Raw genomic sequence first — 144,179 nt, 5'->3', positions numbered from 1 at the left:
AGGAACAAGGGGATGTGATTATGGATGGCTGCTAGAGGTTTACGATGGCTACCTGTGAGCAGACTCTCATATTAATCATATAATGATGGTGTTTTCATCAGCCTGATCATTGCGAAACTAAAGAACAAGGTGACATATCAGTGTGTCCCTGAACAGTGAAAGACAATTTGAATGGTCATGCCTTAGAATTGCCCTCCCCCTAGTGGCAGCTAGCTAGCTCTAGTCTTCTGGCAAATGTGGACGGCAGTACACAACATTTCCTCCCCAATTTTATTCAATTCAGAAACATAATCACACACACAACATATACTAGAAAACAATATTTATTCATATCTCATTTCAATACAAGGGGGCCCTGCAATTGGAACACTTGAAGGTAATTGAAGGTAATCTAACTCAGAAGAAATAGATGCTGTGTATGCAAGACCCCGATAGGGAAAGGGAAATATAGTATAGAGGATTGTCTTACATGTATTTTAGTTACATTACAGTATGTTACAGTATAGAAGGACAGGTGAGCTCACACAGTAAAAGAGCAGTGGGGAGATTCATATATATTATTAAAAACAAAAAAATACATTTTAAGTGATAAGTAGGCATTGATCTGAAGCCGAAAAAAAATAGGAAATTCACATGAGCATCACAATGCATACCTCACCCATGCTCTACCAAGGTTTTCCAGTACACAGCTTTGACCTACTACAGTATCTATGTTGGTCTATTGTACTTCCAACAATGTGTAGACAGGTTGCTTAGGATTCAAACCTTCTCAAACAGCCTAATTCATATTCTTAGAGGTGCTCCCATAATAATGTGATTTGTACCGCATACAAGGTAATGTATTGTGTTCTTCCCACCCCACACTAAGACATTACACTACCTTTTCAAGCATTTGTTTAATCATTTGAAAGCAAGCTTTGCTTTTATACTTACAACACCATCAGGCTTGATTGAGTGAGCTGTTTTGTTTTGTAGTAATGTGGTGCCTGCCTGTATTACCTTAAACCTTTAATTGAATAAGAATGCATTCATTGAAAAATACATACATTTCATAACATATTTTTTGGTCAGTAGGTACCCAACATAACAAGAGGTGTTATTTGAGACACAGTGACTCATATAGATAGAGGTCTATAGAGCCTGTCAACATTCCTGATTTCTGTACCTGTAAGCTGTGTAATACTGACTTGAGCTCAGAACCACTTGTTTTTCAAACATGGTCCTGTTTTATTAATTGCTGTGCTGAACTATTTTCTACATTGTAAATGATCAAAACTATGAAATAACACATATGGAATGATGTAGTTACCGAAAAAGTTTTAAACAAATCAAAATATATTTGAGATTCTTCAAATAGCCCTTTGCCTTTTACATTTTTATTTGAATTGAACCTTTATTTAACTTGGCAAGTCAGTTAAGAACATATTCTTTACAATGACGGCCTACCCCGGCCAAACCCGGACAAGGCTGGGCCAATTGTGCTCCAACCTATGGGACTCCCAATCACGGCCGGATGTGATTCAGCCTGGATTCGAACCAGGGATGTAGTGACGCCTCTTGCACTGAGATGCAGTGCCTTAGACCACTGCACACTGCGCCTTGATGACAGCTTTGCACACTCTTGACATTCTCTCAACCAGCTTCATGTTGTAGTCACCTGGAATGCATTTCAATTAGCAGGTGGGCCTTCTGAAAAGTTAATTTGGGGAATTTCTTTCCTTCTTAATGCTTTTGAGACAATCAGTTGTGTTGTGATAAGGTAGGGGGGGGGGTATACAGAAGATAGCCCTATTTGGTAAAAGACCATGTCCATACTATGGCCAACACAGCTCAAATAAGCAAAGAGAAATGACAGTCCATCATTACTTTAGCATGCTGCCCAAACAGTGCGCGAGCGTTGCAAAATAAATATACACATACATGTTATTCAATCATTGCATTGCCAGGCGCTAAAATAGAAGTTGGTTCTATTTGTGATGCAGTACGCGATGCAAGTCCTGCCTCTCCCATCTCCTCATAGGGTTTTAGAAGCATATACCCACATGCCATCTCCTCATTGGTTATACCCACGTGGGTGAATGAAAGATGAACTGAGGTCGGTTGTGGTAATTCACCTTATGATGAAAGTTAGTTGCCAATCGCCATATAAAATCCAAAGAAGAAAAAGCCTGAGATGACTAGAAATGATTCAGTTGACCGTTTTATTTGTGGATTAATTGTCTGAGTAGAGGACCTTGTGCATGTCAGGTAAAATAACTCAATATTGATATGCCAGTACAAATTAGCTAGCAACAGTAAATAGGACAAATTAGCTTGCTAGCTAAAATTGCCATAAATGTTTAATGCTTTTCGACCTGTCCCCAAATAAATATAATTGGTTCAGAGTTTGTTTAGATATTTCAACCTGCGTGTCATTGATTGCATTTGGTGTGGGGGGGACAAAATCAATTTGCACATGATGACGGACGCGGTTTGGGCATGGTGTAAGACATGAAGGTCAGTCAATAAGGAACATTTGAAGAACTTTAAAAGTTTCTTCAAGTGCAGTCGCAAAAACCATCAAGCACTATGATGAAACTGGCTCTCATGAGGACCACCACAGGAATGGAAGACCCAGAGTTACCTCTGCTGCAGAGGATAAGTTCATTAGAGTTACCAGCCTCAGAAATTGCAGCCCAAATCAATGCTTCACAGAGTTCAAGTAACATACACATGTCAACATACACTGTTCAGAGGAGACTGCGTGAATCAGGCCTTCATGCTCGAATTGTTGCAAAGAAACCACTACTAAAGGACACCAATAAGAAGAAGAGACTTACTTGGGCCAAGAAACACTAATGGACATTAGAACGGTGGAAATCTGTCCTTAGGTCTGATGAGTCCAAATTGGAGATTTTTGATTCCGACTGCTGTGTCTTTGTGAGACGCGGTGTGGGTGAACAGATGATCTCTGCATGTATGTTTCACTCCGTGAAGCATGGAGGAGGTGTGATGGTGTGATGGAGCTTTGCTGGTAAAACTGTCTGTGATTTATTTAGAATTCAAGGCACACTTAACCAACATGGCTACCACAGCATTCTGCAGCGATACGCCATCCCATCTGGTTTGGGCTTAGTGGGACTATCATTTGTTTTTCAACAGTACAATAACCCAACACACCTCCAGGCTGTGTAAGGGCTATTTGACCAAAAAGAAGAGTGATGGAGTGCTGCATCAGATGACCTGGCCTCCACAATCCCCCAACCCCAAACAAATTGAGATGGTTTGGGATGAGTCAGACCGCAGAGCAAAGGAAAAGCAGAAAACAAGTGCTCAGCATATGTGGGAACTCCAAGACTGTTGGAAAAGCATTCCAGGTGAAGCTGATTGAGACAATGCCAAGCGTGTGCAAAGCTGTCATCAAGTCAAAGGGTGGCTATTTGAAGAATCTCAAATATAAAATATATTTTGATTTGTTTAACACTTTTTTGGTTACTACATGATTCCATATGTGTTATTTCATAGTTTTGATGTCTTTACTATTATTCTACAATGTTGAAAATAGCAAAAATAAAGAAAAACCCTTGAATGAGTAGGTGTTCTAAAACTTTTGATCGGTAGTGTAAATATATCAATATTATTTGATATATTTACACTACCAATATTAAGTCCGTAAAGTCCATTAACCCTCTGAAGAATATGAATTAGGCTGTTTGAGGTTTGAATCCTAAGCTACCGGCCTACACATTGTTGGAAGTACAATAGAACAACACAGCTACTGTAGTAGGTCAAATCTGTCTGCTGGAAAACCTTGGTAGAGCATGGCTGAAGTAACCATTGTGGTGTCATGTGAATTTCCTTCCTTTTTCGGCTTCAGACCAATGACTACTACTCACTTAATGAAGGAAAAATCCACCCAAAACCACTCATTCCTATAATTTACTGTGTTACATAATACTAATATATGAGAACAATATTTTTTTGGAACAAATGTTTAATTTTGTCGTTATAATAAGATTGGAAGCAACATCTGAAAATCGTTGCTGAAATCTGTTGCTGCTCAAGTCGACTACAAAACCCACAATGCAATGCTTTCTCTATGGGCTGGCTGGCTAGCTAGCTAGCAAACACAGCTACACACAATAATACCAAAGTCAATATCAGCATGTGAAGTAACTAGTTAGCTGTAAAATCGCCTAAACAAACTGCATTATTGATTTAAGAGTCTACAATCTCATAATGTTCAACCTGCAGATCGATGTGCCTCACAGACTGGAGTCTGACATTCACAACTGCACCACCATGGAATGCACCCTGGACTGAAGAGGCAGGAAAATAGGAAAAATGTGTTAGACACTCTGTTAAATTAAGGAATTTCTGCCTGCTTGAACAGCAATAGCTCAGATACACATGAAAACATGAGATGACCCAGGGAATTGATAGAACATTGCTCAAAGATGCACAAAAAGAATTTAACAAAAAAATTATATTAATCACCTTCCGGAAGGTGATTATACAACATTATTATACAACACATTATGCTGATTGGCTGACAGCCGTGGTATATCAGGGTATGACAAAACATTTATTTTTACTGCTCTAATTACATAGGTAACCAGTTTATAATAGAAATTAGGCACCTCGGGGGTTTGAAAAATGGCAACAGAAATAATGTAGTTATTAGTATTTATTTAATATTAACAGGTGATTTTCCAGATGGAACAAAATCTTGCTTAGGGCCCCTAAAAGGCTAGAGCCGGCCCTGAGCATCTTAAGGCCAAGTTAATCGTTAGAACCTTTGTAGTAGCATCATTATATCTCCGAGCTGTTCCCCTAAACCATAGTTCTTAAAGTTACACTTGAAAACGCTTGGAATCAAACAGCTGCTTCAGACCACTAACAGAACAGGTAAGTGCTTTGTTAAATGCCCCCCCCCCCCCATGTCACTTTATACATAGAAGATCTCCGATAAACATAGAACCACATGGTTTATCCGTCTCTCTGTGACAGCAATAACTTCAGAATAAAGTTGACTACAAATGCAAAGTTGCTAATATCGTTGCAATTGATACAAACAAGTGACGTATAAAAAGATGCTTCAAATGAAAACCGAGATTACTGCATTCAAATATAAACAGTAGGCTATAGGGCCATGTCAATCATATTGAAATACAGTGCCTTCAGAAAGTTTTCATACCCCTTGACTTATTTCACATTTTTGTTGTGTTACAGACAGAATTCAAAATGTATTACATATATTTCTTCTCAACTATCTACACACAATACCCAATAATGACAAAGTGAAAACATGTTTTTAGACATTTCTGCACATTTATTGAAAATAAAATACAGAAATATCAAATTTACATACATTTTCACACCCCTCTGTCAATACACGTTACAATCACCTTAAGCAGCGATTAGAGCTGAGTCTTTCTGGGTAAGTCTCTAAGAGCTTTGCACACCTGGATTATTTACACATTCATCTTTTTAAAATTCTTCAAGCTCTGTCAAGTTGGTTGTTGATCATTGCTAGACAGCCATTTTCAAGTCTTGCCATAGATTTTTAAGACGATTTAATTCCTAACTGTAACTAGGCTACTCAGGAACATTCAATATCGTCTTGGTAAGCAACTCCAGTGTATATTTGGCCTTGTGTTTTAGGTTATTGTCCTACTGGAAGGTGAATTTGTCTCCCAGTGTCTGTTGGAAAGCCCACTGAACCAGGTTTTCCTCTAGGATTTTGCCTGTGCTTAGCTCAACAACAAAAAAAACTCCCTAGTCTTTTCCGATGACAAGCATACCCATAACATGATGCAGCCACCACCATGCTTGAAAATATGAAGAGTGGTACTCAGTGATGTGTTGTGTAGGATTTGCCCCAAACATAACGCTTTGTATTCAGGACATGAAGTTCATTCATTTGCCACATTTTTTGCAGTTTTACTTTATAGGGCCTTATTGAAAACAGGATGCATGTTTTGGAATGTTTTTATTCTGTACAGGCTTCCTTCTTTTCAAATTGTCATTTAGGTTAGTAACTACAATGTTGTTGATCCATCCTCAGTTTTCTCCTACCACAGCCATCTAACTGTTTTAAAGTCACCATTGTCCTCATGGTAAAATTCTTGAGCAGTTTCCTTCCTCTCTGACAACTGAGTTAGGAAGGATGCCTGTACCTTTGTAGTGACTGGGTGTATTGATACACCATCCAAAGTGTAATTAACTTCACCATGCTCAAAGGGATATTCCCATCTACCAACAGGTGCCCTTCTTTGCGAGGCCTTGGAAAACCTTCCTGGTCTTTGTGGTTGAATCTGTGTTTAAAATTCACTACTCCATTGAGGGACCTTACAGATAATTCTATGTGTGGGATACAGAGATGAGGTAGTCATTTAAAAATCATGTTAAACACTATTATTGCACACAGAGTGAGTCCATGCAACTTATTATGTGACTTGTTTTGCAAAGTCTACTCCTGAATGTATTTAGGCTTGCCATAACAAAGGGTTTGAATACTTATTGACTCGAGACATTTCAGCTTTTCATTTGTAATTCATTTGTAAAGACATGATTCCACTTTGACATTATGAGGTATTGTGTGTAGTCCAGTGACACTAAATCTCAATTTAATCCATTTAAAATGTTATGTTTAATCGAGTTCTATTTTGCTACTTGCAGGCTACTTAATATATTTCATGATGTAATGATGTGCCAAATCTGTGATTTTATTGGGTGAGCATTAGAATAAGCCACCTCAATATTTTCAGCTGTAAGTGGTAATATCTCTCTAGGAGCTGATCCGTCATCCGTATTGTGAAATAATTCTAATGTTAATGAAAGATTTGAATGGAGAAAGCTGATCTTCCTTTCTTTCGATACATGCACCAACAACACACATAGCGACTGCTCTCTCCGCGTGGTGTTGAGGAAAATGCATATTTTATATTTGGCCGTTGTAGGAAATGTTATGTAGGAAACTTATGTTATGAACTCCATCACTATCGGGAAACCGATACCTGGCCTCTCCACTGTTCTCTCTTCCATAGTAGCGTCGTCACACTCCCTGTCACTACACTCAACGAGGACCAACAAACCCAAGGGCTCTTTTAAGAGACACCCAATTAATTAAAATAAGCACACACCGTATGTGCGCGGGTGTTTGTGTGTCGGAAAAGGGAGGGGGGTGTCAAAAACTATGCGCATCTGTCTGGTTTGTGCATGCATTATAAATTAGCAGCGTGACAGTTTTCCCAAAGTTACCAACGTGTGGTGTATCTAACTGGCTGTAATAGCAGCCAAGGACGTTCGCGAGTTTATTTGTTTGTGCTCTGATTACACGCAAGTGTCCAGGTCAGCAGTTTACACAGATGACTGTCTTTAGCCATATGAAAACCCTTCCATAGCAAAATATACCTGGCTAGCTAGCTACCTTCCTTTTGCTTCTCATCCAACTGGTGTTAGCTTTCTACTTGCTAGCTGCTACTGAACAGTGAGATTCGGCTGAAATACTACAGAAAGGTAGCACATCGTTGGATTTTATTAGGCAGAAATGTGCACGTGAGAGAGAAAAATTGTGAATCTAATTTAAAAAATGTTGCACCTACAAACTTGTTCAGTCCAAATGGATATAAGTCTAATGGTCACTTTATGGACGCTGTAACCTCATTTGTATCCTATAGTCTAGAACAAATCCGGTATAGTGGTCCTCGGTAACGGCCAGACGGATCATGACGATCATGTGTTGTGTACCTTCAATCAACTTGATTTGAATCAACATTGGTGTCATATTGGCTTAGATATGATGGTAGGGAGATTTGAATTTAACATTGTGTGTCAAACAATGCATACTATAACATTTAGATTACAGTCAAATCTCTTATCACATACAGTAGATGCTACACTACTGCTGTTTAGCCTCCAGACTTAAAGAACCCATGCAGAAGAGAGGGAAGAGAGAACGAGAACGAGGGTGAGGACAGAGAATGGAGAGAGAAAGAAAGAAAAGGGAGGAGGGGGGAAAAGAGAGGGAGACAGAGGGTTAGAAAAAGAGAAGGGAAAAAAGAAAGGGGAGGAGAACAAGAAAGAGAGATGGGGAGATAAATAGTTGAGAGGAAGAGAGATGTGGGAGAGCAAAATTAAGCAAGAGAGGAGGGGAGAGAGGGGGAGGAAGGAGGGAGCAGGAGAGAGAAAAGACTTACATAAAGCTGGAGCAGTGTTTAAAAGTAGAGAAAAGAAAACGAGGGAACAGAAGAAAAAGAGAGATCCAGTAAGGCTGCAGGGTGGAGGTGGAATCCATGTCCTCCCTCTCTTCCCTCCCACTATCGTGAAGGCATTTATTGAGGCCGGGCAACAGAATTGATGGAGAACATAGTCTTCCCTATGAAAGAGGGCATACTTATACAGAAGAGAGCTGACAGAGCTCACATGTGTAACGCAACATACACATTACAATGAATTATGTCTATTCTGGGTGGGGCGATAAAGCATTTTTTGTGATTTCGTGAGTGATGTTTTTGTTGATATTGGAATGGTTTATAAGTAAGACAATGCACAGTGATTTGGGTGCATCATGTGAACATTGTTTAAGCATAATGTTGTGACAACATTGCATAGAACGTGATGCTCTATATTGATGATAGGATTATCTATTGGCGAGTTATCAACAAGCCACAGAAATTCAGAGTCACGAAAACCAAACAGGATGATAGATATTACACATGCATGCTTTTAGACCTATATTGGTTAAGGACAACCGCATGCAAGATAAAAGGGTTTCAGTCACAATACAGTGAAAATAAATATGGTAATGAAATCAATGTTTCTACAAAATTGTAATTACATTAACAGACTACCATGTAAATATGCGTTCCCATAAAATGTGTATAGTTGTCCGTGGGAACACAGTGTTCTGCATGCGGATGCTGCTATGCCACCCTCCTTCCCACTGCTCTGTATCTCAGTGCCTGAAGCTGCTGTTGGGAAGGTTAAGGGCCTATTATGGGATGGCTCAATCCACGGACGCATAAACACTAGAATATACCCCTGAGAGAACTACAGCTTCCAGAGATATACCCCTGAGAGAACTACAGCTCCCAGAGATATACCCCTGAGAGAACTACAGCTCCCAGAGATATACCCCTGAGAACCCACTGCTCCCTGAGATATACCCCTGAGAGAACTACAGCTCCCAGAGATATACCCCTGAGAACCCACTGCTCCCAGAGATATACCCCTGAGAGAACTACAGCTCCCAGAGATATACCCCTGAGAACCCACTGCTCCCTGAGATATACCCCTGAGAGAACTACAGCTCCCAGAGATATACCCCTGAGAGAACTACAGCTCCCAGAGATATACCCCTGAGAGAACTACAGCTCCCAGATATATACCCCTGAGAGAACTACAGCTCCCAGAGATATACCCCTGAGAGAACTACAGCTCCCAGAGATATACCCCTGAGAACCCACTGCTCCCTGAGATATACCCCTGAGAGAACTACAGCTCCCAGAGATATACCCCTGAGAACCCACTGCTCCCTGAGATATACCCCTGAGAGAACTACAGCTCCCAGCAGTGGAGAGAGCTAATCCATGCCCTGAGCATGTTCCAAACAAGCCCTGTCCAGTCCAGGGCTGGCACTTCAAGTGCAAACCTAATAGCAATCACATTCCGTGACCCCAGCCCTTGTGTGGGTGCCAGTGTATTAGAGCAGAGTCCAATTTCAGAGCTGCCTAGTGCTAGCCTGGGCGCCAGTCAGATTCTGATTTGCCCAATTTATCATTGTCTTGGCAAGGCAACAATGAGGTAACCCTGTTAGGTTAATGATGGAAACAAGGTTGGAGTTGTTTCTTTTTGATTAAATCAGTCAATTCAAGAGGTGAATTAAAATTGTAAATCATGAGTTGATCATTTCTCATGAAAAATAACAAAAGGTTCCATATTTTCAATTCATACCCAGAATTGACTGAATTGAAATGGAATAGCTGGAACACACTAGCGCCCAGGCTAATGTAGCATAGCCCCGGCTAGCATTGTTCTTATTGGCCCTGTTCAGTGCTGTTAGCGTCAAGGTCTGAGTGCTGAGCATCACCCCAATGGAGAGGAGATTCAGTGCTCTAATGTACTTAAGTAAAAATACTTTAAAGTACTACTTAAGTTGTATCTGTACTTTACTATTTATATTTTTGACAACTTTTACAGTGATTTTTATTTAACCCTTATTTTACCAGGTAAGTTGACTGAGAACACATTCTCATTTACAGCAACGACCTGGGGAATAGTTTCAGGGGAGAGGAGGGGGGATGAATGAGCCTATCGTAAACTGGGTATGATTAGGTGACCGTGACGGTATGAGGCTCAGATTGGGAATTTAGCCAGGACACCTGGGTTAACACACCTACTCTTACGATAAGTGCCATGGGATCTTTAGTGACCACAGAGAGTCAGGATGGCCGTTTTACTTCCCATCCGAAAGACGGCACCCTGCACAGGGAAACGACCACAATCACTGCCCTGGGGCATTGGGATATTTTTTTGAGACCAGAGGAAAGGGTGCCTCCTACTGGCCCTCCAACACCACTTCCAGCAGCATCTGGTCTCCCATCCAGGGACCAACCCTGCTTAGCTTTAGAAGCAAGCCAGCAGTGGGATGCAGGGTGGTATGCTGCTGGCCACTTCCCAGCTAGCACACTTGGTTCCTTGGAAGTTGTGGGAATGTACGTTTTTGGTTTACCATTGGTTCTGGGAACAAAGCCATAAGTTTACTTACTGGTAAAATGGCCTGTTCTGGGATCGTTAAATAATAAAAAAGCAATTTAATCAATTTTAGAATAAGGCTGTAACATAACAAAATGAGGAAAAAGTCAAGGGGTCTGAATACTTACCGAATGCACTGTATATTTTGGGTTATGGTGGGGTACGGCAGTTTAACTAAGCTCATGAGGCATTTTTGAGTTATATTCTTAAAAAATCAATGTCTATATATCATGAATATAACAGTCCAAAAAGGGAGGTAATAACTCCGGATTTACCTTTTAAAGGAGGGATTTGGTCAAAGCTACACAAACACACGTGGGCATACACTCAACACACATTGTGTAACATGAACTGCAGTTGTTTTTTTAGACGCATAAAGATGCTTGTCAGGTTGACACAAATGTGTCTACTCTACTCTGACTAAAGCAGTGTTTGGTTCAGGGTGCCTCGCCAATTCACCTTTCATTAGGAGGCTGAGCTGGAGGAGGCTGTTGTTTAAATTTCAGGACAGTTTCCTTCCGGAATTCCAATGTAGAACCTCTGTTCCCCATGAAGGAAACCACTATTGTCCCAGGCCAACAGAACAGACATGGCTGTAGGGTAGATGTGAGGTGCTGGGATAAGGGTTGTAGATGTGAGGTGCTGGGATAAGGGTTGTAGATGTGAGGTGCTGGGATAAGGGTTGTAGCTGTGAGGTGCTGGGATAAGGGTTGTAGATGTGAGGTGCTGGGATAAGGGTTGTAGATGTGAGGTGCTGGGATAAGGGTTGTAGATGTGAGGTGCTGGGATAAGGGTTGTAGATGTGGGGTGCTGGGATAAGGGTTGTAGATGTGGGGTGCTGGGATAAGGGTTGTAGATGTGAGGTGCTGGGATAAGGGTTGTAGATGTGAGGTGCTGGGAAAAGGGTTGTACATGTGAGGTGCTGGGATAAGGGTTGTACATGTGAGGTGCTGGGATAAGGGTTGTAGCTGTGAGGTGCTGGGATAAGGGTTGTAGCTGTGAGGTGCTGGGATAAGGGTTGTAGATGTGAGGTGCTGGGCTAAGGGTTGTAGATGTGAGGTGCTGGGCTAAGGGTTGTAGATGTGAGGTGCTGGGCTAAGGGTTGTAGATGTGAGGTGCTGGGCTAAGGGTTGTAGATGTGAAGTGCTGGGCTAAGGGTTGTAGATGTGAGGTGCTGGGATAAGGGTTGTAGATGTGAGGTGCTGGGCTAAAGGTTGTAGATGTGAGGTGCTGGGATAAGGGTTGTAGATGTGAGGTGCTGGGATAAGGGTTGTAGCTGTGAGGTGCTGGGATAAGGGTTGTAGCTGTGAGGTGCTGGGATAAGGGTTGTAGATGTGAGGTGCTGGGATACGGGTTGTAGATGTAAGGTGCTGGGATAAGGGTTGTAGATGTGAGGTGCTGGGATAAGGGTTGTAGATGTGAGGTGCTGGGATAAGGGTTGTAGGGTAGATGTGAGGTGCTGGGCTAAGGGTTGTAGGGTAGATATGAGGTGCTGGGATAAGGGTTGTAGATGTGAGGTGCTGGGATAAGGGTTGTAGATGTGAGGTGCTGGGATACGGGTTGTAGATGTGAGGTGCTGGGATACGGGTTGTAGATGTGAGGTGCTGGGATACGGGTTGTAGATGTAAGGTGCTGGGATAAGGGTTGTAGATGTGAGGTGCTGGGATAAGGGTTGTAGATGTGAGGTGCTGGGATAAGGGTTGTAGGGTAGATGTGAGGTGCTGGGCTAAGGGTTGTAGGGTAGATATGAGGTGCTGGGATAAGGGTTGTAGATGTGAGGTGCTGGGATAAGGGTTGTAGATGTGAGGTGCTGGGATACGGGTTGTAGATGTGAGGTGCTGGGATACGGGTTGTAGATGTGAGGTGCTGGGATAAGGGTTGTAGCTGTGAGGTGCTGGGATAAGGGTTGTAGATGTGAGGTGCTGGGATAAGGGTTGTAGATGTGAGGTGCTGGGCTAAGGGTTGTAGGGTAGATATGAGGTGCTGGGATAAGGGTTGTAGATGTGAGGTGCTGGGCTAAGGGTTGTAGATGTGAGGTGCTGGGCTAAGGGTTGTAGATGTGAGGTGCTAGGCTAAAAGTTGTAGATGTGAGGTGCTGGGCTAAGGGTTGTAGCTGTGAGGTGCTGGGCTAAGGGTTGTAGCTGTGAGGGGCTGGGCTAAGGGTTGTAGCTGTGAGGTGCTGGGATAAGGGTTGTAGATGTGAGGTGCTGGGATAAGGGTTGTAGATGTGAGGTGCTGGGCTAAGGGTTGTAGCTGTGAGGTGCTGGGATAAGGGTTGTAGCTGTGAGGTGCTGGGATACGGGTTGTAGATGTGAGGTGCTGGGATACGGGTTGTAGATGTGAGGTGCTGGGATACGGGTTGTAGATGTGAGGTGCTGGGATAAGGGTTGTAGCTGTGAGGTGCTGGGATAAGGGTTGTACATGTGAGGTGCTGGGATACGGGTTGTAGATGTGAGGTGCTGGGATAAGGGTTGTAGCTGTGAGGTGCTGGGATAAGGGTTGTAGCTGTGAGGTGCTGGGATAAGGGTTGTAGATGTGAGGTGCTGGGATAAGGGTTGTAGATGTGAGGTGCTGGGATAAGGGTTGTAGATGTGAGGTGCTGGGATAAGGGTTGTAGATGTGAGGTGCTGGGATAAGGGTTGTAGATGTGAGGTGCTGGGATAAGGGTTGTAGATGTGAGGTGCTGGGATAAGGGTTGTAGATGTGAGGTGCTGGGATAAGGGTTGTAGATGTGAGGTGCTGGGATAAGGGTTGTACATGTGAGGTGCTGGGATAAGGGTTGTACATGTGAGGTGCTGGGATAAGGGTTGTAGCTGTGAGGTGCTGGGATAAGGGTTGTAGATGTGAGGTGCTGGGATAAGGGTTGTAGATATGAGGTGCTGGGATAAGGGTTGTAGATGTGAGGTGCTGGGATAAGGGTTGTAACTGTGAGGTGCTGGGATACAGGTTGTAGGGACATTTTAGGCTATGAGGGACCATACTAACAGTCTCCTGGTGCAGAGGAGTTTACTGATAGGAGTTTGACTACGTGCCCAGGAAGAAATATGTTGAAATACTCCAATCATATAATTCCCAAAATATCTCCATATAAAACAATATTGACACTTCATGTAAAAAAACATAATGGATACACATTCTGGGTTGTCACGGTTCATTTGAATAATGTCGGATTCTCTGGAGGGATGTGGAGTAGCTGTAGTGTAGCCTAAAGGCTCCAGCATCGATGCAGGGATGCCCATACCCAGATAATAGCTGCTAGATGGAATTGTGAAGCCGCTGTCCTGATGACGCCAGCGCTACGCCAGCGCTACGCTAGGCAAACAAACAACAGAGTGCGTCACCACCACCGCCAGGCACTGGCAGCACATTTCTCTGCTTTTAGCCTGAGTACACGGCAGCACACGGCACAGCACTGGAACTGCAGTGTCAGGCAGCAGAACACAAGGAAGCATGACAGGCTGTTACCTACCGGCCTGCATAGCCACAGTCTGCATAACACATGCTGCCACGGCCAACGATTGGCTCAGATCAAATTCCATCCATCATTTCAGATGATAATATTAATAGAAATTCTATTTCCATTTCAAGGAAGTATTTCCAATGAATAGGCCGATCATTCAATTCTTAGAAATTTGATGCACTTAATTGACTGAATTGAAATGGAATTTAACCAGAGAGATACAAAGGAAGGATGAAATGGATTTGACCCCCATGCTCATGCTGGCCATTATGTAAGACTGTGACTATGTAAATAATCCTGCTGTCACTGCTTGGCCAGGCAATACAGAGAGCATGCTGTCACATCTGATCTAGTCAGCACATGGGGCAGTAAGCAACAGCCCTGCAAGTCACTCACCACACACACACACACACACACACACGCACACGCACACGCACGCGCACGCACGCACGCGCGCTAATGCGCAGATACATTCTGCATGGATGTACGAGCCTGTCTTCACAATAACACTGTCCCACTCTTTCACCCTTCCCTGGGCCACTGTCCCCTAGGCCACTGTCCCCTGAGCCACTGTCCCCTGAGCCACTGTCCCCTAGGCCACTGTCCCCTAGGCCACTGTCCCCTAGGCCATCAGAGAGAAGGGTAGTAGTAGAAATGGGCATAATGACAGAGTATATCACCCAATACTGTACAAATCCTGTTTTTCCCAGCTCTTGTGCCAAGTTGATCGTATGTAAACACTCATCATCATACTGTATGTCATCAGTAGGGACCAGTCTCTGAGGATCATACTATAGTAGATCATATCTCTGTATTACTACAGTCAGGTTCATATCTCTGTATTACCACAGTCAGGTTCATATCTCTGTATTACCACAGTCAGGTTCATATCTCTGTATTACCACAGTCAGGTTCATATCAGGTTCATATCTCTGTATTACCACAGTCAGGTTCATATCTCTGTATTACCACAGTCAGGTTCATATCTCTGTATTACCACAGTCAGGTTCATATCTCTGTATTACCACAGTCAGGTTCATATCTCTGTATTGCCACAGTCAGGTTCATATCTCTGTATTACAACAGTCAGGTTCATAGGGAAGTGATGATTATAGGTCTCCTTCATTCTGTATAGTTGGATCATAGTCGGGTGGTGATGATCAGTATTTTCTCTGTAAAAGTAAAGATACCTTAATAGAAAAACAAATCACCCAGTAAAATACTACTTGAGTAGTATCTGGTTTTAAATGTTCACCCATGTTGAATGTTACAGTGCCTTCGGAACGTATTCAGACCCCTTGACTTTTTCCATATTTCCTTACGTTACAGCCTTATTCTAAAATGGATCAAATATTTTTTGGCCCCTCATCAATCTACACACAATACCCCGTAATAACAAAGCAACATTTTTTTTTTGAAATGTTTGCTAATGTATTAAAAAAAATAAAAAAAATATCACATTTACATAAGTATTCAGACCCTTTACTCAGTACTTTGTTGAAGCACCTTTGGCAGCAATTACAGCCTTGAGTCTTCTTGGGTATGACGGTACAAGCTTGGCACACCTGCATTTGGGGAGTTTGTCCCATTTTTCTCTGCAGAGAAAGCTTGAGAGGATTAATCGGGTTCAAGTCTGAGCTCTGGCTGGGCCACTCAAGGACATTCAGAGACTTGATCCGAAGCCACTCCTGTATTGCCTTGGCTGTGTGCTTAGGGTCATTGTCCTGTTGGAAGGTGAACCTTCACACCAGTCTGAGGTCCTGAGCACTCTGGAGCAGGTTTTCATCAAGGATCTCTCTGTACTTTGCTCCGTTCATCTTTCCCTAGATCCTGACTAGTCTCCCAGTCCCTGCTGCTGAAAAACATCCACACAGCATGATGCTGCCACCACCATGTTTCACCGTAGGGATGGTGCCAGGTTTCCTCCAGACACTTGGCATTCAGGCCAAGGAGTTCAATCTTGGTTTCAACAGACCAGAGAATCTTGTCCTTTAAGTGCCTGTTGGCAAACTCCAAGCGGGCTGTCATGTGCCTTTTACTGAAGAGTGGCTTCCGTCTGGCCACTCTACCATAAAGGCCTGATTGGTGGAGTGCTGCAGAGATGGTTGTCCTTCTGGAAAGTTCTCCCATCTCCACAGAGGAACACTGGAGCTCTGTCAGAGTGACCATCGGGTTCTTGGTCACCTCCCTGACTAAGGCCCTTCTCTCCCGATTGCTCAGTTTGGCCGGGCGGCCAGCTCTAGGAAGAGTCTTGGTGGATTCAAACTTCTTCCATTTAATAATGATGGAGGCCACTGTGTTCTTGGGGACCTTCAATGCCGCAGAACGTTTTTTGTACCCTTCCCCGGATCTGTGCCTCGACACAATCCTGTCTCGGAGCTCTACGGACAATTTCTTCGACCTCATGGCTTGGTTTTTGCTCTGACATGCACCGTCAACTGTGGGACCTTATATAGACAGGTGTGTGACTTTCCAAATCATGTCCAATCAATTGAATTTACCACTGGTGGACTCTAATCAATTTGTAGAAACATCTCAAATACGATCAATGGAAACAAGATGCACCTGATCACAATTTCGAGTCTCATAGCAAAGGGTCTGAATACTTATGTAAATAAAGTTATGTGTTTTTTATTTTTTATACATTTCCAAACATTTCTTAAAACCTGTTTTCACTTTGTCCGTATGGGGTATTGAGTGTAGATTGACGAGTAAAAAAATGTTTTAACGTAGCTGTAACGTAACAAAATGTGGAGAAAGGGAAGGAGTCTAAAATACTTTCTGAATGCACTGTAAGCTTGTTTTACTCCTACGTTTCTTAACAAGGTCAATGTAAACAAACACAGTTTCAAAACATGGTTAAAAGGATCATTTTGATCTCATGGTCAGTTGTTGCATCCATTGGTCTGTCTAGGAATTTGAGAGGGGTTATTTTTCTGAAGCCCCATCTCTCAGCTGTTTACCAAAACAAGTGGCGGGGTATCCACGTTATTGTTTGAATTTAGGATTAGCCCTTTAACCCTGACCCCCGTGTCACCTTGACTTCCTGACCTGCACTAATCTGGTCTCATTTAAAGCCGTCAGTCAGTCCATCAGTCTGTGTCCAGTGAAGTGGACTGCTACTGGAAGACTGATGAAAGGACAGACAAGGAATCGGAGACAGATGGTGCTGCTGATTATGCAATGCTTATAACCATCCCAGTCAAGCAGAATAAAAACACACAGGTATTGGACTGTAGCAGTGGTGACCTGCCTGGGGCTTATGACGTATTAATTTAATGCTGAAAAATACCAGACAAAATGAAAGCATCACTGTGAATAATCATGTGTTATAATATTGTAGGTACTGCAAAACGACTCTAGCTTTTGGGATTGTGAGTAACAAGACCAGATTGCCTGTGAAGGACTTGGCAGAGGCTATTGCATATTTATTAAGTGGACTGATCCCTATTTTCTGCACAAAATGATCACCCAGTGACGGGCCAATTCATATAACACATAATGATGCCTGAGCAATACGCATCCACACACATGAAGATCTGATCATATCTGATCATCATTAGATTATAAGTGCACACTAACCAATGCATCTTGATTAGGTTGCACACCATCACAAAATGCAAAACAGGATAAACTGACAAAAATAGATTTTTACGTGATGATATCTCTTTTTTTTCAGTCATATGAGCTCTGTGTGGAATCATGTTGGAACAAACCGATTTTGGCGCAGGCACCTGCACCGAAACAACAATAGAAATTCAACCCCTCCGGAAGAGAGAGGTTGGAGGTTCACTGTGTGATACAGGAATACAATATGATTCCTGTATCCTTTCACAAACAAAGACCTAATCAGAGATGACACAAGGATTTATTCAGCTGAGGTAGCAGCAACGCTAAACTGGAGAGACAAGCATGAAGCATCCAAAACAGTGTTGAAGCGAACAACGACATCCCAAAAATAACATTCACTACAAGTACCAGCCGTATCCATAACGCACGCACACACACACACACACACACACACACACACACACACACACACACACACACACACACACACACACACACACACACACACACACACACAAATCAGAGCTGGGAGGAAATCACGCACTACATAAGAGCCGTCATAGCATCAGCCAAAAATGAGTCATATTCTCCTTGTCAGTCATCAGCCACTCAAAACAAAATAACTCCCATGACAGGGTGATTTCAATCACAATGGAAACAATCTGACAGTATAACATCACAACAGTCTACCAAAAACCCTTCATCCTCCCTCATCACATCATACAGTGTCCATTTCAACAAAAAGGATAAAAAAATTCAATGAAAATGTAATTGATCATATAAATATTAACAGCCATGTTTACCACCAACACACACGTCTACCACACACACACAGACATCCCTCCACATGACCACCATTCTCCGTTAGGGCTAGGGTTGTTAACTAAGGGAGAGAGCTCTCAGAGTCACAAACTCATCCCATCTCTATTCTCCAGACATGACAGGATGAGAGGAGAGGACAGAGCAAGGTCTGCAAGCGCCAGCTAGGTGACTCAGCACATGCACTGGAGACACTGCAATAACAAAGTGCCACACTGCATCCCTGTCAATGAAGGATGGAAGGACCAGCCCAGCCCCACCTCCATACAGCCCCATTCATACAGCATGAGGTTCACAGGGACTGCTACTACTCACATGTCATATAGCCGGTAGGACATGGCAGAGCTGGGTCTGTCCGGGTGAGCCCCGCCGCTGGGTGGCGTGCTGGACTCGCTGCGGGGACGCCTGGGGTCGGTGCTGCTCACCACGGCACGCCACACGCTCGGCTTGTCCATCCTCCTGGCTCGTCAATGGGACTTGACTCAACGGAGCAGAAGCGTGCGCACAGACTCATACACTCTCTCACATACACTCTCACTCTCAGTCACAAACAGCCAGCCAGAAAGAGCTCTGTGATGTAACGAGGCAGGTCCAAAAGGCAGGCAGGGGGTGTGTAGTGGTCGAGCAAGGCACAGTGAGGCTGTTTAACACTGATAAACAGCCTCCATTTAAACCCATGCTATGTGACGATGGCTGAACACGTACCAAGGCAGAGGAGACAGGGCTAGCCATCAAAAGCATGGGGATAACCTGCAGGAGCGAGAATTATATATTTATTGTCTCTAATACACACCGGATTTCATCCACATCCTCCCTACACCACCTCTCCTCTGCTCACGGTAGTACAGCCCGCAGCCGGGCCACCCGATTGGCTCCCTGGTCTCCATGGAAACAGGAGAATGTGTTGGAGGTAGGGCTCATAGTCTCTCTCTCCCTCCCCATCTCTCTCCCTTTTTGTGGAATCAATGAGTTTCTTTCTGCTGCATCCCAAACTGATGAGGCTTTTAAGACTAATGAGGGATTGTGCAATTAGTTTGTCAGGTAAAGCCTGTTAATTAGACTCTATAGGAAGACAGGGCATCTGCTTCGTGGCTCTGGAGAGTGACGGCTGGGAAAAACACCTCATATGAGAGACAGAGAGAGAGAGAAAAGCCCTTTGAATTGACTTGAGAGAGAGAGGCAAATGATAACAAAGGGCAGCCAATGAGCACAGCCTAGCCATAACAAAGGGCAGCCAGTGAGCACAGCCTAGCCATAACAAAGGGCAGCCAGTGAGCACAGCCTAGCCATAACAAAGGGCAGCCAGTGAGCACAGCCTAGCCATAACAAAGGGCAGCCAGTGAGCACAGCCTAGCCATAACAAAGGGCAGCCAGTGAGCACAGCCTAGCCATAACAAAGGGCAGCCAGTGAGCACAGCCTAGCCATAACAAAGGGCAGCCAGTGAGCACAGCCTAGCCATAACAAAGGGCAGCCAGTGAGCACAGCCTAGCCATAACAAAGGGCAGCCAGTGAGCACAGCCTAGCCATAACAAAAGGGCAGCCTGTGAGCACAGCCTAGCCATAACAAAGGGCAGCCAGTGAGCACAGCCTAGCCATAACAAAGGGCAGCCAGTGAGCACAGCCTAGCCATAACAAAGGGCAGCCTGTGAGCACAGCCTAGCCATAACAAAGGGCAGCCAGTGAGCACAGCCTAGCCATAACAAAGGGCAGACAGAAAAAGCTGGCTGCCAAAAGAAGGCAGGCAGAGTGATCACTGCATTATGAAAGAACCAGAGACAGAGCTGTACTTCCTCATTAAATGCACAACATACACAACCATTAGAGAACATTACTTCCCCAGATTTTCATTTCAAATTCAAAGTTTGGTAAAGCGCTCTGATGAAGAAAAGCTACAAATCATACTAGAAGACGACATAGAAAGCTGGAGGTTGGCAGCACACTACATAACAGCCTGTCACGAGATGACAGCTAGTGACCGTTGCAATAGGATGAGGAAGAATGTATTATTTTATCGAGTCCATTGTTTCATTTCACCCCCATATTAACATCGTTTCTGGATCATTCTGTGGATTTCCATAACCTGGTCATGTTCTATTGTTAATACTTGTTAATGACTCTTTTTATAATGTAACCTTGTGCTTTGGTACTATGTATCAATACTGTATGTCATGTCAATAAAGTACATTGAAATGTAATTGAGAGAGAGTGGAAGATAATGAAACATCTATGAGTGAAGACCCCGGGAATGAAAAATGAGTGTATGTGCAATTCTTACAAGGCTGGTGACTTATGTTCTTTGTTCAACACAGGAAACAATTATCCATCAAATATTGAGGTTACACAGCCCTTGCATCATAGGGGAGGGTGGTAGAGACAATTAAAAAATAGTCTTACATCTATAGGAATATCTGCAGTATATATTCTATACTCATTCATGTAATGATGGAACTCTCATGCACAGCACATCCATTTCACAAAGCCACTTCAATAATGCAAGTGACACACAGATCAAAGTGTTGTCTATTAAATCTGCTCTTGGGGCAAAATGGGTCTATTCTTACCAAACCGCATACAATAGCAGGCTGGGGACTGGGGAGGGCTGGGGACTAGGGAGGGCTGGGGACTAGGGAGGGCTGGGGAGTAGGGAGGGCTGGGGACTAGGGAGGGCTGGGGAGTAGGGAGGGCTGGGGAGTAGGGAGGGCTGGGGTCTAGGGAGGGCTGGGGACTAGGGAGGGCTGGGGACTAGGGAGGGCTGGGGAGTAGGGAGGGCTGGGGAGTAGGGAGGGCTGGGGAGTAGGGAGGGCTGGGGAAGAGGGAGGGCTGGGGAGTAGGGAGGGCTGGGGAAGAGGGAGGGCTGGGGTCTAGGGAGGGGCTGGGGAGTAGGGAGGGCTGGGGAAGAGGGAGGGCTGGGGACTAGGGAGGGCTGGGGAGTAGGGAGGGCTGGGGAGTAGGGAGGGCTGGGGTCTAGGGGAGGGCTGGGGAGTAGGGAGGGCTGGGGAGTAGGGAGGGGCTGGGGGGAGTAGGGAGGGCTGGGGAGTAGGGAGAGGGCTGGGGAGTAGGGAGGGCTGGGGGAGTAGGGAGGGCTGGGGTCTAGGGAGGGCTGGGGACTAGGGAGGGCTGGGGAGTAGGGAGGGCTGGGGAGTAGGGAGGGCTGGGGTCTAGGGAGGGCTGGGGAGTAGGGAGGGCTGGGGAGTAGGGAGGGCTGGGGAGTAGGGAGGGCTGGGGTCTAGGGAGGGCTGGGGAGTAGGGAGGGCTAGGGCGGGGTCTAGGAGGGCGGGGCTAGGGAGGGCTGGGGTCTAGGGAGGGCTGGGGAGTAGGGAGGGCTGGGGAGTAGGGAGGGCTGGGGTCTAGGGTCTAGGGAGGGCTGGGGGTCTAGGGAGGGCCGGGGACTAGGGAGGGCCCGGGGGACTAGGGAGGGCTGGGGAGTAGGGAGGGCTGGGGTCTAGGGAGGGCTGGGGGGAGGGCTGGGGAGTAGGGAGGGCCGGGGACTAGGGAGGGCCGGGGGACTAGGGAGGGCTGGGGAGTAGGGAGGGCTGGGGTCTAGGGAGGGCTGGGGACTAGGGAGGGCTGGGGAGTACGGAGGGCTGGGGTCTAGGGAGGGCTGGGGAGTAACGGAGGGCTGGGGACTGGGGAGGGCTGGGGTCTAGGGAGGGCTGGGGAGTAGGGAGGGCTGGGGAGTAGGGAGGGCTGGGGAGTAGGGAGGGCTGGGGAGGGCTGGGGAGTAGGGAGGGCTGGGGAGTAGGGAGGGCTGGGGAGTACGGGAGGGGCTGGGGCGTAGGGAGGGGCTGGGGGAGTAGGGAGGGCTGGGGTCTAGGGAGGGCTGGGGGCGTAGGGAGGGCTGGGGTGTAGGGAGGGCTGGGGTGTAGGGAGGGCTGGGGAGTAGGGAGGGCTGGGGTCTAGGGTCTAGGGAGGGGCTGGGGTGTAGGGAGGGCCGGGGAGTAGGGAGGGCCGGGGAGCTAGGGAGGGCTGGGGAGTAGGGAGGGCTGGGGTCTAGGGAGGGCTGGGGACTAGGGAGGGCTGGGGAGTACGGAGGGCTGGGGTCTAGGGAGGGCTGGGGAGTACGGAGGGCTGGGGACTGGGGAGGGCTGGGGTCTAGGGAGGGCTGGGGAGTAGGGAGGGCTGGGGAGTAGGGAGGGCTGGGGAGTAGGGAGGGCTGGGGAGTAGGGAGGGCTGGGGAGTACGGAGGGCTGGGGAGTACGGAGGGCTGGGGAGTAGGGAGGGCTGGGGAGTAGGGAGGGCTGGGGTCTAGGGAGGGCTGGGGAGTAGGGAGGGCTGGGGAGTAGGGAGGGCTGGGGTCTAGGGAGGGCTGGGGAGTAGGGAGGGCTGGGGAGTAGGGAGGGCTGGGGAGTAGGGAGGGCTGGGGAGTAGGGAGGGCTGGGGAGTAGGGAGGGCTGGGGAGTAGGGAGGGCTGGGAGTAGGGAGGGCTGGGGTCTAGGGAGGGCTGGGGAGTAGGGAGGGCTGGGGAGTAGGGAGGGCTGGGGTCTAGGGAGGGCTGGGGTCTAGGGAGGGCTGGGGAGTAGGGAGGGCTGGGGAGTAGGGAGGGCTGGGGAAGAGGGAGGGCTGGGGAGTAGGGAGGGCTGGGGAAGAGGGAGGGCTGGGGAGTAGGGAGGGCTGGGGTCTAGGGAGGGCTGGGGAGTACGGAGGGCTGGGGAGTACGGAGGGCTGGGGACTGGGGAGGGCTGGGGTCTAGGGAGGGCTGGGGACTAGGGAGGGCTGGGGAGTAGGGAGGGCTGGGGTCTAGGGAGGGCTGGGGAGTAGGGAGGGCTGGGGTCTAGGGAGGGCTGGGGACTAGGGAGGGCTGGGGACTAGGGAGGGCTGGGGAGTAGGGAGGGCTGGGGAGTAGGGAGGGCTGGGGTCTAGGGAGGGCTGGGGAGTAGGGAGGGCTGGGGAGTAGGGAGGGCTGGGGAGTAGGGAGGGCTGGGGAGTAGGGAGGGCTGGGGAGTAGGGAGGGCCGGGGTCTAGGGAGGGCCGGGGACTAGGGAGGGCCGGGGTCTAGGGAGGGCTGGGGAGTAGGGAGGGCTGGGGAGTAGGGAGGGCTGGGGAGTAGGGAGGGCTGGGGAGTACGGAGGGCTGGGGAGTAGGGAGGGCTGGGGAGTAGGGAGGGCTGGGGAGTAGGGAGGGCTGGGGAGTAGGGAGGGCTGGGGAGTAGGGAGGGCTGGGGTCTAGGGAGGGCTGGGGAGTAGGGAGGGCTGGGGAGTAGGGAGGGCTGGGGAGTAGGGAGGGCTGGGGAGCCTCGACAGGGGTATTATTGTTGACCCCCCTCTAACTCCTCTACCCTCCCAACTCCTCTTACTCCCCCCTCTACAACTCCTCTACTCCCCCCTCTACAACTCCTCTACTCCCCCCTCTACAACTCCTCTACTCCCCCCTCTACAACTCCTCTACTCCCCCCTCTAACTCCTCTAAAACTCCTCTACTCCCCCCTCTAAAACTCCTCTACTCCCCCCTCTAAAACTCCTCTACTCCCCCCTCTACAACTCCTCTACTCCCCCCTCTACAACTCCTCTACTCCCCTCTACATCTCCTCTACTCCCCCCTCTAAAACTCCTCTACTCCCCCGTTTAAAACTCCTCTACAACTCCTCTACTCCCCCCTATAACTCCTCTACCCCATCCAGCTAATCTACTCCCCCAACTCCTCTACTCCCCCTCTACCCCCCCAACTCCTCTAACCCACTAACCCCCAACTCCTCTACCCCCCTCTAACTCCTCTATCCCCCCCTCTAACTCCTCTAACCCCCCTATAACTCCTCTACCCCCCCTCTAACTCCTCTACCCCCCCTCGAACTCCTCTACCCCCCTCTAACTCCTCTATTCCCCTCTAACCCCCAACTCCTCTAACTCCTCTACCCTCCCAACTCCTCTTACTTCCCCCTCTAAAACTCCTCTACTCCCCCCTATAATTCCACTACTACCCCCTCTAACCCCCCTAACCCCTCAACCCCCCCTAACCCCCCTATAATTCCTCTACTCCCCCCTAACCCCCCTAACTCCTCTACCCCCCTCTAACCCCCCTTAACCCCCCCTAACTCCTCTACCCCCCTCTAACTCCTCTACCCCCCTCTAACTCATCCAACCCCCCTCTACCCCCCCTAACTCCTCTACCCCTAACTCCTCTACCCCCCCAACTCCTCTAAACCCCAACTCCTCTAACCCCCCTCTAACCCCCTAACTACTCTACCCCCTCTAAATCCTCTAACCCCCCCAACTCCTCTACCCCCTCTCTAATCCCCCTCTAACCCCCTAACTCCTCTACTCCCCCCCAACTCCTCTACTCCCCCCCAACTCCTCTACTCCCCCCCAACTCCTCTACTCCCCCCTCAACTCCTCTACTCCCCCCTAACTCCTCTACTCCCCCATAACTCCTCTACTCCCCCATAACTCCTCTACTCCCCCCCTAACTCCTCTACTCCCCCCTAACTCCTCTACTCCCCCCTAACTCCTCTACTCCCCCCTAACTCCTCTACTCCCCCCCAACTCCTCTACTCCCCCCCAACTCCTCTACTCCCCCTCAACTCCTCTACTCCCCCTCAACTCCTCTACTCCCCCCTAACTCCTCTACTCCCCCCCTAACTCCTCTACTCCCCCATAACTCCTCTACTCCCCCCCAACTCCTCTACTCCCCCTCAACTCCTCTACTCCCCCCTAACTCCTCTACTCCCCCCCTAACTCCTCTACTCCCCCATAACTCCTCTACTCCCCCATAACTCCTCTACTCCCCCTAACTCCTCTACTCCCCCCTAACTCCTCTACTCCCCCCCTAACTCCTCTACTCCCCCTCTAACTCCTCTACTCCCCCACTAACTCCTCTACTCCCCCCTAACTCCTCTACTCCCCCCTAACTCCTCTACTCCCCCACTAACTCCTCTACTCCCCCCTAACTCCTCTACTCCCCCTAACTCCTCTACTCCCCCCCTAACTCCTCTACTCCCCCATAACTCCTCTACTCCCCCCTAACTCCTCTACTCCCCCCTAACTCCTCTACTCCCCCCCTAACTCCTCTACTCCCCCTCTAACTCCTCTACTCCCCCCTAACTCCTCTACTCCTCTCCTCTACTCTAACTCCTCTACTCCCCCTCTAACTCCTCTACTCCCCCTCTAACTCCTCTACTCCCCCTCTAACTCCTCTACTCCCCCTCTAACTCCTCTACTCCCCCTCTATACTCCTCTACACCCCCCTAACTCCTCTACTCCCCCTCTATCTCCTCTACACCCCCTAACTCCTCTACTCCCCCCTAACTCCTCTACTCCCCCCCTAACTCCTCTACTCCCCCCCTAACTCCTCTACTCCCCCCTAACTCCTCTACTCCCCCCCTAACTCCTCTACTCCCCCCTAACTCCTCTACTCCTCTCCTCTACTCCCCCCTAACTCCTCTACTCCCCCTCTATCTCCTCTACACCCCCTAACTCCTCTACTCCCCCTCTAACTCCTCTACTCCCCCTAACTCCTCTACTCCCCCCCTAACTCCTCTACTCCCCCCTAACTCCTCTACTCCTCTCCTCTAACTCCTCTACTCCTCTCCTCTAACTCCTCTACTCCCCCTCTATCTCCTCTACACCCCCTCTAACTCCTCTACTCCCCCTAACTCCTCTACTCCCCCCTAACTCCTCTACTCCCCCCCTAACTCCTCTACTCCCCCCCTAACTCCTCTACTCCCCCCCTAACTCCTCTAACTCCTCTACTCCCCCCCTAACTCCTCTACTCCCCCCCTAACTCCTCTACTTGCCCCCTAACTCCTCTACTTCCCCTCTAACTCCTCTACTCCCCCCCTAACTCCTCTACTCCCCCCTAACTCCTCTACTCCCCCCCTAACTCCTCTACTGCCCCTCTAACTCCTCTACTCCCCCCCTAACTCCTCTACTCCCCCCCAACTCCTCTACTCCCCCCCTAACTCCTCTACTCCCCCCCAACTCCTCTACTCCCCCCTAACTCCTCTACTTGCCCCTCTAACTCCTCTACTTGCCCCTCTAACTCCTCTACTTGCCCCTCTAACTCCTCTAACCCTCCTCTAACTCCTCTAACCCTCCTCTAACTCCTCTCACCCCCCTTTAACCCCTATTCCCCCACCTCCCCCCTCTAACCCCTCCTCCCCCCTCTAACCCCTCAGAGGGTGTCTGTCTAGCTGTTCTTGTCAAAGCACAGCTTCCTCCCCCCTCTAACTAACACCATTTTCTTTGGGTGGGGTAGTGAGATCCATTTTATTTCCCACTGAGAGCAGTGCTGCAAGCCCAAGACAGGATGTTGGTAGTCAGTGCACAGGCAACGAGAAGGGAGGCGTGCTAAGCACATCACACTCCTCACAACGCGGACAATATTCTCTATTCATGTAAACACTCATGTACACACACACACACACACACACACAAACTAAGCACCATCAATCACACAACACATATATATCCACTTTACTCTATTTTCACACCATCTCACGGGGCTCAAACATTGGCCTATTTATTCTTCTTTAATGAAGCGGTCCATTTTGATATAACGGTGTGTCAGTGTGTGTTGTCTGTATCAGTCCTCTCCTGCCAACCTCTGCACCCCCATCCCTGTTGCCATACAGTACAGTTTCTCTGTGCCCAGCTGGCCTTGTGGATGAGACTGGGCACTGACTCTGGCAGGGGTATGGTGCCAGCGCGCGCACACACACACACACACACACACCAACGCCCACACCTACAGTAGCAGCAGCGAAGGCTTTAACCATCACAGGAAGTGCATACTGATGAGTCCCAGCCTAATTGCCTCATCCCTGTTCTCTGTGAGAGAAGCAGCGAACTGCAGAGCCTTCTTAGTCAACGAGATCCAAAAGTGTCAGGAAATGGCTCAGATGGTGGATAGATATGGCGCAGAATGCTAATAGGCTGGCCCCTGGGCAGATATCTTCATCTGGCTTTTCCTTTCCACTGCTGAGAACAGACAACAACGAGAGGATTTAATAGAGATACAGAGAGAACAGACATTAACAGAGAACAGCGAGAGGATTTAATAGAGATACAGAGAGAACAGACATTAACAGAGAACAGCGAGAGGATTTAATAGAGATACAGAGAGAACAGACATTAACAGAGAACAGCGAGAGGATTTAATAGAGATACAGAGAGAACAGACATTAACAGAGAACAGCGAGAGGATTTAATAGAGATACAGAGAGAACAGACATTAACAGAGAACAGCGAGAGGATTTAATAGAGATACAGAGAGAACAGACATTAACAGAGAACAACGAGAGGATTTAATAGAGATACAGAGAGAACAGACATTAACAGAGAACAGCGAGAGGATTTAATAGAGATACAGAGAGAACAGACATTAACAGACAACAACGAGAGGATTTAATAGAGATACAGAGACCTAAACTCATCCTAGTCTAAATGTCAGAGCCTCCATCTTATTCTGCTATACCAGAAGAAACTAAACACACATAAATCAATGACAAAGTGATAATGCCTTAACCATGTCTCGGACTAAAAGACAGGGAGCTGGGTCTCTGCTTCTGAACAGGTCCAAACCAAAGTGATAATCATACCTTAATAAAGCGAGAATAGCCTGAGTACTGGATTAACAGCTAACAAAGCAGAGCTCTAACCAAACCCATGCTTTACATGGATCATAACTCTAGCCATACATAGCTTACGGGTTATATTACTGCCTTCTTAAAGCCTTGATTCTGACTGGCTGATGGGCGTTCTATAGCTGTACATTACTCACACAGCTGAACAGTTATAGGGCCTAGTGTCTGAAATGGTGGCCGTGAGTGAGCTTCAGTCCAATTATGGAGAAGACAGCACTGCACCCCACCTTACTGCAGTACACAGCAGTCTATGTGAACATTGGCACATGTTGTTCATTAAGGGTTTATAAAACATTAATGAGGCTTCACAGCAAAGACACCTTCACTTTCAACTGGGACACACACAGCATCTGGGTGTGGTGGACTGGGAGCTCCTGCTTACCAACATTATTCAGTATGTGATGCGAAACATAAGCTTTATTTCTTTCAAAGCGCCATCATCAGTATAGTGTTGAGCGAACACAGCAGATGCCTTCTGCGAAGTTCTTGTCTAGCTCTGGAAGATTAGTAGTGGTATTGTGTTGTGGTGCAGTGGGCTGAGCTTTATTGTCCCATACCTGGTGCCTTGCTGATTGTGTTATGTTGTTGTTGTGTGTTGATAGCTGCTGTGTGTGTAGACAGCTGAATGTGTGTGTCTGTCTCCCAGTGGGAAACTGCCTCATTTAGATGCCCAGTTTTACTGAGCTGCACCTCAGGGGCCTTGAGCCTGGCTGGGCTGTCGCCCACAACACAGGGAGAGGCACAGAGAAGACCTGGGAGACAGTTACATCAAATCACACCTCTCTCAGTGTTCCGAAGGGCACTGAAGGATGAGCTGAAGATAACAGCTGTTTGAGAAGGAATCTACAAAACATTTCCAAACACAATGAGATGAGAAAATGATATGGATTCAAAATTCAGCCATCATCATTATCCATACTAAACACCCAACCCAGTCCTCTTGGAATGTAAATGAAAGCCTTTATTTAAATCGTCTCACCACTGACCCATTGCAGCCGATACAATACAGTATTGTGTTGAAATAAGTCATGATCTGAGATGCCATGTGCACAAAGGATTTCATCCCTCAGCTCCAAACCAGTCGCTCTTTAGGACACACAGGAGACTGAGCAGAGGGCCGACAGATGAAGCAAGGGAACACAAGAAAACAATTCTCGGGAGAGAGAACGGTTTTGTAATGTTATGTGTAATGTTACGTGTAATGTTCCTCTAACGCTTGCATGTCCAGTTTCCCGTTAGTTAGGGGAACGTTCTATGTATCTGTAGCGGACATGAGTCGGTAATGGTCATGTGATGAGGTAGCCCCGCCTGCGAACTTCAAAAGCAGTGTCTGCCCTCAGCCCAAGAGGGAATTTTGTCTAGGTGTAAGATGTTGAGACCCGGGTTCATATCCCACGTGGCTGTTAGCAAAATCCACCGGAGAACCAATTTAGCATGTTTTGGCATTAGAGGAGAATTTTCTCTTATTGTCAAACAGAACCTATCCAGAATGTTCTAGAAACGTTTCCTTGGAAAGTTGCAAGAACCTTCCTTAGTCCAGTGGAACTTTGATTCCTTACACACTCAAATGAAACATGCTCATATCACCACAAGATGGCAGTACTTCAATGTTGTTGGATCGTTCTGGGTCCAAACCTGCTCAGCCAGATATTACTTACAGACGGCATGGTGGAATGATCAATACCATTCCTGCGGGTGTGAAAATAACTTTCTCCCAGCGGAAATGACACTGGTACCCACGAGAAAAGAGAAATGTACACTGTACATAGCCATATGACATTTGAAATGTCTCTATTCCTTTGAAAAGTTTGTGAGTGTAATGTTAACTGTTCATTTTTTATTGTTTATTTCATTTTTGTTTATTATCTATTTCACTTGCTTTGGCAATGTACACTCATGTTTCCCATGCCAATAAAACCCTTTGAATTGAGAGCGAGAGAGCTGGGCCCCCAGGAGACAACGGGTCTGAGCAGAATGCATAACACGGCAAACCCAGATAACAAACATTGTTACCTCCCAACACATTAGAATGTTGCAGTCCATCGATAAGAGAAGATGAAGTTACAAGGCGATGTACACTCAGCATAGACCAAGGACATGAATGAAGCAGTAGCATGTTTGTGAAGCACTGATAATCAAATTCAGAGCCAGCGAAAAGAGGTAACAGCAATCATCCAATTGATACTTGATCATTTTTCTCAATTTAGCACAAATATATATGTGTGATGTTTTATAACAGTCAGCAATTTCAGTAGAACCTCATTGAGATGGCGTACAGCAGGGATGGGCATCTGGCGGCCCTTAACCCCCCCCACACACCCCCCAAAAACTAAAGTTTTAGTAACTCAGTTGGGTCTCAAATTACTGTTGAGATTTAGAATAGAATTTGAAAATGTGGTTATGCATCAGCAGTTTCTCATGTTATTCACTGACAGTCCCTCAAATAACCCATGTCAGCTACCATTTTTAGACTGGTAAATTAGTCTAGCCAGCTATCTAAACCTGTGGTAATCATGGTCGAATTACAGACCAGGGGGCCCTCATTGATTTTGTAAGTCACTCTCACTCAGATAACATATTAACATGGCATAAGACCAGGCAAAATGTTAGAATTTAAGGAAATTAGCTGTAAAACAAATGTTTTTCTATCCTCCTCATGGCAAAATATGTATTAATGCATCAAACTTGCTTTAAAACTGAAACATTCTCTATACACCATGGCAAAATGTCCACTGCAGCTCCACATTAGGAGTTCAGATTTTTTGTGGCCCCTACCACCATCAAAGTTGCCCATCCCTGGCATACAGCATCTCAGTATTCAACATGTTTTGGTCCAAAATAACAAAATATAAGAACCACCATATTGTTCCACAACAGCAGCCTATTTTTCTGACCTCGCCAATTAACATCAGCAACTGGAAAAATGGAACTCTGTGACCACAACCTTTCACATCTACTCAGGAAGTGAGAAGGTGCAGCATTTCTTTTTGATGCTGTTTTTGATCATAACATCCCTTCTCTCTAACACAGGGCAGGGTGCGGCGTGTCAAAGCTCTCTCTGTCAGCAGATAGGCTCTCTGTCTTAGAGCATCTGTCATCCAGAAACCAGCTGTTCACTTTGTAAGCCAAATAAAGCACTGTTTCCACTGTGACTGAAGTACAGTCAAAATCCCTGCCTTCTCCACCGGTCTTGTCTTGGAGTCCCTACGGAATAAGATGAGATGCTAGGAATGAAGTGGAAAATGATGATTCTAGCATCGATATAGTATGCAGGGCTGAAGGCTCAGGCACGTTCATAACAGTATGCAAAGTGTATCAGTAGAAGTGTGGATATACAGAGGGTTATAACATATTTACACATGTATAAATACGTGCGCACGCGCACGCGCGCGCGCACACACACACACACACACACACACACACACACACACACACACACACACACACACACACACGTGTAAAGACACAAACATCTTTACACACACACACACAAACACACCACATATGCATGTCCTCTAAGTTGTGATATCATAAATCTGTGTTTTATATTCAGTAGGGACTACTGCATTCCTCTGTCGTGTCACACTGCTTACTGCTTATATACAGTAGTGGAGTTGACTTTCCATGCATAGAGAGAGCCTAATCCCACTGTGATAAGCTGCACTCAACTCATACTCTGACGCATTCAACCTACACATTTAAATTAACAGTAGCTTAGAACCCACCAACAACCATCAATCTAACAGCTCTCCCCAAATCAAACTCACACCCATATCATATCCCCCTCCTTTCTTAATAAAGCCTAAAAGGCTGTTTAGAAGAACAAGCTGTTTCTCATATTTACAGTTTAATAATGTGCACACACCCTCCGCTCTAATTCCCCTAGGGGGGAAAGCGTTTAATACCTTCAGAGCATCTGTCTTGTCCCCTCCCGCCCTAGCCCCAGAGCTCAGGCTGTATCGGAGCGGTGATAGGCAGAAAGATCAGAGGCATCATGACACCCTTTTTGCCAGATAATGCAGAGGCATGAAAATGATGACGTGATAAGCTTCGCCTGAGATTAAAATCTCCCACTATATCAACATACACTACATGATCAAGTGTGTGTACACCTGCTCGTCGAACATCTCATTCCAAAATCATGAGCATTAATATGGAGTTGGTCCCCCCCCCCCCTTTGCTGCTATAACAGCCTGCACTTTTCTGGTAAGGCTTTCCACTAGATGTTGGAACATTGCTCCAGGAACTTGCTTCCATTCAGCCACACGAGCATTAGTGAGGTTGGGCACTGATGTTGGGCGATTAGGCCTGGCTCGCAATCAGCGTTCCAATTCATCCCAAAGGTGTTTCGATGGGGTTGAGGTCAGGGCTCTGTGCAGGGCAGTCAAGATCTTCCACACCGATCTCAATAAACCATTTCTATATGGACCTCGCTTTGTGCACGGGGGCATTGTAATGCTGAAACAGGAAAGAGCTTCCACAGACAGTTGCCTCAAAGTTGGAAGCACAGAATCGACTAGAATGTCATTTTAGCATTAATATTTCACTTCACTGGTACTAAGGGGCTTAGCACGAACCATGAAAAACAGCCCCAGACCATTATTCCTCCCCCACCAAACTTTAAAGTTGGCACTATGCATTCGGGCAGGTAGCATTATCCTGGCATCCACCAAACCCAGATTCATCCGTCAGACATCCAGATGGTGAAGTGTGATTCATCACTCCAGAGTTCAATGGCAGCGAGCTTTACACCAGTCCAGCCAACGCTTGGCATTGTGCGTGGTGATCTTAGGCTTATGTGCGGCTGCTCGGCCATGAAAACCCATTTCATGAAGCTCCTGACAAACAGTTCTTGTGCTGACGTTGCTTCCAGAGGCAGTTTGGAACTCGGTAGTGAGTGTTGCAACTGACGACAGACACATTTTTACCCGCTACACGCTTCAGCACTCGGCAGTCCCGTTCTGTGAGCTTGTGTGGCCTACCACTTCACGGCGGAGCCTTTTCTGCTCCTAGACATTTCCAATTCACAATAACAGCACTTACAGTTGACCGGGGCTGCTCTAGCAGGGCAGAAATTTGAAAAAAATGATTTGTTGGAAAGGTGGCATCCTATGACGGTGCCGTGTTGAAAGTCACTGAGCTCTTCAGTAAGAACATTCTACTGCCAATTTTTGTCTATGGAGATTGCATGGCTGTGTCCTCGATTTTGTACACCTGTCAGCAACAGGTTTGGCTGAAATAGCCGAATCCACTAATTTGAAAGGGAGCACACATACCTTGTACATATAGTGCATCTCCCACTATGTTGTTAATTAATACTATGAAAGGAGAGCATCAGTTAAGAGGTGTGTGTGTGTGTGTGTGTGTGTGTGTGTGTGTGTGTGTGTGTGTGTGTGTGTAGTATGTATGTATGTATGTATGTATGTACACTACCGTTCAAAAGTTTGGGGTCACCTAGAAATGTCTTTGTTTTTGAAAGAAAAGCGCAATTTTTGTCCATTAAAATAACATCAAATTGATCAGAAATACAGTGTAGACATTGTTAATGTGTGAATGACTATTGTAGCTGGAAATGGCAGATTTTTTATGGAATATCGACATAGGCGTACAGAGGCCCATTATCAGCAACCATCACTCCTGGTAGAGTGGCCAGACGGAAGCCACTCCTCAGTAAAAGGCACGTGACAGCCCGCTTGGAGTTTGCCAAAAGGCACTTAAAGACTCAGGAATCTCTGGTCTGTGTATGTGTATGTACAGTGCATTCCAACATTTATTCTAAAATCGATTAAATTGTTTTTTCCCCCTCAATCTACACACAATAACCCATAAAGACAAAGCAAAAACCTGTAAAAAAAAAAGGGGAAAAAAAGAAGTAATATCATATTTACATAAGTATTCAGACCCTTTAAGTATTTTGAAGCACTTTTGGCAGCAATTAGAGCATCAAATCTTCTTGGGTATGACGCGACAAGCTTGGCACACCTGTATTTGGGGAGTTTCTTCCATTCTTCTCTGCAGATCCTCTCAAGCTCTGTCAGGTTGTATGTGGAGCATTGTTGCACAGCTATTTTCAGGTCTCTCTAGAGATGTTTGATCGGGTTCAAGTCTGGGCTCTGGCTGGGCCACTCAAGAACATTCAGAGACTTGTCCCAAAGCAACTCCTGAGTTGTATTGGCTGTGTGCTTAGGGTTGTTGTCCTGTTGGAAGGTGAACCTTCACCCCCAGTCTGAGGTCCTGAGCGCTCTGGAGCAGGTTTTCATCAAGGATCTCTGTACTTTGCTCCTTTCATCTTTCCTTCGATCCTGACTAGTCTCCCAGTCCCTGAAAAACATCCCCACACCATGATGCTGCCACTACCATGCTTCACCGTAGGGATGGTGCCAGGTTTCCTCCAGACGTGACGCTTGCCTGTCCGCCCAGAGAGTTCAGTCTTGGTTTCATCAGACCAGAGATTCCTGAGTCTTTAAGTGCCTTTTGGCAAACTCCAAGCGGGCTGTCACGTGCCTTTTACTGAGGAGTGGCTTCCGTCTGGCCACTCTACCATAAAGGCCTGATTGGTGGAATGCTGCAGAGATGGTTGTTCTTCTGGAAGGTTCTCCCTTCTCCACAGAGGAACACTGGAGCTCTGTCAGAGTGACCATCTGGTTCTTGGTCACCTCCATGACCAAGGCCATTTTCCCCTGATTTCTCAGTTTGGCCGGGCGGCCAGCTCTAGGAAGAGTGTTGGTGGTTCCAAACTTCTTCCATTTAAGAATGATGGAGGCCACTGTGTTCTTGGGTACTTTCAATGCTGCATACATTTTTTGGTACTCTTCTCCAGATCTGTGCATTGACACAATCCTGTCTCGGAGCTCTACGGACAATTCCTTCGACCACATGGCTTGGTTATTGCTCTGACATGCACTGTCAACTGTGGGACCTTATATAGACAGGTGTATGCCTTTCCAAATCATGTCCAATCAATTGAATTTACCACAGGTGGACTCCAATCAAGTTGTAGAAACATCTGAAGGATGATAAATGGAAACAGGATGTATCTGAACTCAATTTCGTGTATTTCTGTTTTTATTTGTAATACATTTGCAAAACTGTCTAAAAACCTGTTTTCGGTTTATCATTATGGGGTATTGCGTGTAGATTGATGAGGAACATTTTAAATTGTATCCATTTTAGAATAAGGCTGTAATGTAATAAAATGTGGAAAAAGTTCAAGGGGTCTGAATACTTTCCCAATGCATTGTATGTATGTGTGTGTGCTTGCATGTGCGTGTGTTTCATCCTGGGCCTTTGGAAAACAAGATTGATGTCACACCTGATCACATCTCAGGATGTTATAACTGTGACACGTCAATTGGCATCTGCGCTTCTTTTCATCACCACGAAAAGGACACATTTACAGCTATCGCACCCTTCAAACCTTCCCTTCGCCTCAAGTTAATACCCCATCTTCACCGTACCATTTAGAAAACATTTCAAAACACTCCTTAAAATATACTGCTTAGCATGTCTGTCTTCAGGTTCCCTTATATACCCTCTATTACATCATCCTTAGAGGCTGTAGACCTGGGGTGGGCAAACTTTTTGGCTCGAGGGCCACATCGGGATATCAAAATTCAACAGAGGGCAGCACATCTTTGTTTGGGACCGATTTGTTCGTCACAATCGATTTGCGAGCCAGGAAAAGGGCAGTTATATCGGTCCATTATAATGTCTACATACTTTCTATCTAGTTTTAGACATTCAAGAGAGGCCTGGAGGTTTTTTAAACACAATCACCCCCCCTCCAAAAAAGAAAAATGATATACACTGAGTATACCAAACACTAGGAACACCTTCCTAATATTGAGTTGCTGTAGACGCGTTTAGACATATGACAACACACTCTTCCCTGGGTGAGAATATAAACGCCACCAGCCATGACTAGACAGAGTTCCTAATGCTGATAAGTGATCAGGCGTGATAGTCGACTCTCGTTATTGTGAGCACAACCCTGCTCACGGTGCTGTGGTTTACTGAGCCCTCCTTCCAGCTGCTAGTCCTTAAGGGCAGCAGTGTGTAGTGCTGCATAGTGCTGTGGGCTCAATACAACGCTAATAGACTGTCACAGGATGTCACAATTAGTATGACAAATTCCCACCATGAGCTAGACGCACATGATAAAACACTCCAGTTCTCCTCAGAGTGACACGGTGAATATGTGGTCAGGGATCAGTCAGGAATACAAAATAGAACTTTTAATGGACACTTAATAGATATATATTTTTTACATTTCCATGAAACCGCATCAAAAGACAAAAACATTCAATTGAATTCCTTCAGTACATGAACAACCAAAGTTCTTTCTATGCCACATAATTCAATCTCAACTACTTCCTAGTTGAGTCCACCTCTCAGCGACCAGTTGAGAGTGTCCTGATGGTAGGTTCATCATTATAGCAGCAACCCTGTAGATTCCAGACAGACAGAGAGAGACCGAAGGCCAGAGCAGCACTCCAGGACCTACACTACTTATATAAACTTGTTCATGTGTGTAACCTTGTATTATTATCAGGGTGCTCTGAGAAGCCATTGGCATGGTCCTCACTGATTTAGATCAAACGCTAAGAAAAAAACGAGTTGAAAATACCACTTGAACAGCTGTCAGAACATCTGCATGTTTAAAGATTTTCAGTAAGGTGAGCTATAATTGCTTCTCTAAGCACAGTGTAGGTGTCCTTTATACAGTATTACATTAGGAGACATTTTGTAGCTGGTAAAGCAGGTTGTATTTGAACATTGGTCATCCATGAATGTGCTATTTGTGGCGATGCAGCTGCTGGAGGGGCTCTCACATGATGGACACCTGCTAGGGAACTACGAGAGCAGCCATACAGATGCATGCATATGCACACACACGCACAAACGCACACACACGCACAAACGCAAACACGCAAACACACACACACTCTATTCCGGTGGCCATGAAAGGGGACCTGATTAACCACAATAAGGGGACATCATTCAGAGCACAACCTGTCCTCACATGTCAGTTTCCTATCCATAAGTCCAATTTATCGTAAGCATTGTAGCCCCATTCATCAGAGATCCGTACTTTTAGTTCCAGTGATCCAGCTTTCAGCACAGCGTAGAGGCTATAAATAACTCCTACAGAACGTGATGACGAAACAGAAGCCCCGAACATTAAAGAACATCCAGAGCTTTCCCATGAGCTCCCACACACAAATAAATATGTTGATTCAATGTACAATTGTAAGGTAACCAGCTGCAACAGGATTGCGCAATAAAATTGTCACACAAACTTTTTGTTGAGAGTTTGCTCAACAACATTTTTGTTGATGGCTCTCAACCTTTGCCTCTCCCGAGTCCGTACGGGAGTTGCAGAGATTGGACAGCATGCAATTGGGGAGAAACAGGGTATATAAACTCAGCAAAAAAAGAAACGTCCCTTTTCAGGTCCCTGTCTTTCAAAGATAATTCGTAAAAATCCAAATAACTTCACAGATCTGCATTGTAAAGGGTTTCAACACTGTTTCCCATGCTTGTTCAATGAACCATAAACAATTAATTAACATGTACCTGTGGAACGGCTAACAGCTTACAGATGGTAGGCAATTAAGGTCACAGTTATGAAAACTTAGGACACTAAAGAGGCCTTTCTACTGACTCTGAAAAACACCAAAAGAAAGATGCCCAGGGTCCCTGCTCATCTGCGTGAACGTGCCTTAGGCATGCTGCAAGGAGGCATGAGGACTGCAGATGTGGCCAGGGTAATAAATTGCAATGTCCGTACTGTGAGACGCCTAAGACAGCGCAACATGGAGACAGGACGGACAGCTGATCGTCCTCGCAGTGGCAGACCACGTGTAACAACACCTGCACAGGATTGGTACATCCGAACATCACACCTGCGGGACAGGTCCAGGATGGCAACAACAACTGCCCGAGTTACACCAGGAACGCACAATCCCTCCATTAGTGCTCAGACTGTCTGCAATAGGCTGAGAGAGGCTGGACTGAGCGCTTGTAGGCCTGTTGTAAGGCAGGTCCTCACCAGACATCTCCGGCAACAACGTCACCTATGGGCACAAACCCACCGTCGCTGGACCAGACAAGACTGGCAAAAAGTGCTCTTCACTGACGAGTCGCGGTTTTGTCTCACCAGGGGTGATGGTCGGATTCGCATTTATCGTCGAAGGAATGAGCGTTACACCGAGGCCTGTACTCTGGAGCGGGATCGATTTGGAGGTGGAGGGTCCGTCATGGTCTGGGGTGGTGTGTCACAGCATCATCGGACTGAGCTTGTTGTCATTGCAGGCAATCTCAATGCTGTGCATTACAAGGAAGACATCCTCCTCCGCAAGAACTGGCAAATCAGGTACAGTCCATGAGGAGGAGATGCACTGCAATACTTAATGCAGCTGGTGGCCACACCAGATACTGACTGTTACTTTTGATTTTGACTCCCCCTATGTTCAGGGACACATTATTCAATTTCTGTTAGTCACAACGTGCAAAATCAGCAGGGGATCAAATACTTTTTTCCCTCACTGTAAATAAATCACTGACAGTGTCACCAGCAAAGCTCCCTCACACATCTTCCTCCATGCTTCACGGTGGGAACCACACATGCAGAGATCATCCTTTCACCTACTCTGCATCTCACAAAGACACAGCGGTGTTAACCAAAAATCTCAAATATGGACTCATTAGACCAAAGGACAGATTTCCACCGGTCTAATATACATTGCTCGTGTTTCCTGACCCAAGCAAGTTTCTTCTTCTTCTTATTGGTGTCCTTTAGTAGTGGTTTCGACCATGAAGGCCTGATTCACACGGTCGCCTCTGAACGGTTGATGTTGAGATGGATAGATGGATAGATAAACTACATTCAACACTGGTCAGATCCTTATTCTCACTCTGATCAATGGCATATAAGTTCTTCGTACCATCAGGGCTGACATGTACAGTATGTCATCTCTCATGAACGCCTGCTATCAAGTTTCTCTTAACCTCTTGGGCAGTTGAAACCGCTCATTAACTGAACTGAAATGCTGTAATTGTTAGTCTTCTGTTTACCTATGAACTCACTCAAATGGAAAGCCCCAGAAACCATATACAGGACCATAGTCCAAAAAGCATTTATTCAAGTGGCTATGGAGGTGTCCTATATTGTTTTCCCTTCAACCTTGCAAAACTCTCACAGAACTCTTGCAAGTGGCGATGAGCCTCTCAAACTCACTCCACTGTGATATATATTGTCCATAAGATGGTACAGGCTTTGACAAAATTGGTCCAGCAATCATAATGGGCATCCTCCACAAGTCCCTTAAGAGCGAATAAGGAGTAAACGCATGGTCAATTTTTCCATTCGTGTAATATGAAATGAGAAGACCCTGATAAGATTTTAGCGGGTCGTTGGCCCATGTCTGCAGGTGCTTTCAGTGTATCTACTTTAAGCGAAATATTTCTTAGTATTCCATCATCCAGCACACCAATATTCTTTGAGACTGTAAAAATGTGTTTTGCTGTCACCAGTAAAAGATTATGCATAGGGTCCACTACAGCCATGTCTATGGGCATGAAATAAATAGCCCAGGGTTCTGGCCCTCCTGTGGGCCCGCCAGGGGGCTCTTCCAGCGAGGAAACAATGCATCACCAAACGAGGGCATGGATTTCCACATGTCATTGCCAGGCTGTATCGGATGCCGGGCTACAACACGGTGGCTGATATGAACGAAAGACTGATGACTCAAGTAGCTCAACAACAACAGCAGCAGCAGCTACAGCAGAGAACTTCTCCAGCGACTGCACCAGAACAGGCAACGGGCATTCGCCAAGCAAGACAGAATGAGTTATCCGTAAGTTCAATGTTTACTTTTACATCCTGCACATTGGTGGTAGCCAACGTTCAATATTTCAATCCTGTTAATTTTCTAATGATGGTATTTTCTGTTTTAATAGCGTGCAGTAAGGGATCTACACATTAATGCTGGCAAGGAGGACAAATATAAGCCGCAAGAATAGTGAGGACAAATGTGTATTTGTTTATGACTGAATTTGATCAACCAACCAATCAGGGTAGATTGTTGTATGATGGTTAAATATATGAAATAGCTGTGCGAATATCATGCATAAACTTAATTTCATGTTTTTTCTTTGTCATGTCTCAGGAAGAACAGGCCGCACAACACCCGCGTACTGTCTGCTGGTCAGTCAGCTGAATTAAGGTAGACAGATGGAGAGTGGAGCATGGCAGACTTTGAAGGTGAGTAGTCCCAGAAAGACATGGACTGACTAACATAGTTCTACATCTTACAATTTTTTAGAGGATTTTGATGCATATAACCATTGCTAATACACCACACTGACTCCTCAGATGCAGCTGCAAATCGGTATTGGACAGAAAGAGATGCAAAAGACTTGACACCCCAGACAGAGCAAAGGAACAGGACATAAAAAAGCGAAGGCGGAGACAGGTTTGTTTATAAATGTAAACCAATCCATACATATTTTAGTGTGTGCTTTTTTAGCTTTGAGATTCCAGTGTTCAAGACCATTTGTTTATTGGGCAGAATTACTTATTGTCTCCTGTAATTTCACAGGCTCTGGCCAGTCAGTCAAAATAACTCTTTGCTGAAGAGAAGTAGCGATTTGCGGAGGGAACTGAAGACATGATGTCTGATGTGTAGACAGACCCAGAAGACCAGGATGAATTTTTAATAACCTCCCCACCCTGGCGCTGCCCTGAGTTTGAGGACCGGATTGTGTCTGCAAACCGGAAATGAAGGGACAAGCTCGCTTATTGGGAATAAAAGCGCTGTCAGAAGGAAAACCGTAGCAACCATCCATGTCCACGGCAACCATAACATCTGATGCAATAGACCACACAATCACCTGAGTTCAGAGTTCAATTAGACATTGACCCATGTTTCTCAAACGTAACATTTCAAAGTCGTTCCAAACGTAAAATGTCAAACTGTTTAAGGTTAAGTTTAGGCATTAATTCAGAATGTGTAAGGTAAGGCTCAAGGTTTGGAATAGGCTTAAAACAAAAATCCAAAAACTCTTTATCGCTAGATTCAAACACGCAACCTTTGGTACCAGAGGCAGATGCCCATCTGCCATCCCGGTCCACAACGCCCTAGCAAATCCCAAACCTACTTGAAGGTAGCAGTGCTCATTGTTGCCACTAGTGGCCGGTTTCCACGTCATCTCCTGACGTCAGACATGTCAAATACTGACTTCTATCACAGTTGACTTGGCTGTGAGAAGAGCTTGCAATGTTTTGTTTTGTTATTTCCTTACTTGTTTTTTGGAAGGGGGTTAGGGAATATATTTTGTACTTATGTCGTACATGTCTTATTATAATTTTTTATAACAGAGTCCGGTGACAATCAAGGGTGGGTCTGGCTGTGACAATGGTGAGGTGCGCATGTCAGAATAAATTAGCGCCATGTCTCAGACTGGACACATTGCCAGTCAGGATCTCTAGTCTCCACCGAGCGTTGTTAACACCCTATGGATCCGCTTATCCAACAGTCGGTGGAGAAACCAGCTTTTGAGTATTCAGAGATAAATCACCTAAGTTCTTCCGACTGGCATGGAAGTGGCTAGAGTCTTCAGGGGCCAGTTGCACCATTTGGTTGTAAGTGGGTCATAGATCAACGTCCGGCGTGAAATATGCTCTACGCTGGACCTAAAAATGATACCTGTTGCACCACCTGGTTGTAAGCCCTTCTATGAGCTACTCCTAGTGAATATTTTACGCCTAGTAGGAAGCTGACGTAGGGTGTTACATTGGGATAACCATCATGATACACACGGAAAATAGCAATAATAACTAACAAAATGGCCATATGGACTATCTGAGTTGATCTTTGTATTCCTGCACTGTTTCTATGCACACTCACAAGGCCCTACACACTACGCACACTGATAATCCAACACATATATGCTGAACAAAAACATAAAAGCAACATAAAACAATTTCAAAGATTTTACTGAGTTATAGTTCATAGAAGGAAATCAGTCAATTGAAATACATTTGTTAGGTCCTAATCTATGGATTTCGCATGACTGGGTAGGGGTGCATGCAGCCAAGGGTGGGCCTGGGAGAGCACTGGGGAGCCGGATATAGGCCCACCCACTGGGGAGCCATGCCCAGCCAATCAGAATTACTTTTCCCCACCAAAGGGCTTTATTACAGACAGAAATACTCTCTTCCTTCAGTACCTAAAATGTATTAAATAAAAAAAAATCCTAAGCAATCTACACAATACCCCATAACGACAAAGCGAAAACAGGTTGAGACATTTTTGCAAATGTATTAAAAATAAAAAAAACAGAAATAACTTATTTACATAAGTATTCAGACTCTTTGCTATGAGACCCGAAATTGAGCTCAGGTGCATCATGTTTCCATTGATCATCCTTGAGCTGTTTCTACAACTTGATTGGAGTCAACCTGTGGTAAATTCAATTGATTGGATATGATTTGGAAAGGCACACACCTGTCTATATAAGGTCCCACAGCTTACGGTGCATGTCAGAGCAAAAACCAAGCCGTGAAGTTGAAGGAATTGTTTGTAGAGCTCTGAGACAGGATTCTGTCGAGGCACAGATCTGGAGAAGGGTACAAAAAAATGTCTGCAGCATTGAAGGACCACAAAAACACAGTGGCCTAGAAGTTTGGAACCACCAAGACTCTTCCTAGAGCTGGCCCGCCCGGCCAAACTGAGCAATCAGGGGAGAAGGGCCTTGCTCAGGGAGGTGACCAAGAACCCGATGGTCACTCTGACCAAGCTCCAGAATTCCTCTGTGGAGATGGGAGAACCTTCCAGAAGGACAACCATCTCTGCAGCATTCCAACAATCAGGCCTTTATTGTAGAGTGGCCAGGCGGAAGCCACTCCTCAGTAAAAGGCACATGACAACCCACTTGGAGTTTGCCAAAAGGCACCTAAAGACTCTCAGAGCATTAGAAACAAGATTCCCTGGTCTGATGAAACCAAGATTGAACTATTTTGCCTGAATGCCAAGCATCACGTCCAGAGGAAACCTGGTATCATCCCTACAATGAAGCATGATAGTGGCAGCATCATGGTGTGGGTATGTTTTTCAGCAGCAGGGACTGGGAGACTAGTCAGGATCGAGGCAAAGATGAACGGAGCAAAGTACAGAGAGATCATTGATGAAAACCTGCTCCAGAGCGCTCAGAACTTCAGACTGGGTTCACTTTCCAAATGCACACAGCCAAGACAACGCAGGAGTGGCTTCGGGACAAGTCTGCTTTGTCATTATGGGGTATTGTGTGTAGATTGATAAGGGGGAAAAAACGATGCAATAATTTTAGAACAAGGCTGTAACGTAACAAAATATGGAAAAAGGTCAAGGGGTCTGAATACTTTCCGAAGGCAATATACATTTATACTGACTCTACACACACCCACTCACATACAATCATGATATATGCTGCTGCTACTCTGTTTATCATATATCCTGATGCCTAGTCACCTTACCGCTACAGTATACATATCTACCTCTATCGAGTCAGTATCCCTGCACATTGTAACTATGGTACTGGACTGACCCTGTAAATAGTATGCTTACTTAATAGTGTTCTTTTTATTTCTTAATGTGTTTTTGTTCTACCTTGTTATTTTTAGAATTACATTGTTATTGATTACTCCATTGTTGAGGTTAGAGATTGCAACAAAGGCTTTTCACTGTACTTGTGCATGTGACATTAAAACTAGTATTTTTAAAAAGAATATGAGTCGAGTTGCCTATATGACTGAGTCAATAGCAAAATACACTTAATTTAAGCTACTTTATACTAGGCTACATAGTCTGACATGCGATAAAAATGTTTTTTTTTATCAGTGCTAATGGGTAAACTAGAGTAAAGATTATCATCATGACCACTCACCTCAACATAGCTAACATTTTCCTTGCCTAATTGTAACACAATCCAAACGGAGATTCAGTGAATACAAAAATCTGCCATTGATTAATGTATTAATAGGTGTCCACATGCTTGTCTTAAAATGGCGTTTCCCCAATCAAAACGGTGCTGAAATTATAGTTGACTACACTCGGCTACTGCATTAAATTATTTGACATGTTTGGATGACTGAGTTTCAGTAAGTACCTTTTTTATACATGCTTTCAATGGCATTAGCCTACTTGTTCCAATATTTTTGTCATTCAGTGATATTCATTCCCACAGTAATAATTAATTGATCCATCCAGTTTTGGTTAAGAAAATATGAATGCATAGTGGTGGGCTTTGCGAAGTGATGGGCGACGTGACGGGCGACGTAACATGCCTCTCAAACTTTAGAATTGCCCCGAAGATGTCAACAGCCTAGTAACGGGCACTGCCTAGCAACTATCATTAAGAAGCATCAAATCTCATGAATGCGCATTGCTTACAACTAATATTATTTTTGGTTGGTGCGACATGTGTAAATTCTGATCACAAAGTTGGACGTAGCATTTAAGATCAACTTTCTTTACGCGCAACTGGTGCAAGCTGTCCCAGAGGTATAAGGATAACTGGGGGTCTGAAACTAGGGTATTTGGTGCAGTGTATCGAACTGTCAAGTGGAGTTAAGCGAGGTTGTCCACTGTCTCCATATCCATTTATTATGGCCATCGAAATGTTAGCTATTAAAATCAGATCTAACAATAATATCATGGGGTTAAAAATACAGGGCTTAAAAACTAGTGTCAACATATGCTGATGACTCTAGTTTTCTTAACTCTGCAATCTGGATCCCTGCTATCTTATTTATGATCTAAATCATGTCTCTTACCTCTCAGAACAAAAACCTAATTATGTACCATATTACGTATTGGATCGTTAAAATATACTACTTTTACATTACCCTGTAGTTTACCATTGAAATGGTCTGATTGTTAAGTAGACATAATTGGTATTCATAACCCTAAATACATATACTCACTACAACAACTTTGTCACAGAAAATGTCGTACTCTTCGGCGAATATGTTGCATGGGAGAGAGAAGGACCAAGGCGCAGCGGGATTGTGGACACTCATGTTTATTACTGACAAAACATGTAAGGCATCCACTTGAAAAACAACACTAGCCAGTACTCACGACATGGACAGTCTTGCAGGCTATACAAAACGCAGTGCAAAATCAATTCCCCACAACCCCAAAGAAACACACACACACCTATATAGGACTTCCAATCAAAGGCAACTATACACACCTGCCTTCAATTGGAAGTCCCAATCACCAACACAACATTTAACAAACACAAACCACCTGCCACATCCTGACCAAGACTAAGAAATACACCCTCTGCTGGTCAGGACATGACAAACTTTCAATAGAAATTTGGCAAAAATAGACAAGATCTTGCAACCATGGTGAGATAAATAACTGTCTATTTATGGTAAAATTACACTGATGAACTCCTTAGTCATATCACAGTTTACTTATATTGCTGCCTACTCCAGACGACTCGTTTTTCTAATTACATGAGAAAAAAATATTTTACTTTATTTGGAATGGCAAGCCAGACAAAATAAAACATGATTAATTATATAATGAATATGAGTTTGGGTGGCAAACATTATTAAAATCTCTCACTGAAAGCTTCAGTCATACGAAAGTTACACTTAAACCCAAACTGGTTCTCCAGCAGATTATGGCTTACCCGCTGTTCATAAATTGCCTTTATCCAGATTACAACATAACATTTTTGGTTAATTTAAAATGAAACCTCATTCAAAAAGTATTTCATTTTCTAAAACAAGCACTACAAAGCTGGTTATAATTTCAATTTCATCCTCCTGAAAAGCCAGGCAAAATATTACAACAGATATTATGATTAAACTGAGTGAAATAGAGAAAGAGCATAATGAGGGAGGGAGAGAGAGCAAGAGGGAGACATTTTTACATTTTAGTCATTTAGCAAACGCTCTGATACAGTGCATTCATCTTAAGATAGCTAGGTGGGACAGCCACATATCCCAATCATCGTAAGAACATTTTTCACAATAAAGTAGCTATCAGCAAAGTCAGAGCTCGAAAGGGGGATTTTTAGTTTTTTTGTTTAATTGTTGTTTTTTGGGAGGTGGGGAGGGGGTGCGAGAAGGGGGTGCTGTGGGATTATTTAAAATAGTGTTTAAAGAGGTAGGGATTCAGATGTTTTCGGAAGATGGGCAGGGACTCTGTTGTCCTAGCTTCAGGAGTACGCAGGTTCAACCATTGGGGTGCCAGGACAGGAGAAGAGCTTGGTCTGGGCTGAGCAGGAGCTGTCCTCCTCTGGGTAGGGCCAAGAGACCAGATGTGGCAGAACGGGGTAGAGAGATGCATAGAATTACAGAGAGAGAGGGAGGGAGGGAGACTGAGCCTACAGTATATCCTGAGCCAGACCAGGCAGCCCTGAGCTCTGCAGGCTGAGGGAGAGAGAAGCTAAATCCTGGGGTGGTGCTGGAAATTATGAATATGAAGTTGACATTTTTTTTTTTTTATTTCCCTTTAAAGCATGCTCTCTGTCCACATGCTTATAGGGTAGAAAGCATGAGTTTTTACTCACCAATGTAACAACACAGTGTGGTCAAAGACTTAGTAACTTAGCTGTAGTCACAATCTGGTTATCTACAAGTACAAACATATTTATGTTTTGGGGTTATTACGTTTTTATTCATTTATTTCTGGAAATCTTCTAAACTACCCACAACTATTTCTCAACATCATATGGAGAATCTACTCTGCGCTACCGAGTTCGTATGCTAGCTCAGGAGCTAGCCCAAGCTAGCTAACGTTAGCTAGCATGTAATTACATTTCAGACCAAGTGCTGGCGGTGGCGAGCTACAATCCACTAATCACGAGGCAGTGTGATGTAAACAATGAACAGATGGGGCACGTGCGGCCATGCTGCATTCTCATCCATATATTTATATGTACATATCCTTATTCATCCCTTTACATTTGTGTGTATAAGGTAGTTGTGAATTTGTTAGATTACTTGTTAGATACTGATACTGCACTGTCAGAACTAGAAGCACAAGCATTTCGCTACACTTGCATTAACATCTGCTAACCATGTGCATATGACCAATAAAATGTGATTTGATTCATGCTCTTCAGACTTTGTGGCTGTGTTATGTAGTGGGAACCCGTTAGCATGGCAGGCTGGTGCCTTCTTGCCGTGGGTCAAAAAATGAACTAGAAAATCATACCTGCTTGCTCTAATTGTGTAGTACCTTGTCTGTTTTCGGTATGTTCTCTGTGAAGTAGGCTATGAGAGTTTTGTAACTTCTCCAACTTGGCTTAGTGCTAGCGGCTAGCTGACTGATATCTGTAATCTATCTATTTTTGATTTTTTTTTGCTTATATGGCTATTGGATTTCCCTCACTCTCCCTCGCCGGTGTTGTGCTAGTTATGTTTGTGGTGGTTGGCTAGGCTAGGCTAATAGCTTGTTGGCTAAATAACTAATGTTAGCTGGCTGGCTAGCTTGCTGGCTAAGATAAAGAATGTTTGTTATATGCAGTTAACTGGTTAGATAGCGTTATGTATTTCTAAAACTTTTGTTTACTTTAATGTAGCTGATAGCAACTGGCTGACTCATTCACTTTTAACATAACGTTAGTAGGCTGGTAGGGCTAACGTTAATAGGCTAGTTGGCTAGCAGCCTTGGAAGTTGATTTGTAACAAGTATTTGCTTGAAAATTGGCTCAAAATGTAATTGAAACCAGAGGTCATGAGTGCAAATTATTTAGATTAATTTCCTACATATTACATCACATCCTGTGAAAACATTTCCCGACATGACTTCGGGCATTTTTTATTTATTTAATATCTTGAAAAATGTAAAAGTGAGGTGTAACTTTGCATTGGGACTTTTGATGCAAATAATAATGCAAATCCATAGGTTACATGTGGTTAAATTTATGCTACCTACCCTTTAATGGCTTAGTGATAAATGATAGTGTTGCATGGTATATTGAAACTTCAGTTCTTTTCCGATGCTTGAACATTTAAAAAATGGTTCGGTACTAGATTTCTGTTACTTTCGACCCAAAAAAGGCCGATACCGATTAATCGGACGATTTTATTTATTTATTTGTAATAATGACAATTACAACAATACTGAATGAACACTTATTTGAACTTAATATAATACATAAATACTATCAATTTAGCCTCAAATAAATAATGAAACATGTTCAATTTGGTTTAAATAATGCAAAAACAAAGTGTTGGAGAAGAAAGTAAAAGTGCAATATCTGCCATGTAAAAAAGCTAACGTTTAAGTTCCTTGCTCAGAACATGAGAACATATGAAAGCTGGTGGTTCCTTTTAACATGAGTCTTCAATATTCCCAGGTAAGAAGTTTTAGGTTGTAGTTATTATAGGAATTAAAGGACAATTTCTCTCAATACGATTTGTATTTCATATACCTTTGACTATTGGATGTCCTTATAGGCACTTTAGTATTGCCAGTGTAACAGTATAGCTTCCGTCCCTCTCCTCGCTCCTACCTGGGCTCGAACCAGGAACACATCGACAACAGCCACCCTCGAAGCAGCGTTACCCATGCAGAGCAAGGGGAACAACCACTCCCAAGTCTCAGAGCGAGTGACGTTTGAAACACTATTAGCGCGCACCCGCTAACTAGCTAGCCATTTCACATGGGCTACACCAGCCTAATCTCGGGGGTTGATAGGCTTGAAGTCATAAACAGTGCAATGCTTGAAGAATTGCGAAGAGCTGCTGGCAAAACGCACAAAGGTGCTGTTTGAATGAATGCTTATGAGCCTGCTGCTGCCTACCATCGCTCAGTCAGACTGCTCTATCAAATATCAAATCATAGACTTAATTATAACATAATAACACACAGAAATACGAGCCTTTGGTCATTAATATGGTGGAATCCGGAAACTATCATTTCAAAAACTAAACATTTATTATTTCAGTGAAATACGGAACCGTTCCGTATATTATCTAACGGGTGGCATCCTTAAGTCTAAATATTCCGGTTACATTGCACAACCTTCAATGTTATGTAATAATTATGTAAAATTCTGGCAAATTAATTACGGCCTTTGTTAGGAATAAATGGACTTCACACAGTTCGTAATGAGTCAGGCGGCCGAACCTGCTGTATATACCCTGACTGCTTGCACGGAACGCAAGAGAAGTGACACAAATTCATGTTAGCAGGCAATATTAACTAAATATGCAGGTTTTAAAATATATACTTGTGTATTGATTTTAAAGAAAGGCATTGATGTTTATGGTTAGGTACATTGGTGCAACGACAGTGCTTTTTTTCGCAAATGCGCTTGTTAAATCATCACCCGTTTGTCGAAGTAGGCTGTGATCCGATGAGAAATTAACAGGCACCGCATCGATTATATGCAACGCAGGACACGTTAGATAAACTAGTAATATCATCAACCATGTGTAGTTAACTAGTGATTATGTTAAGATTGATCGTTTTTTATAAGTTAAGTTTAATGCTAGCTAGCAACTTACCTTGGCTTCTTGCTGCCCTCGCGTAACAGGTAGTCAGCCTGCCATGCAGGCTCCTCGTGGAGTGCAATGTAAGGCAGGTGGTTAGAGCGTTGGACTAGTAACCGGAAGGTTGCAAAAACGAATCCCCCCTGAACAAGGCAGTTAACCCCCGTTCCTAGGCCGTCAATGAAAATAAGAATGTGTTCTTAATCTGACTTGCCTAGTTAAATAAAGGTGTAAAAAAAAAGAAGAAAAAAAGAAAAAAAAATAAATAGGCAAATCGGTGGCCAAAAATCCCGATTACCGATTGTTATGAAAACTTGAAATCGGCCCTAATTAATCGGCCATTCCGATTAATCGGTCGACCTCTAGTCTGGGCTGCATCATGATAGCTCCCCACTCATGCTGAAGTTGCACAGAGTTAACACACTTGAATAATGCGACACGGCATGTAGAAATTTTGAAACTGTTAATTACTGTTTGCAAAAACAATGTCCTTACAGGCTAGAACACTTTACAATTGAAGATGATACCGGTAGCTTCCAGTTTTGTAGGCTAACTTTCCTTGTTAGCTGACTGTTAAAGCTAACAACAATTCACTACCCTATTGTGGATAGGCCAAGCTACATCTTGATTCACCCAGTTTATCAAGAGATTTCCCATTCTAATTACCATTACGTTATGTAGTTTGATTGGTAAAAACAAAGTCAAAGTGATTGTATGCTTGTATAATTGATTCATTAATGCATACAGTGCCTTCAGTGCCCTCTTGACTTATTCCACATTTTCTTGTGTTACAGCCTGAATTAAAAATATATTAAATATATTTTTTCTCTCTCACCAATCTACACACAATACACCATAATGACAAAGTGAAAAAATATTTGTAGAATTTTTTTCAAATGTATTGAAAATGAAAAACAGTAATATCTCATTTCCATTAGTATTCACACTCCTAAGTCAATGCATTTTAGAATCACTTTTGGCAGTGATTACAGCTGTGAGTCTTTCTGGGTAAGTCTTTAAGATTGCACAATATTAAATCATTTAGCACATTATTCAAGCTCAGTCAAATTGGTTGTTGATCATTACTAGACAGCCATTTTTATGCCTTGCCATAGATTTTCAAGCCCATTTAAGTCAAAACTGTAACTAGGCCACTCAGGAACATTCAATGTTGTCTTGGTAAGCAATCCAGTATATATGTGGCTTTGTGTTTTAGGTTATTGTCCTGCTGAAAGGTGAATTTGACTCCCAGTGTCTGTTGCAAAGCAGACAGCCATATTTTCCTCTAGGATTTTGTCTGTGCTTAGTTCTATTGCGTTTCGTTTTATTTAAAAAAAAACTCCCTAGTCCTTGACGATGACAAGAATACCCATAACATGATGCAGCCCCCACCATGCTTGAAAATATGAAGAGTGGTACTCAGTGATATGTTTTGTTTGCCCCAAACATAACGCTTTGTATTCAGGACAAAGTTCATTTATTTGCCACATTGTTTGCAGTTTTACTTTAGTACCTTGTTGCAAACAAGATCCATGTTTTGGAATGTTTTTATTCTGTACAGGCCTTGGCCTCAGTGAAATGGCCTCAGTGAAATTCCTGAGCAGTTTCCTTCTTCTTCGTCAACTGAGTTAGGAAGGACGCCTGTATCTTTGTAGTGACTGGGTGTATTGATACACCATACAAAGTGTAATAATAACTTTACCAAATTCAAAGGGATATTCAATGTCTGCTTTTTAGGTGCCCTTCTTTGTGAGGCGTTGGAAAACCTCCCTGGTCATTGTGGTTGAATCTGTGTTTGAAATTCACTGCTCGATTGAGGGACCTTATAGATAATTGTATGTGTGGGGTACAGAGATAATGTAGTCATTAAAAAACCATGTTAAACCCAATTATTGCACACAGAGTGAGTCCATGCAACTTATTATGTGACCTGTTTTTTCGCTCCTGAACTTATTTAGGTTTTCCATAACAAAGGGGTTGAATACTTAATACTTCAAGACATTTTAGCTTTTCATTTTTTATGAATTTGTAAATATGTCTAAAAACATAATTTCACTTTGACATTATGGGGTACTGTGTGTAGACTAGAGGTCGACCGATTATGATTTATTTTTTTCAGCGCCGATACCGATACCGATTATTGGAGGGCCAAAAAAGCCGATACCGATTAAATCGGCCGATTTTATTGACTTATTTGTAATAATGACAATTACAACAATACTGAATGAACACTTATTTTAACTTAATATAATACATCAATAAAATCTATTTAGAATCAAATAAATAATGAAACATGTTCAATTTGGTTTAAATAATGCAAAAACAAAGTGTTGGAGAAGAAAGTAAAAGTGCAATATCTGCCATGTAAAAAAGCTAACTTTCAAGTTCCTTGCTCAGAACATGAGAACATATGAAAGCTGGTGGTTCCTTTTAACATGAGTCTTCAATATTCCCAGGTAAAATGTTTTAGGTTGTAGATATTATAGGAATTATAGGACAATTTCTCTCTATACGATTTGTATTTCATATACCCTTTGACTATGGGATGTTCTTATAGGCACTTTAGTCTTGCCAGTGTAACAGTATAGCTTCCGTCCCTCTCCTCGCTCCTACCTGGGCTCGAACCAGGAACACATCGACAACAGCCACCCTCGAAGCAGCGTTACCCATGTAGAGCAAGGGAAACAACCACTCCCAAGTCTCAGAGCGAGTGATGTTTGAAACGCTATTAGCGCGCACCCGGCTAACTAGCTAGCCATTTCACATCGGTTACACCAGCCTAATCTCGGGAGTTGACAGGCTTGAAGTCATAAACAGCGCAATGTTTGAAGCATTGCGAAGAGCTGCTGACAAAACGCACGAAAGTGCTATTTTGAATGAATGTTTACGAGCCTGCTGCTGCCTACCATCGCTCAGTCAGACTGCTCTATCAAATCATAGACTTAATTATAACATAATAACACACAGAAATACGAGCCTTAGGTCATTAATATGGTCGAATCCGGAAACTATCATCTCGAAAACAAAACGTTATTCCTGTTACATTGCACAATGTTATGTCATAATTACGTACAATTCTGGCAAATTAGTTCGCAACGAGCCAGGCGACCCAAACTGTTGCATATACACTGACTCTGCGTGCAATGAACGCAAAATGACACAATTTCACCTGGTTAATATTGCCTGCTAACCTGGATTTCTTTTAGCTAAATATGCAGGTTTAAAAATATATACTTGTGTATTGATTTTAAGAAAGGCATTGATGTTTATGGTTGGAGCAACGTGTACCTAAGTGATTATATGCAACGCAGGACAGGCTAGATAAACTAGTAATATCATCAACCATCAACTAGTAATTATGATTGATTGATTGTTTTTTATAAGATAAGTTTAATGCTAGCTAGCAACTTACCTTAGCTTCTTACTGCATTCGCGTAACCTCGTGGAGTGCAATGTGAAGCAGGTGGTTAGAGCGTTGGACTAGTTAACCATAAGGTTGCGAGATTGAATCCCTGAGCTGACAAGGAAAAAATCTGTCGTTCTGCCCCTGAACAAGGCAGTTAACCCACCGTTCCTAGGCCGTCATTGAAAATAAGAATGTGTTCTTAACTGACTTGCCTAGTTAAATAAAAGGTAAAAAAAATAAAAAATCAATAAAAAATTTGGCCAAATCGGCTTCCAAAAATACAGATTTCCGATTGTTATGAAAACGTGAAATCGGCCCTAATTAATCGGCCATTCCGATTAATCGGGCGACCTCTAGTGTTGACCAGTGACACAAAATGTAAATGTCATACATTTTTTATTCCGGCTGTAACAAAGCAAAATGTGTAAAAAGTCAAGCGGTGTGAATACTTTCTGAAGGCAAAAAATATATAATGTAATGATATTGAACTCAAAAGATGCCCAACGATTGAACAGAGCATTAGCTGAGTTTATCTGTCTGGATCAAGTGCCATTCTGTGACTTTGGCTAATATGCCTTCTTTTTTTGCTGTGGTATCTTTTGGGTATCGTTTTGGTATTGAGTATCCTGATGGTATTGAGTATTGTGATACTAAACCTGGTATCAGTATCGTGACAACACTATAAATTAAGTTAGGTTATTTTCCTATTGATGAGAGTAACTACAATCGTTCACAACACATACACAGTAGTGTGCTTTTCCCTTTCAAGTTTCTCTGCAGCAAGATGCCTTTAAATATTTCATCCCCTTGGCTGATAAATCGTATAGAGCAATTACTCTGTCACAGAATAAGCTGCAATCCACTGTCCCCGTTGGGCAGGCTCCCTGCTCCACTTTCTCTCTAAGTCTCAACAAGCAGGCAGTAAAAACACTGCTTTTATTGCACACTTGAACAGACTTTAGCAATTTGTATTTTTGGGGGACAAACCTCTGACAAAAAACAAAGAAAGAGCTTTAATGTAGCACAGATCACAATAGAGGATGAGTCACTGTTGTCCTAGCTACACGTGTAATAACACAAATCAGGATTGGAAGTGTTAGTCATGGGATGGAGATTTTCTCCCCTGGAGTATTCCAGTGTGGTCAGGAGGGATCAGTACAGAGGAGAGGGCAGAGGAGAGAGAGGAAGAGGAGAAAAATGGAGAGGAGAGGGATAAAGAAAATGGAGAGAGGGGGGAAAGAAAGGAGAGGAGAGTTGAAGTTAAGGAGAGAGCGAATTTAGAGGGACTGTTGAAATCAGCTGGGGAGTCAGCCCATTTATCAGACATGAAGACTTTTCCTGTCTAGAGATTCCATGAGTGAAAACTTTATTATAATTTGAGGACCAAAGAGTGCAATGGAACTCTTAATGGGGCTCAGTACAGGGACTAATTCAGATGCACAAGCAGTCACTGACAGAGTCATTGATTTAAGGGTCTTTGATCATAATAACATTTTACATTTACATTTTAGTCATTTAGCAGACGCTCTTATCCAGAGCGACTTACAGTAGTGAATGCATACATTTCATGCATATTTTTTTTTTTTTTTTTTTTTTTGTATTGGCCCCCGTGGGAATCGAACCCACAACCCTGGCATTGCACGCACCATGCTCTATCAACTGAGCCACAGGGAAGGCCAATAACTAATAACTACTAGAACAAGACAGGACTGTCTTTACTTTCAGAGACTTTTAAGACAAAGTTGACTATTTTTACCATCACATAATGAGGTGCAGTAATCAAAGAAAATATTTTGGTTGGTACAAATAGTTGGACAGGGATAAAAAGGCTGACAACTGTATATCCAGGTGTAGTACCTCACATGTTGGATCGGTGAATAAAACATTTATGCTAAAAAAATTGCCACGTGAGCACAATTAACATTGGGAAGGTTCATGACCAGGCAGTTTCTTCTTCAAGGTTAATTGGCATGCCTTGTTGGTCCCACCACTTTAAACATCAACAGTAGCAGCAGATTCAACAAACCAAGCAAAGCAATTGGTCCTACAGACCTCCCCATTAAATAGACCTACTACCCAAATACAGGCAGATATAGGACCCATACAGGGCCCTGAAACATAGCCTTATCATACAGTATCTTGGCTACTGCTTGGAAATCACAAAAGGAAGAGAGGGTCATGCCTCAGTTCTAACAGAAATAGAGGATTTGTTTTGTATATGAGAGAGAAAGAAAGAGGCAGAGAAACAGAGAGAAAATAGAAACCTGAACAAGTTCTTCCCTGGGGGTATGTTTGTGTTATTAGAGTTTCTGATATTAACAGTGTTGTTCACCTGGAATGTGACGGCTACTCTTCAGAGATTGTTCCATTTTGCTTTACAAGCACCATAAGGGAGACAATCTTTGTCTATAATGCTGCCTTGGTATTTGTCACGATTCCTACCGACGGTGGCGCCCCCTCCTGCTCGGGTGGCGCTCGGCGGTCGTTGTCACCGGCCTATTAGCTACCACCGATTCCCTTTTTGTTTTTCCCTTTTTTTTATGTTTTCTCACCTGCCCTGAGTTAGTCATTAAGAGGGCTATTTAGTTCAGCTGGCCCGCTCCCTATTGTGCGGGATTGTCTTTCTGTGTGTCGACTGCGTTTTGTTCGACTGTGCTTGTCGAGTGTATTTTCCCTGTTGTTGGGAAACCTTTTATTTTGTGCTTGTGGTTTATTAACCTGTTGGGTCTAGGGGGCAGCATTTGCACGTCTGGATAAAAAAAATGTACCCGATTTAATCTGGTTACTAATCCTACCCAGTAACTAGAATATACATATACTTATTATATATGGATAGAAAACACTCTAAAGTTTATAAAACTGTTTGAATGGTGTCTGTGAGTATAACAGAACTCATTTGGCAGGCAAAACCCTGAGACATTTTCTGACAGGAAGTGGATACCTGATGTGTTGTATTGACTTTAAACCTATCCCATTGAAAAACACAGGGGCTTAGGAATATTTTGGCACTTCCTATTGCTTCCACTAGATGTCACCAGCCTTTACAAAGTGTTTTGAGTCTTCTGGAGGGAGATCTGACCGAACAAGAGCCATGGAACGATGATGTCCCATTAGACACCTGGCGCGCGAGTTCATGTTGGGTACCCTCGTTCCAATACGTTATAAAAGAGTATGCATTCGTCCACCTTGAATATTATTCATGTTCTGGTTAAAAAAGGCCCTAATGATTTATGCTATACAACGTTTGACATGTTTGAACGAACGGAAATATATTTTTTCCCCTCGTTCATGACGAGAAGTTCATGATGAGCTTTTTTGAACAAAACTACATTCGTTATGGACCTGTGATACCTGGAAGTGACATCTGATGAAGAGAATCAAAGGTAATGGATTATTTACATAGTATTTTCGATTTTAGATCTCCCCAACATGACGTCTAGTCTGTATCGCAACGCGTATTTTTCTGGGCGCAGTGCTCAGATTATTGCAAAGTGTGATTTCCCAGTAAGGTTATTTTTAAATCTGGCAAGTTGATTGAGTTCAAGAGATGTAAATCTATAATTCTTTAAATGACAATATAATATTTTACCAATGTTTTCTAATTTTAATTATTTAATTTGTGACGCTGACTTGACTGCCGGTTATTGGAGGGAAACGATTTCCTCAACATCAATGCCATAGTAAAACGCTGTTTTTGGATATAAATATGAACTTGATAGAACTAAAAATGCATGCATTGTCTAACATAATGTCCTAGGAGTGTCATCTGATGGAGATTGTAAAAGGTTAGTGCATCATTTTAGCTGGTTTTATGGTTTTGGTGACCCTGTCTTTGACTTGACAAAACATTACACACAACTCTTGTAAATGTACTGTCCTAACATACTCTAAATTTATGCTTTCGCCGTAAAACCTTTTTGAAATCGTAAAACGTGGTTAGATTAAGGAGATGTTTATCTTTCAAATGGTGTAAAATAGTTGTATTTTTGAAAAATTTGAATTTTGACATTTATTTGGATTCAAATTTGCCGCTCTTGAAATGCACCTGCTGTTGATGGAGTGCACCACGGGTGGCACGCTAGCGTCCCACCTAGCCCCAAGAGGTTAAAATTACCACACAGTGTTCGCTGCTTCCTGCGCTTCTTTCCGCCACACAACAGACAAGCCGTTACAGAATCCCGCACCACAAAGAGCATGGAATCAGCGGGAGCAGCGGGCACTCCACTACCCTCGATGGAGGAACGTGTCCTTCATAATACATCGGTCCTGCATCGCATCGGATCCGCCATGGACCAGATGATGGAGAGGATGGACCGATGGGAGAGGAGTGGTATCCTTTCTCCACCTACACCCCCCCCCCCCCATACAACCATCTCCTCCTCCTACGACGTCTGGCTCTGGCGCGCTTCGCCTGGCACTCCCGAGGGAGTACGATGGGACGGCGGCTGGGTGCAAGGGGTTTCTTCTCCAGTTAGAGTTGTACCTGGCCACCGTCAGACCTGCTCCTTCAGGAGAGGAGAGCGTGAGTGCCCTCGTTTCCTGCCTGACGGGCCGAGCTCTGGAGTGGGCTAATGCGGTCTAGAACGCTCCAGACTCGGCGAGGGACCACTACCCAGAGTTCACCCGCCGCTTTCGGGCTGTTTTCGACCACCCCCCCGAAGGTAGAGCGGCGGGTGAACGGCTGTTCCACCTCAGACAGGAGACGAGGAGCGCTCAAGACTGGGCCCTCATAGACCACTACCGGTGTAGTCTCCGGGCGGACGTTCGCAGGGAGCTGGCCTGTAGGGACACCAATCTATCCCTGGACGAACTCATTGATATGTCCATACGGTTGGACAATTTGCTGGCTGCCCGCGGGCGTTCGGAGAGGGTCCTACCCGTTCAACCCCCGTGCACCCCCGCCCCTACCCCTATGGAGGTAGAGGGGGCCGTGCCAAGGGGCACCGGAGGAGGTGGCTCCTCCTGCACCAGCTGTGGTCGGAGAGGACACACGGCCGACCGGTGCTGGAGGAGCCAGTCTGGGAGTCGAGAAGGCAGGCAGAACACTTCTCGGTCACCTCAGGTGAGTCAGCACCAGATTCGCCCAGAACCCCCTGTTGGTCATGTGTTTTTGCCTGTTTCATTTTCTAAATTTTTTCCCTCTTCCCAGCATAGGGCGCTAGTCGATTCAGGCGCAGCTGGGAACTTTATGGACCGTGGGCTTGCCATTAAGCTGGGCATTCCACGGGTGCCGATAGATTCCCCCTTCCCCGTGCACTCCTTAGATAGCCGACCATTAGGGTCAGGGCTAGTCAGGGAGTCTACGGTGCCGCTGGACATGGTAACGCTGGGGAATCATAAGGAAAGCATTCACTTTTTTCTTATTGATTCACCTGCGTTTCCGGTGGTGCTGGGGGTCCCCTGGCTGGCTGGTCACAATCCCCTCATTTCGTGGAAACAGGGGGTTCTCCAGGGGTGGTCGGAGGAGTGTTCAGGGAGGTGTCTAGGAGTTTCCATAGGTGCCACATCGGTGGAGAGTCCAGACCAGGTGTCCACCGTGCGCATTCCCCCTGAATACGCCGATTTGGCGATCGCTTTTTGTAAAAAGAGAGCGACTAAATTACCACCTCATCGACAAGGGGATTGTGCGATAGATCTCCAGGTTAACGCTGCGCCTCCCAGGAGTCACGTGTACCCCTTGTCACAAGAGGAGACGGCGGCTATGGAGACATACGTCACGGAATCCTTGGGACAGGGGTACATTCGGCCCTCCATCTCACCCGCTTCCTCGAGTTTCTTTTTTGTGAAGAAAAAGGAGGGAGGTCTGCGTCCGTGCATTGATTATAGAGGTCTAAACGCGATCACGGTGGGGTTTAGTTACCCACTACCTCTTATCGCTACGGCGGTGGAATCATTTCACGGAGCACAGTTCTTTACAAAATTGGATCTCAGGAGCGCGTATAACCTGGTGCGTATCAAGAAGGGAGATGAGTGGAAAACCGCCTTTAGTACCACATCAGGCCATTATGAGTACCTCGTCATGCCGTATGGGTTGAAAAATGCTCCAGCCGTCTTTCAATCCTTTGTTGACGAGATTCTCAGGGACCTGCACGGGCAGGGCGTGATTGTCTATATCGATGACATTCTGATATATTCCGCCACCCGCTCCACGCATGTGTCCCTGGTGCGCAAGGTGCTTGGTAGACTGCTGGAGCATGACCTATACGTTAAGGCTGAGAAGTGTGAGTTTTTCAAACGAGCCGTCTCCTTTCTGGGTTATCGCATTTCCACCACGGGGGTGGTGATGGAGTGTGACCGCGTTAAGGCCGTGCGTAATTGGCCGACTCCAACCACGGTGAAGGAAGTGCAGCGGTTCTTGGGCTTTGCCAAATACTACCGGAGGTTTATCCGGGGGTTTGGCCAGGTAGCGGCTCCCATTACCTCACTGCTGAAGGGGGGGCCGGCGCGTTTGAGATGGTCGACGGAGGCGCACGGAGCCTTCAAGAAGTTGAAGACACTGTTCACCGACGCGCCCGTGTTGGCGCACCCGGACCCGTCTTTAGCGTTCGTAGTAGAGGTGGACGCATCCGAGGCTGGGGTGGGTGCCGTGCTATCACAGCGCTCGGGTGCGCCACCGAAACTCCGCCCCTGCGCTTTCTTCTCAAGGAAGCTCAGTTCGGCGGAGCGTAACTACGATGTGGGGGACAGGGAGTTGCTAGCGGTAGTCAAAGCCTTGAGGGTGTGGCGACACTGGCTTGAGGGGGCTAAGCACCCCTTTCTCATCTGGACCGACCACCGAAACCTGGAGTACATCCGGGCAGCGAGGAGACTGAATCCACGTCAGGCAAGGTGGGCCATGTTCTTCGCCCGGTTTAGGTTTACCATCTCATATAGACCGGGTTCCCTTAATACTAAAGCCGACGCGCTGTCCCGTCTGTATGACACGGATGACCGACCAATCGATCCAACTCCCATCATTCCAGCGTCTAGGCTGGTGGCATCAGTGGTGTGGGAGGTGGACGCGGACATCGAGCGGGCACTGGTGTTGGAACCTGCGCAGGTGCCCGTGGGGCGCATGTATGTGCCACTCGATGTTCGCGATCGGTTGATTCGGTGGGCGCACACGCTACCTGCGGCACGTCATCCTGGTGTAGAGAGGACAGTACGGAGTCTAAGGGGGAAGTATTGGTGGCCCACCTTGGCTAAGGACGTGAGGTCATATGTCTCTTCCTGTTCAGTGTGTGCCCAGAGTAAGGCTCCTAGGCATTTACCGAGAGGGAAGTTACAGCCCGTCCCCGTTCCGCAACGGCCATGGTCGCACCTGTCTATCGACTTCCTGACAGATCTTCCCCCCCTCTCAGGGGAACACTGCGATTCTGGTGGTTGTGGATCGGTTTTCTAAGTCCTGCCGTCTCCTCCCCTTGCCCGGTCTCCCTGCGGCCCTGCAGACTGCGGAGGCCCTATTTACCCACGTCTTCCGGCACTACGGGGTGCCGGAGGATATTGTCTCTGATCGGGGTTCCCAGTTCACATCCAGGGTCTGGAAGGCGTTTTTGGAGCGGCTGGGGGTCTCGGTTAGTTTAACCTCCGGTTATCACCCCGAGAGCAATGGGCAGGCGGAGAGGGTGAACCAGGAGGTGGGCAGGTTCCTGAGGTCGTATTGCCGGGACCGGCCAGGGGAGTGGGCGAGGTATATTCCCTGGGCAGAGTTAGCCCAGAACTCACTTCGCCACTCCTCTACTAACATGTCACCCTTCCAGTGTGTGTTAGGGTACCAGCCGGTCCTGGCTCCATGGCACCAGAGCCAGACCGAGGCTCCTGCGGTGGAGGACTGGGTTCAGCACTCCAAGGAGACCTGGAAAGCAGTACAGGAATCACTGAAGGAGGACAGTGCTAGGCAGAAGAGGAGTGCTGACCGCCACCGCAGTGAGGCGCCGGTGTTCGCACCGGGTGACAGGGTCTGGCTCTCGACCCGGAACCTGTCCCTCCGCGTGCCCTGCCGGAAGCTGGGGCCGCAGTGTGTGGGGCCCTTCAAAGTCTTGAGGACGATAAACGAGGTGTGTTATCGGTTGCAACTCCCTTCCTATTACCGTATTAACCCCTCGTTTCATGTGTCTCTCCTCAGGCCGGTGGTGGCTGGTCCCATACAAGAAGATGAGGTGCCGGAGGTCCCTCCACCCCCCCTGGACATCGGGGGGTCCCCGGCGTACAGCGTAAGGGCCATTCTGGACTCGAGACGCCGGGCGGGGGGCCTGCAGTACCTCGTGGACTGGGAGGGGTACGGTCCGGAGGAGAGGTGCTGGGTGCCGGCGGAGGACGTCTTGGACCCATCCATGTTGAAGGAGTTCCACCGCCTCCGTCCGGATCGCCCTGCGCCTCGTCCTCCGGGTCGGCCTCGAGGCCGGTGTCGGCGCGCTGCGGGAGCCGCTCGTCAGGAGGGGGGTACTGTCACGATTCCTACCGACGGTGGCGCCCCCTCCTGCTCGGGTGGCGCTCGGCGGTCGTCGTCACCGGCCTATTAGCTACCACCGATTCCCTTTTTGTTTTTCCCTTTTTTAATGTTTTCTCACCTGCCCTGAGTTAGTCATTAAGAGGGCTATTTAGTTCAGCTGGCCCGCTCCCTATTGTGCGGGATTGTCTTTCTGTGTGTCGACTGCGTTTTGTTCGACTGTGCATGTCGAGTGTATTTTCCCTGTTGTTGGGAAACCTTTTATTTTGTGCTTGTGGTTTATTAAAATTACCACACAGTGTTCGCTGCTTCCTGCGCTTCTTTCCGCCACACAACAGACAAGCCGTTACAGAATTGACTGCTTTATCTAAACATCGTCGCTTAAGGCCAAAGTCGGACCATCAACAATTCCGAACATCCCCTGTACTTAACAGTTTAAACTGCACAAAACTATTTAAACTTAAGCAGTTTCTACAACATGTTCTGTATGTGTGTGAAAAATACAACAACATCAAAACCAGTTTAAAACAGCATCGCAACCTGTGTGTAATACTGAAAGTACTCACAGAAAAACATACAGTACTGCTTTTCAGCTGAACATTAGCATACTGGCAAATATGAATAAATGAAATAATGATTCAGCATCCTAAAAGAGATGAAACAGCAGCTCATATATGAAATCCCACACTACTAATATTTCATCTCTTCTTCACCAATACTGAACGTCCACACACACAGCAATAGTGCCAGTACACACACAAACACACACAGGCATGAAGATAATTCACTCTTTTTAAAATGGGCCTCCTACAGGACTACCGTGTCACCGACGAGAATCATTATAAAATAAATAGAAATTGTTTGACATCCCTTCGGTGACACTGTGTAAAAAGCACTGCAATAGCATGGCAGTTTTTAATTTGACCCATAAACTAATCTGTTACATTAACCTTGTGTGTGACTAACTGTGCCTTTGTGTTGTGGTACCGGACAATTATTCAGTTTTATCATGTGCTAAAACTTTTTTCAGTCATGGAGGACAAAGGCAACCTCACAAAACAAAGAAGAGCCAAAACAGAAGTGACATGGCCAAGCACCAGAAAACATTGTTAACACAGAAGACAAACAACTGAAACAGACATGAGGAAAGACAGTTTTGGCTCGATGAGAACACTTGTGTGACACACTCCTTCATTAAAGCATGTATTATTAAGTTCTACTATATATATATATATATATATATATATATATATATATATATACCCAGTTGAAGTCAGAAGTCTACATAAACTAGTTTTAATAACACCAACCTAAGTGTTTCAACCACTCCACAAATTTCTTGTTAACAAACTATAGTTTTGTCAAGTCAGTTAAGACATCTACTTTGTGCATGACAAGTAATTTTTCAACAATTGTTTACAGACAGATTATTTCACTTATAATTCACTGTATCACAATTCCAGTGGGTCAGAAGTTTACATACACTAAGTTGACTGTGCCTCTAAACAGCTTGGAAAATTCCTGTATATATAAAGGGAACACTTAAACAACACATCCTAGATCTGAATGAAAGAAATAATCTTATTAAATACTTTTTTCTTTACATAGTTGAATGTGCTGACAACAAAATCACACAAAAATAATCTATGGAAATCCAATTTATCAACCCATGGAGGTCTGGATTTGGAGTCACACTCAAAATTAATGTGGAAAACCACAGGCTGATCCAACTTTGATGTAATGTCCTTAAAACAAGTCAAAATGAGGCTCAGTAGTGTGTGTGGCCTCCACGGGCCTGTATGACCTCCCTACAACGCCTGGGCATGCTCCTGATGAGGTGGCGGAGGGATCTCCTGAGGGATCTCCTCCCAGACCTGGACTAAAGCATCCGCCAACTCCTGGACAGTCTGTGGTGCAACGTGGCGTTGGTGGATGGAGCGAGACATGATGTCCCAGATGTGCTCAATTGGATTCAGGTCTGGGGAACGGACAGGCCAGTCCATAGCATCAATGCCCTCTTCTTGCAGGAACTGCTGACACACTCCAGCCACATGAGGTCTAGCATTGTCTTGCATTAGGAGGAACCTAGGGCCAACCGCACCAGCATATGGTCTCACAAGGGGTCTGAGGATCTCATCTCGGTACCTAATGGCAGTCAGGCTACCTCTGGCGAGCACATGGAGGGCTGTGCGGCCCCCCAAAGAAATCCCACCCCACACCATGACTGACCCATCGCCAAACCGGTCATGCTGGAGGATGTTGCAGGCAGCAGAACGTTCTCCACGGCGTCTCCAGACTCTGTCACGTCTATCACGTGCTCAGTGTGAACCTGCTTTCATCTGTGAAGAGCACAGGGCGCCAGTGGCGAATTTGCCAATCTTGGTGTTCTCTGGCAAATGCCAAACGTCCTGCACGGTGTTGGGCTGTAAGCACAACCCCCACCTCTGGACGTCGGGCCCTCATACCACCCTCATGGAGTCTGTTTCTGACCGTTTGAGCAGACACATGCACATTTATGGCCTGCTGGAGGTCATTTTGCAGGGCTCTGGCAGTGCTCCTCCTGCTCCTCCTTGCACAAAGGCGGAGGTAGCGGTCCTGCTGCTGGGTTGTTGCACTCCTACGGCCTCCTCCACGTCTCCTGATGTACTGGCCTGTCCTGGTAGCGCCTCCATGCTCTGGACACTACGCTGACAGACACAGCAAACCTTCTTGCCACAGCTCGCATTGATGTGCCATCCTGGATGAGCTGCACTACCTGAGCCACTTGTGTGGGTTGTAGACTCCGTCTCATGCTACCACTAGAGTGAAAGCACCGCCAGCATTCAAAAGTGACCAAAACATCAGCCAGGAAGCATAGGAACTGAGAAGTGGTCTGTGGTCCCCACCTGCAGAACCACTCCTTTATTGGGGGTGTCTTGCTAATTGCCTATAATTTCCACCTGTTGTCTATTCCATTTTCACAACAGCATATGAAATGTATTGTCAATCAGTGTTGCTTCCTAAGTGGACAGTTTGATTTCACAGAAGTGTGATTGACTTGGAGTTACATTGTGTTGTTTAAGTGTTCCCTTTATTTTTTTGAGCAGTGTATATACATATACACACACACACACACACACACACACACACACACACACACACACACACACACACACACACACACACACACACACACACACACACACACACACACACACACAGTTGAAGTCGGAAATTTACATACACTTAGGTTGGAGTCATTAAAACTCGTTTTTCAACCATATATATATACACACACACACACACACACACAAATAAAATGCTGAGCTGTAGTAATTAACACGTAATAATGTTAATACATTTAATGTAATAACCACCTGGGGGCTAAATTAACATAGCAGCCAACTATAACAAATCAGTAAATTGTCCAAATAAATAACCAATGTGTTGGGGGCATATTGGAGCACTGTGCTGTCTCGTCAGTCAGCTGATTGGTAACTAGGGCCTAATTATGCTAATGAGTCTGGGAGATGAAGAAGCACAAATGATAAACAGAGCTGCCAATCCAGCCTTTCACACTTCAATCACGTCTGTCATAACCCACTTCACCTATTAGCTCCTAAATGTGTTCCTGAAACAAACATGGGGTAAAGACCACAGTTGTCACGGGTCATCTGACATACTAATTTACCCAGTATGTTCACCATCATCTCTTCTGTAAGACTTCATAGAACCCTGTGGCATTTAAATAAATCACACACTTCATGACATCTTCACAATTTATTCCCATCTAAAATATCAGATACCCATATCCCAGGTCTCTCTCTCCCTCATTTCCATATACCACAGCTGTTACATATTTTGGAAATTAGCCTGGTATGAGTTTGGGGGATATTTCTGGCCCGTAATGAGGAGGGTAGGCTATGGGGTGGGAGCTCATTGCTATTTTATGATGAAGCACAGCGCAATGAAGAGGCGTTGAAACCCCCATCAACCTTTTGAAGCTGTGTGTGTGTGTGTGTGTGTGTGTGTGTGTGTGTGTGTGTGTGTGTGTGTTATTTGTACTCTAATCTCGTCCATCTCGTTTGTTGAGAAGCTCTCAGGCTCCAGACCATTCCTGGCTAATGCATAAGAGATAGAGGCAGGTATTATACAGCAACATCATATCTCATTAGCAGGATGCCCGTTATGAATGTCAACATTAGAATGAGTATAGAGAAAACACAGACATGTCCCCAGATAGATGCTGTGTCACAACCAGCTCACTACAATATGCCTGTAAAGATCCAAACATGGTGCAACATATCTACCAGAAAGTCAATGGACTGGGAACTGTGCTCACATCAGCAACATAATCACATCAAACACTAAGCTATCTTGAGCTTGAAGGGTCCTGTTGTGATTAAAGACAAAATATTGCAGTGCTATCATGCTTTAGGGCTCCAAATAGCTACACTGAACACACTTGACACATACACACCCGGACAATAATAACATGTTACTGTACCCAGAAGAGGCGGATTTCCACTTGCGGCAGGGGAAGCTTCTCCTGCAGCCGGCCGACATCAGACTGGAAGGGCTCTCTGTGACGTCGATGGGCAGAGAGGCATGTCTCCTATAGAGAAACAGAGAGGAACAGAACACAGTCATCACAACCTGACTGGATATACTGGAGTCACATAGAGAGCGTTGACACTGAACTGGTTAACGTTAGTGTGAGTGTTGAGTGCCTCAGGATTGTTCCCCAGGAGACAAGAAGACCTTTTAGAGATGGAAAAATGACACCAGTCAAGCCAGGGCCACCTTTCTGCTTTCACGCACAGCCTGATCACACATTCTATCCAAACATACAGTTGAAGTCAGAAGTTTACATACACTTAGGTTGGAGTCATTAAAACTCGATTTTCAACCACTCCACAAATTTTTGTTAACAAACTATAGTTTTGGCAAGTCGGTTAGGACATCTACTTTGTGCATGACACAAGTAATTTTTCCAACAATTGCTTACAGAAAGATTATTTCACTGTACCACAATTCCAGTGGGTCAGAAGTTTACATACACTAAGTTGACTGTGCTTTTAAACAGCTTGGAAAATTCCAGAAAATTATGTCATGGCTTTAGAAACTACTGATAAGCTAATTGACATCATCTGAGTCAATTGGAGGTGTACCTGTGGATGTATTTCAAGGCCTACCTTCAAACTCAGTGCCTCTTTGCTTGACATCATGGGAAAATCAAAAGAAATCAGCCAAGACCTCAAAAGAATTGTAGACTTCAACAAGTCTGGTTCGTCCTTGGGAGCAATTTCCAAACGCCTGAAGGTACCACGTTCATCTGTACAAACAATAGTACGCAAGTATAAACAGCATCATGCTGTGGGGGTGCTTTGCTACAGGAGGGACTGGTGCACTTCACAAAATAGATGGCATCATGAGGAAGTAAAATTATGTGGATATATTGAAGTAACATCTCAAGACATCAGTCAGGAAGGTAAAGCTTGGTCGCAAATGGGTCTTCCAAATGGACAATGACCCCAATCATACTTGTGGCAAAATTAAGGACAACAAAGTCAAGGTATTGGAGTGGCCATCACAAAGCCCTGACCTCAATCCCATAGAAAATGTGTGCGCAGAACTGAAAAAGTGTGTGTGATCAAGGAGGCCAACAAACCTGACTCAGTTACACCAGCTCTGTCAGGAGGAATGGGCCAAAATTCACCCAACTTATTGTTGGAAGCTTGTAGAAGGCTACCCGAAACGTTTGACCCAAGTTAAACAATTTAAAGGCAATGCTACCAAATACTAATTGAGTGTATGTAAACTTCTGACCCAGTGGGAATGTGATGAAAGAAATAAAAGCTTAAATAAATCATTCTCTCTACTATTATTCTGACATTTCACATTATTAAAATAAAGTGGTGATCCAAACTGACCTAAGACAGGGAATTTTTACTAGGATTAAATGTCAGGAATTGTGAAGAACTGAGTTTAAATGTATTTGGCTGAGGTGTATGTAAACTTCCCACTTCAACTGTATATGTTTAACATGTTACTCTACTATAGCTCTGAGATACAGTATAGTTATAGCCTTATTTGGAGTTCCAAAATTAGAAATGAAAAGTAAACATTTTTATTTTGTTGTTTAGGATATTAAATATCATACCCAGCGCATTTCCTTAACACACATTTTGAATGTTAGATTTAAATGTGTTACACAGAAAAGCATTAATTACACTCTATAGAACTTAGTTTGATTTATTTTTGTAAGACTGTCCCAAATTAAAATCTATCTTTTGTCCGGGAAAATCTACAGTTTGATCTGGCGTCTAAGATATCATACATAATATATAATGTGGGGGTTAACAAAAACACTTAGTTTTCTCCCACATTTGTCTACTTCCCACATCCTAAAAAGAGTCTATTGAGCAGCAGCATTATGGTTTTCATTATTCAGATGGTTTCCTGAGCATTATGATCTATCAACAGCTACACCATGGAAACACAATACCTCAAAATGAATAATTGAGTAGAACAACAATATTTAGCGTAGCACACATATGATATTATTCATTCCATAGGAGGATATTTTCAAATGAGTGAATTAATCATTGATATGACATTGGTGAGATCTTGCATATTTAGATCATATGCAGTAGAGTGGAGCCATATGAACAAAATGTTCAGCGGGTATCTGGATACATTCATCATGAACACAGAGGCACTAGGAATGAAATACAACGTTAGAGTTCTGAGGTTACCTCCCAGAATCCACCTGAACCTGTCTTATTGAAGGTTCTGTCTATGGCTCCGGCTACCAAATAAATCATCGGTGTGGCATGATGTAAAAAAAAACTTCAACCCTACTCGAGACTGAAGAAGAAGGAGTACAGACACGAAGCAATTGAAATTATTCCAAAGAATGAAAGAACACAAAATAAATGTTCATGTAGACAGAAGGTCAGGTTCTTTGTGGTGTTTCTACACAGTATCAGACAGTCTTTGTATGTTTGTTTTCTGCACTGAAATCCATTTAGTCAAGGACTCCTCCTCCTGATCTCATCATGGCAATTTCTATCTTTCTTATCATCATAAACCTGATGTAGTTTTGCCCAGCAGCACTTCTCACTCATCTATAGAAGAGCTTCCATGGTCCCCGGTGGCACTTTTGGCCCGCTGACACTGGAGTCGGGACCATCCCCTCTTCAGTTCACCCAAGTCTGCCAAGAGTCTCTCAGAGGTCACGACCTTCATTAAGCACGGAGCCATTTACATGTGATTGAACATCTGTCCTGAATGCTGAATGGCGGCCATCCACCGTCACAGAGCTCTGATCCCATCTCTGTCAGACACACAGAGCGGCAGGACATGCCATCTGACATCTCTGTCAGACACACAGAGCGGCAGGACATGCCATCTGACATCTCTGTCAGACACACAGAGCAGCAGGACATGCCATCTGACATCTCTGTCAGACACACAGAGCGGCAGGACATGCCATCTGACATCTCTGTCAGACACACAGAGCGGCAGGACATGCCATCTGACATCTCTGTCAGACACACAGAGCGGCAGGACATGCCATCTGACATCTCTGTCAGACACACAGAGCGGCAGGACATGCCATCTGACATCTCTGTCAGACACACAGAGCGGCAGGACATGCCATCTGACATCTCTGTCAGACACACAGAGCGGCAGGACATGCCATCTGACATCTCTGTCAGACACACAGAGCAGCAGGACATGCCATCTGACATCTATAGTGAAAGCAGTTTGATCAATCATTTGGCCTCGGTGTCTTTGCTAAGCCTCCATGGAGAATAGCCAGACTGGCGGGTAGGACGTCTGAAGTTATATTCACTATCATCTCTTTTCAAATTCACAGCTTTGTGAGAAAAGTAATTACAGTATGAATATAGGTGAGGAATTACAGTCACGTCTTATTCTGGCACTATCAGAGTATAATCAGTTCATGTCTTGCTTAAAAACACCTTCACAGAAAAGCCCAGAATGCACAAAATGTCTCATTCCTGCACGTAAGCCATGACTAATATCAGCTGCTAATTGAATCAACGGCTGATGCCATTTACTACTTTTTTGGCTAAATTAATGATTCATTTGATCTCTCTCTGTCTGGCTCTCTCATGTATGTATGTATGTATGTATGTATGTATGTATGTATGTGTGTGTGTGTGTGTGTGTATGTAAATATATATATAAATAAAGCAATGGGTGTTAAATTGTAGGACAGCTTCTCTACAAGCCAGCACCGCAGGCTGAGGCAACTTAAAGGCAAATCATCATAAATAACTTCTGTGTTCTGCTTGACCACCATGTCTGAACTCACAAGGAGCATAACAATCCATCTGTCTCAAAGACAAACCTCTTTCCCAGTGAGCTGTTATCATAGTTCACCATCATGCTCCATGGCAACGACATCTACACTCATGAGTGGTAGAGGTCAACCTTGTTTGATCGCAGAGGAGTGCTACCGGCAAAACATTTCAAATGTTTCCCTGGAGAACTCTTCTAATGAATCCAGAGGTGAGGTACAGTGATAGCAGTGGACAACCCTCCTCACCAGGGACCGCAGTGAGTCTGCAAGCAGTGACAGCTCCTGACATTGCACTGTGACTGAGCAAGGTGCAAGCTTGAAGGTTAAACTGTTCTGTCTCACTGTGGTCAACTTGTCACAGACATTTCCTGCCCCCCAGTTGATATAGAGCTTCAAATTGCAATATTATTCCAGTACTGTGTAATAGCTACCCACATAATAATGTATCAATAATTGACTTCTACATGGCCTAACAGAAGTCTATTCAGGTGTGAAGTACTTAACAATAATCTGAAAAGGTGCAATTCCGTATAATTGCACCTTCACTCCATTACCATCATCACATCATAATGCTATATTATGTAGATGCTACAATGCTTTAGCTACGGGTAGGCCCCACTACCTTGACATAGCAATGCTTTCCTGTTCTCCTGTATGACTGGCAGTGGTTTATTCAGCAGCTACTGGTGTTTTAACACATAATGTGAAGGCTTTGACCTGAACATGAGGGATCAGAGCAGTGCTTTGTTCTCTCTCCTTCTTCTTCACTGTAATAACAGGGAGGTTTTTATAATGCCTCTCTTTCTGTCTCCACACCTCCCTGCTGAGAATAACAGGGGAATGAAAAGCCACTGATCCTGCAAGGCCTGTTGTTGCAAAACGCCTCCGTTGAGCCGCTACAGGCAGGCAAACAGGCAGGCAAACAGGCAGGCAAACAGGCAGGCAAACAGGCAGGCAAACAGGCAGGTATCACCACACTGTCACTCTGCTTTGGTCCCACAATATTCCTCTCAACGTCATATGAGGAACCTTGTTCAGGAACACAAGCTATATGGATGCTGTATGATCAAATGGTTTCATATAACAATGACAATTGGATTTAATCTAGAGATGGTACAGAGTTAATCATTACTATGCATTTATCTGTAGTTCCTAGGTTATCCTCATTCATAGGGTCATGTTATTGTCATTTTGTGAAACATACTCAAACATACTTCCTAGACTTGAGCGATATACCATTTATACTGTATACCGGGGTATTTTGAAATACTGACGGTATGATTTTCAATACAGCGGGGGCTGCGGGGTTGGGTACTACGCCACTGCTTACAACTATAAGTTAAATATAACTAGAAGAAATCTAAGATGTGTCAAATAAATTATATCAAAGCTCAGGACACCAACTATGCATTTGGTTTGCTAACTTGCTAGCTAAGTGGCTAGATGTCTAGATCAAGCTTCTTGGTTACAGCAGAGACATTCAATCCCTCCTGGATCTGGGGCCTCATTTATAACCATTGTAAATTTAACACCAAATATAAAAAAAAATGGAGATTTATAAACATGGCGCAAGTCATACACAAGCATGTTTCCCATTATAAATCAGACCTGTCGTAAAAAAAAGGAGCATTATAACTTGAAATACGCCCCTAATTCACCTTTAAAGGTAAATGTAACTCCTCTATTTGCTGTATACTTTGGAAGTATTGGAATTAAGCCAAGACAGTATCAAAAAGGAAATAAAAATGGCAAACTTGATCAAATGTCTTTGGAGGTGTTGTCAGAATGTTTTCTTTGCAGTGACATTTACAGCAAAAACGATTGCAAATTGTTGTGGACCTGTCAACAGATCTTTGAATGCAATAATGTTTCCTGAACCTAAATATGCTGCACTGCCCGTGAATTCTGAAACATTGTCTACACAAAAATATTTGATAAAACTACAGTAGGCCTACTTACAGTAGCCTACACACTTCAATGCCACATTTCAATCTGTTAAAATCTACTGTGTTATAAGCCACGCTCCCTGTCGGAAGCATAGAGCAAAACCTTAATGATAATATCATATCTAATAGGCCAATTAAATGAGAGATGTACATGGTCATTTGTTGTATAGCTACTTCGGGAATATTAACTCATCATGGCCAGAAAAGGTGAGAAATGTATTCTGCAACAGTTATGATATACAGTATGTATTATGTTTATAAATTAAATATTGTCTACTTGAGAAATGTGACATTACAGTATTCAGACGTAGCCTACAAACGTCAGTGTAAAAGGTGAACCTTCTGTTCTAAAACGGATCTTCGGATTGGGTCGCATAGAGCAAAATACTGGAAATAGCTTATCTCTATTTACTACTGTGATGTGGGTCCAATTAAATGAGAGATAGGACTGGGCCTCCCAAGTGGTCTAAGGCACTGCATCGCAGCGCTAGAGGCGTCACTACAGACCCGGGTTCGATCCCAGGCTGTGTCGCAGCCGGCCGCGACCGAGAGACCCATGAGGCAGAGCACAATTGGCCCAGCGTCATCCGGGTTAGGGAGGGTTTGGCTGGCTGGGATGTCCTTGTCCCATCGCGCTCTAGCGACTCCTTGTGGCTGGCCGGGCGCCTGCACGCCGGCCCCGGTCGCCAGCTGTACGGTGTTTCCTCCGATACATTGGTGCGGCTGGCTTCCAGGTTAAGCGAGCAGTGTGTCAAGAAGCAGTGCGGCCTAGCGGGATCGCGTTTCGGCAGACGCATGTCTCTCGATCTTCGCCTCTCCCGAGTCCGAGTTACAGTAACGGGACACAACTAACCACCAATTGGATATCAAGGGGTGAAAAGTACAACAAAAAAAGAGGCATGGGACAAATGGTAGCCTACACGAACTTGTTGTAGCCTACAGGCACGAGCAGCCTATGAAACCCTCAGGCAGGAAAGGTGGGTATTGTATTCTGCAATAATCATGAAAATAAAATAAATAATAACAAATATATGCCTATTTCAAATTATTTTTTAATGCAAAGATAAGAAAAATAAATGTTTAAAGGCAAATGTTTGTATAATGTTATTATATTTAGCTAGGCTAACTGTTTTTTTTGTTACGAATAAGTGTCATACATTCCCCGTTTGCACAAGGCTAAACTATTGCCTTCTTGCAATGCAATACTTCAACCACCTGAAACTGTGCGTACACACGGTTTAAAGGAAGCCGTCTCACGTCAAGTTCAGTTTTTATAAATGCCAACTTTTGAGTGAAATCTGGCACACGCATGTTCTGGGGCATATTTTGTGTGTACGCAACATTTATAAATGAGGCTGCTGTTGCCGAAGTAGTTTTGTACCCCTTGTGTACACATTCTGTAATACCTTATACACCGGGATATGGTACAGAAACGGTATGAAAATCGGGATAACGCCCAACACTAATACTTGCACACTTGCTCTGAAAAATTAGGAACTGTTATTAAATCATTTTTCATTCTCGGATGAATAATACTTTCATCCATCCCCAGCCCTCATACTGTATTGAGTGTGTCTGTGGGACTACTGGTGAGCTCTCTAGCTACCTCCAGCCTATTGTTCCCGGCTAGTCAGGGCTTATTAATGAGTGCTGCTCTACACAGCGGCAACGCATCATCATCACCCATTCAGTGGAGAATAATCCAGCAAAACCAGGTCATTGAGGCTGTTCTGAGGCTGTTCACACCAGCAGTCAGTCAGTCAGTCTCTCACTCTGCTGGCTCCTAATCACATCTGAATGAAGACATCCATTCTGATTACAGTGGAGCAGGCCAATTAACCACAGCCATGTTGTTATTCCTCTCTCATTAGCCATCGAGTGTGTATAAGTGTGTATGAGTGTGATTGTGCGTGCGAGTGTGTGTGTGTGTACACTCCCCCGGCGCTGACAGGCCGGTCCCTCTACGCGTTCGCTCACTGTCGGCTACAGTAGCTCACCACAGCAAAGCAAAGCCAAATGCTCAGGAAGCACAGCTTATTTATAGCATCCTGTTCTAAATTCAATGGATTTTCCATGATTAATAATAATGAGCTAGCTAACTACATATGGAACACAGTAAATGTTAAACAGCCAGGCTCAGTTGAAGTCATGTTGGAACTGCGCATTAACATGGGAGAGACATGTAAGCAATATGGCTATGAGCCTAGTGGGTGTCTCAGGAGAGTGACACATCAGTGGCTGTGTTGTGGTTTTGAATTTGAACCACCAGGCTAATTTTGAGCTTTAGTATTGCCTATGTGGCTGGTAGACTGGGGACAGTGAGGCGGTAGACTTGTGGCTGGTAGACTGGGGACAGTGAGGCGGTAGGCCTGTGGCTGGTAGACTGGGGACAGTGAGGCGGTAGGCCTGTGGCTGGTAGACTGGGGACAGTGAGGCAGTAGGCTTATGGCTGGTAGACTAGGGACAGTGAGGCAGTAGGCTTATGGCTGGTAGACTAGGGACAGTGAGGCAGTAGACCTGTGGCTGATAGATTGGGGACTGTAGGCCTGTGGCTGGTAGTCTGGGGACAGTGAGACGGTAGGCTTGTGGCTGGTAGTCTGGGGACAGTGAGGCGGTAGCCCTGTGGCTGATAGTTTGGGGACTGTAGGCCTGTGGCTGGTAGTCTGGGGACTGTAGGCCTGTGGCTGGTAGTCTGGGGACTGGTAGTCTGGGGACTGTAGGCTTGTGACTGGTAGTCTGGGGACTGTAGGCCTGTGGCTGGTAGACTGGGGACAGTGAGGCGGTAGGCCTGTGGCTGATAGTTTGGGGACTGTAGGCCTGTGGCTGGTAGTCTGGGGACTGTAGGCCTGTGGCTGGTAGTCTGGGGACTGTAGGCCTGTGGCTGGTAGACTGGGGACTGTAGGCCTGTGGCTGGTAGACTGGGGACAGTGAGGCGGTAGGCCTGTGGCTGATAGTTTGGGGACTGTAGGCATGTGGCTGGTAGTCTGGGGACTGTAGGCTTGTGGCTGGTAGTCTGGGGACTGTAGGCTTGTGGCTGGTAGTCTGGGGACTGTAGGCTTGTGGCTGGTAGTCTGGGGACTGTAGGCTTGTGACTGGTAGTCTAGGACTGTATTAGTGCTGAATGCAGAGGTGCTTGTTGAAGTAATTTCACACAGCCGGACCCTGGTATTATATTACATACTGATGTAGAAAGACTATAGACATAACATCAGGTCCACCATTATTGGCTCCCTTGATAAAGATGGGCAAAAAATACTATTTAATTGTATGCTCCCCCCAAAAATTGGGAAATGATATTATACTAATACAACTGCTCAGAGAAAGATATTTTGTTTAAATTGTGTCTAATGAAAGAGAAGTGTCTGTATTTTTTTTTTTAAATTAAAGCATAAATACATTTTTCTACCATTTTCAATAAGAATTATGCAAAGGCTTTGGTTTCTGGTCAAACAGATGGAAAGGGGGTCTTAGACAACATCTACCAGAAAAAGTCTTAAAAAGGGTGAGCACAAATACATCAAACACAACAATGCTGAAATAGAGGCCCATGCCAACAAATATCAACACATATATAGTTTTGGAAAAATGATTTGCCTTCTGTAAGTTTAAGAATGTTGCCTTGTACCTTCTAATTTCGTTACCAGAAATCCACATATCTTTAAGATATTTTCAAATTTCTCTCCCTCATAAGGGAGGATAATGAAAGTTCACAGAAATAACAAGGTAGACCTACCAATTAGTTAGTGTTTTTACTGACTGTTTGTTTATAAATTATTATGTGATTAAAAAACATAATTCTGTTACCAAATCGGTAATGGAATTACTGCAACTAAATTGGCTACAACAGGAAATCATAGTAGTCACAAACCACAGTTGGGTCACCTGCTACTGTCCTCCTTTCCACTGGCATACTGTTATGTTCAGCTCATAGGGTCACCTGCTACTGTCCTCCTTTCCACTGGCATACTGTTATGTTCAGCTCATAGGGTCTCCTGCTACTGTCCTCCTTTCCACTGACATACTGTTATGTTCAGCTCATAGGGTCACCTGCTACTGTCCTCCTTTCCACTGGCATACTGTTATGTTCAGCTCATAGGGTCACCTGCTACTGTCCTCCTTTCCACTGACATACTGTTATGTTCAGCTCATAGGGTCTCCTGCTACTGTCCTCCTTTCCACTGGCATACTGTTATGTTCAGCTCATAGGGTCACCTGCTACTGTCCTCCTTTCCACTGACATACTGTTATGTTCAGCTCATAGGGTCTCCTGCTACTGTCCTCCTTTCCACTGGCATACTGTTATGTTCAGCTCATAGGGTCTCCTGCTACTGTCCTCCTTTCCACTGACATACTGTTATGTTCAGCTCATAGTGTCTCCTGCTACTGTCCTCCTTTCCACTGGCATACTGTTATGTTCAGCTCATAGGGTCTCCTGCTACTGTCCTCCTTTCCACTGGCATACTGTTATGTTCAGCTCATAGGGTCTCCTGCTACTGTCCTCCTTTCCACTGGCATACTGTTATGTTCAGCTCATAGGGTCACCTGCTACTGTCCTCCTTTCCACTGGCATACTGTTATGTTCAGCTCATAGGGTCACCTGCTACTGTCCTCCTTTCCACTGGCATACAGTTATGTTCAGCTCATAGGGTCACCTGCTACTGTCCTCCTTTCCACTGGCATACTGTTATGTTCAGCTCATAGGGTCACCTGCTACTGTCCTCCTTTCCACTGGCATACTGTTATGTTCAGCTCATAGGGTCACCTGCTACTGTCCTCCTTTCCACTGGCATACTGTTATGTTCAGCTCATAGTGTCTCCTGCTACTGTCCTCCTTTCCACTGGCATACTGTTATGTTCAGCTCATAGGGTCACCTGCTACTGTCCTCCTTTCCACTGGCATACTGTTATGTTCAGCTCATAGGGTCACATGCTACTGTCCTCCTTTCCACTGGCATACTGTTATGTTCAGCTCATAGGGTCACATGCTACTGTCCTCCTTTCCACTGGCATACTGTTATGTTCAGCTCATAGTGTCTCCTGCTACTGTCCTCCTTTCCACTGGCATACTGTTATGTTCAGCTCATAGGGTCACCTGCTACTGTCCTCCTTTCCACTGACATACTGTTATGTTCAGCTCATAGGGTCACCTGCTACTGTCCTCCTTTCCACTGGCATACTGTTATGTTCAGCTCATAGGGTCTCCTGCTACTGTCCTCCTTTCCACTGGCATACTGTTATGTTCAGCTCATAGGGTCACATGCTACTGTCCTCCTTTCCACTGGCATACTGTTATGTTCAGCTCATAGGGTCACCTGCTACTGTCCTCCTTTCCACTGACATACTGTTATGTTCAGCTCATAGGGTCACCTGCTACTGTCCTCCTTTCCACTGGCATACTGTTATGTTCAGCTCATAGGGTCTCCTGCTACTGTCCTCCTTTCCACTGACATACTGTTATGTTCAGCTCATAGGGTCACCTGCTACTGTCCTCCTTTCCACTGGCATACTGTTATGTTCAGCTCATAGGGTCTCCTGCTACTGTCCTCCTTTCCACTGGCATACTGTTATGTTCAGCTCATAGGGTCTCCTGCTACTGTCCTCCTTTCCACTGGCATACTGTTATGTTCAGCTCATAACTGTTTTCTTTCTCTTTCTGTCGTCTGGTGGTCAAAGCAAGGGTGTGACAACAGTCTGGACAACCCCTCCCTCTCACTCTCTTTTCTCTCTCTCCAGTTAATGTCACCTCTCCCAGCTCTTACTGAAACCTACCACCTACCCTCTTTCCATTTACTGTAACCAGCGTCCTCACCCACTGAGCCAGTGATGCCAACTTAGCAATTTTGTTGCTAGATTTAGCAACTTCTCAGACTACCCTGGCAACTTTTTTTTCAAACAGCACCTAGCAACAAATGTAGCTACTTTTAAAAATGTATTTGGAACTTTTAGCAACTTTTGAAAAGTGACTCAAATCAAATGTTATTTGTCACATACACATGGTAAGCAGACGTTAATGCGAGTGTAGCGAAATTCTTGTGCTTCTTGTTCTGACCATGCAGTAATATCTAACAAGTAATCTAACAATTTCACAACAACTACCTTATACACACACAAGTGTAAAGGAATGAATAAGAATATGTACATAAAAATATATGGATCAGTGATAGCCGAACGGCATAGGCAAGATGCAGTAGATGGTATAGAGTACATATGAGATGAGTAATGTAGGGTATGTAAACATTATATAAAGTGGCATTATTTAAAGTGGCTAGTAATACATTTATTACATCCAATTTGTAATTATTAAAGTGGCTAGAGGTTTGAGTCAGTATGTTGACAGCAGCCACTCAATGTTAGTGATGGCTGATTAACAGTCTGATGGCCTTGAGATTGAAAAACAGCTTCTGTCTCTCGGTCCCCGCTTTGATGCACCTGTACTGACCTCGCCTTCTGGATGATAGCGGGGTGGACAGGCAGTGGCTCGGGTGGTTGTTGTCCTTGATGATCATTTTGGCCTTCCTGTGACATCGGGTGTTGTAGGTGTCCTGGAGGGCAGGTAGTTTGCCCCCGGTGATGCGTTGTGCAGACCTCACTACCTTCTTGAGAGCCTTACGGGTGAGGGCGGAGCAGTTGCCGTACCAGGCAGTGATACAGCCCGACAGGATGCTCTCAACTGTGCATCTGTAAAAGTTTGTTAGTGTTTTTGGTGACAAGCCAAATTTCTTCAGCCTCCTGAGGTTGAAGAGGCGCTGTTGCGCCTTCTTCACCACGATGTCTGTGTGGGTGGACCATTTCAGTTTGTCTGTGATGAGTACGCCGATGTGGATAGGGGGCTGCTCCCTCTGCTGTTTCCTGAAGTCCAAGATCATCTCCTTTGTTTTGTTGACATTGAGTGTGAGGTTATTTTCCTGACACCACACTCCAAGGGCCCTCACCTCCTCCCTGTAGGCTGTCTCGTCGTTGTTGGTAATCAAGCCTACCACTGTAGTGTGGTCTGCAAACTTGATGATTGAGTTGGAGACGTGCATGGCCACGCAGTCATGGGTGAACAGGGAGTACAGGAGAGGGCTGAGAACGCACCCTTGTGGGGCCACAATGTTGAGGATCAGCGGGGTGAAGATGTTTCCTACCCTTACCACCTGGGGACGGCCCGTCAGGAAGTCCAGGACCCAGTTGCACAGGGCGGGATCGAGACCCAGGGTCTCGAGCTTAATGACGAGTTTGGAGGGTACTACGGTGTTAAATGCTGAGCTGTAGTCGATGAACAGCATTCTTACATAGGTATTCCTCTTGTCCAGATGGGTTAGGGCAGTGTGCAGTGTGATTGCGTCGTCTGTGGACCTATTGGGGCGGTAAGAAAATTGGAGTAAGTCTAGGGTGTCAGGCGATAGTCATTTAGCTCAGTTACCTTAGCTTTCTTGGGAACAGGAACAATGGTGGCCCTCTTGAAGCATGTGGGAACAGCAGACTGGGATAAGAATTGATTGAATATGTCCGTAAACACACCAGCCAGCTGGTCTGCGCATGCTCTGAGGACGCGGCTAGGGATGCCGTCTGGGCCGGCAGCCTTGCGAGGGTTAACACGTTTAAATGTTTTACTCGCATTGGCTGCAGTGAAGGAGAGCCCACAGGTTTTGGTAGCGGGCCGTGTCGGTGGCACTGTATTGTCCTCAAAACGAGCAAAGAAGTTGTTTAGTTTGTCTGGGAGCAAGACATCGTGGTCTGCAACGGGGCTGGTTTTCTTTTTGTAGTCCGTGATTGACTGTAGACCCTGCCACATACCTCTCGTGTCTGAGCCATTGAATTGCAACTCTACTTTGTCTCTATACTGACGCTTAGCTTGTTTGATTGCCTTGCGGAGGGAATAGCTACACTGTTTGTATTCGGTCATGTTTCCGGTTACCTTGCCCTGACTAAAAGCAGTCAGTTTTGCGTGAATGCTGCCATCAATCCACGGTTTCTGGTTGGGAAAGGTTTGAATAGTCGCTGTGGGTACAACATCACCGATGCACTTGCTAATAAACTCGCTCACTGAATCAGCGTATTCATCAATGTTATTGTCCGACGCTATGCAGAACATATCCCAGTCCACGTGATCAAAGCAATCTTGAAGAGTGGAATCCGATTGGTCGGACCAGCGTTGAACAGACCTGAGCACGGGCGTTTCCTGTTTTAGTTTCTGTCTATAGGCTGGAAGCAACAACATGGAGTCGTGGTCAGATTTTCCGAAAGGAGGGCGTGGGAGGGCTTTGTATGCGTCGCAGAAGTTAGAATAACAATGATCCAGCGTTTTGCCAGCCTGGGTCGCGCATTCGATATGCTGATAAAATTTAAGGAGCCTTGTTTTCAGATTAGCCTTGTTAAAATCCACAGCTACAATAAATGCAGCCTCAGGATATGTGGTTTCCAGTTTACATTGTCCAATGAAGTTCTTTCAGGGCAGTTGATGTGTCTGCTTGGTGGGGGGGGGGGGGGGGTGGATACACGACTGTGATTATAATCGAAGAGAATTCTCTTGGTAGATAATGCGGTCGGCATTTGATTGTAAGGAATTCTAGGTCAGGTGAACAAAAGGACTTGAGTTCCTGTATGTTGTTATGATCACACCACATCTCGTTAATCATAAGGCATACACCCTCACCCATTATACATTTACATTATAGTCATTTAGCAGACGCTCTTATCCAGAGCGACTTACAGTAGTGAATGCATTCTTTTCATACATTTATTTATTTATTTTTTTTTTCTTCTGTGCTGGCCCCCCGTGGGAATCGAACCCACAACTCTGGCGTTGCAAACACCATGCTCTACCAACTGAGCTACAGGGAAGGCCAGAGAGATGTTTGTTTCTGTCGGCGCGATGCGTGAAGAAACCATGTGGCTGTACCGACTCTGATAACGTATCCCGAGTGAGCCATGTTTCTGTGAAACAGAGAATGTTACAATCTCTGATGTCTCTCTGGAAGGCAACCCTTGCTCGGATTTCGTCTACCTTGTTGTCAAGAGACTGGACATTGGCGAGTAGTATGCTCGGGAGTGGTGCACGATGTTCCTGTCTATGGAGCCTGACCTGGAGGCCGCTCCGTCTGCCCCTTCTACGGCGCCGTTGTTTTGGGTCGCCTACTGGGATCTGATCCATTGTCCTGGGTGGTGGTCCAAACAGAGGATCCGCTTCGGGAAAGTCGTATTCCTGGTCGTAATGTTGGTAAGTTGACGTTGCTCTTATATCCAATAGTTCCTCCCGGCTGTATGTAATAAAACTTAACCTGTTAGGGCTAGGGGGCAGCATTGACACGGCTGGATAAAAAACGTACCCGATTTAATCTGGTTACTACTCCTGCCCAGTAACTAGAATATGCATATAATTATTGGCTTTGGATAGAAAACACCCTAAAGTTTCTAAAACTGTTTGAATGGTGTCTGTGAGTATAAGAGAACTCCTATGGCAGGCCAAAACCTGAGAAGATTTCAAGCAGGAAGTGGCCTGTCTGAGAAGTAGTGTTTCATCTTGGCTCTTTTTATTGAAGACTCAGGATCTGTGCAATAACGTGACACTTCCTACGTCTTCCATAGGGTCTCAGAGCCCGGGAAAACGTTGAACGATATCGAGGTAGGCTCTGGCTGAAACACTTTATCGCTTTTGGCAAGTGGCCACTCAGAGTACTATGGGCTTAGGCGCGTGCCCGCTTCAACCGAATGGTTTCTTTTCCTTTGTCTGTTTATCTAAACGCAGATTCCCGGTCGGAATATTATCGCTATTTTATGAGAAAATGGCATAAAAATTGATTTTAAACAGTGGTTGACATGCTTCGAAGTACGGTAATGGAATATTTAGAAATCTTTTGTCACGAATTGCGCCATGCTCGTCACCCTTATTTAGCCTTTAGGATAGTGTCTAGAACGCACGAACAAAACGCCGCTGTTTGGATATAACGATGGATTATTTTGGACCAAACCAACATTTGTTATTGAAGTAGAAGTCCTGGGAGTGCATTCTGACGAAGACAACAAAGGTAATAACATTTTTCTTATAGTAAATCTGACTTTGATGAGTGCTAAACCTGCTGGGTGTCTAAATAGCTAGCCCTGTGATGCCGGGCTATCTACTGAGAATATTGCAAAATGTGCTTTCACCGAAAAGCTATTTTAAAATCGGACATATCGAGTGCATAGAGGAGTTCTGTATCTATAATTCTTAAAATAATTGTTATGCTTTTTGTGAACGTTTATCGTGAGTAATTTAGTAAATTCACCGGCAGTGTTCGGCGGGAATGCTAGTCACATGCTAGTCACATGTTAATGTAAAAAGCTGGTTTTTGATATAAATATGAACTTGATTGAACAAAACATGCATGTATTGTATAACATAATGTCCTAGGGTTGTCATCTGATGAAGATCATCAAAGGTTAGTGCTACATTTAGCTGTGGTTTGGGTTTATGTGACATTATATGCTAGCTTGAAAAATGGGTGTCTGATTATTTCTGGCTCGGTACTCTGCTGACATAATCTAATGTTTTGCTTTCGTTGTAAAGCCTTTTTGAAATCGGACAGTGTGGTTAGATTAACGAGAGTCTTATCTTTAAAATGGTGTAAAATAGTCATATTTTTGAAAAATTGAAGTAATATCATATCTAAGGTATTTGAATAACGCCACAGGATTCAACTGGCTGTTGAGTAGGTGGGATGCAAGCGTCCCACCTAGCCCATAGAGGTTAAGATTTCCTGGGGTAACAATGTAAGAAATAATACATAAAAAAACGAAATACTTCCTAGTTTCCTAGGAACGCGAAGCGAGGCGGCCATCTTTGTCGGCGCTGGAAGTGTGCCTCAAATGCTAAATGCACGCATTTTCCCTCTAAATGACACAAAAACGATTTTCTCGGTCACACACTCAGTCACAACACACATGCCTGGCTGCAAAAGTGCATTGTGAGTGACGTCAGCAGCAGGCGCTCAGCTCGTGCACAGGCAGCAGCAGGCCAGCAGCAATTTCAGCAAATTGCAAATCATTGTTGGCTGACTGCAGCAGCAGCACGGGTTCGATGAGCCAAACCCAATGAATATAGTTGGTCACGAATGTTTGATCTTGAACAGAACTTACACCATCAATCAACATGTCTCAAACCAAATTGTACAGCCAGAAGTACAGAAAAGAGTGGGAGCCTGTACCTGAACAAATGTCAAATCATATTTTTTGCCGAGATGGCCAGTCACTTTGAGTAACATTATTGTGTATTCTACGTAATGACGCAGTTTTACGTTATCACGCAATGACATCACAACGTCATTTAGCAACTTTTAGCAACAAATCAACCTGCCTCTAGCAACTTACCCTGAAAATTAGTTGGCAACACTGCACTGAGCACCAACCCACACCGGATGTCCATGGACGTTGAAAAGTAGTTGAAATTTGGTCAGTCCGCCCTGGCCGGACCAAATCTGAACCAATCATAGACAAGTTTGGGACAGCCCAATAGAGTACTGGACGTTCGTATTCCAATACTTGTGGGTACTCATAAAAAAATGAATCACAGTTCTTTTTTAACAATGAAAATGCTTTGTCTAAATTTGATAAATTAAATTGTGACAATGCTACACAAGGATATACCATGACGTGAAATTATTAATTCAATAAAACAACAATCTTTGGAATGTAGTGTTTATCACGTGCGCCCCATAAAAAGATATACCGTATTAGCCTACACGGGTTTCACGCGTTTGTTATTTTCTGCCAATCAAAGTGGCACTGTCTATAGTCAGGGGCTCCTTGTGTAGTAAGCAACGTGGGAGATCATCAATGCAAAATGGAATTACAATTACAGAATTAAGTTAGTTAAATTTGAAGGAGTAGGCTACAACTACGAGCAACCATCAGGTAGGCTATTGTTTAATCTGAATGGAGTTGTTATAGACAAGGACGGGAAGCGCACGAAAATGGCCTCAATTTTAGCCTAGGTAATGTTAGCTAGCTAGCTGGCTAACATAGCTGGCTATCTTTGCTAGCTTCTTGACATCGATTTGATGCAGTCAAGGTGGAACAGCCAGGTGGAATGATAGATGACCTATGGAAGTTTGTCTAACTAGTCTACGGTTGCTCTCGCTCTCTCCCTCCCGTGTAAAACTCATCGGCTACTGCCCACCGCACTGCTGCAAGCAAGTTGCACCAAAGTCAAGCAAGCCAGTTCCCAAGTTGAAATTTGTGAGTTTAAAACAAATTTTTTTTTACATAAATTTCGACTATACGGATATATGAAAAAAATGGCATGATATTATTTTAATAGTGAAATTATTTCAAAATGCCCATCCTCCCTACAGTACGGTACAGTACAGGGCGGCAGGTAGCCTAGCGGTTATAGCGTTGGGTCGAAAGATTGCTGGTTCGAATACCTGAACAGACAAGGTGTGTCGATGTGCCCTTGAGTAAGGCACTTAATCATTTGCTCCAGGGGCGCTGTACTACTATGGCTGACCCTGTAAAACTACACATTTCACTGCACCTATGTATTTCACAATAAAACATGGCAAGACTAATGTTGCACAACCAGGTGTGGAAAGATCTTAGGGACTTACCCAGAAAGACTCACAGCTCTTAGGGACTTGCCCAGAAAGACTCACAGCTCTTAGGGACTTACCCAGAAAGACTCACAGCTCTTAGGGACTTACCCAGAAAGACTCACAGCTCTTAGGGACTTACCCAGAAAGACTCACAGCTCTTAGGGACTTACCCAAGTAAGACTCACAGCTCTTAGGGACTTACCCAAGTAAGACTCACAGCTCTTAGGGACTTACCCAGAAAGACTCACAGCTCTTAGGGACTTACCCAGAAAGACTCACAGCTCTTAGGGTCTTACCCAGAAAGACTCACAGCTCTTAGGGTCTTACCCAGAAAGACTCACAGCTGTAATTGCGGCCAAAGGTGCTTCTAAAAAGTATTGCCTTAGGGGTGTGAATACTTATCTAAATGAGATATCTGTATTGCATTTTCAATAAATGTGCAAAGATTTCTAAAAACATTATTACGCTTTGTCATTATGGGATATTGTGTGTATATAGGTGAGAGAAAAAAACTATGTAAACTTGTGAATTCAGGCTGTAACACAACAAAATGTGTAATAAGTCAAGGGGTGTGAATACTTTCTGAAGGCACTGTCTGTCTGGGGAGTTTATTAGCAGCGGCAGCTGTTGATGCATACTAAATGTTATTGGAAGACTGGAAATGTAGAGGAACTAGAGGCTGCTACTGTAGTTATGCTGATTGACACTACTCATGTGAGAGGATAAAGGCTTAATTAGCAGGATGGGTTATGGGCCAGTTCCACTAACTGACTGAATAGAGGCCCCAGTCTATTGTGTTTCACAGTGAGTCACTGGCAGAAATGCTGCAATGTTAGTACAGTGGCTTTGCTAGTGATGCTGCTCAGTGGGTGAGCCCCCCCACCCCCACACACGGCAATGACAGGCAGAAACCTCCAGGGCTCAGACCCTCTCCTTCCCCGTCAACTCAGTAAGAAAGGACAGCCAGTACAGAACACAATAGGCCGGAGGACAACAAAGATCAGGGGCGGAAAGAACAGAGAAGGCCTGAATCTACTGTATATCAACTACACAGACCCAGCTTTAGGGTTCTCTCTATTCTCAGAAAGCCCAGAAACACACAAAACTTGAGAGGCAGGAATAAGAGTGTAATTCACCATCTGCTTAACAGGAACATATGCGCGGATTACTAGTGCTGAGTGCTTTTTGAGGTCGGTTCAATAATTTAAAACAAAAATCAGTTTTCGATTTCGATTATTTTCATTTGATGAAATAATGACATTAAAATAATTTTTGGCCTTTTTAATGGAAATTCCAAAGCCAAAAATAGTTCATTTAATTGCCAAAACATAGAAAATATTCCACTGTTTCTGTCAGGTTCACATTGATCAAGAAAAGGAAGTAATACGTAATAAAATAGTTTATATTGGATCTATATATAATGACTCATGTCTCCGCCCTAACATTGGCAGTTGTTCTCCCAAAGGCGGGAAAGCAGGCAACAAGTTTAGGCCCAAAATAATCCGGTAGAAACGAATTGGGCTTATTTTGGACAGATTTTCGCCTCTTCTTCTCTGACCCGTCTTTGTCCAAGCCGGACAAAAAACACTGCAATGGATTATCGTCATTGAAGTTAATTACCAGGTTTCGGTGCTGAACTAGGTTGAATATTTGCTTAACGAAAACTACAACTCCCTTCAGGCCAGCGTCCCACATAGTTCTTGACTTGATTTTTCTCATGTTGTGAATGATTTGATTTCACTCTTGAGAAAAGGCGCGATGGGCTCACAAAAAAAAACTAATTGGAATTCGAACAATTGAACAGACGTCAGTTGTCAGACGTCAGTTGTTAAATAACAAAAAAAGAAACACGAAATGTTGATTATTCGCACAGCACTATTGATAACCCAAGATATTAAATCCATATACTATGGAGACAAGGAGCTCGAGCCAAGAGAGTTTATTTACTAGGGACTAGTGAAGGGGGGGAATGGACACAGCTACATATCAGGACATCATTTTTAATTAAATATCGTGTCACATTGTTTGGACAATATTGTAATATTATTGTTGCGCCAGTTGGCTGTTCCTGCTCCAAAACTCCAGTATTGTTCCTTCATAGCTTGTTCTCCATCTTCTTTTTAAAGGTGCTACACCTAGAACTTCGCAGAATCTCTCCCATATGTGGAAGCTAGGTGAATTGCAACAGCACTAGGCTACATTCGAAACGAAAATCTCCCTGCCCCCACATCCCATTTCCCCGTAACATGGCGGAGACTCACTCTTCAGCCTTTTACTTTCGGTTTTATATTTCACAGCGATTTAGACGGTACAATGATTCCCTACACTATGCCGTGCTTGTTTTCTCACAAATTGACATTGAGCGAACAGCGTAGAATTTTAGCAACAAAGAAATGACAGCGCAATTTCTACATTGGCCACTTGAACAGAGTTCCACTAGATAACACAGCCACAAGTCAAATCAAATCACATTTTTACCCAGACTATTCACATTTATGTAGGTAGAGTTAATTAAAGTGACTATGCATAGATGACAACAGAGAGTGGCAGTGGTGTGGAGAGGGGAGGGGGGCAATGTGAATAGTCTGGGTAGCCATTTGACTAGATGTTCAGGAGTCTTATGGCTTGGGGGTAGAAGCTGTTTAGAAGCCTCTTGGACCTAGATTTGGCGCTCTGGTACTGCATGCCGTGCAGTAGCAGAGAGAACAGTCTATGACGAGGGTGGCTGGAGTCTGACAATTTTTAGGGCCTTCCTCTGACACCGCCTGGTACAGAGGTCCTGGATGGCAGGAAGCTTGGCCCCGGTGATGTACTGGGCCGTACGCACTACCCGCTGTAGTGCCTTGAGGTTGGAGGCCGAGCAGTTGCCATACCAGGCAGTGATGCAACCCGTCAGGATGCTCTTGATGGTGCAGCTGTAGAACCTTTTGAGGATCTGAGGACCCATGCCAAATCTTTTCAGTCTCCTGAGGGGGAATAGGTCTTGTCGTGCCCTCTTCATGACTGTCTTGGTGTGCTTGGACCATGTTAGTTTGTTGGTGATGTGGACGCCAAGAACTTGAAGCTCTCAACCTGCTCCACTACAGCCCCGTCGATGAGTGCTCGGTCCTCCTTTTCCTGTAGTCCACAATCATCTCCTTTGTCTTGATCACATTGAAGGAGAGGTTGTTGTCCTTGCACCACATGGTCAGGTCTCTGACCTCCTCCATATAGGCTGTCTCATCGTTGTCTGTGATCAGGTCTAACATGGTTGTGTCATCAGCAAACTTAATGGTGTTGGAGTCATGCCTAGCCGTGCAGTCATGAGTGAACAAGGAGTACAGCAAGGGAACTGAGCATGGACCCCTGAAGGGCCCCGTGTTGAGGATCAGCGTGGCGGATGTGTTGTTATCTACCCTTACCACCTGGGGGCAGCCGGTCAGGAAGTCCAGGGTCCAGTTACAGAGGGAGGTGTTAAGTCCCAGGGTCCTTAGTTTAGTGATGAGCTTTGAGGGCACTATGGTGTTGAACGCTGAGCTGTAGTCGTGAATAGCATTCTCACATAGGTGTTCCTTTTGTCCAGGTGGGAAAGGGCAGTGTGGAGTGCAATAGAGATTGCATCAACTATGGATCTGTTGGTGCAGTATGGAAATTGGAGTGGGTTTAGGGTTTCTGGGATAATGGTGTTGATGTGAGCCATGACAAGCCTTTCAAAGCACTTCATGGCTACAGATGTGAGTGCTACGGGTCGGTAGTCATTTAGGCAGGTTACCTTAGTGTTCTTGGGTACAGGGAATATGGTGTTCTGCTTGAAACAGGGAGAGGTTGAAAATGTCCGTGAAGACACTTGCCAGTTGGTCAGTGCATGCTCAGAGTACACGTCCTGGTAATCTTTATGGCCCAGTGTCCTTGTGAATATTGACCTGTTTAAAGGTATTACTCACATCGGCTGCGGAGAGTGTGATCACAGAGTCATCCGGAACAGCTGATGCTCTCATGCGTATTTCAGTGTTACTTGCCTCAAAGCGAGCATAGAAGTTATTTAGCTCGTCTGGTAGGCTCGTGTCACTGGGCAGCTCTCAGCTGTGCTTCCCTTTGTAGTCTGTAATAGTTTGCAAGCCTTGTCACATCCGACGAGCATCAGAGCCGGCGTAGTATGATTCAATCTTAGTCCTGTATTCAAGCTTTGCCTGTTTTGATTGTTCGTCGGAGGGCATAGCGGGATTTCTTATAAGCTTACGGGTTAGAGTCCCGCTCCTTGAAAGTGGTAGATCTACCCTTTAGCTCAGTGTGAATGTGAGGTCCCTGGCAATTCCCAACCCTACTAGGGACTGGGGAGAAAAGCACCTCGCCTTGACATGCCAGTCAAGTTTTCCAGCCCTAGTCACATCAACGATGTATACTTATTCTAGCTTTAAACCACTCCATGGCTTCACTCAGTCTCCTAAGACACTCCCATATAAATCTCCTGCCAGATAGACTGTATGAGGAAATTACAATGTGACAGCGAGTGACCTTGGGTTGCACTCATACCCATCATTTTCCCCATCATAATGGCCACTAGTGGACACTGAGGCACCTCATCAGTGCCTGGCTGCTACTATCATCAGCAGACAGGATAATCACTCATGTCTCTGCTAGCATGTTTTATTACAGAGCTGGTCAGCTATAGACTAGAGCACCAGAACCTACTCAGAGAGATGGGTGGGTGGATTGAGGAGGGAGATGGAACGGGAGAGAGGGAACGGGAAAGATGGTCATCAGAGTTAATAAAGTGTTACCTGAATACTTGCCTTACATCATGTGTAACAGTATACATACCTGACCATTTTGGAGCTTTCGCATTCAGATCTGAAAAACAAAGAGGCTACTGATTAGTATATTCATCAATTCATTGTGAATACATTTATCAGACAATCTAATTGAAAAAAATCTCAATTTATCAAGGACGATACGACAACGTAAATGACAAACCAGCCTGGTTGCTTCATTCAGTCAGTGATTAATTGTGAGTTTTAGAAGTAGTATTACAGAGAACCTGCAGCACTGAGCACTGCACTGTATGAATAGGGAAGAGCCAATTGAAAAGATGCAGTACAATACCAGCAGTCATAAATCAACACACTGCTGTGCTCAAGTCCTTCTCATGGTCTACATGTCAACAATACCAGGCGCAGTAAAGAATTCAAGCAATAAACTAGAAATCCCTGACAATATTGCTGTACATTGTGTTGCAAATAATACAATGCAATTACATTGACATTCCATCGGAGAGAGAAAACGTTATCCAGTGTGCCACTGTGGAGAAGCAAAGGGTTATTTCAAAACACTTTCGAAAAATATAAAAAAAACATTTGGCCAATGTAGGTTTTCCCCATGCTCATAATGATAGAGACCTATCTCTGAGACAAGCTCTGCTGGAATAAAGCTCCACATTTTTTAGACACTTCAGATAACTCAAGACAAAGCTGGTCTAACTCATTTCAACCTTGCAGAGGTAACAAAAACTGCTATATAAGAACTGGATATGAGGAGGATGTGTCCATTACATAGTGCTCAATTCTTGAAGGAGGGGCTCAATCTTACATGGAATTACAATTCATTGAGTTAGTACTTAAACTAAGTTAGCACCCAAGAGACCAGTATACATAGCTATCCTGCATCAATATCCTAAGCTTAAATGGATCTCTGGCCCTACACAGAACATTGTCCATTTGCAACCACACTCTTTAAACGCCCACACCAGTAGAAATTCGCTTTTTCGAGCTGAAAGACAAAGGCCAGAGCTGTCCCATGATGTTGCACAACAATTTAAGTCAATAAGTCATTGTTTTAGTCAAAGTATGATATATCTGGGCTTGAAGTGACAAATCTGAACTGCCCACTTTGTGCAAATCCATGTGAATGCTGTGTCTTTTCCTATGATATAGAAATTATTTTTTACCCTACGTTTTGTTTCAGGGCTGGTTTTTTGTTGAATGATACCACCCACCAGCATGGCTTTGTTTATTAATCAGAAACAGCTGCAAAGTTATTCCTCTTTGCAACTGATGAGCCAAACAACCTTGTGTCCACTTGGCCACCTTGAGCCACGGAGCACATTAAATTACCGGGTGCAAATGTATGTTTTGCACCTCCACTTTTTTTTTTTTTAAACAATAAAATTATCCTAATCCATTGGATAGTTTGTTAATGTTCACTTATTTGTTAAATTATTTTTGTACTTTCACCCCTTTTTCTCCAAAACACGACCCTGCCAAGCCGCACTGCTTCTTGACACTTAACCCGGAATGTGTCGGAGGAAACACAGTCTAGCTGGCGAACAGGGTCAGCTTACAGGTGCCCGGCCTGCCACAAGGAGTCACTAGAGCGCAATGGGACAAGGAAATCCCGGCTGGCCAAACCCTCCCCTAACCCGGACGATGCTGGTCCAATTGTGCACCGCCTCTTGACACAGCCTGGGATCGAACCCGGGTCTGTAGTGACGCCTCAAGTACGGCAATGCAGTGTCTTAAACCTCTGTACCACTCGGGAGGACCACATTTTCACTTATTTTTGAGCTAGATTGTATTAAGCTAGACTGTATTAATATATATATATATATATATATATGGTAGGGCTATCTTCTGTATACCACCCATATATATATATATATATTTTTATATTACCATTTTATATAATAGTATGATTGCGTGATATGATAGCATTTAGCAAACCCACTCGCTCCGTCGTCCCAAGATGAATGTTTTTGACCACTAAAGTTTTGCATCGCTACACGCTCCACTGCTTTGAATGGTATAACATTAGCTATGAACCACAAGTTCCTATCCAGATAATTAAAAGGCACCTGCAAAATAAAATTCAAGGAACTCATAGTTCCATGTTATCTGCGGCGTACATGATCATGAGCAAAGTCATTGTAGCCTATCATTTCACTTCCCCTGTGAGAACCATGAGCACAGGTTGACTTGGCTTTGCTTGTACCACAGCCGAAGACTGCCAGCAGCCTGCCTACCTACCTGACGTTGCAGTGTCATAACAATAAACAAAAACGCATATCAGCTATCTTTCAATAGTTATCCAAATTACCGGAGCATCATCTTACTCTTTCTAGCAATTTTATGGCAGATTCCCGGCCGCAATTTATGGAAGATGCCAAAACCTTGGAAATAACAATAGATTGTGACGTCAAAGATTGGCCAGTGGTTTACATCTGTGGCAAAGTCTTCCCTAAATCACTGCTTATGATTTACGGAAGGCTTCCAACTCCAGAACCAACCATAGAGCCAACTGGCTAATCTTTTGAATACGGTGTAGTAAAAGAAATACAACCGCAACTACAGATAACATCAGCTGGCTAAGTTAGCAAGATAGCTAGCTACACTGATAGCTGTCAGTGCCTTATTTGTTGATGATCAACTCCACATGGAAATTTCCACACCCAATTCACAAATATGTATAAATAGCCTTTGCTATTCATCCGAGGTGGAACCTGAAGGTGCATTTCCTCTCCAGGACAAGAAATTACATCAAAATAGTGGCGGCCATGCGATTCCACAGGAGTATACAGTACTATACACAGACAGAATGTAATAAATGCCACTATACCATTTAAGGGAAAGCGCTCCGCACATGGCTGTTCTCTGGAACACTGCACTCGGAGCCAATAAAGCTACAGGCTATATCTAGCAAAATGTATGTGCCGTCATCGCTTACTCATTCTCCTCATATGGAGTAGGAGGAAAGCAATACGAGTTGAAAGTTACCTTGCCTAGCTTGGGCATTTTCACTAATTATGAATGGACAGGAAATTGCTTGAGTTTCTTATTGTAAGTTGAGCTGAGAATAAAATCTAAAGTATGTGACTACAGCCTTTTTCCTAATTATGGGGGAATTTGAATTGTTGAATGAGGCGATGGTGGTCCTTTGGAATTATAGAACTTCATTGTTGTTTTCAACAGAACCATCTGGACTCTCTGGGGCTGAAGATTCGCTGCTGGCTACCTCTCAACACTATACTATCACACATGGCTACCTCCCTTCCACTCCTTCTTTCTCCCATTTCCCGCACTTCTATACCCTGCTGATCACCCAAGTCTCTTTCTCCTCAGAGTACATCGGCAACAGAGGGACAGCAGAGTCATCTCTCTCTCTCTCTCTCAACTCACCATCAGCTCTACTCCTGAGATATTAGAAGAAAAGTACTTAAACGTCTATATGGAGCTCTCTGTGTATTTGTTTTATCCTCAGCCATACAATCATTTAATTCCCAACAGAGGAGAAACTGAAACAGACAAAAATGTGATTATTTGATTGCTGGCAATGGCATTTGGTGCTGCTGGTGCCATCTCTCATTGTTGTTGTCAGCACATGATATGCAGGCTTCACACAATCGTTTTGAAATCTATTTGATTTAGACCAGGGATGGGCAACTCTAGTCCTCAGGGGACTGATTCGTGTAACAGTTTTGCCCCAGCCCCAGCTAACACACTGGACTCCAATAACCACCTAATCATGTTCTTCAGTTTAGAATGCAATTAGTTTAATCAGCTGTGTTTGCTAGGGATGGGGGAAAAAGTGTGACACCCCTCCTCCGGCCCCTGAGGTCTGGAGTTGCCCATCCCTGATATAGACAAACCACAGCTACCCATTTTAACAAACAGGTGTTAAATCTGTGTCACTCTCTGTCTGTGTGCCTCTGTATCCACTGATGTGTCTCACCCATATTGTGTGTGTGTGTGTGTGTGTGTGTGTGTGTGTGTGTGTGTGTGTGTGTGTGTGTGTGTGTGATCATGTTTAAAGTGCTCTGCACATTAGAATATTTGCCAAAGCTCTACTACAAACGGAACAAATACTGCTGAACAAACCAATCACCAAGTGGTCCAGTGAATTCGTTAGAGCAAACCCCCATCACATTCACCACTGAACCTGGTCGAGCTGAGCAGAGCAGCAACATTGGGTCAATATGAAGCGCTGAGAATCATTGACACACATAGCACAGCTCCCGTCCAATGCATTGCCAACTATTGTAATATTGATTGGTGTTCATACTAACCCTGTACCAGTGCAGCATGATAGGCATGCAGACATTACTCACTAACCGAGAAGTCCCATTGAATCATCACCCCTAGAATCATTTCTTGAATGAGAAACGCCATTTCCTTGAGCCCCCATTCGTGTCTGACAGGCTCAGAGCTGAGAAAAAAAAGTGACTGGGCTGCTTGAGTGGTCAAACTCTGGACAGCTCCTTTCCCACATAGACAGGCCATGTAAAGCTCTAAAAACCCTTTCAAAGAGAAGGCTACAGATGAGGCCTTTGCAATTTACAAGGATACTCAAATTCTGTAAAAATGACACATTCAATAGAAGGATGGAAAGTGAAGCACGTTGAATAGTAGGTTACAACATTATCCATTTATTTTCAAAAATGTAATTATATCGCTTTATATTCCTGTCTGGGTGAAGGGGATAGGTGACAATTTTTCAAGCCTTGAAAAGTGCTTTGGAATAACTCCAAGGAAAAATATGTAATACTGAATAATACATGACAATTCAAATAGTATGCACCTTTGAAAATACAGATTTACCTCTTTAAATAGTGCATTTACAGTACCAGGCAAATGTTTGGACACACCAACTCTTTATTATTACTATTAGCTACATTGTAGAATAATAGTGAAAACATCAAAATAACACATGCCATGTAGTAACCAATAAAGTGTTAAACAAATCAAAATATATTTTATATTTGAGATTAGTCCCCCTTTGCCTTAATGACATCTTTGCACAATCTTGGCATTCTCTCAACCAGCTTCATGAGGAATGCTTTTCCAACAGTCTTGAAGGAGTTCCCACATATGCTGAGCACTTGTTGGCTGCTTTTCCTTTTTTGCGGTCCAACTCATCCCAAACCATCTCAATTGGGTTGAGGTTGGGTGATTGTGGAAGCCAGGTCATCTGATGCAGCACTCCATCACTCTCCTTCTTGGTAAAATAGCCCTTACACAGCCTGGAGGTATGTTTTGGTTCAATGATAGGCCCGCAAACCAGATGGGATGGCGTATCGCTGCAGAATGCTGTGGTAGCCATGCTGGTAAAGTGTGCCTTGAATTCTAAATAAATTACAGACAGTGTCACCAGCAAAGCACCCCCACACCATCACACCTCCTCCTCCATGCTTCACAGTGGGAACCACACATGCTGAAATCATCCTTTCACCTACTCTGTGTCTCACAAAGACCAAAAGGAAAGATTTCCACCGGTCTAATGTCCATTGCTCGTGTTTCTTGGCCCAAGCAAGTCTCTTCTTATTATTGGTGTCCTTTAGTAGTGGTTTCTTTGCAGTAATTCGACCATGATTCACGTAGTATCCTCTGAACAGTTGATGTTGAGATGTGTCTGTTACTTGAACTCTGAAGCGTTTATTTAGGCTGCAATCTGAGGATGAACTTATCCTCTGCAGCAGAGGTATCTCTGGGTCTTCCTTTCCTGTGGTGGTCCTCATGAGTGCCAGCTTCATCATAGCGCTTGATGGCTTTAGCAACTCCACTTGAAGAAACTTTCAAAGTTTTTTACATTTTCCGGATTGACTCACCTTCATGTCTTAAAGTAATGATGTTCAGTCATTTCTCTTTGCTTATTTGAGCTGTTCTTGGTAGGGCTATCTTCTGTATACCACCCCTATCTTGTCACAAAATGACTGATCGGTTCAAACGCATTAAGGAAAGAAATTCCACAAATTAACTTTTAACAAGGCACACCTGTTTGTTGTAATTCATTTGAGGTGACTACCTCATGAAGCTGGTTGAGAGAATGCCAAGAGCCTGCAAAGCTGTCAAGGCAAAGGGTGGCTACTTCGAAGAATCTCAAATATAATTTGATTTAACACTTTTTTGGTTACTACATGATTCCATATGTGTTATTTCATAGTTTTGATGTCTTCACTATTATCCTACAATGTAGAAAAGAGGAAAAAATAAAGAAAAACCCTTGAATGAGTAGGTGTGTCGAAACTTTTGGCTGGTACTGTATATGATAATTAATGTACTCGATAACACATGAGCTTTTAGGATGCATTTTTAAGAGTGAACTTTAAAAAAACCCAACTGCAACGGTGTGATTTGAATGAAAACATACAGTGCCACATCATATCACCACTACAAAAGCTTTACTTTCACTAGTGCTTGAATTATGACCACTATAACATGCAACCAAATAAACCAACATTTGTAATGCATTCAAAAAGCAGGACAGGGGGCAGAAAGCACTTATATCAATAATTGATCTTTATATTTGCAATGTAAACATTGCTCTATATTAAATCAAATCCAATTATATTGGTCACATGCTTTGTAAACAAAAGGTGTGGACTAACAGTGAAATGCTTCCCAACAATGTAGAGATGGAAAAAATTTAAAAGTAATAGAAAAGTAAAACACCTAGTGATAAAAGTAATAGACACACAATGAGTAATGATAACTTGGCTATTTTCACGGGGTACCAGTACCGAGTCTTTGTGCTGGGGCACGAGGTAATTGAGGTCAATATGTACAAATAACTAGGCAGCGGCGACCCCAACTGTTTTGAGGCCTACCTGTTTATTAGCTAAAAACATGCTTTTTTTATATGTATTCAGACCCCTTCACTTTTTCCATATTTTCTTACGTTACTGCCTTATTCTAAAATTGATAGTTTTTTTTCTCCCTCATCAATCTACACACAATACCCCATAATGACAAAGCAAAAAAAAAGCAGGTTTTTAGACATTCTAAAAGAAATATCACATTTACAGAAGTATTCAGACCCATTATTCAGTTCTTTGTTGAAGCACCTTTGGCAGCGATTACAGCCTCGAGTCTTCTTGGGGAAATTCCCACCAAAGAAACAGTGACTTCAGAAAGTATTCAGACCCCTTGACTTTTTCCACATTGTTATGTTACAGCCTTATTCTAAAATGCATTAAATAAACAAATCTTCAGCAATCTACACACAATACCCTGTAATGACAATGCAAAAATAGGTTTTTAGAATGTCTGCACATTTATTAAAAATAAACAGAAATATCTTATTTACATAAGTATTCAGACCCTTTTCTATGACACTCGAGATTGAGCTCAGCTGCATCCTGTTTCCATTGATCATCCTTGAGCTGTTTCTACAACTTGAGTGGAGTCCACCTATGGTAAATTCAATTGAGTGGACATGATTTGGAAAGGCACACACACCTGTCTATTTAAAGGTCACACAGTTGACAGTGCATGTCAGAGCAAAAACTAAGCCATGAGGTCGAAGGAATTGTCTGTAGAGCTCCGAGACAGGATTTTGTCTGGGAAGAGTACCAAAAAATGTCTGCATCATTTATGGTCCCCAAGAACACTGTGGCCTCCATCATTCTTAAATGGAAGAAGTTTGGAACCAACAAGACTTTCTAGAGCTGGCCTCCCGGCCAAACTGAACAATCGAGGAGAAGGGCGTTGGTCAGAAAGGTGACCAAGACCTCGATGGTCACTGTGACAGAGCTTAAGAGTTCCTCTGTGGAGATGGGAGAACCTTCAAACCTTCATCTCTGCAGCACTCCACCAATCAGGCATGACAGCCCACTTGGAGTTTGCCAAAAGGTACCTAAAGACTCTCTGGTCTGATGAAACCAAGATGAATCTCTTTGGCCTGAATGCCAAGCGTCACGTCTGGTGGAAACCTGGCACCATCCCTACGGTGAAGCACGGTGGTGGCAGCATAATGATGTGGGAATGTTTTTCAGCGGTAACGACTGGGAGACTAGTCATGATCGAGGCAAAGATGAACGGAGAAAAGCACAGAGAGATCCTTGATGAAAACCTGCTCCAGAGCGGTCAGGACCTCAGACTGGGGGCGAAGGTTCTCCTTCCAACAGGACAACGACCCTAAGCACACAGCCAAGATAATGCAGGAGTGGCTTCGGGACAAGTCTCTGAATGTCCTTGAGTGGCCCAGCCAGAGCCCGGACTTGAACCCGATCGAACATCTCTGGAGAGACCTGAAAATAGCTGTGCAGCAATGCTCCACATCCAACCTGACAGAGCTTGAGAGGATCTGCAGAAAAGAATGGGAGAAACTCCCCAAATACAGGTGTGCCAAGCCTGTAGCGTTATAACCATGAAAACTCGTGGCTGTAATCGCTGCAAAAGGGGCTTCAACAAAGTACTGAGCAAAGGGTCTGAAAACGTATGTAAATGTTACCAGTTTTTCATTTTTAATGAATTAGCGAACATTTCTAAACCTGACATTATGGCGTATTGTGTGTAGATTGATGAGGGGAAAAAAGCTATTTAATACATTTTTGAATAATGCTGTAACAAATTGTGGAAAAAGTCAAGGGGTCTCAATACTTTCTGAAGGCACTGTATATAATTGTATACATTTTTATAAATGGCCTGTTTTGCATGTTATTTCGGCATTAATTTGCGTTACATATCAGCTTGCAAACAACGTAAATGTTTTTATCCTTGAGTTAATAAAGCCGCATACGAACATGGTGTCTTGAGTAAGGCAGCTCCAAAATGCAAGGGTTTAAACCTAGCTCAGTGCTTTCTGTGCTGGAGGGGCAGCCAGCTAAAGCACAGAGTGTAGACATTGGTAATGTTCTCTAGTTGTGCTGTGATTGGCTCAGTGTTCAGTCACTCCTGGGGCTAGGTAGTTCAAGCCCCCTTGGGTACATTAGAAGTGCCCATCCAAGAAGGCTCAAGATCATAGGGCACAGATAAAATTATGTGAAATCACATTATATCTACCGTAGCTTTGATTGGACTGACCAGATCAACATCATACTTTTCGAAATCTATGAATCACAATGACAATCTACAGGCTAATAATTTTCAACCCTTGTCATATGCAGAGAAATTATAGATAAAACGTATTGCGATGCAAAGCAATCACTATTTTGCTTCCCCTGCCTTCTATTCGGTGGAGAGGGTGGGTGGTCAAAGTCTGGGTTTAAGGGTTTAAAACATCTGTCTGAAAGGGCCAGAAAAGGTTGAATACATTGGCCATGCTGTCAATCCAGCATAACTTCTGCCACAATCAAAGCAACTGGGAACTCCAAACTGGGAAATCTCTGACTTCGATGCGTTCAAGACAACTGGGAATTCTGAGGAAAAAAAAGAGCTTCGACTGGGAAAATAAATGTTCAACGGTTCACCAACTCAGAATCTCTGGTCTTTTTCTAGAGCACCAACTTTCCGACCTGAAGATCACTGACGTCATGATTCAACCTCGTTTTTCCCCCCCAGAGTTCCCAGTTGTCTTGAAATCACCATAACTCCAGAGAATGCCAGACTTTGATGACCACAAAAAGGAATGCAGCGCCACCTTCCTGTTCAATTGAGCACAGCACAACAATAGTAAGTCCAAAAAAAGGCCTGTCTTGCATATTGTGGCATAGATTATGTAATATACCAGGGAGATATGTATACTGTAGCTAAGAAAGTAATACTAAGTGTATGTTGTGTAGCAAGCTGTTAGTAACCCATGTGTCTCACCCTAAGAATTTGGTCTCTCCCCCTCAGAACTTAGCCTACTGTTCTGACTTGGTGGTGCCCATGTAGCCTATAGCCAATTTTAGAGAAATGTCATAGAATACTGTTAAAGCTTTCGTTTTCTGCTTATATTATTTATGTAAGAATGGCCGATGATCTTAATTCTGTCCATTTCAAAAGAGAACATCAAATAGGCATATCGTCCATCTTAGCTCGCTCATTAATGTTTTAATCTAAATGATGGCTTGCCTCTTATGCGCTCATCATTCCCTTATGCCAAAATTTGTACATCCCAATTGTTATACTGCTTATATAGGTCTATCTTATTAATTAAGGATAGTACGCTTTTTTTCAATTTTCGTCTAAAATGACATACCCAAATCTAACTGCCTGTAGCTCAGGACCTGAAGTAAGGATATGCATATTCTTGTTACCATTTGAAAGGAAACAATTTAAAGTTTGTGGAAATGTGAAATTAATGTAGGAGAATATAACACATTAGATCTGGTAAAAGACAATAGAAACAAACAAAAAATATGCGTTTTTTTTTTTTTACATTTCTTTCATCATCTTTGAAATACAAGAGAAAGGCCATACTTTCACATAGGAGTTTAGGGCTGGGCAGTATACCATATTTTACTATACACACCGATATTTATGCACGGACCAGTTTGGGTTTTTACTTTACCTTCTATAAGGGTATTTTGAATGTTCGGTTTGTTAAATGTGATACGCCGCCGTGTGTAACGTCCATTTGTATAGTTTACTCTCCTACTTGAGTTATCCCCCTCCGCTCTCTCTCTCCATGACGCTTTCCACACAGACCTAGTCCCACCCCCTGTCACTCAAGGAGCGCATTTGTTGTTGCTTGACCACCAGACACTTTCGTTCAGTCTGCATGGTCAATGCAGCACATGCAACAATGTTGATGACAACGACATTGTTTCCACTTTGATCTTAATATAAATCCACAAGCGTTCTATAATTACAATATTAGTTTGTGTTTCTGCAAACAGCTAGTTTGTATTTTCTTAGCAAGTTAAGCTAAATCGTGTTAGCCACTAATGCTCAGAGCAAACATAGCTAGCTAATACAGCCTGATACCAGTACTGGTGGAGGCTTAAATCAGCATGTTGATTGTGCAACAGTATCTTCTAAATCAAAGAGGAATAGACGAAGAATGAATATGGCTATATGAATAAAGAGTCAATGTAGCCAAAGATTATAGGGCCCCCAAATAATGTTATTTGACGTGTATCTTTTTTGACACGCAAAGACCTAAACGGCGTTCCATAGAAATGAAATGACTGAACAAATGAACAATGAAACAGCACAGCAAGTAAGTGAAAGTAATAGGTTTTGATTATGTTTTACTGGTAATGGGGATATACGTAAATGCCAACAAAATAACTTTTTAGTCAGTGTGGCGTATGTAACCTTTATTTAAACTAGGCAAGTCAGTTAAGAACAAATTCTTATTTACAATGACGGCCAGGGACAATACTGGGCCAATTGCGCGCCGCCCTATGGGACTCCCAATCACAGCCGGATGTGATACAGCCTGGATTCGAACCAGGACTGTAGTGATGCCTCTTGCACTGACATGCAGTGCCTTAGACCGCTGGGTCCATATGTGTGTGTTAACTATTTAACTGTACTATAATGCTTAAAAGGCCGCTAAAATGTTAAATATCGGTATTGGGTTTTTTTGGCAAGAAAAATATCGGTATTGGCCAAAAACGTCATATCGGTGCATCACTATTTTGATCTAAATCACAATTACAACAACATTTGGTTAAAAATAAGGCCTAGTATTTTTACCCATATCGTGGCAGTGTGGAAATGATCTCAAATGAGTGCAGGAAATGCAGAAATGTATGGAAATGCAGAAAATTATTTTAGGTTGAAGTTGAATTGAACAGTATAAAACAATTCGAATGGAGAAAGACCCATTGAAATCATTTAGAATATATGTGTTGCCACCCTAGGGTCACACACTACTCATGAAGCAAATTTCAAACTTGTATTAATCAAAAACATAAAACACTGAAATCGTCAAAAATTTGAAAAATACCATATATGATATGATATTTTGGCCATATCGCCCAGCTCTAATAGCAGTCTAGGTGTAACTTAGATTTTTGCCACCCGATGGCAGCAGTGAGTGTGCAAAGTTTCAGACTGATCCCGTGAAGAATTACATTACTGCACAATATTTTGTATCAAGTCTGCCAGGAGTCTGCCTAAATGTGCCGAATTGGTCAATTGATACATTTTCAAGTACATAACTGTAGAGAACATACACAAATTCTATGGTAATAAAAAATGTACGTTTACACACTCCCAAGAATGGCATACATGATGGATCATTAGCTTATATACTAACTTTCACACATCTATACGGCCGGGTGTGTATGGTGCCAGAGACAGCAGTGGGGTCCAAACTGTAGACCCCAGTTCCTACATTTGAACATAAAAATGTATTTTATCAAACCAAATTATGCTACATTTTATCTCTGGGACCATCAAGAAGACAAATCAGAGCAAGATTACTGAATGTAAGTACATTACTTACCTTCAGAGGTGAATGTATTAACCTCTTGGGGCTAGGTGGGACGCTAGCGTGCCACCCGTGGTGCACTCCATCAACAGCAGGTGCATTTCAAGAGCGGCAAATTTGAATCCAAATAAATGTCAAAATTCAAATTTTTCAAAAATACAACTATGTTACACCATTTGAAAGATAAACATCTCCTTAATCTAACCACGTTTTACGATTTCAAAAAGGTTTTACGGCGAAAGCATAAATTTAGAGTATGTTAGGACAGTACATTTACAAGAGTTGTGTGTAATGTTTTGTCAAGTCAAAGACAGGGTCACCAAAACCATAAAACCAGCTAAAATGATGCACTAACCTTTTACAATCTCCATCAGATGACACTCCTAGGACATTATGTTAGACAATGCATGCATTTTTAGTTCTATCAAGTTGATATTTATATCCAAAAACAGCGTTTTACTATGGCATTGATGTTGAGGAAATCGTTTCCCTCCAATAACCGGCAGTCAAGTCAGCGTCACAAATTAAATAATTAAAATTAGAAAACATTGGTAAAATATTATATTGTCATTTAAAGAATTATAGATTTACATCTTTTGAACGCAATCAACTTGCCAGATTTAAAAATAACCTTACTGGGAAATCACACTTTGCAATAATCTGAGCACTGCGCCCGGAAAAATACGCGTTGCGATACAGACTAGACGTCATGTTGGGGAGATCTAAAATCGAAAATACTATGTAAATAATCCATTACCTTTGATTCTCTTCATCAGATGTCACTTCCAGGTATCACAGGTCCATAACGAATGTAGTTTTGTTCAAAAAAGCTCATCATTTATGTCCAAAAATCTCCGTCTCGTTAGCACATGATGTAAGCCAGCCGGACTTCTCGTCATGAACGAGGGGAAAAAATATATTTCCGTTCGTTCAAACATGTCAAACGTTGTATAGCATAAATCATTAGGGCCTTTTTTAACCAGAACATGAATAATATTCAAGGTGGACGAATGCATACTCTTTTATAACGTATTGGAACGAGGGTACCCAACATGAACTAGCGCGCCAGGTGTCTAATGGGACATCAACGTTCCATGGCTCTTGTTCGGTCAGATCTCCCTCCAGAAGACTCAAAACACTTTGTAAAGGCTGGTGACATCTAGTGGAAGCAATAGGAAGTGCCAAAATATTCCTAAACCCCTGTGTTTTTCAATGGGATAGGTTTAAAGTCAATACAACACATCAGGTATCCACTTCCTGTCAGAAAATGTCTCAGGGTTTTGCCTGCCAAATGAGTTCTGTTATACTCACAGACACCATTCAAACAGTTTTGGAAACTTTAGAGTGTTTTCTATCCATATATAATAAGTATATGCATATTCTAGTTACTGGGTAGGATTAGTAACCAGATTAAATCGGGTACATTTTTTTTAATCCAGACGTGCAAATGCTGCCCCCTAGACCCAACAGGTTAAACCAGTTGCCGTGATGAGTTTTGTTGTTGTGCACTCTCCTCAAACAATAGCATGGTGTTTTTTCAATGTAATAGCGACTGCTAATTGGACACTGCAGTTAGATTAACAAGAATTTAAGCGTTCTGTCCATATAAGACATGTCTATGTCCCGGAAACTTGATTGTTGTGTACAACGTCATTCTAGTCACATTAGCGCACGTTAGCAACAACCGTCCCATTTTAGGGACACCCATCCCGTAGAGGTTAATACTTTTAGGCAATGTTGGAATGATGCATTTCTTTGTTTTGCTTACTTTGTGTATTATAATTTCTCTACGAGGAGGGGATACTATAATGTTGTTGGGTCTGTAGCCATGTTTGCCAGTGAAAGTTCAGTAATAGACCCATGTAATTCCAGTTGATATTGCAAGGGTTGTTTTGTTTGCGCAATGCTCTGTCTCTGCATCGGTATAGGCTTATTGTCTATAAAAGTGGATCCTCATGATTGGATTTTCCTTTCTTTTTTAGCTCTCGTAGGCCTAATAAAATACTTAAAATGGTAGGCTAACAGTGTGTGTCTCTCTCGCTACTTAAAATAGAGTAAAGTTTAGGCCTCAACATCTTGCTAAATTTATCTGAACTAACACCTATCTGAATTTCTGTCGGTGTCCATTTTGAAAGTGCTGAACAAAGGGCTACCTCTTCGCAGCTCGTTTGCTTGCAGTTGCTTATACTTAGAGAGTGTTAATGATATAAAAACAAACATGAATTTACTGAACAAATGTAACAATGTTTGTGTATGCTTCAATACTCGTGTCAACATTTGTTATTACTGAAGGAGAATGCGGTTTTTATTGAGTTACACACAAATCCACCAGGAGTCAGTAGAAAACATATTTATTTAAGCAAGTCAGCCATACCAGGGGTAAGGATTCACTCCATGGTGCTGAAAGGAAAGCTCTGCTGTTAGGACAGCTTTATGTAGGCCCTAACAGTGTGGGCACCGTTTGTCACCATTATAGTGCAATTAATGTATTGTTTAGTGTTGTGTAGTGACATTGTTGGCATGCATCTAAAAAAAATTGGTTGAGTTTGCCCCACTAAGTTTAACATTATAAAATTGCCACTGTAACTGAGAACAAAGTGAAAGATAGTAAACAGTAGCAGCAGTGTATGTGTTGAGTTAAAAAAGTTAGTGCAAAAAGGGTCAATGCAGATTTATTTTGATTTCACCTTTATTTAACCAGGTAGGCCAGCTGAGAACAAGTTTTCATTTACAACTGCGACCTGGCCAAGATAAAGCAAAGCAAAGCAGTGCGACAAAAACAACAACACAGAGTTACACATAAACAAACGTACAGTCAATAACACAAAAGAAAAGAAAAATAGAAAAATCTATGTACAGTGTGTGCAAATGTAGAAGAGTAGGGAGGCAATAAATAGGCCATAGAAGCTCAAATAATTACAATTTAACAATTAACACTGGAGTGATAGATATGCAGATGAGGATGTGCAAGTTGAAATACTGGTGTGCAAAAGATAAGAAAAAAAAGAACGTCTGTCCCCAAAGGATTTGATTTGCTGGTTTTAAGCATTAAACTTTCAAATAGCTCTTTATAGACTGTTGCTGGGTGCTATCGTCCTCCATCGGCACCAGCCTGTACACTAAGCTCTCTCCTGGCCCCTTACACCAAGTCTGAATTTGTCCTGCTAGGTGACCTAAACCGGGACATGCTTAAACCACCTGACCAAGTCCTAAAGTAATGGGACTCCCTAAATCTTTCTCAGATTATCACCAATCCCACAAGGTATGACTCCAAACACCCAGAAAAGGCTACTCTCCTCGATGTTATCCTCACAAGTAATCCTGATAGTGATCACTGTTTTACAGCCTGTGTTCGTAATAGCTGCTCAGTGAAATGACCTGTCCTGATTAGTCATAGACGCTTGCTAAAGAACTTGAATGAGCAAGCCTTTCTTCATGAACTGGCCTCTGTAAAATGGTCAAGAAACAGCTTGATACCCTCTGTCGAAGACGCTTGGACCTTCTTTTTTGAAATTTTCAGTGATATTGTTAACAAACATGCCCCCATAAAGAAAGTTACTCCACCTCAAAAATAGCATATGGCAATTGCAATAAGTGCACTCAGGCTATCCAGAAGGCCAAAGTTAGTTACTTTAAGGAGCAGTTCTCTCTCTGTGGGTCTAACCCCAAGAAGTTCTGGAAAATGGTTAAAGACCTGGAGAATAAACCCTCCTCCTCACAGGTGCCCATGTCCCTTAAAGTTGATGATGTGGTTGTTACTGACAAGAAGCACATAGCTTTTTAATCACCACTTCATTAAGTCAGGATTCCTATTTGACTCAGCCATGCCTCCTTGCCCATCCAAGATTTCCTCATCTCCCACCCCTTCTAATGCGACTATCCCCGATGCTTCTCCCTATTTTTCCCCTGCCCCGCTACAAAGTTTCTCCCTGCAGGCAGTCACTGAGCCCGAGGTGCTAAAGGAGCTCCTGAAACTTCACCCCAAAAAAACATCTGTGTCAGATGGTTTAGACCCTTTCTTCTTTAAGGTTGCTGCCCCTATCATCGCAAAACCTATCTCCGACCTTTTTAACCTGTCTCTCCTTCTGGTGAGGTTCCCATTGCTTGGCAGGCAGCCACAGTTCATCCTTTATTTAAAGGGGGAGATCAAGCTGATCCTAACTGTTATAGGCCTATTTCTATTTTGCCCTGTTAATCAAAAGTGTTGGAAAAACTTGTCAATAATCAACTGGCTTTCTTGATGTCTATAGTATTCTCTCGGGTATGCAATCTGGTTTCCGCTCAGGTTATGGATGTGTCACTGCAACCTTAAATGTCCTCAATGTCACCATTGCCCTTGATTATAAGCAATATTACATTTACATTTACATTTTAGTAATTTAGCAGACGCTCTTATCCAGAGCGACTTACAGTAGTGAATGCATACATTTCATAAATGTTTTTTTTTTTTTTGTACTGGCCCCCCGTGGGAATCGAACCCACCACCCTGGCGTTGCGCACACCATGCTCTACCACTGAGCCACAGGGAAGACCATATTGTGCTGCTATTTTTATTGACCTGGCCAAAGCTTTTGATAAGGTAGACCATTCCACTCTTGTGTGCCGGCTAAGGAATATTGGTGTCTCTGAGGGGTCTTTGGCCTGGTTTGCTAACTACCTTTCTCAAAGAGTGCAGTGTATAAAGTCAGAAAATCTGCTGTCTCAGCCACTACCTGTCACCAAGGGAGTACCCCAAGGCTCAATCCTAGGCCACACGCTCTTCTCAATTTACATCAACAACATAGCTCAGGCAGTAGGAAGCTCTCTTATCCATTTATATGCAGATGATACAGTCTTATACTCAGCTGGCCCCTCCCCGGATTTTGTGTTAAATGCTCTACAACAAAGCTTTCTTAGTGTCCAACAAGCTTTCTCTACCCTTAACCTTGTTCTGAACACCTCCAAAACAAAGGTCATGTGGTTTGGTAAGAAGAATGCCCCTCTCCCCACAGGTGTGATTACTACCTCTGAGGATTTAGAGCTTGAGGTAGTCACCGCATACAAATACTTGGGAGTATGGCTAGACGGTGCGCTGTCCTTCTCTCAGCGCATATCAAAGCTGCAGGCTAAAGTTAAATCTAGACGTGGTTTCCTCTATCGTAATCGCTCCTTTCACCCCAGCTGCCAAACTAACCCCAATTCAGATGACCATCCTACCCATGCTAGATTACGGAGACATAATTTATAGATCGGCAGGTAAGGGTGCTTTCGAGCGGCTAGATGTTCTTTACTGTTCGGCCATCAGATTTGCCACCAATGCTCCTTATAGGACACATCACTGCACTCTATACTCCTCTGTAAACTGGTCATCTCTGTATACCTGCCGCAAGACCCACTGGTTGATGCTTATTTATAAACCCTGTTAGGCCACTCCCCCCATCTGAGATATCTACTGCAGCCCTCATCCTCCACATACAACACCCGTTCTGCCAGTCACATTCTGTTAAAGGTCCCCAAAGCACACACATCCCTGGGTCGCTCCTCTTTCTAGTTTGCTGCAGCTAGCGACTGGAACGAGCTGCAACAAAACACAAACTGGACAGTTTTATCTCAATCTCTTCATTCAAAAGACTCAATCATGGACACTCTTACTGACAGTTGTGGCTGCTTTTGTATGATGTATTGTTGTCTCTACCTTCTTGACCTTTGTGCTGTTGACCTTGCCCAATAATGTTTGTACCATGTTGTGTTGCTACCATTTTGTTGTCATGTTGTGTTGCTACCATGTTGTTGTCATGTTGTGTTGCTACCATGTTGTTGTCATGTTGCTACCATTTTGTGTTGTCATGTGTTGCTGACTTGTTATGTTGTTGTTTTAGGTTTCTCTTTATGTAGTGTTGGGTCTCTCTTGTTGTGATGTGTGTTTTGTCCTATATTTATATTGTATTTATTTTTTAATCCCAGGCCCCGTCCCCGCAGGAGGCCTTTTGCCTTTTTGTAGGCCGTCATTGTAAATAAGAATTCGTTCTTAACTGACTTGCCTGGTTAAATAAAGTTTAAATAAAAAAAGGCACGATCTGTTTCTGTAGAAAAAGCCAACTTTATATCTTAGCTTTTTAAACAGCTCATCTATATGTTTTTTAAACATCAAATCCATATGTATCCAAATGCATAAGTAATATATGTGGAACACATTCGATTGGAGAACCATCTAATGAGTTAACATGTAGGTCATCTGAAACATTTTTATAGGAGTTTAAAAACATGTATTTAGTTTTGCCCGTATTAAGCACACATTTTAAGTGAGCAAGCTGTAGAGCATTCTGAGGATCTGAGGGCCCATGCCAAATCTTTTCAGCCTCCTGAGGGGGAAGAGGCATTGTTGTGCCCTCTTCACGACTGTGTTGGTGTGTTTGGAACATAATAAATCCTTAGTGATGTGGACACAGAGGAACTTGAAGCTCTCGATCCACTCCACTAAAGCCCCGTCGATGTAGATGGGGGCGTGCTCAGCTTATGACATGAATTCATCACGGGAAGCTTCGGAACTAACTCTAAGCAGAATCTATCATGGTTGTAGGAGTATGCTGATCGGGCTGGCACTTTGCAACAGAATGCGATTTACACTCTTTCCTTCCACATTAGGCCTCACAGAACAGCTGCAGAGGTGCATTCCAGCAGCCCTTTCAATAATGCATGAAGTGCCAGATCCCATTGGAGGTATCATTCTACAGGAAGACCTTTACAGGCTCCCTGATTGGCGGGGCCCATATTCCTTCTCATAAAGAGCCATAATCTCCTGTGGCACGTGGAAGATTTCAATCCAGCTGCTTCCTGGAAACATCTCAGCTTCCTATCACTACTGTCATGTTCTCATTCCTTCTCTTTCCCTCATTCTCTCTCAGACAGCTTCACCGCTTCCTCTTCTCTGCCCTGGCTGGGTCAAAGGTTAGCCAGCCAGGAGACAGACTGTGGGAGGACACTGTACTTCCTGTTAGAGAGTAAGGGTAAGGAAGGACAGGAGGGTGTACACCACCACATCACACCACCACAGGGCTCAAACTGCTGACTCAGCCTTTATCAATCTGCCTTTCTGCATCAGTAAGCGCAACTGGACATGACTGCAGAAGTGCACCGGACGGCTCTTTTGATAATGGCTTCCTGCTGTGCTTCATTTACTTATATTGGCACACTGTCTTTATGTGCTGTGGCACATCCACAACAGGCCTCCGATCCACCTCTCACAATACAACAACCAAATCAGAATTAATAAACTAATGAATGATCTGTGAGAAGAAAAAAAAAAAACTCTTTCATATACAATCATTTTTTACTGTGACACGGTTTACTTGCGCTGTATGCCTTCAAACACACAGTATAATATCTAGCTAGGAGACATTTCCCCAGAGCTATTTATTCTTCCTTGGCTTGTTTCAGGGCTGACCTGGCCTACAGTAATTGCTTGCATTATTTGTTATTCCACAGTAAATTATTTACTGAGGTTAAGGCTTGAAGGCCAAACATGCCTTCCAGCTTTTTGTTAGATACATTATAAAAAGTGGAAAAGCTGTGATGATAGAGGAAGTTCGCATGTGGCTATTTCCTCTTTTTCTCTGGGTACGGAAAGCATGAGTAATTACCGATTGGCCAAGGTGCCTGATTAGTTTCCCCAGGTAGAGATGATTTAAAATAAAACTGTCATACACTGAGCATAAAACCAAATAATACAAATGAGAGCCTTTTTTATAGTCCTACTTGGAAAAGCATGGATATTAGTGTTCATCAAAACACCTTCTCATATATATATATACACACCACTACACCACCTACTAAACTATATTGTTTTGCCCTCAAGTATTTTGATTTATCAAACGGGTTTCATTTTCAGATTGATTGGTGCAGGAAGACAGACAGATATGAAACCCTTCAAGCCGTGGTGAACAAACATATTCCTGCAAGCTGTAGGCCTAATGAAAAAGAATGTAATCGTGTCAAAAACAATGAACTGTTAATAGAAAACAGGGAGGCGCTTTTCCAATTTTCTGTTTCTTGCTTCACATCACAACAATGTCACCAAATGATCAATGGCTTTAACTTATGTTCAGCAACAGCAGCAGCTCACTCATATTGGGTCTCCTGAAAACAAACATTCTTAACCTTATCCAGTTCTCTAGAACTTCTCCTTCTAAGACCATTCCGAACATCTATTTCCCTGACACGTAACACCACCCAGAATGCAGCCTTTCAGCAGAAAATGTTGATGATATGGTGTGTGTGTTTACATGTGCTCCTGCTCCGTACAGACCCCAGTCTACTGTGTAAATGAAGACCATTCATCATAAAGCAGACCCCAGTGCACCACACAGTTATGAGGTCTACACAGTTACCCCATTACTGAAATTCAAATGACCTGTATTAATCAACTACTAATTACACAGAGAGGTGTCTGGCTAACCAGTTATAATGAGTCTGTCTGATCATCTGGTGTGCTATGCTTCTCATTGAGCAAGCTAATTATGCATCATCATGACCCCACACCCACAGCAGGGCTGAGAGCGTACTCCTTTCAAGTCCTGCTCCTAGTCGTTCAAACTGAGACAGGTGCACACATACAGTATGTACACACGCATTCTTGTGAAAATTCACAAGTACACACGCACATGCATGCACACACACGCCACACATACCGTCACAGATGAAAAGTGCCTCATTAATCCACCTTTCTTTTCTCTCCATCTATTTCCAGTGATTGCACCACAGTGGACAATAAGTTATTTAGGCAAGAGGAGTGGGTGGTGGTGCAAACCTTTAAGGCGTGACACACACTGTCAGTCATGTGTATAGTTGTCAAGGGAGCAGCCATGCCTTTATAGACAGACTGCTGCAGGATGTTTCATCTGTCTCTCTGTTCCACTTAGCTGCTACATGCTAAATAGAAATGTAACCTGGTGTCTAACGGTGGCCGCTACTGCTACAATTGAGACTCTGATCACATACCGAGCACCTTTAGACTTTTTTCAAACAAAATGTTTAAAAAAAGTAAAGATACAGTCAAATAAAGCTATTTCTCTCTCCAAGTCAAATCCTAGATTGTCGGCATCAGTGACTGTATAGGTTGGCATGTGTAGACTGTCTGTCTGTACAGAGGGTAAATTCCTCCTCTCCCAACAGAAACTGAAGACTAGCAGCTGTCCTAACAAAAGACCGAATACACAGAAATTAAGAGATTTATATTTCCTTCCAACTGCATTCCAGAATATATTGCTTGGATTTTTAACAGCCTTAGCAATCTTTAGTAAAGACCAAGGTGAAGCAGAAAGCATAGCTCCCACTGGCAGATACAGTGCCTTCAGAAAGTATTCACACCCCTTGACTTTTTCCACATTTTGGGGTGTTACAAGGTGGGATTAAAACGGATTTAATTGTCATTTTTTTGTCAACAATCTACACAAAATACTCTGTAATATCAAAGTGGAAAACAAATTCTAACATTTGTAAAAAAGTATATATATTTTTAAATAAAACACTAATGTATCTTAATTAGATACTAGGGATGAAAGGGTCACTGGTTTCGCGATAAACCACAGTAAAATTCCTAATGGTTAGTATTACCGTTACAAATTGTAATTATCATTAAAACAGTGTTTGATTACCGCGGGTTGAAAAACTCACGGTAAATACTGTCCAGCATCAACCAAAGTTAGCAACAGTCTGACGCAGGCTCAGCATAAAACACGGGGTTTGTTTTGTGTCAAAACATGGTGGAAGGCAGTGACAGCGCTCAGGAGATTTTTCAGCCTTCTAAGACGACCAAATCTGAAGTGTGGTTGTATTTTGGGTTTTACAAGAGTGCTGAGGGAAACTTAATTGAAGATGGTCACCCTGTCTGCAGAACCAAAAAAAAATAGCTGGCAACATCTCAAATCTCTTGAGTCATCTTCGTGACCACCAACCACTACTTTATAGCGAATGCAAGGTAAGTTAACTTTTACCTCAATGCATGATGTGGTTTGTCTGTCTAACTTGCTAATAGCTTGTCAATAATATAAACTGAAGCTTTCAGTGTTACCTACTCTTGTAAAAACACTACAAGTTGTTCTGCTGCTGTATGCATCGTGTGTCTGCAGACTATTCACCCATTGCATAAAATAGACTGTGTGTGTGTGTGTGTAAATAATAATTATGTAACAATAATAATAATAATACATTTTCTAATCCCTTGTTTACAGAGTGGGCGAGCAGCAGGCAAACCCAGTGATGCTACTGGTCCCTCCTCATCTACAGTTGTGACATGACACAGACACTCAAACAAGCATTTAAAAGGCAGGCTGCTTATGCACCCACATCTAAAAATACTGAAGACCTCACTGCAGCCCTTTCATATTACATTGCAAAGGACATGATGCCATTTCAAATTGTTGAGAGGCCTGGCTTTCTGAGGCTGATGAAAGGTTGCCGTGTCTCATTACAAAGTGCCATCACAAACATAATTTTCCAAGACTGAAATCCCAAACCTGTACAACCAGGTTAAAGCTGATGTTGGGAAAAGTTTGGCTCAAGGAACATGGTTTACTGCAACTACTGACCTCTGGACCAGTGAAAGCAGGGGGTGGTTAACCCTACATCAGCTTCACTATCCATTACCTCACCCCAGACTGGCAACTGGAATCAAACGGCCTGGAAACACAGTTCTTCCCAGAAGATCACTCGGCTCTCAACATCAGAGTTTTTTGAGAATATGCTGGAAGAGTGGGGGATCAATAAGACAGACCTGGTCTGCATAACCACAGACAACGCAACCGACATGACCAAGGCTTTTGAAGAGTTCCCAGATCTGTGGCTTGGGTGCTTTGGCCATAATTTGAACCTGGCCATCTCAAAGGCTCTGAAAATTCAGAGAGTTGACACAGCAGTCAAGGCCTGCCGTCATCTGGTCCAAGGCTTGTCACGGAGCTGGAAGAGAAGGAGAGAACTGAGAGAAAAGCAAGCTGCCCTCAACATGCCACAGAAGGCTCTGATCCATGATGTGGATCTACATCCAAGATGCTTGAGCATTTCCTCAGCCAACAGCAGCCAGTCTGTGCGACACTGGCTGGAGAAAGAGGAACATGCCATCTGATGCCGACGGATGCCGACATAAGTGTAATGGAGCAACTGTGCCAGCTCCTTGAACCTTTGAGGCAAATGCATCTGTAAACTTGCTCAGAGACAAGAGTGACACTGTCAGCCATCAAGCCTGTCCTGGACCACATCACCCATGATGTTCTGGTGGAAAAGGATACAGAGCCATCACTGACTAAGGAGATGAAAATGGTAATGAGAGAAGACCTTAACAACATATGCAAAGAGAGTCATGTACATGGCTTGTTTCATTAACCTCCTCTTCAAAAGGAGCTTTTTAGATGAGCCTTAGGCTGCAAAAGTTGACACTGACAGCTGTGTCCAGGAGGCCTTGAAGCTGGCAGCTGCACAAGTCAGGGAAGAACCACAAAGCACCAGCAGCACCTCCACCACCCCCACAGTGGCATCGGAGGGGAAAGGCCTGGCTAGGTTGCTGAGAAAGATCACCTCTCTGCTGCCTTGTTGAGGTATAGAGGGTCAGATTCCGACCACCCCAGAAGACAGAGGGAAAGAAGAGATCAAGGTCACCCTGTCTCTGCCACCCATTCCAGCAGAAGAGGATCCACCGGTGTGGAGGGGCCCCACCCATTCCAGCAGAAGAGGATCCACCGGTGTGGAGGGGCCCCACCCATTCCAGCAGAAGAGGATCCACTGGTGTGGAGGGGCCATGCATCAGAGCTGCCTCACCTTGCCAGGGTTGCCAGGAAGCTTTTGTGCATCCATTTAATGTTAATGTTATTATTTTAATGTTTATGCACACAAAAAGTGCTGCTAATTTTATTTGTTGGTTTTCAATATAAAACTTGCTGAAATGATTTCAGTGCGTGTATCAGTACTTTTTGAACATTTCCAGCACATTTTAACAATACAGCGATAATACTGATAACTGTGATAATTTGTCACTATAATTGTGATATGAAATTTTCATACCGTTTCATCTCTATTCACAACCCTGAGTCAATGCATGTTAGAATCACCTTGCTCAGCGATTACAGCTGTGAGTCTTTCTGGGTAAGTTTCTAAGAGCTTCGCACACCTGGATTGTACAAAATTTCATATTCTTTTTAAAATTCTTCAAGCTATGTCAAGTTGGTTGCGGAAAATGGCTGTCTAGCAATGATCAAGTCTTGCCATAGATTTTCAAACCAAAATTGTAACTAGGCCACTCAGTAACATTCAATGTTGTCTTGGTAAACAACTCCAGAGTAGATGTGGCCTTGTATTTTAGGTTGTTGTCCTGCTGAAAGGTACATTTCTCCCCCAGTGTCTGTTGGAAAGTTTATCAGTTTATTTTTATCCTAAAAAAAACTCCCTAGTCCTTGCTGATGACAAGCATACCCATAACATGATGCAGCCACCACCATGCCTGAAAATATGAAGAGTGGTACTCAGTGATGTGTTGTGTCAGATTTGCCCCAAACATAACGCTTTGTATTCAGGACATAAAGTTAATTTATTTGCCACATTTTTTGCAATTTTACTTTAGTGCCTTATTGCAAACAGGACGCATGTTTTGGAATATTTTTCTGTACAGGCTTCCTTCTTTTCACTCTGTCATTTAGGTTAGTATTGTGGAGTAACTGCAATATTGTTGATCCATCCTCAGTTTTCTCCTACCACAGCCATTAAACTCTAACTGTTTTAAAGTCACCATTGGCTTCATGGTGACATCCCTGAGCGAGATGTGGGAAAAGTCAAGGGGTGTAAATACTTTCTGAAGGCACTGTAGATTGGAAAGAAAGGGGTTGCCTGTGAGTGATTTTCAGTTCACTCTTATCACACTATCAGGTATTTACATATTGATGCATTTTCAGACACATGGAAGATGTAGGCTTTCTAGAAAGACAGCATGAAAATACAGAAAACAAACAAAGAGGAAGCACAGATCTCATCGTGATGTTGTCAGTTCAGTTCCCCCATATATTGCAACTGAAACTGAGAACAAAAAATCTGCTCACAGTGTAGCAATAAATCAGCATTACTGATAGAGATCTGGGGTCACATATTGACTAGTCAGGATCCCAGACAATTTCTAGTGTTCTTTGAAACCTCATCTGACAATGACAAAGGGTGACACATCAAGACAGTCGTGAAAAGGGCACGACAACACCTTTCCCCCTCAGGAGAATGAAAAGATTTGGCATGGGTTGCCAGATCCTCAAAAAGTTATACAGCTGCACCATCGAGAGCATCCTGACCGGTTGCATCGCCGCCTGGTATAGTAACTGCTCGGCATCTGACTGTAAGGTGCTACAGAGGGTAGTGCGTACGGCCCAGTACATCACTGGGGCCAAGCTTCCTGCCATCCAGGACCTATATACCAGGCGGTGTCAGATGAAACCCCCAAAAAATTGTCAGAGACTCCAGTCACCCAAGTCATAGACTGCTGCTACTCGCTGTTTATTATCTATACATAGTCACTTCACCCCTACCTACATGTACAAATTACCTCGACTAACCTGTACCCCTGCACATTGACTCGGAACCGGTACCCCCTGTATTTAGCCTCATTCATGTTATTTTATTGTGTTACTTTTCATTATTTTTGACTTTAGTTTATTTGGTAAATATTTTCTTAACTCTTTCTTGAACTGCCCTGTTGGTTAAGGGCTTGTAAGTAAGCATTTCACGGTAAAGTCTACACATTCGGCGCAGGTGACAAATAAAGTTAGATTTGATTTGAACTTAGGGTTCCTGAGGCTGTGTTCAGCTGTTGTTGAATCAGACTTCACCTCCACAGCCAAGAGCCACACAGAAACACACACCACATTATCACTTGGCAACAACATGAGCGACAACAATTCAAACAGCATTCTACAAGTATTACATAAAGCTTAGGAATCGGCTGCATCAGCTTGTTGTGAGAGCTGGGAGATGGGTAATGGTTTGGAAGGAAATGAAAGACAAATAGAGCTACAAATAATATTCAGATGATGAATTCTCGCTCTGCCAGACATGGGATCACAGGATTTTACAGAAACCTATTTGTCAGCAGCAGAAATGCCAACCATTTGTACATCTGTCAAAAATCATGGTGGACTGATGTGGAAGTTGATAGTAGCAGTAAAGTAAAGATCTCTGTAGGACTCCATGCCAAGGGACCTCGGAGTAGTAGAGTGTTGACATGCGTCTTATGTGCTTTCTTGGTTTCCCCATGTCTTTGTTAGCTCGTTGTTATTATTATTGAGAGAAACACAAAGCAATAAAAACAACCATTTCTGGTAATGGTGTGATACTCATACCATTGTGAACCTGATCAATGGAGCAAAATGTTTTCTCAGGGTGGAAGTTTGAGAATCACCATTCAGAGTGCCAATAGCTGAGCAGCGATGGGGGAACAAATCCCTATCTTCATTATAGTCTAATTAAATTGTACATTATTAAGCCCTCCATAATGAGAATCAAGCTAATCATATTATGAACGCTATATCTGTCAGTCAGCAGAGCCAGGAGGGAGGAAGGAGAGGCATTTTATTTCACACAGAACGCAGCCAGAATACATGAGGAAGGAGGAGGTCTAAGGACCGGCTCTCAGACCTGCTTCCATTGTGATTCTACCAGACAAGTCTATGTGTGAGAGATTACAATTGTGAGCTCAATGGTCTTTGAAATAGATGGCTGAAATGAAGTTGCATTATACACCACGCATCTAACCCTGCAGTGGAATTCAAAAATGGTGTTATCAAATGTCACAGGGAATGAAGAACAGGACATTTCCAGCCCACCTCTCTATTCAAAGTCAAATTAAAAAAAGGGAAGCTCCTGGCTAGACAAGACTCGGGACCCACAGTAGTGAGTTGTCCCTCCCTCCCACCACCGTCCCACCCCCCTCGGTTCTGGTAAAGGCCACTCCACCATCAGATTCAGCTTAGAGATCTCATTAAAGCCATCATTAGCCATCCTCATGGGGGGTGGCCCCCAGCTACATCAAAGGACACAAGCCAAACATTAAGGCCATCTGTATAGCCCTGATTGGAGGGAGCAGAGGTCAGCGCAGCCTGGCGTCCCTCCAGCAGCACGACTCGGGCCAGTCTGAGATGTTAGGGCGTGATTTTTAGAGTGTTTGTAGAACTGCACTTTATTAAAGGATGAAGGCTGCTCTGGGGGAATCTGTGTTTGTGTGAGCCCCAGCCACAAATTGTCTTCGGCCATTGCCAGAGATTTATATGCGAGTCTGAATGTAAATCATCCCTGCGTAGACATTCATCTAGCGGGGGTATTTCATTAAGGGTTTTCACCTGAGAGAGGTTCAGGCGCCCGCATATTTGGCCTGGCTGGCACACTGATTGATCAGCAGAATGCCAGGTGAATGAGTGTACACCGGCAGACACAAGAAGTAGCTTCCTCTATCATGCCATTTGCGGCTGAGGGGTCCGCAAACAATAACACTGTTAGGGCCAGGGGGGAGGGTTTGGGTAGGCAAAATATTTATGAACCTCCCGATCTTCAGGTTACAGTAGCTGTTTTTCAGAGGGCTAGGGCTAAAGATGGCTGGAAAACAAACTGAGTCGCAGCTAATTACAGTAAATTCATTACAGTAAATGACGCCAAGAATAAAGAAGGGGATATATACAGTGTTATATGAAAATGGACAATTCTTTGTAGAAAAGCTTTTGGCCAAAATTAACAGCTTAAATAAGGCCATTTCAAATGGAAATACACTGTGCAAATTCCTCTGACCTGTTTATCGCCTGCATAAACACCTCCGTGGGTTGTTTACTTGACTGGCCTGTTTAGATGATTTAAAGATCACTTAAGGCTCGCACAAATCGCATCGGATGTGGATCTAGCGTAGGGCTGTGACGATTAAGACATTTTGGGTAACGATTAATTGTCATGCAAACGGCCACGGTTATTGTCATAATTGTCATTTTGTTGAAAAATGTTTTGAGCTTGTAATGCTTCATAACGCATCTTTGAAAATGATCTACGTCATACCTAATGAATACAACGCAGATTTGGTTACCCATACCACAAAAACGAATGGTTTTGACTGCATTGAACTTTTGGAAATTAAGCTTCTCCTCCCAACTGTGCCGTTCTGCTTGTAAAAATAATTGTAAAAATAAAAAAATGCTATTGAGTGCCTTCAGAAAGTATTCGCATCCCTTGACTTTTTCCACATTTTGTTGTGTTACAGCCTGAATTTAAAATGTATTAAATTGAGATGTTTCACTGGCCTACACTCAATAACCCATAATGTCAAAGCGGTACCATGTTCCAAGAAATGTTTACAAATTAATTAATTCTTCAAGACATTTCAGCTTTTCATTTCTAAGTTTTCAACCCCTTTGTTATGGCAAGCCTAAATTACTTCAGGAGTAAAAATGTTGCTTAAGTCACATAATACGTTTTATGGACTCAACTTGCAAAGAACATGCATTGGAAGATGGTAAAAAATAAAATAAAAAGCAGACATTGAATATTTACATTTACATTTTAGTCATTTAGCAGACGCTCTTATCCAGAGCGGCTTACAGTAGTGAATACATACATTTCATACTTCGTTTTCATTTCATGCATTTTTTTTTGTACTGGCCCCCCGTGGGAATCGAACCCACAACCCTGGCGTTGCACACACCATGCTGGCGTTGCAAACACCATGCTCTACCAACTGAGCCACAGGGAAGGCGTATCCCTTTGAGCATGGTGAAGTTACTAATTACACTTTGGATGGTGTATAAATACACTCAGTCACTACAAAGATACATGCATCCTTCCTAAATCAGTTGCCGGAGAGGAACGAAACCACTCAGGGATTTCACCATAAGGCCAACGGTGACTTCATATACAAATTCAAAACTGGCCTCCCGAGTGGCACAGTGGTCTAAGGCACTGCATCGTAGTGTTGAAGGCGTCACAACAGATCCGGGTTTGATGAGGCGGCGCACAATTGGCCCAGCGTCATCCGGGTTAGGGAGGGTTTGGCCTGCAGGGATGTCCTTGTCCCAACGCGCTCTAGCGACTCCTGTAGCGGGCTGGGCGCATGCACACTGACACAGTCACCAGGTGTTTCCTCTGACACATTGGTGCGGCTTGCTCGGGGTTAAGCGAGCAGTGTGTCAAGAAGCAGTGTGGCTTGGCAGGGTCGTGTTTCAGAGGACGCATGGGTCTCGACCTTCGCCTCTCCTGAGTCTGTACAGGAGTTGCAGCGATGGGACAAGACTAACTACCAATTGGATATCACAAAATTTGGGATAAATACAAATAAATACATTAGAAACTGCTATGGGTAAACTTAAGAAAGTATTCAGTTAGAGTTGAATGGCTGTAATAGGGGAAAACTGAGGATGGATCAACTGTATTAACCTAATTGACAGAGTGAAAAGCCTGTACAGAATATTTCAAAACATGAATCCTGTTTGCAACAAGGCACTAAAGTAATACTGCTGAAGGGTGGGACTAAAAACAAACAAAAGGTAACTAAATATATTTATAAATACTTATAAGCTGGAAGAAGCCTATGTATTGTTGTCCATTAGTTTACTACAATTAGGGGAGGGGTGGTAGGGTTTGGGGAAAATAATAAAGATGGAAAATATATTTTTTTTAATATTAAAAATAATATATACAGTGCATTCGGAAAGTATTCAGACCAGTTGAAGTTCTCAAAATGTTGTTACGTTACAGCCTTATTCTAAAATGGATGAAATTGTTTTTTGCCCTTAATCTACACACAATACCCCATAATGACAAAGCAAAAACATGGTATTACTTTTTTTTTTTTTACTGAAATATCAGATTTACATAAGTATTCAGACCCTTTACTCAGTACTTTATTGAAGCACCTTTGGCAGCAATTACAGCCTCGAGTCTTCTCAAGGCTGTAATTGGCTCAACTATACGTTTCGGAAGTTTCTCCCATTCTTCACTGCAGATCCTCTCAAGCTCTGTCAGGTTGGATGGGGAGCTTCGCTGCACAGCTATTTTCAGGTCTCTCCAGAGATGTTCGATCGGGTTCGAGTCCGGGCTCTGGCTGGGCCACTCAAGGACATTCAGAGACTTGTCCCGAAGCCACTCCTGCGTTGTCTTGGCTGTGTGCCTAGGGTTGTTGTCCTGTTGGAAGGTGAACCCTTCCCACCAGTCTGAGGTCCTGAGCAGGTTTGCATCAAGGATCTCTCTGTACTTTTCTCCGTTCATCTTTGCCTCGATCCTGACTAGTCTCCCAGTCCCTGCCGCTGAAAAACATCCGCACAACACGATGCTGATACAACACATTACTAAGTACCACCATGTCAAGTTTCCTCCAGACGTGACGCTTGGCATCCAGGCCGAAGAGTTTAATCTTGTTTTATCAGACCAGAGAATCCTGTTTCTCATGGTCTGAGAGTCCTTTAGGTGCCTTTGGCAAACTCCAAGCGGGCTGTCATGTGCCTTTTGCTGAGGAGTGGCTTCCGTCTGGCCACTCTACCATGAAGGCCTGATTGGTAGAGTGCTGCAGAGATGGTTGTCCTTCTGGAAGGTTCTCCCATCTCCACAGAGGAACTTGTGAGCACTGTCAGAGTGACCATTGGGTTCTTGGTCACCTCCCTGACCAAGGCCCTTTTATTTTTTTGTATATATATATATATATTTTTTTACTTTACTAGGCAAGTCAGTGAAGAACAAATTCTTATTTTCAATGACGGCCTAGGAACAGTGGGTTAACTGCCTTGTTCAGGGGCAGAATGACAGATTTGTACCTTGTCAGCTCGGGGATTCGATCTTGCAACCTTTCGGTTACTAGTCCAACGCTCTAACCACTAGGCTACCCTGCCGCCCCAACACCCTTCTCCCCAGATTGCTCAGTTTGGCCGGGCGGCCAACTCTAGGAAGAGTCTTGGTGGTTCCAAACTTCTTCCATTTAAGAATGAAGGAAGCCACTGTGTTCTTGGGGACCTTCAATGCTGTAGAAATGTTTTGGTACCCTTCCCCAGATCTGTGCCTCGACACAACTCATGGCTTGGTTTTTGCTCTGTCATGCACTGTCAACTGTGGGACCTTATATAGACAGGTGTGTGCCTTTCCAAATCATGTCCAATCAATTGAATGTACCACAGGTGGACCCCAATCAAGTTGTAGAAACATCAATGGAAACAGGAGCTCAATTTCGAGTCTAATAGCAAAGGGGCTGAACTTAGGTAAATAAGGTATTTCTGTTTGTTATTTTAAATACATGTGCAACATTTTTAAACCACCGTTTTCACTTTGTCATTATGGGGTATTGTGTGTCGATTGATGAGGAAATGTTTTCATTTAATCAATTTTAGAATAAGGCTGAAACGTAACAAAATGTGGAGAAATGGAAGGGGTCTGAATACTTTCCGAATGTACTGTATGTATAAATAAATAAATAAATAAATAAATAAATAAATAAATAAATAAATATATAAATATATATATATATATATATATATATATATATATATATATATAGAAAAACCTGGTTAAGCTTTCCAACAGACACTGGGAGATGAATTCAACTTTCAGCAGGACAATAACCTAAAACACAAGGCCAAATCTACACTGAAGTTGTTTACCAAGACGACATTGAATGTTCCGAAGTGGCCTAGTTAGATTTTTTTACTTAAATCGGTTTGAAAATCAAAGGAGGGAAGCGCCCTCTTCCAAATTATGGCTCAGCGAATTGGCAAACACTGTACACTTATAAAGACTTAGATATATTCTGAACAATAAATTATCAACATTTGATCAAAATCTGGCAGCCTTTCCTCTCTTACTTGGACCAGTCGGCGCTGTGAATTTGTACATTTTAACGCACTCTCAATTGTAATATTTGAATCTACCTTTGGGCAGCATGCGCTTGCCACGCCACCCGAGCAGTCGGGAGGGGAATAGGGGGGGGAATAAGATCTGCCCTCTTTCTTTCTACCTTGTTCTGTACGTCTTGTTTTGTATTATTTACTTTGTAACTAGAACTCTGGGTCTTGTTGTTTCTGTCTGCTCTTTTATGTTTAGATAAGAATTGCATACTTGTCTTTTATACCTACACACCATTCTTGTGTGTGTTCAATAAAAAATATTTGAATGAAAATCTGTTTGAAAATCTATACCAAGATGTGCTAAGTACTCTCGGCCAGCAAACACTATTGGTGTGTCTGAGCCCTTAAGGTGTCAGCATGCTTCAGCTATTCTCCCTTAAAAGACCTTCAGTTGAAAGTACTGTTTGTCCATTTTGAGATGCCATACCCAGTCCATCTTGGTCAATCTAAGCAATAACTCAAGAAATCTGTCAAATTGACGTTTTTGCCTGAGAAGATCTTAGTCGCACAATTTTCCATCTAACTAAGATGTTTGGTGCAGTATTTCTCAAAGAAAAAATATGCATGAAAACGAAGCGTCTCTCGTTGGGCGACAACAAAGACTTTATTGAAGAATCCCTACTAGAGGTCGACCGATGATGATTTTTCAATGCCGATACTGATAATTGGAGGACCCCAAAAAAAAGCCGATACCAATTAAATCGGCCAAATTTTTTTCCCCTTTATTTGTAATAATGACAATTACAACAATACTGAATGAACACTTATTTTAACTTAATATAATGCATCAATAAAATCAATTTAGCCTCAAATAAATAATGAAACATGTTCAATTTGGTTTAAATCATGCAAAAACAAAGTGTTGGAGAAGAAAGTAAAAGTGCAATATGTGCCATGTAAAAAAGCTAACGTTTAAGTTCCTTGCTCAGAACATGAGAACATATGAAAGCCGGTGGTTCCTTTTAACGAGTCTTCAATATTCCCAGGTAAGAAGTTTTAGGTTGTAGTTATTATAGGAATTATAGGACTATTTCTCTCTATACGATTTGTATTTCATATACCTTTGACTATTGGATGTTCTTATAGGCACTTTAGCATTGCCAATGTAACAGTATAGCTTCCGTCCCTCTCCTCGCTCCTACCTGGGCCCGAACCAGGAACACATCAACAACAGCCACCCTCGAAGCAGCGTTACCCATGCAGTGCAAGGGGAACAACTACTCCAAGTCTCAGAGCGAATGAAGTTTGAAACGCTATTAGTGCGCACCCCGCTAACTAGCTAGCCATTTCACATCGGTTACACCAGCCTAATCTTGGGAGTTGATAGGCTTGAAGTCATAAACAGCGCAATGCTTGAAGCACAGCGAAGAGCTGCTGGCAAAACGCACGAAAGTGCTGTTTGAATGAATGCTTACGAGCCTGCTGCTGCCTACCACCGCTCAGTCAGACTGCTCTATCAAATCATAGACTTAATTATAACATAATAACACACAGAAATACAAGCCTTAGGTCATTAATATGGTCGAATCCGTTAACTATCATCTCGAAAACAAAACGTTTTTCCTTTCAGTGAAATACGGAACCGTTCCGTATTTTATCTAACGGGTAGCATCCCTAAGTCTAAATATTCCTGTTACATTGCACAACCTTCAATGTTATGTCATAATTACGTAAAATTCTGGCAAATTAGTTCGCAACGAGCCAGGTGGCCCAAACTGTTGCATATACCCTGACTCTGCGTGCAATGACCGCAAGAGAAATGACACAATTTCACCTGGTTAATATTGCCTGCTAACCTGGATTTCTTTTAGCTAAATATGAAGGTTTAAAAATATGAACTTCTGTGTAAAGATTTTAAGAAAGGCACTGATGTTTATGGTTAGGTACAGTCGTGCAACGATTGTGCTTTTTTCGCAAATGCGCTTTTGTTAAATCATCCCCCGTTTGGCGAAGTCAGCTGTCTTTGTTAGGAAGAAATAGTCTTCACAGTTCGCAACGAGCCAGGCGGCCCAAACTGCTGCATATACCCTGACTCTGTTGCAACAGAAGTGACACATTTTCCCTAGTTAAAAGAAATTCATTTTAGCAGGCAACATTAACTAAATATGCAGGTTTAAAAATATATACTTGTGTATTGATTTTAAGAAAGGCATTGATGTTTATGGTTGGAGCAACGTGTACCTAAGTGATTATATGCAACGCAGGACAGGCTAGATAAACTAGTAATATCATCAACCATGTGTAGTTAACTAGTGATTATGATTGATTGATTGTTTTTTATAAGATAAGTTTAATGCTAGCTAGCAACTTACCTTGGCTTCTTACTGCATTTGCGTAACAGGCAGGCTCCTCGTGGAGTGCAATGTAAAGCAGGTGGTTAGAGCATTGGACTAGTTAACCATAAGGTTGCAAGATTGAATCCCTGAGCTGACAAGGTAAAGATCTGTCGTTCTGCCCCTGGACAAGGCAGTTAACCCACCGTTCCTAGGCCGTCATTGAAAATAAGAATGTGTTCTTAACTCACTTGCCTAGTTAAATAAAGGTGTAAAAAAATAAAAAATAAAAAAATACAAAATAAAAAAATAAATTCAGCGTCCAAAAATATCGATTTCCGATTGTTATGAAAACTTGAAATCGGCCCTAATTAAATCGGCCATTCCGATTAATCGGTCGACCTCTAATCCCTACTGTTGACCAATCACCAACGAAAAGGCGTAGACTTCGGCTTGTTTTGAGAAAAAAATGTGTGTGCCTAAACAACCCTCACCAAAGTCCAAAACGAACAAAAGAACTTCACAAAATGTCATCATAATATACGTGCAAACTCTTCCGAACTGTTTTGGCTGGGACGCCTTTAGTCTGCAGACTCCCTGCTAAGAGTGGATGCCTTAATATGTCCTCACTGTACACAGGGTGTAAACAAGAACACTAATACATAAGACCTTCATCAATGCATTAACATATACATTTTCCACTTAAAGTTGAACATAGACTGAATTGATCAATCAACATTTATTTTTTAATTCAGAGAAAGCTGTGGATAAACGCAGTCATTTCCAACTTCTATATCTAAACACATAACCTCCTGATTTATTGGATAATCAAGCCCAGATTAATTTGTTTAAAAAACCTGATTATTATTAACCGTGTGATAGACCCTATCAATGTACCTTGTAGAGGACATATTTCATTTCAGTTGAAAGTAGAAAACCTGTGAAGATTTTAAAAAGCCTGTGGGAAAACTTGGACACTATTATCAATCCATCTCCATAGTACGGTCGGATATGTCATTTCTTACAACCAAGTCAATGTGATAGAACAAGCCTGTTCTGGCACAGATCCTTTAATTACTGTATGTACTGCTACAGCACCAACAACAGACAGGCCGTGTCCGCTCTCAGCCCCTCCATCAGCTCTGGCTAATGTTCACCTGAGCTCGATTACTACTAAGGAGAGGTTTGGAGCTGCACATGATTTGTCACTGTCTATCAATATTTCATCAGGCAAGAATGCTATTCATGTTTGTTTACTCTAGGCCCCGTTTCATCCTGCATTCAAATGGCAGCCTGACAAGGCCACCCCTGGGTCCTACTGAAGCATTTCTGTTGGTGTCACACATACAAACCTTGTTTAACACTGCCCCACCCTCTCGCTCATAGACAATAGGTCATTTACACACACTATTCACCATATAGTGCACTTCTGATCAAAAGTAGTGCTTTATATCGGGCATAGTGTGTCATTTGAAAAAACTTAAACATAGGACTAAGTAAGGCAGACCACAGTGGGCTGTGCAATGGCCCATGGTTATGTTTATGCTCCATTTCAAAAGCGGTCATGGATATCCAACTGTCTTGTGCATAACATTACTTAATTATCCAAGTGCTTTGTTCCAGATCACTCAGTGGGTGGCTTTAAACCGAGGACCTTGTTTGATTAAGTTGTAAACAGAGTTTTACTTCCTCAAATACCTATAAAAATATGAATATTTTTGGTAACAACACTGTTTTCACATCTTGCGGTTCGAGAAACTTTCTCTGCAAAGATCAGGTCAGCATCCCAAATATTGTTTACAGCATGTTGGCCATTCGGGGCTGAGAACTGGGCTAGAATGCAAAATGAGAGTTTACAGATGCATCTGGCGAGATAAGAAATGAAAGTGCTTGCAAACACCATTTCCCCCAGAGGACCGGTTGGGATCAGAGAGGAGCCACTCTGATTAAACCTCCTGCAGCCTTCTAATCCATCATGCAATAAGAAGACTGGATCAGGCCACAGCAAATACCATGCTACACACACCCATTCTGCTCAAGGACAGAACCTTACCTGTTAGGTTACTTTTTACTTTGTATGACTGAAGATTTGTGAAGTTTGGAGAGCTAGCCTGAATAAGTAGGTACTTACTGGTGACTGTTTGTGCCAGTGTGTGTTTTGGCATTCAGGTGACACAAGATTACACTACGATGTGCTGTACTGTATGACAATGAGGCTAAAGCTTTCTTTCCTGTTTACTTACTGTACCTCCTGACCTGACATACAATTACTTAACAATTGAATGATATACTGTACGTTTGTCTGCCTCTCATTCAGAGGGATCTATTTTAACAAACCTTGGTTTTGATGAATTCATGATAAAGTTGTGGTTGTGTCGATGCTTGGCCCCTCACTGGCCAATCAGAACGCACTCCAGTGGCGAAATGTGGTTGCTTCATGTTGTGTATTTACAGTCTTTTATGTATTGCCTTGGAATCAACTCCAATTCCAATGTTAGTCTATTGTAGTTTAAATGGCCTACAGAAACTAAAAAACTAAATGTATACCTATCTTTGCTAAATACGTTAACTTGAACCCATTTGCAGTCCACATTGTTTGAAGTAATTGCATGGCTTCACACAGCATTCACACTGATATAGGGGCTAGGCCTAGTGTAAATTGCATTATGGCTGAGCATGGACATGCCAAACATTGCCAATAACCAAGACTACATTAATTATTCATAATTCCTAAAAAGAGAACAAATAATTCTAAACAAAACAACTTGTTTTAAACAGGCTATGTCACACTTACATGCACCATACTTTCTCCCCATGGGCACAGAATATTAAAACAATGCAGACAATGGAGGGTTTTACGCACATCCAAACTTTTCACAGTAGCTGGACAAAGATCCAATATAAATTGAACGGGAGGATGTCCACTCAAAGTTTTACTGCTCCCAAATTGGCCTATTTATTTTTTTATTTTTATTTCACCTTTATTTAACCAGGTAGGCTATTTGGGAACAAGTTCTCATTTACAACTGCGACCTGACCAAGATAAAGCAAAGCAGTTCGACACATACAACACACAGAGTTACACATGGAATAAACAAACATACAGTCAATAATACAGTACAAAAAGTCTATATACAGCATGTGCAAATGAGGTAGGATAAGGGGAGGTAAGGCAATAAATAGGCCATGGTGGCGAAGTAATTACAATATAGCAATTAAACACTGGAATGGTGGATGTGCAGAAGATGAATGTGCAAGTAGAGATACTGGGGTGCAAAGGAGCAAGATAAATAAATATGGGGATGAGTATGATGGATACAGTATGGGGATGAGGTGTAGTTGGATGGGCTATTTACAGATGGGCTATATACAGGTGCAGTGATCTGTGAGCTGCTCTGACAACTGGTGCTTAAAGCTAGTGAGGGAGATATGGGTCTCCAGCTTCAGTGATTTTTTCAATTCGTTCCAGTCATTGGCAGCAGAGAACTGGAAGGAAAGGAAGCCAAAGGAAGAATTGGCTTTGGGGGTGACCAGTGAGATATACCTGCTGAGCGCGTGCTACGGGTGGGTGCTTCTATGGTGACCAGTGAGCTGAGATAAGGCGGGGCTTTACCTAGCAGAGACTTGTAGATGACCTGGAGCCAGTGGGTTTGGAGACGAGTATGAAGCGAGGGCCAGCCAACGAGAGCGTACAGGGGCTTTGGTCACAAAACGGAAGGCACTGTGATAGACTGCATCCAATTTGTTGTGTTGGAGGCTATTTTGTAAATGACATCACCAAAATCGATCGGTAGGATGGTCAGTTTTACGAGAGTATGTTTGGCAGCATGAGTGAAGGATGCTTTGTTGTGAAATAGGATGCCGATTCTAGATTTAATTTTGGATTGGAGATGCTTAATGTGAGTCTGGAAGGAGAGTTTACAGTCTAACCAGACACCTAGGTATTTGTAGTTGTCCACATATTCTAGATCAGAACCGTCCAGAGTAGTGATGGACAGGCGGGCAGGTGCGGGCAGCGATCGGTTGAAGAACATGCATTTAGTTTTACTAGCATTTAAGAGCAGTTGGAGGCCACGGAAGGAGAGTTGAATGGCATTGAAGCTTGTCTGGAGGTTAGTTAACCTGTTGGGGCTAGGGGGCAGTATTTGCACGGCTGGATAAAAAAATTTACCCGATTTAATCTGGTTACTAATCCTACCCAGTAACTAGAATATACATATACTTATTATATATGGATAGAAAACACTCTAAAGTTTCTAAAACTGTTTAAATGGTGTCTGTGAGTATAACAGAACTCATTTGGCAGGCAAAACCCTGAGACATTTTCTGACAGGAAGTGGATACCTGATGTGTTGTATTACCTTTAAACCTATGCCATTGAAAAACACAGGGGCTGAGGAATATTTTGGCACTTCCTATTGCTTCCACTAGATGTCACCAGCCTTTACAAAGTGTTTTGAGTCTTCTGGAGGGAGATCTGACCGAACAAGAGCCATGGAACGATGATGGCCCATTAGACACCTGGCGCGCGAGTTCATGTTGGGTACCCTCGTTCCAATACGTTATAAAAGAGAATGCATTCGTCCACCTTGAATATTATTAATGTTCTGGTTAAAAAAGGCCCTAATGATTTATGCTATACAACGTTTGACATGTTTGAACGAACGTAAATATATTTTTTCCCCTCGTTCATGAAGTGAAGTCCGGCGGGCTTAGATCATGTGCTAACAAGACGGAGATTTTTGGACATAAATGATGAGCTTTTTTGAACAAAACTACATTCGTTATGGACCTGTGATACCTGGAAGTGACATCTGATGAAGAGAATCAAAGGTAATGGATTATTTACATAGTATTTTCGATTTTAGATCTCCCCAACATGACGGCCAGTCTGTATCGCAACGCGTATTTTTCTGGGCGCAGTGCTCAGATTATTGCAAAGTGTGATTTCCCAGTAAGGTTATTTTTAAATCTGGCAAGTTGATTGCGTTCAAGAGATGTAAATCTATAATTCTTTAAATGACAATATAATATTTTACCAATGTTTTCTAATTTTAATTATTTAATTTGTTGTGCTGACTTGACTGCCGGTTATTGGAGGGAAACGATTTCCTCAACATCAATGCCATAGTAAAACGCTGTTTTTGGATATAAATATGAACTTGATAGAACTAAAAATGCATGCATTGTCTAACATAATGTCCTAGGAGTGTCATCTGATGGAGATTGTAAAAGGTTAGTGCATCATTTTAGCTGGTTTTATGGTTTTGGTGACCCTGTCTTTGAATTGACAAAACATTACACACAACTCTTGTAAATGTACTGTCCTAACATACTCTAAATTTATGCTTTCGCCGTAAAACCTTTTTGAAATCGTAAAACGTGGTTAGATTAAGGAGATGTTTATCTTTCAAAGGGTGTAAAATAGTTGTATGTTTGAAAAATTTGAATTTTGACATTTATTTGGATTCAAATTTGCCGCTCTTGAAATGCACCTGCTGTTGATGGAGTGCACCACGGGTGGGACGCTTGCGTCCCACCTAGCCCATAGAGGTTAACACAGTGTCCAAAGAAGGGCCAAAGGTATACAGAATGGTGTCGTCTGCGTAGAGGTAGATCAGAGAATCACCGGCAGCAAGAGCGACATCATTGATGTCGCTCTTGAGAGAGAAGAGAGTCGGCCCGAGAATTGAACCCTGTGGCACCCCCATAGAGACTGCCAGAGGTCCGGACAACAGGCCCTCCGATTTGACACACAGAACCGAAGTAGTCGGTGAACCAGGCGAGGCAATCATTTGAGAAACCAAGGCTGTTGAGTCTGCCGATAAGAATGTGGTGATTGACAGAGTTGAAAGCCTTGGCCAGGTCGATGAATACAGCTGCACAGTAATCTTATCGATGGCGTTTAGGACCTTGAGCGTGGCTGAGGTGCACCCATGACCAGCTCTGAAAACAGATTGCATAGCTGAGAAGGTATGGTGGGATTTGAAATGGTCGGTAATCTGTTTGTTAACTTGGCTTTCGAAGACCTTAGAAAGGCAGGGAAGGATAGATATAGGTCTGTAGCAGTTTGGGTCTAGAGTGTCACCCCCTTTGAAGAGGGGGATGACCGCGGCAGCTTTCCAATCTATAGGAATATCAGACGACACGAAAGAGAGGTTGAACAGGCTAGTAATAGGGGTTGCAACAATTTCGGCAGATAATTTTAGAAAGAGAGGGTCCAGATTGTCTAGCCGGCTAATTTGTAGGGGTCCAGATTTTGCAGCTCTTTCAGAACATCAGCTATCTGGATTTGAGTGAAGGAGAAATGGGGGAGGCTTGGGCAAGTTGCTGTGGGGGGTGGAGGGCTGTTGATCGGGGTAGGGGTAGCCAGGTGGAAAGCATGGCCAGCCGTAGAAAAATGCTTATTGAAACTCTCAATTAAAGTGGATTTATCGGTGGTGACAGTGTTTCCAAGCCTCAGTGCAGTGGGCAGCTGGGAGGAGGTGCACTTATTCTCCATGGACTTTACAGTGTCCCAGAACTTTGAGTTTGTGCTACAGGATGCAAATTTCTGCTTGAAAAAGCTAGCCTTAGCTTTCCTAACTGCCTGTGTATATTTGTTCCTAACTTCCCTGAAAAGTTGCATATCACGGGGGCTATTCGATGCTAATGCAGAACGCCACAGGATGTTTTTGTGCTGGTCAAGGGCAGTCAGGTCTGGAGAGAACCAATGGCTATATCTGTCCCTGGTTCTAAATTCATGTTTATTTAAGATGGTGAGGAAGGCACTTTTAAAGAATAACCAGGCATCCTCTACTGACGGGAAGAGGTCAATATCCTTCCAGGATACCCAGGCCAGGTCGATTAGAAAGGCCTACTCGCTGAAGTGTTTTAGGGAGCGTTTGACAGTGATGAGGGGTGGTCGTTTGACCGCAGACCCATTACGGATGCAGGCAATGAGGCAGTGATCGCTGAGATCTTGGTTGAAAACAGCCGAGGTGTATTTGGAGGGCAAGTTGGTTAGGATGATATCTATGAGGGTACCGGTGTTTAAGGATTTGGGTTCATACCTGTTGGGTTCATTGATAATTTGTGTAAGATTGAGGGCATCAAGCTTAGATTGTAGGATGGCCGGGGTGTTAAGCATGTCGCAGTTTAGGTCAACGAGCTCTGAAGATAGATGGGGGGCAATCAATTCACATATAGTGAATTGTTTTATTGCCTATTTTTTTAACATAATCGGAACCATTTTACAGATCAGATCGCATCCACACATCTCCAGAAGTTATATTGCAAGAATGCCACGGACGGTGTCGCCATAAAACCAGGAAGGTGAATCATTCTAATAAGTTTGGTTGTAATAAAAGTTGACAAAAAAACAAGCAATCAGTATTTTTTTAAACAATCAATAAATGTAAAGATATCATAAAAAAAAATCGGCAGTATAATAAAGACTTGCATTACTATTGAACAAGCATTTGTTTTAATGGGCCTAAAAGGAGGGTTTGAATTATGAACATACTTTATGAAACAGAATACAAGCAATTCACACACACAATACACCATAATGACAAAGCAGACATTTTTGCAAATGTATTAAAAATTTTAAAACTGAAATAACATTTACAAAAGTATTCAGACCCTTTAAATCAGGACGTTGTTGAAGCACCTTTGGCAGCAATTACAGCCTCGAGTCTTCTTAGGTATGACGCTACAAAATTGGCACACCTGTATTTGGGGAGTTTCTCCAATTCTTCTCTGCAGATTCTCTCAAGCTCTGTCAGGGTGGATGGGGAGCGTCACTGCACAGCTTTTTTCAGGTGTTCAATCGAGTTCAAGTCCGGGCTCTGGCTGGGCCACTCAAGGACATTCAGAGACTTGTCCGGAAGCCACACCTGCGTTTTCTTGGCTGTGTGCTTCGGGTCCTTGTCCTGTTGGAAGGTGAACCTTCTCCCCAGTCTGAGGTTCTGGAGCAGGTTTTCATCAAGGATCTCTCTGTACTTTGCTCTGTTCATCTTTCGCTCATCCCTGACTAATCTCCCAGTCCCTGCCGCTGAAAAACATCCCAACAGCATGATGCGGCACCCACCATGGGGATGGTGCCAGGTTTTCTCCAGAAGTGACATTTGGCATTCAGGCCAAAGAGTTTAATCTGGGTTTCAACAGACCAGATAATCTTGTTTCTTGAGGTCTGAGAGTCCTTTAGGTGCCTTTGGCAAACTCCAAGCAGGCTGTCATGTGCCTTTTGCTGAGGAGTGGCTTCCGTCTGGCCACTCTACCATAAAGGCCTGATTGGTGGAGTGCTGCAGAGATGGTTGTCCTGGAAGGTTCTCCCATCTCCACAGAGGAACTCTAGAGCTCTGTTAGAGTGACCATTGGGTTCTTGGTCACCTCCCTGACCAAGGCCCTTCTCCGCGAATCGTTCAGTTTATCTCCTCTCAAACTTTATATTTTAATAAAGCTTTGGCGATTAAGATTTAGGATGCATTTCCGCTGTCAAAATTCATACCATAACCAACTGTATTACTGCTAAAACCAGCTTTTGGTTGGTCTTAAATATCCCTTTCAGCGCTTCCTGAAATTAGCACGTTGGATCATATTTTTAAGGATACACCTCAAATATTTCTACCCCGCCCATCTGAGCTGATATAAGACAGGTCAATTGCCGAACCTTGCGCTAGGGTTGGAAAATGCCAGTGCGCCAGTTTTTACATTGTGAAATTGCGTGTTTGACACTAGCACCGCCTTAACGCCAGCTGTAAATAGAGCCCAGAGTCTTGGGAAGATGCAGAGTGGATGTCTGTTCTTTAACAAGAGCTGACTATTATGGAAACTGCATATGGTCAGCACAAACACTTAGAGAGCTGACAAGGCAGACTGTTTAAGAAACATGAAGAAGAGCAGGAGCCACTCTCCCCGTCTGACTCCTCTCCAGCTAACTCTCAAACTACCTAACTGCTCCTTCCACTTCCCTTATTTCTTAAGAAAGGATTGTGTGTGGCGTGTGTTTTCGTGTGTGTGATTGTGTGTCCGTGCGGTGGGGGTAAGAAAGAACTGGATAGAAGGCTTTAGTGAGATTTAGCCAGCTTTACTCAACCTGATCCAGCTTTCCTCCAGTAGGAACCAGCTTGGGATTTCAAGCCTATATAGGCGGCCAAATCAAATCAACCGCTGCCTAGCTCTACCTGACCACCCTAACCTAGGGGTTAGGCTATATGCTCATTTAGTGGTACTATAGGGTCTATGGATCCTGTGCAGGGTTAGTGGCTGATGGAATGATTTCCAATACCTGTGCAGTAGCCCTCTTCCCTCTCTCAGAACCTGACACAGAGCGCTGCCCAGAGGCCTCGCCTCGTAGTGCAGAAATATCCGAGGAGACATCTGTTGACTTGGCAACACAAGGCCCTTTATCAGGGGTCCCTGTGACGCTCTCTCCACTGGTCTGTGATTTGAAAATTAAATGGTGGGGAAAGAGATAGCTAAAGATGGCACCGACAGACATGGCATCTCTGCTTCTAGCTCCTAAGCAATTTTTCAGTATTTAATTTTTTGTGTGTGTTATTTCTTACATTATTAGCCCAGAAAGTTTTTTGTGTTATTACATACAGCCGGAAATAACTTTTGGATATCAGAGCGAAGGTAACTCACCAGCATTACGTTCAGAAATACGACTTTCCCCGAATTGGATCCTTTGTTTGTACCCTCCAATGCAATTGAACTTATCCCAAAGGCTTCTCCAAGACGCAGCCAGTGGAGAAGAGGTATTTGGAGTGGACTTCTAGTCCAACTCAGGAGGTGGGCACACCATCCACCGCTTCAGAGTGTATTACTCGCTAATGTTCAGTCTCAGGACAATAAATTAGACGAGCCAAGACAAGGATCTCCTTCCAGAGAGACATCAGGGACTGTAAAATACTCTGTTTTACAGAATCATGGCTCTCTCCGGATATACTCTCCCTGTCCATACAGCCAGCTGGGTTCTCAGTACATCGCGCAGACAGGAATAAAGAACTCTCTCGGAAGAAGAAAGGCGGTGGTGTATGTTTCCTGATTAACCTGTTATGGCTAGGGGGCAGTATTTTCACGGCTGGATAAAAAAAACGTACCCGATTTAATCTGGTTACTACTCCTGCCCAGTAACTAGAATATGCATATAATTATTGGCTTTGGATAGAAAACACTCCAAAGTTTCTAAAACTGTTTGAATGGTGTCTGTGAGTATAACAGAACTCAAATGGCAGGTCAAAACCTGAGAGATTCCTTTACAGGAAGTGCCCTGTCTGACCATTTCTTGAACGTCTTTGCCATCTCTATCTTTTACAAAGGATCTCTGCTCTAACGTGACACTTCCTACGTCTTCCATGGGCGCTCAGAGCCCGGGAAAAACCTGAATGTCGTCATCCCAGCCCCAGGCTGAAACACATTATCGCCTTTCTCAAGTGGCCGATCAAGGGACTGTGGGCTTAGGCGCGTGCCCTGGCCGCCCCCGTCTTTGTGATTTTTCCTCTGTTTGCCGAAAAGGAGATTCCCGGTCGGAATATTATCGCTTTTTTACGAGATAAATTGCATAAAAATAGATTTTAAACAGCGGTTGACATGCTTCGAAGTACGGTAATGGAATATTTAGAATTTTTTTGTCACGAATTGCGCCATGCGCGCGACCCTGATTTACCATTTCGGATAGTTTCTGGAACGCACGAACAAAACGCCGCTATTCGGATATAACGATGGATTATTTGGGACCAAACCAACATTTGTTATTGAAGTATCAGTCCTGGGAGTGCATTCTGACGAAGACAACAAAGGTAATAACATTTTTGTTATAGTAAATCTGATTTTGGTGAAGGCTAAACTTGCCGGGTGTCTAAATAGCTAGCCCGTGATGGCTGGGCTATGTACTTAGAATATTGCAAAATGTGCTTTCACCAAAAAGCTATTTTAAAATCGGACATATCGAGTGCATAGAGGAGTTCTGTATCTATAATTCTTAAAATAATTGTTATGCTTTTTGTGAACGTTTATCGTGAGTAATTTAGTAAATTGTTAGTAAATTCCCCGGAAGTTTGCGGGGGGTATGCTAGTTCTGAACGTCACATGCTAATGTAAAAAGCTGTTTTTTGATATAAATATGAACTTGATTTAACAAAACATGCATGTATTGTATAACATAATGTCCTAGGTGTGTCATCTGATGAAGATCATCAAAGGTTAGTGCTGCATTTAGCTATCTTCTGGGTTTTTGTGACATTATATGCTAGCTTGAAAAATGGGTGTCTGATTATTTCTGGCTGGGTACTCTGCTGACATAATCTAATGTTTTGCTTTCGCTGTAAAGCCTTTTTGAAATCGGACAGTGTGGTTAGATAAAGGAGAGTCTTGTCTTTAAAATGCTGTGAAATAGTCATATGTTTGAAAAATTGAAGTTTTTGTATTTTTGAGGAATTTGTAATTCGCGCCACGCCTATCATTGGATATTGGAGCAGGTGTTCCGCTAGCGGAACGTCTAGATGTAAGAGGTTAAATACTCATAGTGTGATCGTGATAATGTACATGAACTCAAGTCATCTTGTTCCCCCAACCAAGAATACCTCACAATCAAATGCTGACCGTATCACCTCCAAAGACAATTCTCTTCAGTTATAGTCACAGCTGTGTATATTCCCCCTAAAGCCGATACAACGATGTCCCTCAAGGAACTACACTGGACCTTGTGCAAACTGGAAACCACATATCCTGAGGCTGCATTTATTGGATTTGGGGATTTTAACAAAGCAAAGATGAGGAAAACGCTATCGAAGTTCTATCAACACATTGCCTGTAGTACTGGCACTTCAAAAACTCTCAACCATAGTTACTCTCCCTTCCAGGATGGCTACAAGGCCCTCCCCTGCCCTCCCTTCCGCAAATCAGATCATGACTCCATTCTGCTCCTCCCTTCCTATAGCAGAAACTCAAACAGGAAGTACCCGTACTAAGGTCTATTCAACACTGGTCTGACCAATTGGAATCCATGCTTCAAGTTTGTTTTGATCACACGGACTGGGATATGTTCCGGGTTGCCTCTGAGAATAACATTGACGTATACACTGACACGGTGAATGAGTTAATCAGGAAGTGTATAGGGGATGTTTTTCCCACTGTGACTAGTAAAACCTACCCAAAACAAAAACTGTGGATAGATGGCAGCATTCACGCTAAACTGAAAGCGCAAACCACCACGGCAAGGTGACTGGGAATATGGATGAATACAAACAGTGTAGTTATTCCCTCCGTAAGGCAATCAAACAGGCAAAACGTCAGTACAGAGACAAAGTGGAGTCGCAATTCAACAGCTCAGACACGAGACGTATGTGGCAGGGTCAACAGACAATGACGGATTACAAAGGGAAAACCAGCCACACCGCGGACACCGACGTCTTGCTCCCGGACAAGCTAAACGATAACACAGTGCCACCAAACCTGTCCGCTCCCAAGTTCTGTGGGCTCTAGTTCTCTGTGGCCGACGTGAGTAAGACATTTAAGCGTGTTAACATTTGCAAGGCTGCCAGCCTAGATGGCATCCCTACCCACGTCCTCAAAGCATGCGCAGACCAGCTGCCTGAAGTGTTTACAGACATATCAAACCTTCCCTATACCAGTCTGCTGTTCCCACTTGCTTCAAGATGCCCACCATTGTTCCTGTATCAAAGAAAGCAAAGGTAACTGAACTAAATGACTATCGCCCCGTAGCACTCACTTCTGTCATCATGAAGTGCTTTGAGAGGCGAGTTAAGGATAATATCACCTCAATCTTACCTGACACCCTAGACCCACTTAAATTTGCATACCGCCCCAATAGATCCACAGACGATGCAATAATCACCATCGCACTGCACACTGCAAGATCCCATCTGGACAAGAGGAATACATTTGTAAGAATGCTGTTTGTTGACTATAGCTCAGCCTTCAACAGCATAGTGCCCTCCAAACTCATCATTAAGCTTGGGGCCCTGGGTCTGAACCCCGCCCTGTGCAACTGGGTCTTTGACTTCCTGACGGGCCGACCACGGGTAATGAAACAACACCTCTACTTCGCTGATCCTCAACACAGGGGCCCCACAAGGGTGTGTGCTCAGCCCCCTCCAGTACTCCCTGTTCACCCATGACTGTGTGGCCACGCATGCCTCCAACTGAATCATCAAGGTTCAGACGACAACAGTGGTAGGCCTGATTACCAACAATGACGAGACAGCCTACAGGGAGGTGGTGAGGGCCCTGGCACAGTGGTGCCAGGAAAATAACCTCTCCTTCAATGTCAACAAAAAGAGCTGATTGTAGACTTCAGGAAACAGCAGAGGGAGCACGCCCCCATTCACATCGACAGGACCGCAGTGGAGAAAGTGAAAGGCTTCAAGTTCCTCTGCGTACACATCACTGAAAATCTGAAATGGTCCACCAACACAGACAGTGTGGTGAAAGCGGCGCAATTGCGCCTCTTCAACCTCGGGAGGCTGAAGAAATTTGGTTGCTAAGTGCTCTCGGCCGGCAAACGCTACCAGTGTGTCCGTACCATTAAAAGTGATGTCATATCCAGCAGCTTACTGACTTTTTTCTTACCCTTGCTATAAATAGACCCTAGGTGATACAATTATCACCAAGACTGAAATGAAATCATTAAGGACGTTTGAGCCAAAACAGTAGGCTAGAAATAACTTTCAAGTGCTAAGTACTTAAGAATAGATCAACAAAAAAGCAATAAATGAAAACTTAGTCTATGCGGTCTCATCAATGACACCAAAGGCTGGTGAGTCTCTAGCATCTGAAGGTAAGACAATGACAGAAGGCCTATCCACACTGCTTTAAAAGCATGCTGTAAAATATTCAATAGTCATTCTAAAAACAAGGACGAAGAACAGCACGTGAGAAGACCTAAATGACAGAATATGGTCCCAAACATTTGTTTTCCACACATCTGGTGATAATGATCAGTCTCAGTTTAAGTGTCATGTAAACGCACCATTTAAATCACATTTTCTCCTACTGAAATTTCATTTACAGTTCTCCGGCAGTCCTGCTTTTTATACTGTTGGTTTAGAATTGCCCACCACACTTATATGCCATTAAGGATTCAGTAACCGCCATAAAACCCACTTTACGTTAATAATCTCTGTCATATTTCATCAGGATCATAGAGGAAGAGCAGACTGCTAAATAACCACCACCACATAGGAGACGGTACTGGAGAACTAGGCTAACTTTGGGCGGTATCCAGATTTTCATACGGTTCATGTACCATACCAGAGTATACGATATTACCGGGAGTGCACACAAGGGCCGATATTTCTTTCCAAACGTTAAAAAAATATAAAAAAAATGTACTGCTCAAAACAGATTTAGGCAGGGATCTTGGCATGGATCTTGACCCAGGAGGGAATTGTTGTGTCATCTAATCAAGAAGCTTGATCTTGCAAGCTAGCCACTTAGCTAGCAATTTAGCAAACCAAATGCATAGCTGGAGCCCTGAGCTGAAGATAGTTTATTTATAAGCATTGGCGTAGCACACACCCCCATGAGCTTTAGGGGGTCCCAAACCCCCAAAATTACAAATTATACCGTCTGTATTTTAAAATACACTGGTATAAGTTTTTAATAGGTATACTGCCCAAGCCTACTGTTTCTCAGACACAGCGCTATCACCCAACACAGGCTGGTGCTGAGATACTGACAGCGGGGGGACGAATCATGTGGCTTTGAGGTGATATTTATTAAAGGCCCTAGCTAACGGTCAAAGGTAGAGTATGTCCTGATCTCATATGTCGCGCTGATCCCACAGCTAATACACACTGTCCATGAGTCCTCCATATACATATTGATTGGCTGCCACAACTCATCAGGACACAACCCTCCCTACAAGACAAAGGTCGCCGGAGGTTTCAAGATCCTGCTGACTGGTGAAGCTGAGGTAACGGCATGGAGTGGACTTTAAACACAGTGCTGATGTGAGTGAGATATATGCTCCATCACCCTGCCTTGCCCTCGGTGGCTAAACCTCCAATCACTCCCAGACGAGAGCCGCCCAGACTGCCCTGCTCCTACATAAAAATGAAACATATGGAAGTAATTGCATAGTTGATCTATCCCAGCTCAGCTCCTTTTCCCAGAGCTTGTACCGTGCGCATTCCATAAATATCCTGGATTTGTCCCTGCCCGACAAATGAAATCCATTCAAAAGACTAGCACACCGATGCTAAGCTAGTCTGGCATGAGAGAGCCCTCAGCCAACTGAGGTTACCAAACATGAATCAAAAGACTCCATGACAGTAGTGAACCTGAGAGCCTGGAGTCTCAGTCTGGTCGCTGGGAAGCAAAAATTACTGCCCACTGGCACTGGACTTCCTCCAATTCATTCCATTCTGGTTATACGCTACAGTCATAGGGAGGACGTTGGAAGAGAGCTATGGCAGTTGTTTGTATTGAAAACCAGTCATTGACGACAAAGCAAATTATATAACCTTCATACTGCAAATCTATTATTGAGTTTAATGCTCACCAACCAATGCAAGATAAAACTTGATTTACTCAATTAGGTGACATAACAGGCCACTACTTTGTAGATAACATGGTTACCACAAAAACAGATGCAATGAAAACAGAGCCCATCAAGTCATGAACAAAAGGAATAAATGCAGTCAAATGAAAAAAAAAGACTAAAAATAGAATAGCCTAGAATGATTTAAAGGATAATCCATTCATATGGAATCTTTGAGCCCCATTAAAAACGGATTCCTCTGCACAATAACTTCCAAGTGGTTGAATGAAATACACCTGGAGTAGCAAAGGTTTCCATATCTGGTCAATGACAATATTCCAAGCTCCATATGGCAACATTTATCTTTCGTCGCACTGTACCTAAAAAGCTGCCCCTTAATGTGTCCAACCGCTTAGACCCGCGGGGAGGTAGAGGACTGTAGCCTTCTGATGGGCAGTTCTATTATGGCTTACAATTTCCTGTGTACTGTTGGGCATATTAGTGTTAAGTTATATCGTGGCGTTTCAAGAAGCCTGTTGGTTTGACTGCAATACAATAAAAGCAGTCTTGTGCGCAGTGGTCAATCTGGTCTCTTAGAAAAAATTAGTTTTGATGCAAACCTTTACTTTAGGCTATGATATTAGCTATTAGGTTATATATCAAATACGTCTATAGATACTTTTTACATCTAGAACAGTGCAGGCCTATGTTGGTGGTGTGCGTTTATCTGGGGTTTTAAGAGCAGATTCCCGCCAATGATTTAGGAAACTATGGGGGATTATTTGTGACATCTATCAATGTCTTTCAATAGTGCAGTGCGAGCAATAAATTCTTACTTTTCTTGGGTGATGTTTTCCTTTATGGCACCTAACGTTGCGTGGCTGTTGCCCTGTTGCAGCAGCCTACACGTAGCCAGATGTCGCTGGTACAGGTCTTTCAAACAGGCGTTTTCTGAACACAAGTCGGACACTTGATGCTCCAGCTCCTCTATCCTTTTTTTCTGCCTCTCCAGTAACTCCTGTTGGGTCTCGATGATGTTATTAAGCTCCTTCAGATACTCTGCAGCCCTGGTTGGGGTTTCGGTCGGGCTTTCCATCTTGCTTCGACTCGGGTTGCCCCCCGATCTCAGTTTTCTCGGAGTCCGTTTTCAACCTGTGTTATGGCTACGTTCAGTTAAATTCCAACCCGATGTGCCTTTTTGCGCCTCGCCATTGTTTTCATGTGGTGCTGGTTGAATGAAGTGTGACGAATGGTGCCCAATGAAAAGCGTGTTCCGGCGGTTAGCCTACACCATAACTAACCTCCGAAAACCACTCCAGTTAGGAAAAAAACAACATGGTTTAACCCTTCAAAGGACGTCGACCCAGCTGTATCATATCCTTCATATCCTTTTAGTTTGGCAACTTATTCCAAACATATAGACGAGACTGTCTGACACGGATCCCCTGTAGAGTTTTCCGAACCGATGTAGGATGTGTCGTTATCACCCTCCGGTCCACGTTGTACCCGTGACTTTTCGTAAACAGACGCTGGTTGTCAAGTAGGCGGGGTTTTCAAGTTTTATGAATCTGCATTTACAGAGTGCAAAGCTCCTGCATCCTGGAACCACGGGATGGGATCTCGTTCAATAGTACATCTGTTTAAAAAGCTTTTACTGGTCTTCAATGTCAGTCTATTCAAAATGGAACATTTGAAAATCCTATCGGGCTCAGAATTGACAGAGATGAGCTATTGTAAGGTTTGACTTGGAATGTGTCAGCTCCAACGGGTACCGTCTCACAGCCATAGGCAAGGAATGTGATAGATAGGACGGAGGTAAGATTTCCAATATTTAACAAAATGCCCAAACGTGACAACGCACCATAGACGTCTGTTCCTCTCCTCATCTGAAGGGTTGATCAACTCATGGTCTCAGAGAACTTCGTATTAGTATGTAGGCTACGTTTCGTATGGTATGTATTAATTTGTGGATGGCCATCGTCCATTTCGTACGATATGTTATGAATTCCAAATTGGTGTGGCTAATGTTAGTTACTGTAGGTGGCTAACTTTAGAGGCTAGGGGTTAAGAGTTAGCTTAAAGGGTAAGGTTTAGCTAACATGCTAAGTAGTTGCAAAGTAGCTAAAAAGTGGTATGTAGTTGCTAAAATGCTAAAGTTGTCCATGATGATATTTGAACCGACAAACCTTTGGGTTGCTTTCATTTTTGCCTTAAGTAACCTTCTGTCTTATGTAACCATACCAAACATAAGATATTTGACTAATTTGATTGTCTCGGATTTACATTTACTATGTTACGTCTAGTCTATAAGACTAGGCTGAACAACTGGGAGGCCAGCCTGTGCTAGTGGAATATTCTACCCCTATAAACATGTGGCATCAAGCTATTTGTGTGCGTGCGTGTGTGTTTGCACAGGTGTGTTGATCTATTCAGATTCTTTGCCCAACAGGGTATCACATTTCCTTACACCAATATGAGGATTGGCAACAAACATTTGAAACCTGTTTTAAATCCTATTGACCATCTCTATCACCCAGAGAGAATCAAATGATGATTAAGCAGACAAGCCAATTCATTCCTTGAGTAAACCCGTCTTCCATTTTTTTGGCAGAGCTGCCACAAGTTGATTATACTTTTGTTTTGAGCCTACATCTCCATACACATTTTATTTATTGCTTGTGACATAATTTTACCAACCTTATTTACAATGTAATTCATAAACATCATACCTTTTTATAAAAACATTAAGAAACATGGTCTTTTGTCTATCAGTACATTAAGAGTTTTGCCATATTTGTTCTGCCTCTCCTGGAGGATGAAATTAGGAATTGTAACCAGCTCTCTGATTGGCTTAATTTAACAAAGAGGATACTTATAAACAGGGTTCCATTGTCAATTCACTGTGACGTCTTTTTTGTGTGCAATTCATATGTTACGAATCCAATTCATACAATATATTACAAATTTGATCACTCAACTTTTCCTGGATATGTACACCAAGAACATCAAATTCACCATCTGCCTATTTAAATCGGGAGACCACTTGGCAATTTAAAGACCCAAACACTTATCATAGTTGGGTTTTAGTTCAGAGAAACTGGAGAAATTATCCAGGTCCTCAATAAGGCCCTTCAAGGTTGACGATTGAGGACTCAAGAGAAAAGTTGGCGTACATTGATACTTCTGTGTCTAATCCATAAAGTTTTTTCCCCTTAATGAGAACTGCTCTATCCCCATGACCCCTACCTTAAGCCATCTCCATATCACTTCCATCCAGAAAAGTTGAGGTGAATTATGCATTAAATGAGACTGAGGAATGGGACCTGAGAAGTGCGTTATTCACTCTACTGGCTGACTATCTTCTTCCTGTTTTTATTTAACTAGGCAAGTCAATTAAGAACAAATTCTTATTTACAATGACGGCCTACACCGGCCAAACCCGGACAATGTTGGGCCAATTGTGTGCCTCCCAATCACAGCCGGTTGTGATACAGCCTGGATTCAAACCAGGGTGTCTGTAGTGATGCCTCTAGCACTGAGATGTAGTGACTTAGACTGCTGCGCCATACGGGAGCATTATCAAAGCCAGGGGGAGATGACAGAGAAAGAGATGCACACAGCAACCATGTTCAGACCCATCTCCCTTCACACTCTCTATTTCTCTTTAGTCTTCACACTTTCTCTTTCCCTTTGATCAATATTTCAATGAAAGAGCAAAACGTTGTATTCTTCGATGCTGTTACACTGCATTTGGACAAAAATGTTGTCCATATAACGGATGGGCTTGCTTCACTTCCACTATATCAGTACAGAATGAGCAAGGAAGGGCTGTACTGTACAGTACTTGCAGTCAGAGAGAGAACTTATTCCCTTGTAAAAGCAGACGGTGTGGCTGTGCTGAGAAGCAGGCCGAATATACAGTCCAGATGTAGCGTATTAGGGTTTTTGCTGCAGCTCCCAAATCCCCATGGCGGGGAGCCAGGGAGCGGGCGGGCCTGCTGATGCCTGAGCTAACCCAGGCTCTGGCACATAGCATCCAGTTGGGCATGCAGCGCAGCATTCACCAGGAGCTGGTATCAGGTGCTGGTACGGAGCCCTTCCTCGCACATGCCGCCAGAAGTGTGTCACCAGATGCCTTACCCCAGTGACTTCTATTTCAGGTCCAGCATTTGTCCCGTGTCAGATTACATACCACCCAGACAGGCATGCAGCCTTCAACATTCACCAATGTCAAGTATTCCTTTCAGTAGAGTACATAGCTCTCTGCTGCTTCCCAGTTTGTCACTCTGCTTCTAATTGGCCATAAACAACCTCTCACCTCTCTGGCACTAGGAGTAATGGGCAGTGCAAAACGTGCGTCACCCTGCCGGACACAACACATAAGTGGTGGTAGATGAGGTCACCAACCACAAGATGTAAAGCAGTCTGAAAGACAGTCATTGTTACGGTCCTCTCTGCACTCTCCTTCCTTCCTCAGGATGACCAGTCAGTGCGGTGGTTGGTGGTAGTGGTGGTGGAGTGCCAGCCTTGAAGATTTACAGTATTTCCACTGAGGCAAATCCATTCCGAGACGCTCTCTTAGTTCAGCTTCAACAAAGCATTGGTCCACTCTGTGATGGAAAAGGAGACCTTATCATTTAGCCAGCAATGTGGAAAAAGTTTTGGCAGAGAATGCCTAGAAATCCAATAGCCCAGTACCCTGTCCTCAACCCTACAAAGCCCAATTCCTCAAGAAAATGAATTCATGCAGCATACTTGTGTGATGGATGTGAATGGGCTGTGGGCAAACCAGTGAAGAGAATATTGCATGTGCAGAACTGTGGTGGGCTATAGGACAGTCTTTCTTAAAATTCTAGCCTATTTAATGTAATGTATGTCAGGTATTTCATCACAAATCGAAGCTGTAACAATTTAAGAGGAACAGAAGATTGAGATTTCATTTATAGCTTTCAACTATTAAGATGTCACATTTTCCATATAGCTCAGTTACTTTAGTAATAGCTATGGTACGGTATATTACACCTGAGATTGTGTTGATTTGGAGAAGCCATGCCAGATGAATGGGCTCCAACGGATTGGACACTTTTTTTTCAATTCTCGCCTAAAATAACATACCCAAATGTAACTGCCTGTAGCTCAGAACCTAAAGCAGGAATATGCATATTCTTGATACCATTTCAAATGAAAC

The 144,179-nt window shown here is 43.6% G+C and overlaps 2 protein-coding genes across 3 annotated transcripts in view; both read right to left on the bottom strand.

The window, feature by feature from the left end:
* The window catches only part of LOC106566761 (IQ motif and SEC7 domain-containing protein 1), a 121,955-nt gene extending 102,637 nt beyond the window's left edge, over nucleotides 1-19,318 (bottom strand). The window contains exon 1 of one of the 2 annotated variants that reach the window (XM_014135128.3): nucleotides 18,902-19,318. In XM_014135128.3, coding sequence (XP_013990603.2) covers nucleotides 18,902-19,041 — 140 coding nt within the window. In that variant the 5' untranslated portion in view covers nucleotides 19,042-19,318. The remainder of the gene's footprint in view (nucleotides 1-18,901) is intronic. The other variant, XM_082959907.1, reaches the window with a different exon arrangement.
* A 25,891-nt stretch (nucleotides 19,319-45,209) lies between these two features.
* On the bottom strand, nucleotides 45,210-140,531 carry LOC145850455 (uncharacterized). The gene is made up of 4 exons (XM_082959908.1): nucleotides 139,828-140,531; nucleotides 89,115-89,144; nucleotides 65,987-66,094; nucleotides 45,210-46,460 (listed from the first exon to the last, which is right to left on the bottom strand). Exons 1-4 carry the CDS (start codon nucleotides 140,085-140,087, stop codon nucleotides 46,397-46,399), a joined length of 462 nt encoding a protein of 153 aa, XP_082816034.1. The 5' UTR covers nucleotides 140,088-140,531; the 3' UTR covers nucleotides 45,210-46,396.
* Nucleotides 140,532-144,179: the final 3,648 nt, after the last annotated feature.

Source organism: Salmo salar, chromosome 13, assembly GCF_965601325.2.
Source record: "Salmo salar chromosome 13, fSalSal1, whole genome shotgun sequence".
NCBI lineage: Eukaryota > Metazoa > Chordata > Actinopteri > Salmoniformes > Salmonidae > Salmo > Salmo salar.
This window is presented reverse-complemented; position numbering and strand designations above follow the sequence as displayed.

Coding starts and splice junctions, on each gene's coding strand:
- LOC145850455 (XM_082959908.1), bottom strand. CDS start 140,087: ATGGAAAGCCCGACCGAAACCCCAACCAGGGCTGCAGAGTATCTGAAG. Junction 89,145..139,827: donor GAAAACATCACCCAAGAAAA/GTAAGAATTTAT, acceptor TTTGTTTTTCAG/ATCTGAATGCGAAAGCTCCA. Junction 46,461..65,986: donor TGGAAATCCGCCTCTTCTGG/GTACAGTAACAT, acceptor GGCCCTACCCAG/AGGAGGACAGCTCCTGCTCA.